The 144,179-nt window shown below is 38.5% G+C and overlaps 3 protein-coding genes across 3 annotated transcripts in view; all 3 read left to right on the top strand.

Moving 5' to 3' along the window:
* Positions 1-23,964: 23,964 nt before the first annotated feature.
* On the top strand, positions 23,965-89,134 carry LOC133579553 (phospholipid phosphatase-related protein type 4-like). The gene is made up of 11 exons (XM_061934033.1): positions 23,965-24,247; positions 39,421-39,606; positions 51,765-51,894; positions 55,908-56,103; positions 61,307-61,364; positions 61,478-61,651; positions 69,661-69,796; positions 76,435-76,660; positions 81,101-81,701; positions 85,531-85,687; positions 87,511-89,134. Exons 1-11 carry the CDS (start codon positions 24,173-24,175, stop codon positions 88,323-88,325), a joined length of 2,754 nt encoding a protein of 917 aa, XP_061790017.1. The 5' UTR covers positions 23,965-24,172; the 3' UTR covers positions 88,326-89,134.
* A 12,588-nt stretch (positions 89,135-101,722) lies between these two features.
* LOC133575067 (serine/threonine-protein kinase SIK3 homolog) lies at positions 101,723-106,103 on the top strand (the record flags this gene model as incomplete). The annotated part of the gene is given in 4 exon segments (XM_072912314.1): positions 101,723-102,066; positions 102,068-102,360; positions 102,363-102,830; positions 106,084-106,103. Coding segments are annotated over 4 exon segments (1,125 nt in total), but the record flags the coding sequence as incomplete, so codon positions are not given.
* Positions 106,104-111,064: 4,961 nt separating this feature from the next.
* The window catches only part of LOC133579537 (xenotropic and polytropic retrovirus receptor 1 homolog), a 72,364-nt gene continuing 39,249 nt past the window's right edge, over positions 111,065-144,179 (top strand). The window contains exons 1-9 of the mRNA XM_061934031.1: positions 111,065-111,464; positions 121,920-121,971; positions 128,162-128,263; positions 128,378-128,601; positions 130,381-130,530; positions 131,406-131,489; positions 133,123-133,204; positions 135,542-135,631; positions 140,761-140,858. Of these exons, the coding sequence (XP_061790015.1) occupies positions 111,396-111,464; positions 121,920-121,971; positions 128,162-128,263; positions 128,378-128,601; positions 130,381-130,530; positions 131,406-131,489; positions 133,123-133,204; positions 135,542-135,631; positions 140,761-140,858 (951 nt within the window). The 5' untranslated portion in view covers positions 111,065-111,395. The remainder of the gene's footprint in view (positions 111,465-121,919; positions 121,972-128,161; positions 128,264-128,377; positions 128,602-130,380; positions 130,531-131,405; positions 131,490-133,122; positions 133,205-135,541; positions 135,632-140,760; positions 140,859-144,179) is intronic.

The following is a 144,179-nucleotide window of genomic DNA, read 5'->3' as shown; positions in this document are numbered from 1 at the left end:
GCCAAATAATGAAAACCTCGAGGAACACCTCTAGTATGACTGAATGTCTATGAAGTGTAACTTGTGCTTATAAATATCACAACCCTGTTCTGACATACACTTAGTTTTATTTTGAAAATCCTGCAGGAAGTTGTGACACACATTGCTAACTTGTCATCATTTATCTATGACAACGAGTCATCATATATCTATGGTAACTAGTCATCATATATCTATGGCAACTAGTCAGTATTATATATATGGCTACTAGTCAGTATTATATCTACGGCAACTAGTAATCATATATCTATGGCAACTAGTCATGCTGTATCAATGGCAACTAGTCATCGTATATCTATGGAAACTAGTCATTGTATATCTATGGCAACTAGTCATCATATATCCATGGCAACTAGTCATCATATAATTGTAGCAACCAGTCATCGTATATATCTATGGCAACTAGTCAGTATTATATCCATGACAACTACTCATCATATATCTATGGCAACTAGTCATCATATATCTATGGCAACTAGTCAGTATATATATATATATGGAAACTAGTCATCTAGTCATATCTATGGCAACTTGTTATCATATCTATGGCAGCTAGTCATCATATCTAGATAGATAGATAGATAGATAGATAGATAGATAGATAGTACTTTATTGATTCCTTCAGGAGAGTTCCCTCAGGAAAATTAAAATTCCAGCAGCAGTGTACAAAATTGAGATCAAATTAAAAAAGTAAAAAGTAAATAATGGGGGTATTAATGGAAACAAAATAGAAAAAAATAGAAAAATATTACAATTGAATAAAGCAACAATGAGAATAAAAATATAACAGTAAAATAAGAATATAACAAGAGAAACTAGACAGTAGTGACCATGTTATGAAAAAGTATTGCACTGTTATTGTTTTGCATCCCCTGTCATCCTAGTACCCACCCTCCCTCCCAGAGAGGAGTTGTACAGTCTAATGGCGTGTGGGACAAAGGAGTCTTTGAGTCTATTAGTCCTGCACTTGGGATGAAGCAGTCTAGCACTGAACAGGCTCCTCTGGCTACTGACAACGGTATGCAGAGGGCGACTGGCATCATCCAGGATGCTCACTAGTTTTTCCACAGTCCTCTTCTCTGCCACCGTCACCAGTGACTCCAGTTTTATTCCGATCGTAGAACCGGCTCGCCTGATCAGTTTCTCCAGTCTGGAGCTGTCCTTCTTAGATGTACTGCTCCCCCAGCACACTACAATGTAGTACAGAACACTGGCAACCACAGACTGGTAGTACATCCACAAGAGTTTTTTACAGACATTGAAAGAGTGCAGCCTCCTCAGGAAGTACAGCCTGCTCTGTCCTTTCCTGTACAAGTGGTCCGTGTTAACAGTCCAGTCCGACTTATTGTCCACCCACACCCCGAGGTACTTGAATGAGTCCACGGTCTGTACCTCGACTCCCTCGATCACAATAGGTTGTGACCTTGGACTCGACCTCCCAAAGTCAATGACCAGCTCCTTGGTCTTTGACGGATTGAGCTGCAAGAGGTTCCTGTGGCACCAGACAACAAAGTCCCTCACCAGCCTCCGAAACTCCTCCTCTCTGCCGTCCCTGATGCACCCGATGATGGCTGTGTCATCCGCAGACTTCTGGATGTGACACAGCTCTAAGTTGTAGCAGAAGTCAGCGGTGTACAGGGTGAAGAGAAGAGGGCCCAGCGTCGTTCCCTGCGGTGTTCCGGTCCTGCTGATCAGAGTGTCAGATGTGATGTCCTTCAGTCTGACGTACTGTGGCCTATCGGTGAGGTAGTCTGAAATCCAGGCAACCAGGCAGGGGTCCACTCGATTTCTGTTCAGCTTGTCCTGGAGAAGGCGGGGATGGATAGTATTAAAGGCACTCGAGAAGTCCAGGAACAGGATCCTCACAGCGCCATTTCCCTTATCCAGGTGTGAGTGGGCTCGGTGCAGCATGGTAAAGGATAGCATCCTCCACACCAACGCCTGCCTGGTACGCAAACTGCAGGCTGTCCTGGGCATGTTGCACCTGTGGTCTGAGGAGGCTGAGAAAGAGCCGCTCCATTGTCTTCATTATATGAGAGGTGAGCGCCACTGGTCTGTATTCGTTCATCTCACTGGGGCAGTTCTTTTTGGGAACTGGAACGATGCACAACGTATCTATTGCAACTGCTCAGTATTATATATATGGCTACTAGTCAGTATTATATATATGGCAACTAGTAATCATATATCTGTGGCAACTAGTCATCATATATCTATGGAAACTAGTCATTGTATATCTATGGCAACTAGTCATCATATATCTATGGCAACTAGTCATCATATAACTATAGCAACCAGTCATCGTATATATCTATGGCAACTAGTCACTATAATATCCATGGCAACTGGTCACTATAATATCCAAGACAACTACTCATCATATATCTATGGCAACTAGTCAGTATATATCTATGGCAACTAGTCATCATATATCTATGGCAACTAGTCAGTATTATCTATATGGAAACTAGTCAGTATTATATCTATGGCAACTAGTCAGTATTATATATGTGGCAACTAGTCATCATATATCTATGGCAACTAGTCATCTATATCTATGGCAAATAGTCAGTATTATATTTATGGCAAGTAGTCATCATATCCATCCATCTATTTTCTACCGCTTGTCCCTTTTGGGGTCGCGGGGGGTTGCTGGAGCCTATATCAGCTGCATTCGGGCGGTAGGCGGTTTTCACTTTGAACAAGTCGCCACCTCATCGCAGGGTTTGGAGACATATTGCTCGAAATATTTTTTGTCATGATGCTTTGATAATATATCTATGGCAACTAGTCATCACATATATATATATATATATATATATATATATATATATATATATATATATATATATATACATATATATATATATATATATATATATATATATATATATATATATATATATATATATATATATATATATATATATATACGTATATCTATGTCAACTAGTCATCATATATCTATAGCAACTAGTCAGTATGCATCTATGGCAACTAGTCATCATATAACTATAGCAACCAGTCATCGTATATCTATGACAACTAGTCATTGTATATGTATGGCAACTAGTCAGTATTATATCTATGGCAACTAGTCATCATATATCTATGGCAACTAGTCATCATATATACTGTATATAGCAACTAGTCATTGTATATCTATGGCAACTAGTCAGTATACATCTATGGCAACTAGTCATCTTATAACTATAGCAACCAGTCATCGTATATATATGGCAACTAGTCAGTATTATATCTATGACAACTATTCATCATATATCTATGGCAACTAGTCAGTATTACATCTATGGCCACTAGTCATCATATATCTATGGCAACTAGTCAGTAATATATATATATATATATATATATATATATATATATATATATATATATATATATATATATATATATATATATATATATATATATATATATATATATATATATGGCAACTAGTCATCATATATATATGGCAACTAGTTGTCATATATCTATGGCAACTAGTCAGTATTATATCTATGGCAACTAGTCATCATATATCTATGGCAACTAGTCATCATATATACTGTATATGGCAACTAGTCATTGTATATCTATGGCAACTAGTCAGTATACATCTATGGCAACAAGTCATCTTATAACTATAGCAACCAGTCATCGTATATTTATAGCAACTAGTCAGTATTATATCTATGACAACTATTCATCTTATATCTATGGCAACTGGTCAGTATTACATGTATGGCCACTAGTCATCATATATCTATGGCAACTAGTCAGTATTATATATATGGCAACTAGTCATCATTTATCTATGGCAACTAGTCAGTATTATATCTATGGCAACTAGTCATCATATATCTATGGCAACTAGTCAGTATTATATCTATGACAACTATTCATCATATATATATGGCAACTAGTCAGTATACATCTATGGCAACTAGTCATCTTATAACTATAGTAACCAGTCATCATATATCTATGGCAACTAGTCAGTATTATATTTATGACAACTATTCATCATATATCTATGGCAACTAGTCAGTATGACATATATGGCCACTAGTCATCATATATCTATGGCAACTAGTCAGTATTTTATATGGAAACTAGTCATCATATATCTTTGGCAACTAGTCATCATATATCTATGGTAACTAGTCAGTATTATATCTATGGCAACTAGTCATTGTATATCTATGGCAACTAGTCACCGTATATCTATGGCAACTAGTCAGTGTATATTTATGGCAACTAGTCATCATATACTGTATCTATGGCAACTAGTCAGTATTATATATATGGCAACTAGTCAGTATCATATTTATGGAAACTAGTCAGTATTATATCTATGGCAACTAGTCAGTATTATATATATGGCAACTAGTCAACTAGTCAGTATTATACATATGGCAACTAGTCAGTATTATATCTATGGCAACTCGTCATCATATATCTATGGCAACTAGTCATCATATATCTAAAGCAACTAGTCAGTATTATATATATGACAACTAGTCAGTATTATATAAATGGCAAATAGTCAGTAACATATCTATGGCAACTAGTCATCATATATGTATGGCAACTAGTCATCATATATATATGGCAACTAGTCATCATATATCTATGGCAACTAGTCAGTATTATATATATGGCAACTAGTCATCATTTATCTATGGCAACTAGTCAGTATTATATCTATGGCAACTAGTCATCATATATCTATGGCAACTAGTCATCATATATCTATGGCAACTAGTCTTCATATATCTAGGGCAACTAGTCAGTATTATATCTATGGCAACTAGTCATCATATATCTATGGCAACTAGTCAGTATTATATCTATGGCAACTAGTCAGTATTATATATATGGCAACTAGTCATCATATATCTATGGTAACTAGTCAGTATTATATCTATGGCAACTAGTCATCATATATCTATGGCAACTAGTCATCATATATCTATGGCAACTAGTCTTCATATATCTAGGGCAACTAGTCAGTATTATATCTATGGCAACTAGTCATCATATATCTATGGCAACTAGTCAGTATTATATCTATGGCAACTAGTCAGTATTATATATATGGCAACTAGTCATCATATATCTATGGTAACTAGTCAGTATTATATCTATGGCAACTAGTCATCATATATCTATGGCAACTAGTCAGTATTATGGCAACTAGTCAGTATTATATATATATATATGGCAACTAATCATCATATATCTATGGCAACTAGTCATCATATATCTATGGCAACTAGTCAGTATTATATCTATGGCAACTAGTCTTCATATATCTAGGGCAACTAGTCAGTATTATATCTATGGCAACTAGTCATCATATATCTATGGCAACTAGTTAGTATTATATCTATGGCAACTAGTCAGTATTATATCTATGGCAACTAGTCATCATATATCTATGGCAACTAGTCATCATATATCTATGGCAACTAGTCAGTATTATATCTATGGCAACTAGTCTTCATATATCTAGGGCAACTAGTCAGTATTATATCTATGGCAACTAGTCATCATATATCTATGGCAACTAGTCAGTATTATATCTATGGCAACTAGTCAGTATTATATCTATGGCAACTAGTCATCATATATCTATGGCAACTAGTCAGTATTATATCTATGGCAACTAGTCATCATATATCTATGGCAACTAGTCAGTATTATGGCAACTAGTCAGTATTATATATATATGGCAACTAATCATCATATATCTATGGCAACTAGTCATCATATATCTATGGCAACTAGTCAGTATTATATCTATGGCAACTAGTCTTCATATATCTAGGGCAACTAGTCAGTATTATATCTATGGCAACTAGTCATCATATATCTATGGCAACTAGTCAGTATTATATCTATGGCAACTAGTCATCATATATCTATGGCAACTAGTCATCATATATCTATGGCAACTAGTCAGTATTATATCTATGGCAACTAGTCTTCATATATCTATGGCAACTAGTCAGTAATATATATATATATATATATATATGGCAACTAGTCATCATATATATATGGCAACTAGTTGTCATATATCTATGGCAACTAGTCAGTATTATATCTATGGCAACTAGTCATCATATATCTATGGCAACTAGTCATCATATATACTGTATATGGCAACTAGTCATTGTATATCTATGGCAACTAGCCAGTATACATCTATGGCAACAAGTCATCTTATAACTATAGCAACCAGTCATCGTATATTTATAGCAACTAGTCAGTATTATATCTATGACAACTATTCATCTTATATCTATGGCAACTGGTCAGTATTAGATGTATGGCCACTAGTCATCATATATCTATGGCAACTAGTCAGTATTATATATATGGCAACTAGTCATCATTTATCCATGGCAACTAGTCAGTATTATATCTATGGCAACTAGTCATCATATATCTATGGCAACTAGTCAGTATTATATCTATGACAACTATTCATCATATATATATGGCAACTAGTCAGTATACATCTATGGCAACTAGTCATCTTATAACTATAGTAACCAGTCATCATATATCTATGGCAACTAGTCAGTATTATATTTATGACAACTATTCATCATATATCTATGGCAACTAGTCAGTAGGACATATATGGCCACTAGTCATCATATATCTATGGATACTAGTCAGTATTTTATATGGCAACTAGTCATCATATATCTTTGGCAACTAGTCATTGTATATCTATGGCAACTAGTCACCGTAGATCTATGGCAACTAGTCAGTGTATATTTATGGCAACTAGTCATCATATACTGTATCTATGGCAACTAGTCAGTATTATATATATGGCAACTAGTCAGTATCATATTTATGGAAACTAGTCAGTATTATATCTATGGCAACTAGTCAGTATTATATATATGGCAACTAGTCAACTAGTCAGTATTATACATATGGCAACTAGTCAGTATTATATCTATGGCAACTCGTCATCATATATCTATGGCAACTAGTCATCATATATCTAAAGCAACTAGTCAGTATTATATATATGACAACTAGTCAGTATTATATAAATGGCAAATAGTCAGTAACATATCTATGGCAACTAGTCATCATATATGTATGGCAACTAGTCATCATATATATATGGCAACTAGTCATCATATATCTATGGCATCTAGTCAGTATACATCTATGGAAACTAGTCAGTATTATATCTATGGCAACTAGTCAGTATTATGGCAACTAGTCAGTATTATATATATATGGCAACTAATCATCATATATCTATGGCAACTAGTCATCATATATCTATGGCAACTAGTCATCATATATCTATGGCAACTAGTCTTCATATATCTAGGGCAACTAGTCAGTATTATATCTATGGCAACTAGTCATCATATATCTATGGCAACTAGTCAGTATTATATCTATGGCAACTAGTCAGTATTATATATATGGCAACTAGTCATCATATATCTATGGTAACTAGTCAGTATTATATCTATGGCAACTAGTCATCATATATCTATGGCAACTAGTCAGTATTATGGCAACTAGTCAGTATTATATATATATGGCAACTAATCATCATATATATATGGCAACTAGTCATCATATATCTATGGCAACTAGTCAGTATTATATCTATGGCAACTAGTCTTCATATATCTAGGGCAACTAGTCAGTATTATATCCATGGCAACTAGTCATCATATATCTATGGCAACTAGTCAGTATTATATCTATGGCAACTAGTCAGTATTATATCTATGGCAACTAGTCATCATATATCTATGGCAACTAGTCAGTATTATATCTATGGCAACTAGTCATCATATATCTATGGCAACTAGTCATCATATATCTATGGCAACTAGTCAGTATTATATCTATGGCAACTAGTCTTCATATATCTATGGCAACTAGTCAGTAATATATATATATATATATATATGGCAACTAGTCATCATATATATATGGCAACTAGTTGTCATATATCTATGGCAACTAGTCAGTATTATATCTATGGCAACTAATCATTATATATCTATGGCAACTAGTCATCATATATACTGTATATGGCAACTAGTCATTGTATATCTATGGCAACTAGCCAGTATACATCTATGGCAACAAGTCATCTTATAACTATAGCAACCAGTCATCGTATATTTATAGCAACTAGTCAGTATTATATCTATGACAACTATTCATCTTATATCTATGGCAACTGGTCAGTATTAGATGTATGGCCACTAGTCATCATATATCTATGGCAACTAGTCAGTATTATATATATGGCAACTAGTCATCATTTATCCATGGCAACTAGTCAGTATTATATCTATGGCAACTAGTCATCATATATCTATGGCAACTAGTCAGTATTATATCTATGACAACTATTCATCATATATATATGGCAACTAGTCAGTATACATCTATGGCAACTAGTCATCTTATAACTATAGTAACCAGTCATCATATATCTATGGCAACTAGTCAGTATTATATTTATGACAACTATTCATCATATATCTATGGCAACTAGTCAGTATGACATATATGGCCACTAGTCATCATATATCTATGGCAACTAGTCAGTATTTTATATGGCAACTAGTCATCATATATCTTTGGCAACTAGTCATTGTATATCTATGGCAACTAGTCACCGTATATCTATGGCAACTAGTCAGTGTATATTTATGGCAACTAGTCATCATATACTGTATCTATGGCAACTAGTCAGTATTATATATATGGCAACTAGTCAGTATCATATTTATGGAAACTAGTCAGTATTATATCTATGGCAACTAGTCAGTATTATATATATGGCAACTAGTCAACTAGTCAGTATTATACATATGGCAACTAGTCAGTATTATATCTATGGCAACTCGTCATCATATATCTATGGCAACTAGTCATCATATATCTAAAGCAACTAGTCAGTATTATATATATGACAACTAGTCAGTATTATATAAATGGCAAATAGTCAGTAACATATCTATGGCAACTAGTCATCATATATGTATGGCAACTAGTCATCATATATATATGGCAACTAGTCATCATATATCTATGGCATCTAGTCAGTATACATCTATGGAAACTAGTCAGTATTATATCTATGGCAACTAGTCAGTATTATGGCAACTAGTCAGTATTATATATATATGGCAACTAATCATCATATATCTATGGCAACTAGTCATCATATATCTATGGCAACTAGTCATCATATATCTATGGCAACTAGTCTTCATATATCTAGGGCAACTAGTCAGTATTATATCTATGGCAACTAGTCATCATATATCTATGGCAACTAGTCAGTATTATATCTATGGCAACTAGTCAGTATTATATATATGGCAACTAGTCATCATATATCTATGGTAACTAGTCAGTATTATATCTATGGCAACTAGTCATCATATATCTATGGCAACTAGTCAGTATTATGGCAACTAGTCAGTATTATATATATATGGCAACTAATCATCATATATATATGGCAACTAGTCATCATATATCTATGGCAACTAGTCAGTATTATATCTATGGCAACTAGTCTTCATATATCTAGGGCAACTAGTCAGTATTATATCCATGGCAACTAGTCATCATATATCTATGGCAACTAGTCAGTATTATATCTATGGCAACTAGTCAGTATTATATCTATGGCAACTAGTCAGTATTATATCTATGGCAACTAGTCATCATATATCTATGGCAACTAGTCAATATTATATCTATGGCAACTAGTCTTCATATATCTAGGACACATAGTCAGTATTATATCTATGGCAACTAGTCATCATATATCTATGGCAACTAGTCAGTATTATATCTATGGCAACTAGTCATCATATATCTATGGCAACTAGTCAGTATTATATCTATGGCAACTAGTCATCATATATCTATGGCAACTAGTCAGTATTATGGCAACTAGTCAGTATTATATATATATGGCAACTAATCATCATATATCTATGGCAACTAGTCATCATATATCTATGGCAACTAGTCAGTATTATACCTATGGCAACTAGTCTTCATATATCTATGGCAACTAGTCAGTATTATATCTATGGCAACTAGTCATCATATATCTATGGCAACTAGTCATCATATGTCTATGGCAACTAGTCAGTATTATATCTATGGCAACTAGTCATCATATATCTATGGCAACTAGTCATCATATATCTATGGCAACTAGTCAGTATTATATCTATGGCAACTAGTCTTCATATATCTAGGGCAACTAGTCAGTATTATATCTATGGCAACTAGTCATCATATATCTATGGCAACTAGTCAGTATTATATCTATGGCAACTAGTCAGTATTATATCTATGGCAACTAGTCATCATATATCTATGGCAACTAGTCAGTATTATATCTATGGCAACTAGTCAGTATTATATCTATGGCAACTAGTCATCATATATCCATGGCAACTAGTCAGTATTATATCTAGGGCAACTAGTCAGTATTATATCTATGGCAACTAGTCATCATATATCTATGGCAACTAGTCAGTATTATATCTATGGCAACTAGTCATCATATATCTATGGCAACTAGTCAGTATTATATCTATGGCAACTAGTCATCATATATCTATGGCAACTAGTCTTCATATATCTAGGGCAACTAGTCAGTATTTATATCTATGGCAACTAGTCATCATATATCTATGGCAACTAGTCAGTATTATATCTATGGCAACTAGTCATCATATATCTATGGCAACTAGTCATCATATATCTATGGCAACTAGTCAGTATTATATCTATGGCAACTAGTCTTCATATATCTATGGCAACTAGTCAGTATTATATCTATGGCAACTAGTCATCATATATCTATGGCAACTAGTCAGTATTATATCTATGGCAACTAGTCATCATATATCTATGGCAACTAGTCATCATATATCTATGGCAACTAGTCAGTATTATATCTATGGCAACTAGTCTTCATATATCTAGGGCAACTAGTCAGTATTATATCTATGGCAACTAGTCATCATATATCTATGGCAACTAGTCAGTATTATACATATGGCAACTAGTCAGTATTATATCTATGGCAACTAGTCAGTATTATATCAATGGCAACTAGTCAGTATTATATCTATGGCAACTAGTCATCATATATCTATGGCAACTAGTCAGTATTATATCTATGGCAACTAGTCAGTATTATATCTATGGCAACTAGTCATCATATATCTATGGCAACTAGTCAGTATTATATCTAGGGCAACTAGTCAGTATTATATCTATGACAACTTGTCATCATATATCTATGGCAACTAGTCAGTATTATATCTATGGCAACTAGTCATCATATATCTATGGCAACTAGTCTTCATATATCTAGGGCAACTAGTCAGTATTATATCTATGGCAACTAGTCATCATATATCTATGGCAACTAGTCATCATATATCTATGGCAACTAGTCAGTATTATATCTATGGCAACTAGTCATCATATATCTATGGCAACTAGTCATCATATATCTATGGCAACTAGTCAGTATTATGTCTATGGCAACTAGTCTTCATATATCAATGGCAACTAGTCAGTATTATATCTATGGCAACTAGTCATCATATATCTATGGCAACTAGTCAGTATTATATCTATGGCAACTAGTCATCATATATCTATGGCAACTAGTCATCATATATCTATGGCAACTAGTCAGTATTATATCTACGGCAACTAGTCTTCATATATCTAGGGCAACTAGTCAGTATTATATCTATGGCAACTAGTCATCATATATCTATGGCAACTAGTCAGTATTATATCTATGGCAACTAGTCAGTATTATATCTATGGCAACTAGTCATCATATATCTATGGCAACTAGTCAGTATTATATCTATGGCAACTAGTCAGTATTATATCTATGGCAACTAGTCATCATATATCTATGGCAACTAGTCAGTATTATATCTATGGCAACTAGTCAGTATTATATCTATGGCAACTAGTCATCATATATCTATGGCAACTAGTCAGTATTATATCTATGGCAACTAGTCAGTATTATATCTATGGCAACTAGTCATCATATATCTATGGCAACTAGTCAGTATTATATCTATGACAACTAGTCAGTATTATATCTATGGCAACTAGTCATCATATATCTATGGCAACTAGTCAGTATTATATCTATGGCAACTAGTCATCATATATCTATGGCAACTAGTCAGTATTATATCTATGGCAACTAGTCAGTATTATATCTATGGCAACTAGTCATCATATATCTATGGCAACTAGTCAGTATTATATCTAGGGCAACTAGTCAGTATTATATCTATGACAACTTGTCATCATATATCTATGGCACCTAGTCAGTATTATATCTATGGAAACTAGTCATCATATATCTATGGCAACTAGTCTTCATATATCTAGGGCAACTAGTCAGTATTATATCTATGGCAACTAGTCATCATATATCTATGGCAACTAGTCAGTATTATATCTATGGCAACTAGTCATCATATATCTATGGCAACTAGTCATCATATATCTATGGCAACTAGTCAGTATTATATCTATGGCAACTAGTCTTCATATATCTATGGCAACTAGTCAGTATTATATCTATGGCAACTAGTCATCATATATCTATGGCAACTAGTCAGTATTATATCTATGGCAACTAGTCATCATATATCTATGGCAACTAGTCATCATATATCTATGGCAACTAGTCAGTATTATATCTATGGCAACTAGTCTTCATATATCTAGGGCAACTAGTCAGTATTATATCTATGGCAACTAGTCATCATATATCTATGGCAACTAGTCAGTATTATATCTATGGCAACTAGTCAGTATTATATCTATGGCAACTAGTCATCATATATCTATGGCAACTAGTCAGTATTATATCTATGGCAACTAGTCAGTATTATATCTATGGCAACTAGTCATCATATATCTATGGCAACTAGTCAGTATTATATCTATGGCAACTAGTCAGTATTATATCTATGGCAACTAGTCATCATATATCTATGGCAACTAGTCAGTATTATATCTATGGCAACTAGTCAGTATTATATCTATGGCAACTAGTCATCATATATCTATGGCAACTAGTCAGTATTATATCTATGGCAACTAGTCAGTATTATATCTATGGCAACTAGTCATCATATATCTATGGCAACTAGTCAGTATTATATCTATGGCAACTAGTCATCATATATCTATGGCAACTAGTCAGTATTATATCTATGGCAACTAGTCAGTATTATATCTATGGCAACTAGTCATCATATATCTATGGCAACTAGTCAGTATTATATCTATGGCAACTAGTCATCATATATCTATGGCAACTAGTCAGTATTATATCTATGGCAACTAGTCAGTATTATATCTATGGCAACTAGTCATCATATATCTATGGCAACTAGTCAGTATTATATCTAGGGCAACTAGTCAGTATTATATCTATGACAACTTGTCATCATATATCTATGGCAACTAGTCAGTATTATATCTATGGCAACTAGTCATCATATATCTATGGCAACTAGTCTTCATATATCTAGGGCAACTAGTCAGTATTATATCTATGGCAACTAGTCATCATATATCTATGGCAACTAGTCAGTATTATATCTATGGCAACTAGTCATCATATATCTATGGCAACTAGTCAGTATTATATCAATGGCAACTAGTCTTCATATATCTATGGCAACTAGTCAGTATTATATCTATGGCAACTAGTCATCATATATCTATGGCAACTAGTCAGTATTATATCTATGGCAACTAGTCATCATATATCTATGGCAACTAGTCATCATATATCTATGGCAACTAGTCAGTATTATATTTATGGCAACTAGTCTTCATATATCTAGGGCAACTAGTCAGTATTATATCTATGGCAACTAGTCATCATATATCTATGGCAACTAGTCAGTATTATATCTATGGCAACTAGTCAGTATTATATCTATGGCAACTAGTCATCATATATGTATGGCAACTAGTCAGTATTATATCTATGACAACTATTCATCATATATATATGGCAACTAGTCAGTATACATCTATGGCAACTAGTCATCTTATAACTATAGTAACCAGTCATCATATATCTATGGCAACTAGTCAGTATTATATTTATGACAACTATTCATCATATATCTATGGCAACTAGTCAGTATGACATATATGGCCACTAGTCATCATATATCTATGGCAACTAGTCAGTATTTTATATGGCAACTAGTCATCATATATCTTTGGCAACTAGTCATTGTATATCTATGGCAACTAGTCACCGTATATCTATGGCAACTAGTCAGTGTATATTTATGGCAACTAGTCATCATATACTGTATCTATGGCAACTAGTCAGTATTATATATATGGCAACTAGTCAGTATCATATTTATGGAAACTAGTCAGTATTATATCTATGGCAACTAGTCAGTATTATATATATGGCAACTAGTCAACTAGTCAGTATTATACATATGGCAACTAGTCAGTATTATATCTATGGCAACTCGTCATCATATATCTATGGCAACTAGTCATCATATATCTAAAGCAACTAGTCAGTATTATATATATGACAACTAGTCAGTATTATATAAATGGCAAATAGTCAGTAACATATCTATGGCAACTAGTCATCATATATGTATGGCAACTAGTCATCATATATATATGGCAACTAGTCATCATATATCTATGGCATCTAGTCAGTATACATCTATGGAAACTAGTCAGTATTATATCTATGGCAACTAGTCAGTATTATGGCAACTAGTCAGTATTATATATATATGGCAACTAATCATCATATATCTATGGCAACTAGTCATCATATATCTATGGCAACTAGTCATCATATATCTATGGCAACTAGTCTTCATATATCTAGGGCAACTAGTCAGTATTATATCTATGGCAACTAGTCATCATATATCTATGGCAACTAGTCAGTATTATATCTATGGCAACTAGTCAGTATTATATATATGGCAACTAGTCATCATATATCTATGGTAACTAGTCAGTATTATATCTATGGCAACTAGTCATCATATATCTATGGCAACTAGTCAGTATTATGGCAACTAGTCAGTATTATATATATATGGCAACTAATCATCATATATATATGGCAACTAGTCATCATATATCTATGGCAACTAGTCAGTATTATATCTATGGCAACTAGTCTTCATATATCTAGGGCAACTAGTCAGTATTATATCCATGGCAACTAGTCATCATATATCTATGGCAACTAGTCAGTATTATATCTATGGCAACTAGTCAGTATTATATCTATGGCAACTAGTCAGTATTATATCTATGGCAACTAGTCATCATATATCTATGGCAACTAGTCAATATTATATCTATGGCAACTAGTCTTCATATATCTAGGACACATAGTCAGTATTATATCTATGGCAACTAGTCATCATATATCTATGGCAACTAGTCAGTATTATATCTATGGCAACTAGTCATCATATATCTATGGCAACTAGTCAGTATTATATCTATGGCAACTAGTCATCATATATCTATGGCAACTAGTCAGTATTATGGCAACTAGTCAGTATTATATATATATGGCAACTAATCATCATATATCTATGGCAACTAGTCATCATATATCTATGGCAACTAGTCAGTATTATACCTATGGCAACTAGTCTTCATATATCTATGGCAACTAGTCAGTATTATATCTATGGCAACTAGTCATCATATATCTATGGCAACTAGTCATCATATGTCTATGGCAACTAGTCAGTATTATATCTATGGCAACTAGTCATCATATATCTATGGCAACTAGTCATCATATATCTATGGCAACTAGTCAGTATTATATCTATGGCAACTAGTCTTCATATATCTAGGGCAACTAGTCAGTATTATATCTATGGCAACTAGTCATCATATATCTATGGCAACTAGTCAGTATTATATCTATGGCAACTAGTCAGTATTATATCTATGGCAACTAGTCATCATATATCTATGGCAACTAGTCAGTATTATATCTATGGCAACTAGTCAGTATTATATCTATGGCAACTAGTCATCATATATCCATGGCAACTAGTCAGTATTATATCTAGGGCAACTAGTCAGTATTATATCTATGGCAACTAGTCATCATATATCTATGGCAACTAGTCAGTATTATATCTATGGCAACTAGTCATCATATATCTATGGCAACTAGTCAGTATTATATCTATGGCAACTAGTCATCATATATCTATGGCAACTAGTCTTCATATATCTAGGGCAACTAGTCAGTATTTATATCTATGGCAACTAGTCATCATATATCTATGGCAACTAGTCAGTATTATATCTATGGCAACTAGTCAGTATTATATCTATGGCAACTAGTCATCATATATCTATGGCAACTAGTCAGTATTATATCTATGGCAACTAGTCAGTATTATATCTATGGCAACTAGTCATCATATATCTATGGCAACTAGTCATCATATATCTATGGCAACTAGTCAGTATTATATCTATGGCAACTAGTCATCATATATCTATGGCAACTAGTCATCATATATCTATGGCAACTAGTCAGTATTATATCTATGGCAACTAGTCTTCATATATCTAGGGCAACTAGTCAGTATTATATCTATGGCAACTAGTCATCATATATCTATGGCAACTAGTCAGTATTATACATATGGCAACTAGTCAGTATTATATCTATGGCAACTAGTCAGTATTATATCAATGGCAACTAGTCAGTATTATATCTATGGCAACTAGTCATCATATATCTATGGCAACTAGTCAGTATTATATCTATGGCAACTAGTCAGTATTATATCTATGGCAACTAGTCATCATATATCTATGGCAACTAGTCAGTATTATATCTAGGGCAACTAGTCAGTATTATATCTATGACAACTTGTCATCATATATCTATGGCAACTAGTCAGTATTATATCTATGGCAACTAGTCATCATATATCTATGGCAACTAGTCTTCATATATCTAGGGCAACTAGTCAGTATTATATATATGGCAACTAGTCATCATATATCTATGGCAACTAGTCATCATATATCTATGGCAACTAGTCAGTATTATATCTATGGCAACTAGTCATCATATATCTATGGCAACTAGTCATCATATATCTATGGCAACTAGTCAGTATTATGTCTATGGCAACTAGTCTTCATATATCAATGGCAACTAGTCAGTATTATATCTATGGCAACTAGTCATCATATATCTATGGCAACTAGTCAGTATTATATCTATGGCAACTAGTCATCATATATCTATGGCAACTAGTCATCATATATCTATGGCAACTAGTCAGTATTATATCTACGGCAACTAGTCTTCATATATCTAGGGCAACTAGTCAGTATTATATCTATGGCAACTAGTCATCATATATCTATGGCAACTAGTCAGTATTATATCTATGGCAACTAGTCAGTATTATATCTATGGCAACTAGTCATCATATATCTATGGCAACTAGTCAGTATTATATCTATGGCAACTAGTCAGTATTATATCTATGGCAACTAGTCATCATATATCTATGGCAACTAGTCAGTATTATATCTATGGCAACTAGTCAGTATTATATCTATGGCAACTAGTCATCATATATCTATGGCAACTAGTCAGTATTATATCTATGGCAACTAGTCAGTATTATATCTATGGCAACTAGTCATCATATATCTATGGCAACTAGTCAGTATTATATCTATGACAACTAGTCAGTATTATATCTATGGCAACTAGTCATCATATATCTATGGCAACTAGTCAGTATTATATCTATGGCAACTAGTCATCATATATCTATGGCAACTAGTCAGTATTATATCTATGGCAACTAGTCAGTATTATATCTATGGCAACTAGTCATCATATATCTATGGCAACTAGTCAGTATTATATCTAGGGCAACTAGTCAGTATTATATCTATGACAACTTGTCATCATATATCTATGGCACCTAGTCAGTATTATATCTATGGAAACTAGTCATCATATATCTATGGCAACTAGTCTTCATATATCTAGGGCAACTAGTCAGTATTATATCTATGGCAACTAGTCATCATATATCTATGGCAACTAGTCAGTATTATATCTATGGCAACTAGTCATCATATATCTATGGCAACTAGTCATCATATATCTATGGCAACTAGTCAGTATTATATCTATGGCAACTAGTCTTCATATATCTATGGCAACTAGTCAGTATTATATCTATGGCAACTAGTCATCATATATCTATGGCAACTAGTCAGTATTATATCTATGGCAACTAGTCATCATATATCTATGGCAACTAGTCATCATATATCTATGGCAACTAGTCAGTATTATATCTATGGCAACTAGTCTTCATATATCTAGGGCAACTAGTCAGTATTATATCTATGGCAACTAGTCATCATATATCTATGGCAACTAGTCAGTATTATATCTATGGCAACTAGTCAGTATTATATCTATGGCAACTAGTCATCATATATCTATGGCAACTAGTCAGTATTATATCTATGGCAACTAGTCAGTATTATATCTATGGCAACTAGTCATCATATATCTATGGCAACTAGTCAGTATTATATCTATGGCAACTAGTCAGTATTATATCTATGGCAACTAGTCATCATATATCTATGGCAACTAGTCAGTATTATATCTATGGCAACTAGTCAGTATTATATCTATGGCAACTAGTCATCATATATCTATGGCAACTAGTCAGTATTATATCTATGGCAACTAGTCAGTATTATATCTATGGCAACTAGTCATCATATATCTATGGCAACTAGTCAGTATTATATCTATGGCAACTAGTCATCATATATCTATGGCAACTAGTCAGTATTATATCTATGGCAACTAGTCAGTATTATATCTATGGCAACTAGTCATCATATATCTATGGCAACTAGTCAGTATTATATCTATGGCAACTAGTCATCATATATCTATGGCAACTAGTCAGTATTATATCTATGGCAACTAGTCAGTATTATATCTATGGCAACTAGTCATCATATATCTATGGCAACTAGTCAGTATTATATCTAGGGCAACTAGTCAGTATTATATCTATGACAACTTGTCATCATATATCTATGGCAACTAGTCAGTATTATATCTATGGCAACTAGTCATCATATATCTATGGCAACTAGTCTTCATATATCTAGGGCAACTAGTCAGTATTATATCTATGGCAACTAGTCATCATATATCTATGGCAACTAGTCAGTATTATATCTATGGCAACTAGTCATCATATATCTATGGCAACTAGTCAGTATTATATCAATGGCAACTAGTCTTCATATATCTATGGCAACTAGTCAGTATTATATCTATGGCAACTAGTCATCATATATCTATGGCAACTAGTCAGTATTATATCTATGGCAACTAGTCATCATATATCTATGGCAACTAGTCATCATATATCTATGGCAACTAGTCAGTATTATATTTATGGCAACTAGTCTTCATATATCTAGGGCAACTAGTCAGTATTATATCTATGGCAACTAGTCATCATATATCTATGGCAACTAGTCAGTATTATATCTATGGCAACTAGTCAGTATTATATCTATGGCAACTAGTCATCATATATGTATGGCAACTAGTCAGTATTATATCTATGGCAACTAGTCAGGATTATATCTATGGCAACTAGTCAGTATTATATCTATGGCAACTAGTCATCATATATCTATGGCAACTAGTCAGTATTATATCTATGGCAACTAGTCAGTATTATATCTATGGCAACTAGTCATCATATATCTATGGCAACTAGTCAGTATTATATCTATGGCAACTAGTCATCATATATCTATGGCAACTAGTCAGTATTATATCTATGGCAACTAGTCAGTATTATATCTATGGCAACTAGTCATCATATATCTATGGCAACTAGTCAGTATTATATCTAGGGCAACTAGTCAGTATTATATCTATGACAACTTGTCATCATATATCTATGGCAACTAGTCAGTATTATATCTATGGCAACTAGTCATCATATATCTATGGCAACTAGTCTTCATATATCTAGGGCAACTAGTCAGTATTATATCTATGGCAACTAGTCATCATATATCTATGGCAACTAGTCAGTATTATATCTATGGCAACTAGTCATCATATATCTATGGCAACTAGTCATCATATATCTATGGCAACTAGTCAGTATTATATCTATGGCAACTAGTCTTCATATATCTATGGCAACTAGTCAGTATTATATCTATGGCAACTAGTCATCATATATCTATGGCAACTAGTCAGTATTATATCTATGGCAACTAGTCATCATATATCTATGGCAACTAGTCATCATATATCTATGGCAACTAGTCAGTATTATATCTATGGCAACTAGTCTTCATATATCTAGGGCAACTAGTCAGTATTATATCTATGGCAACTAGTCATCATATATCAATGGCAACTAGTCAGTATTATATCTATGGCAACTAGTCAGTATTATATCTATGGCAACTAGTCATCATATATCTATGGCAACTAGTCAGTATTATATCTATGGCAACTAGTCAGTATTATATCTATGGCAACTAGTCATCATATATCTATGGCAACTAGTCAGTATTATATCTATGGCAACTAGTCAGTATTATATCTATGGCAACTAGTCATCATATATCTATGGCAACTAGTCAGTATTATATCTATGGCAACTAGTCATCATATATCTATGGCAACTAGTCAGTATTATATCTAGGGCAACTAGTCAGTATTATATCTATGACAACTTGTCATCATATATCTATGGCAACTAGTCAGTATTATATCTATGGCAACTAGTCATCATATATCTAGGGCAACTAGTCTTCATATATCTAGGGCAACTAGTCAGTATTATATCTATGGCAACTAGTCATCATATATCTATGGCAACTAGTCAGTATTATATCTATGGCAACTAGTCATCATATATCTATGGCAACTAGTCATCATATATCTATGGCAACTAGTCAGTATTATATCTATGGCAACTAGTCTTCATATATCTATGGCAACTAGTCAGTATTATATCTATGGCAACTAGTCATCATATATCTATGGCAACTAGTCAGTATTATATCTATGGCAACTAGTCTTCATATATCTAGGGCAACTAGTCAGTATTATATCTATGGCAACTAGTCATCATATATCTATGGCAACTAGTCAGTATTATATCTATGGCAACTAGTCAGTATTATATCTATGGCAACTAGTCATCATATATCTATGGCAACTAGTCAGTATTATATCTATGGCAACTAGTCAGTATTATATCTATGGCAACTAGTCATCATATATCTATGGCAACTAGTCAGTATTATATCTATGGCAACTAGTCAGTATTATATCTATGGCAACTAGTCATCATATATCTATGGCAACTAGTCAGTATTATATCTATGGCAACTAGTCAGTATTATATCTATGGCAACTAGTCATCATATATCTATGGCAACTAGTCAGTATTATATCTATGGCAACTAGTCAGTATTATATCTATGGCAACTAGTCATCATATATCTATGGCAACTAGTCAGTATTATATCTATGGCAACTAGTCATCATATATCTATGGCAACTAGTCAGTATTATATCTATGGCAACTAGTCAGTATTATATCTATGGCAACTAGTCATCATATATCTATGGCAACTAGTCAGTATTATATCTAGGGCAACTAGTCAGTATTATATCTATGACAACTTGTCATCATATATCTATGGCAACTAGTCAGTATTATATCTATGGCAACTAGTCATCATATATCTATGGCAACTAGTCTTCATATATCTAGGGCAACTAGTCAGTATTATATCTATGGCAACTAGTCATCATATATCTATGGCAACTAGTCAGTATTATATCTATGGCAACTAGTCATCATATATCTATGGCAACTAGTCAGTATTATATCTATGGCAACTAGTCATCATATATCTATGGCAACTAGTCAGTATTATATCTATGGGAACTAGTCAGTATTATATCTATGGCAACTAGTCAGTATTATATCTATGGCAACTAGTCATCATATATCTATGGCAACTAGTCAGTATTATATCTATGGCAACTAGTCAGTATTATATCTATGGCAACTAGTCATCATATATCTATGGCAACTAGTCAGTATTATATCTATGGCAACTAGTCATCATATATCTATGGCAACTAGTCAGTATTATATCTATGGCAACTAGTCAGTATTATATCTATGGCAACTAGTCATCATATATCTATGGCAACTAGTCAGTATTATATCTAGGGCAACTAGTCAGTATTATATCTATGACAACTTGTCATCATATATCTATGGCAACTAGTCAGTATTATATCTATGGCAACTAGTCATCATATATCTATGGCAACTAGTCTTCATATATCTAGGGCAACTAGTCAGTATTATGTCTATGGCAACTAGTCATCATATATCTATGGCAACTAGTCAGTATTATATCTATGGCAACTAGTCAGTATTATATCTATGGCAACTAGTCATCATATATCTATGGCAACTAGTCAGTATTATATCTAGGGCAACTAGTCAGTATTATATCTATGACAACTTGTCATCATATATCTATGGCAACTAGTCAGTATTATATCTATGGCAACTAGTCATCATATATCTATGGCAACTAGTCTTCATATATCTAGGGCAACTAGTCAGTATTATGTCTATGGCAACTAGTCATCATATATCTATGGCAACTAGTCAGTATTATATCTATGGCAACTAGTCATCATATATCTATGGCAACTAGTCAGTATTATATCTATGGCAACTAGTCTTCATATATCTATGGCAACTAGTCAGTATTATATCTATGGCAACTAGTCATCATATATCCATGGCAACTAGTCAGTATTATATCTATGGCAACTAGTCATCATATATCTATGGCAACTAGTCATCATATATCTATGGCAACTAGTCAGTATTATATCTATGGCAACTAGTCTTCATATATCTAGGGAAACTAGTCAGTATTATATCTATGGCAACTAGTCATCATATATCTATGGCAACTAGTCAGTATTATATCTATGGCAACTAGTCAGTATTATATCTATGGCAACTAGTCATCATATATCTATGGCAACTAGTCAGTATTATATCTATGGCAACTAGTCAGTATTATATCTATGGCAACTAGTCATCATATATCTATGGCAACTAGTCAGTATTATATCTATGGCAACTAGTCAGTATTATATCTATGGCAACTAGTCATCATATATCTATGGCAACTAGTCAGTATTATATCTATGGCAACTAGTCAGTATTATATCTATGGCAACTAGTCAGTATTATATCTATGGCAACTAGTCAGTATTATATCTAGGGCAACTAGTCAGTATTATATCTATGGCAACTAGTCATCATATATCTATGGCAACTAGTCATCATATATCTATGGCAACTAGTCAGTATTATATCTATGGCAACTAGTCAGTATTATATCTATGGCAACTAGTCATCATATATCTATGGCAACTAGTCAGTATTATATCTATGGCAACTAGTCAGTATTATATCTATGGCAACTAGTCATCATATATCTATGGCAACTAGTCAGTATTATATCTATGGCAACTAGTCAGTATTATATCTATGGCAACTAGTCAGTATTATATCTATGGCAACTAGTCAGTATTATATCTAGGGCAACTAGTCAGTATTATATCTATGGCAACTAGTCATCATATATCTATGGCAACAGCGATGGTCCGGGGGAGTAGTTGCAGATTTGTGTCCGCCTTCTCTCTCCTCTAATCGGTGTCGGACTCTGCACACATTTAGGACCGAACCGAACCGAACCAAAGGGAAGGAAGAAGACAGATCTGGTCTCCGTGCGCGAGGCAACCAAAACTGAACCGCGCGCGGTCACGAGGGGAATTGAGTCGGGATCCTTGTCTCCCGGCAACGGGAGCGCTGAGCGGCACGTCGGCATGTCTTCCAAAGAACGCGTGAAATTGGGGAAGGAGGACAGCGTCACGCTGCTGCCATGTTTTTATTTTGTAGAGGTGAGTGTCCGCTCTCACATCGCAGCATCTTTATCGTGCGTCAAATGATCTTTTTGTACGTGCAATCTCGGCACGTTACGTCGTACAATCCTCACATATGTCACTTGTTTCCTCCAAGTGCCTCCAATGTGCCCGCAGCTCCATTTTTTTTTTTGGTCCCCAGGGAATATTGTCAGCATGAAATATGAAATATGAAACATGATGAAGGACGATTAGGGCCGCAGTGAAAAGACAAACAGTCAAATGTTTGAACATGACGTCACTAAAACAATCTTTAAAAAGAAATATATATTTCACAGCTGAGCATATCCATAATGTAAAAGACACAGCCCAAAATAAAGAAATACATAATTAATTATATATATAAATATTAGTATTGTCAAAAATATCTAAAGGCAAACAACTGGGGATGTTGTGATCAGATCAGGGATTTATGCTGATACCAATCATCCATGTCTGAGATGGGTTGATACCACTACCGATCACATGTACTAACTGTAGATATTTCGATGTATTTATGAGTGCTATTGACACACAAACAAAGTCATTAGTACTCAATAATTAAGTACTAAGTCTCCTTTAAATCCCCTCAAAATGTTCCTGAATTATTCCCTGAATTTGTTGACAAAACAACAAAAATTGATTGAGAAAATAAAAATATCGATCCAACCATTCTAGTAGTGGTCTTATACTGACATTACCCTTGGTGTCGACACCACCAGTTTATGGATCGGTCCTCCTCTTAGTGTGTCGTACTGACTGACAATTTGTTGATATTTTATCCTCTCTCCAACTTTTACTTATCTATTCCCTGTTAATAACTGTTTACTTCCTGCTCTAACTTCCATCTGCACTTCTTCAAATTTACTAAGGTCTCACTTCTCTTGTATCGAGCTAACTTAGCGGTTAGCTTAGCATTTAGCATATCTGCTCCTGGTTTTGTCTCAGTGTTCCTCCAGTGATAATGCTGTTTGATTGGGATATTTATGATATTAAGACATTAAGTTTATTTGTTGTTATGGAGCCGATTATACTTAACTTAAGGGAGCGCCTCCACATTGTGTATGGAGACACACAATTGGCAGCTAATTGAGAAAACAGAACGCTACAGTATTGAATAAAGAACACGTTCTGCACTACAATATTGAAGAGAACACATTCTGTACTACAATATTGAAGAGAACACTTTCTGCACTACAATATTGAAGAGACACGTTCTGCACCACAATATTGAATAGAACACGTTCTATGTTGAATAGAACACGTTCTGCACTACAATATTAATTAGAACACGTTCTGCACCACAATATTGAATAGAACACGTTCTATGTTGAATAGAACACGTTCTGCACTACAATATTAATTAGAACACGTTCTGCACCACAATATTGAATAGAACACGTTCTATGTTGAAAAGTATACGTTCTGCACTACAATATTGAATAGAACACGTGCTATGTTGAATAGAACACATTCTACACTAAAATATTGATAAGAACACGTCTTACACTACAATATTGAATATAACACGTACTATGTTGAACACGTTCTACACTACAATATTGAATTGAACACGGTCTGCAGTACAATATTGAATAGGACACATTCTACACTACAATATTGAATACAACATGTCTTCACTACAATATTGAATAGAACAGGTTCTACACTACAATATTAAATAGAACACGTGCTGCACTACAATATTGAATAGAACACAGTCTGCACTACAATATTGAATAGAACACAGTCTACACTACAATATTGAATACAACATGTCTGCACTACAATATTGAATAGAACACGTTCTACACTACAATATTAAATAGAACACGTCTGCACTACAATATTGAATAAAACACGTGCTATGTTGAATAGAACACATTCTACTCTACAATATTGATAAGAACACGTCTTACACTACAATATTGAATATAACACGTTCTATGTTGAACACGTTCTACACTACAATATTGAATTGAACACGGTCTGCACTACAATATTGAATAGGACACATTCTACACTACAATATTGAATAGAACACATTCTACACTACAATATTGAATAGAACATGTCTGCACTACAATATTGAATCGAACACGTTCTACACTACAATATTGAAAAGAACACACTCTATGTTGAATAGAACACATTCTACACTACAATATTCAGTAGCACACATACTATGTTGAATAGTACACGTTCTACACTACAATATTTAATAGTACACATTCTACACAACAATATTGAATAGAACACGTTCTACACTACAATTTTAAATAGACACGTTCTACACTACAATATTGAATAGAACAGGTTCTACACTACAATATTGAATAGAACAGGTTCTACACTACAATATTGAATAGAACACTATCTGCACTACAATATTGAATAGTACACGTTCTACACTACAATATTGAACAGAACATTTATGTTGAATAGAACACGTACTACGCTACAATATTAAATACAACACTTTCTACACTACAATATTAAATACAACACGTTCTGCACTACAATATTGAATAGAACACGGTCTATGTTGAGTAGAACACGTTCTGCACTACAATATTGAATAGAGCACGTCTGCACTACAATTTTGAATAAAACGTGCTATGTTGAATAGAACACATTCTCCACTACAATATTGATAAGAACACTTCTTACACTACAACATTTAATATAAAACACTTTCTATGTTGAACACGTTGTACACTAAAATATGGAATTGAACACATTCTGCACTACAATATTGAATAGCACACATTCTGCACTAAAATATTAAATAGAACACGTTCTACACTACACTATTGAATAGGGCTCGTTCTACACTACAATATTAAATAGAACATGTTCTATGTTGAATAGAACATGCTGAATAAAACACATGCTGCACTACAATATTGAATAGTACACGTCCTGCAATACAAAATTGAATAGGACATGTCCTTTGTTGAATAGTACACGTGCTACACTACAATATTGAATAGAACACGTTCTATGTTGAATAGTACATGTTCTACACTACAATATTGAATAGGACACATTCTATGTTGAATAGAACACTGTCTCCACTACAATATTGAATAGAACACGTTCTACACTACAATATTGAAAAGAACACGTTACACACTACAATATTGAATTGAACACATTCTGCGCTACAATATTGAATAGAACATGTAGTATATTGAATAGAACAAATTCTACACTACAATATTGAATATAATACGTCTACAATATAATATTGAATTGAACATGTTCTACATTACAATATTGAATAGAACACGTTCTGCACTACATTATTGAATAGTACACGTTCTACACTACAATATTGAATAGACCACGTACTAGACTACAATATTGAATAGAACATGAGCTCTGTTTAATAGAACACGTTCTACACTACAATATTGAATAGGACACGTTCTACACAACAATATTGAGTAGAACATGTACTATGTTGAATAGAACATGTTCTACACTACAATATTGAATAGGACACATTCTACCCTACAATATTGAATAAAACACGTTCTATACTACAATATTGAATAGAACACGTCCTATGTTGAATAAAACACATTCTGCACTACAATATTGAATAGAACACGTTCTGCAATACAATATTGAATAGGACACGTCCTTTGTTGAATAGGACATGCATAACACTACAATATTGAATAGAACACGTTCCATGTTGAATAGCACACATTCTGCACTACAATATTGAATAGAACACGTTCTGCACTACAATATTGAATAGAACGCATACTATGTTGAATAGAACACGTTCTACACTACAATATTGAATAGTACACCTTCTATGTTGAATAGAACACATTCTACACTACAATATTGAATAGAACACATTCTACACTGCAACATTGAATTGAACATGTTCTTTATTGAATAAAACAAGTCCTACACTACAATATTGAATAGCACACGTTTTATGTTGAATAGAACAAGTCCTGCATTACAATATTGAATAGAACAAGTCCTACACTACAATATTGAATAGCACACGTTTCATGTTGAATAGAACACATTCTGCACTACAATACTGAATAGAACACGTTTTACACTACAATTTTGAATAGCACACGTTTTATGTTGAATAGAACACATTCTGCACTACAATATTGAATAGAACACGTTCTGCACTACAATATTGATTAGAACACGTTCTGCACTACAATATTGAATAGAACATAGCCTATGTTGAATAGAACACGTTATATGTTGAATACAACACGGTCTGCACTACAATATTGAATAGAACACAGCTTATGTTGAATAGTACACGTTGTATGTTTAACACAACATGGTTTGCACTACAATATTGAATAGAACACGTTCTACACTACAGTATTGAATAGAACACGTTCTATGTTGAATGGAACACATTCTGCAGTACAATATTGAATAGAACACAGGCTATGTTGTATAGAACACAGTCTGCACTACAATATTGAATACAACACGGTCTGCACTACAATATCGAATAGAACACATTCTGCACTACAATATTGAATAGACCATGGTCTGTGTTGAATAGAACACATTCTACACTACAATGAATACAACACGGTCTGCACTACAATATTGAATAGAACACACACTACAATACAATATCGAATAGAACACCTTCTACACTACAATATTGAATTGAACACGTTCTACACTACAATATTGAATAGTACACCTTTTATGTTGAATAGAACACATTCTACACTACAATATTGAATTGAACACGTTCTTTATTGAATAAAACAAGTCCTACACTGCAATATTGAATAGCACACGTTCTATGTTGAATAGCACAAGTCCTACACTACAATATTATTAGAACACGTTGAATAGAACATGGTCTACACTACAATATTGTGTATTTCAATGTCTGCCTTTAAGGTTTCTGACATTTTGTTGTTGGTTCCAAGACAACTTGAAGAAACGTGTCCTTGACTCTGACTTTGCAGGGTGAACAAGTCAAGTTGGTATTAATGGTTCTTTTAAGGATCTTGACAAGTCGTTCCTTTGCAAGAACCGGCTCCTGTAACTCTGACAAAAAAAAAATGTTGACTATGGAGTACTGATGTGCGATACCACTGATCGTCGTTTTGATCCGATACGTAGCAAAATTCAGGCTGGTATTGGTGATACCCACCCAGTACCGATACCAAAAAACAGTATGGCCCCCGCATACTTTGACTTTTCAGTATTCCCTTGGTAGAAAAAGTTTGGACACCCCTGATCTAAAATATCAAACGTATCAACATTTTGATTTGAAAATTGATTTTAGAGCATAAAGATCAGCTGTATCGATATTTCAGTATCGATCCGCACATCACTACTGTGGAGGACGCCGGTTCTCCGGAATAAACCATATAAGACTGTAAGTGAAGAGACAAGCGGGGCCCGTGGTCCTTATTTAGTTGAATGTTGTATATGATGAGCGGTGGACAATGAATGAATGAGAGAACGTTTGGGGGGATAACAAATTGTTGAAACTAGTAAAATATTGAAATATTCTCCAAGGACTCATGAAATATGACTCATGAGAAACCTTTGTAGTATAATTTTTATTCCCCAGAGTAAAATTTATAGTATTATTTCATTCCCCAGAGTAACATTTATAGTATTATTTTTATTTCCCAGCGTAACATTTATAGTATTATTTTTTTTATTCCCCAGAGTAACATTTACAGTATTATTTTTATTCCCTAGAGAAATATTTATATTATTTTTTTATTCCTCAGAGTAACATTTACAGTATTATTTTTATTCCCTAGAGCAGGGGTCGGCAACCCGCGGCTCTAGAGCCGCATGCGGCTCTTTAGCGCCGCCCTAGTGGCTCTCTGGAGCTTTTTCAAAAATGTATGAAAAATGGAAAAAGTTGAGGGAAAAAAAAAAAATTTTTGTTTTAATATGGTTTCTGTAGGAGGACAAACATGACACAAACCTCCCTAATTGTTATAAAGCACACTGTTTATATTAAACATGCGTCACTGATTCGAGTATTTGGCGAGCGCCGTTTTGTCCTACTAATTTTGGCAGTCCTTGAACTCACCTTAGTTTGTTTACGTGTATATCTTTCTGCAACTTTCTAGGACGTGTTTTATGCCACTTCTTTTTCTGTCTCATGTTGTCCACCAAACTTTTAACGTTGTGCATGAATCCACAAAGGTGACTTTTGGAGTTTTGTTGATGTTATTGACTTGTGTGAGGTGCTAATCAGACATATTTGGTCACTGTATGACTGCGAGCTAATCGATGCTAACATGCTATTTAGGCTAGCTATATGTACATATTGCTTAATTATGTCTCTTTTGTAGCTATATTTGAGGTCATTTAGTTTCCTTTAAGTCATATTAATTAAATTTATATCTCATGACACACTATCTGTATGTAATATGGCTTTTAATTTTTTGCGGCTCCAGACAGATTTGTTTTTGTATTTTTGGTCCAATATGGCTCTTTCAACATTTTGGGTTGCCGACCCCTGCCCTAGAGAAATATTTATATTATTATTTTATTCCCCAGAGTAACATTTATAGTATTGTTTTTTATTCCCCAGACTAACATCCATCCATCCATTTTCTACCGCTTTCCCTTTTTGGGGTCGCGGGGGGTGCTGGAGCCTATCTCAGCTGTATTCGGGCGGAAGGAGGGTAACCCCTGGACAAGTCGCCACCTCATCGCAGGGCCAACACAGATAGACAGACAACATTCACACTCACATTCACACACTAAGGCCAATTTAGTGTTGCCAATCAACCTATCCCCAGGTGCATGTCTTTGGAGATGGGAGGAAGCCGGAGTACCCGGAGGGAACCCACGCAGTCACGGGGGGAACATGCAAACTCCACATTTACAGTATTATTCTTTATTCCCTAGAGATATATTTATAGTATTTTTTTTATTCCCCAGAGTAACATCTATAGTATTATTTTTATTCCCCAGTGTAACATTTATAGTATTGTTTTTATTGCCCAGAGTAACATTTATAGTATTATTTTCCCACGCAGAGTAACATTCATAGTATTATTTTTTTATACCCCAGAGTAACATTTGTAGTATTATTTTCATTCCCCAGAGTAACATTTATAGCATTATCTTTTATTCCCCAGAGTAACATTCACAGTATTATTTTTCTTCCCCAGAGTAACATTTATAGTGTTATTTTTATTCCCCAGAGTACTATTCATAGTATTATTTTTTATTCCCCAGCGTAACATCTATAGTATTATTTTATTCACCAGAGTAACATTTATAGTATTATTTTTTTTATTCCCCAGAGTAATCTTTATAGTATTATTTTATTGCCCAGAGTAACATTCATAGTATTATTTTATTTGCCAGAGTAACATATTTCAGTAATAATGTTTAAGGAAGAACGTCATCATGTCAAATAGTTTCATGAGTTCACCTTCCATATTTTCTCATCCTCTCATGTCTAACATTAGCATGTCTTTGTCAGGCAGGGTGTTCTAGCCCGGCTGCCCACCTGCTGGCAGCTAGGCAACACAGAATCAAACATATTTTTGTATCCCTGGAACGTTTCCTTCACACACGAGAAGTGGAACCTACCTTAAAGGCACTGACAGCTCCGCATACAAAACACAAAAACTAGGAAAACGCGGAATATGTAAGACGACATGAACCACGCTAATTGTCATGAACCACGCTAACTGACTGAAACACACTGAAATTTAAAACTGGTGTAATGTGAGGCTGCCTATTGGTCTTTATCAGCTGAAAGACAAGAAGGCCCAATACCGAACAAACATTTATAAACCATAAAAATACCTTTAAAATTGAGCCAATGCAGAGATTTTAAAACTGGTGTAATGTGAGCCCGCGTTCTGGTCTTCGTCAGGACACAGGCGGCTGAATTTTGGAGTAGTCGTAAAAGGTGCAATAATAAATATGGAGAAGAATAGGACCTAAAAAATGATCCCTGAGGAAGAAGATGTGATTTCACGGGTCTCTGAGGAGCATGTATCCACACCAAGAATCTTCTGTCTGAGAGAGAAGAATTTAGGACCAGAGAAGCCCACCATGCTTCTAAACTTCTACTCCAGGAGTCTTACAAAATGATTTAGCAACATCCCTCCAAACGCTAACAGAGATAATTGCTCATTACAGGTGCATTAAAACCAAAACAAACAGGCTAAAGAACAGCTTCTTCCCCAGGGCCATAACCATCCTGAACGGACTGCCCTATTGTCCCTCATAACTGCCTTCTCTTCGGTGCAATAACCCATTCCACCAACCACCCTGTTTTTGTTTTGTTTTTTCATGTATATATTCATTTCACACCATATTCATTGCACTTCTACATTTTTTTAATTTTTATATATTTGCACATTGTTTTTCTAGCATGCACACTTCGCACTGTATGGAATGGCCTCAATCTCGTTACCTTGCGTAATGACAATAAAGCTGATTCTGATTCTGATTCTGATTCTGATTCTGATTTAGCATCGCTTCGACCACCGTGATAGAAACTACCCTATTGTTTAAGTTTGCATTGTAGCCAAGCCGTTTCCCTAAATATAACACATCAAAAACAGTGAGCAAACTATACAATTGCGTGTACGATTAATGGTGGTGTACTAAAACTCATAAGTGGTACATACTACCCTATTTATATCAAGATTTGGTGTGCGCTAACAGCATTTTGTGCCCATGGAAACACTAATTTCCCTCCAAAGTCACGTTATACTGCTCACAATCTCACCAAGTATATATTTCTAATTAAAATATCTAAACAAATATTTTAGTATATATATTAGTATATATACCCTGAATTGTCGTTTTTCAGTGAGCCATAAGAACTTTTGAGGGAAAAAAATACTACTTTTGAGCATCACAAGTTCGTTAGAAAATATACAAAAACTTCACACTCTTTTATCCATGTTTTTAGGTTTTGCCACAAAGCAACTTTTGGGCATAAAACTGGAAGTTTAAAATCATGTACTTTCACATGGTGACAGATACTACATTAGCCTTAATGTACTCGTCTAATGAATATTCAAATGAAATGATGTATAGTTACCTTTCATTTAAAAGTATATATTGTCTAGAACAGGGGTTGTTAACATTTTTGACCTCGAGGCCCAACGTTTCCACTACAAAGGGTCCTGGGACCCCTCAAATGTTAACACTGAATTAGTAATATTACTTGATATACAATAATTATATATATTATACTTACAGTTTAACAGGTCAACAACCTTGTCAAATGATATGAAACAAGATTTTTATTGATTAAACAAATAAACCTTACGTTTAGGCCAGGCTGATTCAAAAAATAAGTACTAACCAAGTATATTGCATTATAACTGAATAACTGATGACATTTAAAAACAGAACGTTTACATACAATTATGTTGTGCTTAAATAAACAAAAGTAACAATACATATGTTTCTTTACTAAAATTAAAGTGCAAATGAAAATGGTGTTTCACCACTTTAGTCATAATTTTTGCGCTCAAGAAACTTCTCTATGACTTCTTCTGTTTGTTTGAGATAATCCTTACTACCACAAGTGGTGGAAAAGTGTATTGCAATCTAGTTCCGCCGCAGCTGGGAAACAGATATTTTAAGAAACAATGGTTAAGAAACACTGCTTTAGAATTTTTTTTACCAGAAGCCAAAATCAAGATTAGGTTATTTGTGTTTTTTTGTGCTGCCCGAGTTTGCCGGGGTTTTTTTTGCCGTCGAATGCTCAATTGTCCTCATACTTTTTAAGCATGAAAAGTTGCACCACATCGATCAGGAATCAACACTGGCAGCCATTTTTATTCTCATCTCCACTATGATTGATGAAGCATCAGCCAGTAGATAGAAAATATCCTTGTATCAAACAATAACTATTTATGACGTGTCAGCGGAGAAGATAAATGACAAAATGTGAAACAAGTTTTTGTCCTCCAGCAACAAGAACTGCTTATTGATCACTGGATTAAGGATTATTTTATTTTATCTCAGATCAGCTGTGTAATATCATCCACACTTGCTGGAAAGACGCTTATCAGAAATGAGAGGACTGTTTGAACGTAACCTTCACCAGTTGATGGAACCATTCTGTTACAACTCTTAGATCACTTCTAAAAATACACAATTGACTACAAAGAATGTTATTGTTAGACATTTTGTTTTCTAAAACGTTTGTCCACGTTAGTGTTCATACTTTTGCGGTATTAACGTAGCATTTTAAGGATGCCGATGGTTTAATGGCGTTAACATGTTTTATTCAGATGAATAATGCCGATGGAGTAGTCAGCATAAATGTGGAACGTGCTGTCAAATGATACAAAAAGGTTGTGGGTGGGTGTAAGGAACAGTCTAATTTGGCCTGTCGCCACCATCACGTCTCCATGTCATCAGCCTGGGGCAATAGACTGCAGACTGTGGTGAAGTAGGCCTGGAAGTAGTAGTTGACTGGGAGGTCCATCCATCCATCTTCTTCCGCTTATCCGAGGTCGGGTCGCGGGGGCAGCAGCCTAAGCAGGGAAGCCCAGACTTCTCTCTCCCCAGCCACTTCGTCCAGCTCTTCCTGTGGGACCCCGAGGTGTTCCCAGGCCAGCCGAGAGACATAGTCTTCCCAACGTGTCCTGGGTCTTCCCCGCGGCCTCCTACCGGTCGGACGTGCCCTAAACACCTCCCTAGGGAGGCGTTCGGGTGGCATCCTAACCAGATGCCCGAACCACCTCATCTGGCTCCTCTCGATGTGGAGGAGCAGCGGCTTTACTTTGAGCTCCTCCCGGATGGCAGAGCTTCTCACCCTATCTCTAAGGGAGAGCCCCGCCACCCGGCGGAGGAAACTCATTTCGGCCGCTTGTACCCGTGATCTTGTCCTTTCGGTCATAACCCAAAGCTCATGACCATAGGTGAGGATGGGAACGTAGATCAACCGGTAAATTGAGAGCTTTGCCTTCCGGCTCAGCTCCTTCTTCACCACAACGGATCGATACAGCGTCCGCATTACTGAAGACGCCGCACCGATCCGCCTGTCGATCTCACGATCCACTCTTCCCTCACTCGTGAACAAGACTCCGAGGTACTTGAAGTGTTTATTATAATTTGGGGAGAGTCCGCTGCCTTATGCTTACCTGCTAAACACCTATCTGCTCACCGCACCGTCTCTCCTCTCTGCCTGTGCCGTCAGCACTGACTCCATGTGCTCTGAATACGCACTGCTGATTGGCTGTTACATGCCCTCTGAATACGCACTGCTGATTGGCTGTTACCGCTCTGCGTGTAACCAATCAGATGCTTCTGTGGGTGGGACAATGCTGGGTGCTGCAGAGACGTACTGACAGAGGAAGACGCAGAACTAAGCGGAGCAGCTTGTTAAGACTTTATTTTTTTGTTTTGTTTTTTGTTAAGACTTTAGTTTAGGCGATGTCTCTTGTTGTTAAGGCGGCCGCCTTAACAACAAAGCGCTGCGGGAAACCCTGGTGTATAGGGTTAGGGTTATATATATATATATATATATATATATATATATATATATATATATATATATATATATATATATATATATATATATATATATATATATATATATATATATATATATATATATGTGTGTGTGTATGGGTTAGGGTTATAAATACATACAAAATTCAAAACCAGTGAAGTTGGCACGTTGTGTAAAAGCTGGCACAAGTGGCAAAAAAGACTGCGAAAATTGAGGAATGCTCATCAAACACTTATTTGGAACATCCCATAGGTCAGGGGTCGGCAACCCGCGGCTCCGGAGCCGCATGCGGCTCTTTGATCACTCTGATGAGGCTCAGCTGCATACTTGCCGACCCCCCCGATTTTCCCTAAGAGACTTCCGGATTTAAGTGCCTCTCGCAGAAAACTCACGGGATCAATATTCTCCGATTTTCACCCTTACAATAATAATAAGGGCGTGCCACGATGCTACAGTATTTAGCACCCCCTACAATCTGTACCAACAGCGTGCAAGCCCAGCCTCTTGTAATATGCATCTTCTGCTTGCACACGTAAGTGACAGCAAGGCATACTTGGTCAACAGCCACACAGGTTACACTGACGGCGGCCATATAAAACAACTTTAACACTCTTACTAATAATGCGCCACATTTTGAACCAAAACCAAACAAGAATGACAAACATATTTCGGGAGAACATCTGCACCTTAACACATCATAAACACAACAGAACAAATACCCAGAATCCCATGCAGCCCTGACTCTTCCGGGCTACATTATACACCCCTGCTACCACCACCAACCCCCCCCCCCCCTCTGTGCGTCATTTGAGGTGGGCGGGGCTTGGTAGCGGGGGTGAATAATGTAGCCCGGAAGAGTTAGGGCTGCATGGGATTCTGGGTATTTGTTCTGTTGTGTTTATGTTGTGTTACGGTGCAGATGTTCTCCCGAAATGTGTTTGTCATGCTTGTTTGGTGTGGGTTCAAAGTGTGGCGCATTATTAGTAAGAGTGTTAAAGTTTTTTATACTGCCACCGTCAGTGTAACCTGTGTGGTTGTTGACCAAGTATGACTTGCTATCACTTACGTGAGCAAGCAGAAGCCCCATACAACGTGTGGCTAGTCCGGCACGCTGGTTGTAGTGGGTGCTAAATGCTGTACCATCACGGCACGTTTGAGAGAACAGTTGCCTTGAAGTTCGTAGTCTGCCAGAAAAATCGGGAGAGTTGACAAGTATGACGCTGTCAAGCGCCATTCATATAAAACTCGCGGGCCACACTAACATTCAAGTTTCATATTAAGGTGTGGGCTGTGTCTCTGAGACCCTTGGTTTATACATAGCGCAAAGCAAAAAAAAAACTTTGCATGCAGTGTTATTTCATTTTAAATTTCAAAAGATTTTTGTGGCTCCCATTGTTTTCTTTAATTTGTGAAACTGATCAAAATGGCTATTTGACTGGTAAAGGTTGCTGACCCCTGCCATAGGTGAACAGGCTAATTGGGACAGGTGGGTGCCATGATTGGGTATAAAAGCAGCTTCCATGAAATGCTCAGTCATTCAAAAACAAGGATGGGGCGAGGGTCACCACTCTGTGAACAAATGCGTGAGCAAATTGTCCAACAGTTTAAGAACAACATTTCTCAATTAGCTATTGCAAGGAATTTAGGGATTTCACCATCCAAGGTCTGTAATATCATGAAAAGGTTCAGAGAATCTGGAGAAAGGCGGAAAACCAACATTGAATGCCCGTGACCTTCGATCCCTCAGGCGGTACTGCATCAAAAAGCGACATCAGCTTAAAGGATATCACCACATGGGCTCAGGAACACTTCAGAAAACCACTGTCTATAACTACAGTTTGTCGCTACATCTGCAAGTGCAAGTTAAAACTCTACTATGCAAAGCCTACAACACCCAGAAACGCCGCTGGCTTCGCTGGGCCCAAGCTCATCTAAGGTGGACTGATGCAAAGTGGAAAAGTGTTCTGTGGTCTGACGAGTCCACATTTCAAATTGTTTTTAGAAACTGTGGATGTCGTGTCCTCCGACAAAGAGGAAAAGAACCATCCGGATTGTTATAGGCGCAAAGTACAAAAGCCAGCATTTGTGATGGTATGGGGGTGTATTAGTGCCCAAGGCATGGGCACTAATCTGTGAAGGCACCATTAATGCTGAAAGGTACATACAGGTTTGTAGCAACATATGTTGCCATCCAAGCAACGTCATCATGGACGCCCCTGCTTATTTCAGCAAGACAATGCCAAGCCACTTGTTACAACAGCGTGGCTTCATAGTAAAAGAGTGCGGGTACTAGACTGGCCTACCTGTAGTCCAGACCTGTCTACCATTGAAAATGTGTGGCGCATTATGAAGCCTAAAATACCACAACGGAGACCCCGGACTGTTGAACAACTTAAGCTGTACATCAAGCAAGAATGGGAAAGAATTCCACCTGAAAAGCTTCAAAAATTGGTCTCCCCAACTTCACTGGTTTTGGGTTTTGTATATATACAGACATAATATATGTGTATATATTTGCATATATATACATATATACATGTTTGTATATATATTATATATGTGGCTATGTATGCATATATACATACTGTATATATGTATATATATATATATATATATATATATATATATATATATATATATATATATATATATATATATATGTCATATGTGCATATATATATATCCATATGTATACATATATATCTGTATGTTTGTATATAAATATATATATATATATATATATGCACATATATATATGCACATATATACTCATTCATATTTAAATATGTATATAAGTGTAAGTATGTATGTATGTATATACAGGCATATAATATATGTATATATACATATTGGTATGTATGTATGTACTGTATGTATACACACATATACGGTATATGTATATATATATAAGTATGTATATACGTGTAAATATATATGTATATGTATGTATGTATGTAAGTATACAGACATATAATATTTGTATATGCATGCATATATTTATACACATACGTATGTTTGTGTATACATAATGTATGTATATATTGTGTATATATATACTGTATATATATATACATATATACATAAACATGTATGTCATATATACATGTATGCATACCTATGCGCATATATATGTACATACATACATGTGTATATATATATGTATATTTATGTGTGTACATGTATATGTATATATGTATATGTACATGTATATATATGTATGTGTATGTATATACGTGTATATATATATACATGTGTATGTATATGTATATACATGTATATAAATGTATATATACATGTATATATATGTGTATATATACATGTATATATATGTATATATACATGTATATATACATGTGTATATATGTATATATATATATATACATGTTTATATGTATATATACATGTATATATATGTATATATGTAATATACATGTATATGTATATATATATGTATATATATGTATATGCATGTGTATATATATATGTATATATACATGTGTATATATATATATATATATATATATATATATATATATATATATATATATATATATATATATATATATATATATATATATATATATATATATATATGTATATATACGTATATGTACTTTAGTGTCTAGATGCAGGTTTCATTGAAAAGAGAAAAGCATCATGGTCTCCTTTGCTGCAGATCCCTATTCTCGCCCTGGCCATCATCAGTCTGTACTTCCTGGAGCAGACGGACCTTTTCCAGCCAGTGCATTCTGGGTACAGCTGCAGCGACAAAAGCCTGTCCCTGCCCTACAACTTACACCAACAGGAAGTGTGTCCTCTGCCTCTGCTCTTCAGCTTGGTGTTTGCCATACCCACGGCCACTGTGAGTAGGACCCACTATCGTCTCTCCATGAATACTAAATACTAAATTTCACATTCCAATTTGAAAATGGTGACTTAGAGTGGTTTTGACATCAATGTTCAGATGTGGTGCGGGCCACACCGTTTTCTCACGCACACCTTTTTTGTGTTGGGCAAACACGACACTAGCTTGACAGAAGCTGGATTCACACCAGGAACCCCCAAGTTTCTGAACAACCGCTCTATCATCTGAGCCACACCACCCCTGATTATCGTTAGCACGTTAGCATGTTAACTGTTTGCATACTTGTGAGTTCATTAGCATGCAAACGTTTTTAGCTACTTTTTTGTCAAAAATCATAATTTTTGATACTTGGCGCCATCTTGGAAGTATGCTAACATCTCTTATATTAGCATGCTAATGTTTTATGCTAGCTTCTTTTTTTTTTTTAGCTCATTGTGTATGGTTAAACCTTCAAATAGTGAATTTTGGTATTTCCTCTTATACAGTCTTATGCTACCGTTTAATGCTAGCTTTTTAGTTGATTGTGCACGTTTAAACCTAAAAATCATGTTTTCTTGGAAGTATGCTAACATCTCTTGAATTAGAATGTTAACGTTAGTATGTTCATGTTTTATACGCGTTTTTTAGCTAGTTTGTATGTGCACGCCTAATCACGGTGCATTTTAATACTTGGCACTATTTTAGAAGAATGCTAAGTTGTCCCGTGTCATCATGCTAAAGTTAGGATGCTAATGTTTCATGCTCGCGTTTTAGCTGATTGTGTGTGTTTAAACCTAAAAATCATGTTTTTTTTATACTTGGCGCCATCTTGGAAGTATGCTAACATCTCTTATATTAGCATGTTAACGTTAGCATGTTCACGTTTTATACTCACTTTTTATCTCATTTGTATGCGTACGCCTAATAATAGTGCATTTTAATACTTGGGGCTATTTTAGAAGAATGCTAAGTTGTCCCGTGTCATTATGCTAATGTAAGGATGCTAACGTTTTATGCTAGCATTTTAGCAAAATTTCTATGTTTAAACCTAAAAATCATGGATTTTAATGCTCGGCGCCATCTTGGAAGTATGCTAACGTTTTATGCTAGATTTTTAGCTAATTTTATATGTTTGTATCTTTTTTATTTATTTTTTATTTTTTGTCCTGTCCAGCTACTCAGGCAAATCACATTGTTGCTGTAGATGTACAGATTAAGTTTATAAAAGAGAAGTGTGGGATACTTTTCTTGTTGCCTTATTTGTATTTGACTTTATTAAATGGATTTATATTATTATTTGGTGCAGCCGGGCAGGAGGGGATGGAAAGAGATAAAAAAGGAAGACAGAGGGGGAAATTGTTGGGACAAGAGGGGGATAAGACAGAGAGACAACAACAACAGCAAACACAACAATAACAACAGAACAACATCAGCAAATACAATATGTACACATATGATGGTAAAAGTGATAGCAAAGAAGCAGTTAGTGAAATAAATAATAATACAGAAATGACAATGACTATTATGACACTACAAACGGAGCCATACAAATACCAATAGAAATGGCACTACTGATAATGAATAATAACAATAATTTACCTTTATTATCAACAATACAATTGTTCAAATGCAACACAACATATATGTAATAACTTGATAACTTTAAATACAAAAGAAAGCAGATACATGGAGGGGAAGGAAGAAAAGCCAACTATATTAACCTTGTAGATTGTTATAGTAACTATAGGTTAAGCTTTGTCAGTGTGCCATGTGTTACCCAGTTTCCCGTAGGGCAACAACGTTAATATGTTTGATGAAACGTGATTATGTGCATGAGTGTATGTACAGTATGTATATGTACTTGTATATATACTGTATATGTATATGTATGTTTGTACAGTTAATTTATATGTACAGTATGTATATATGTATGTTTGTACAGTGAATGTATATGTACAGTATGTGTGTATGTATGTTTGTATAGTGAATGTGCGTGTGGATTTACGAACTTTGAGTGTGGAGGTATGTACTGTATTTGTGTATGTATGTGGGAGCGTAGGTACCTATGTGTGCGCGTATGTATGTATATATGTATGAATAATTGTGTATGTGAGTATATATGTGTATTTGTATGTACAATATATTTGACTCCCAGTATGTGCGGGAGCTAGAGTACACAACCAGCAACTGCCCTGTTGAATCCTCCCCTTGAGAGAGGGGGAAAAAATAAATAAATAAATAAATAAATAATAAAGTAAAAATATTATAATAATGATTAAAAAATAAAATACAAATAATATTAAGAATTTAAAAAAAAAAAATAATAATTAAAAAAAAAAAAAAAAAATATATATATATATATATATATATATATATATATATATATATATATATATATTAAAAAAAATGTATTAAAAGATCACGGACACGCTGACACACAAGGTCACTACCCCAGCAGCTGGCCGACTTGCAGCGACGCGGAATACCTTGCAGTGCACCAAGCTGCCACAATAGATGCGGGGACTAGACCCAGCAGGCCCCAGCCAAGACGGGCACCCGGAAGGGATGGACGGTGGGACCCAGGAGCTCCAGACACGCAGCCCAAATGCAGTAGCCTGAGGCGCCGTATGAGGGGCCATTAGGGACATTATTCATAATTACCTCTTACATACACTACTGAAATGCTCTCACATAAACAACTGAAATGTTTTTCTCTCACACACACTACTGAAACACTCTTATACACACTACTGAAACACTTGTATACACACTACTGAAATGCTCTCACATAAACAACTGAAATCTTTTTCTCACACAAACACTACTGAAACACTCTTATACACACTACTGAAATGCTCTCACATAAACAACTGAAATCTTTTTCTCACACACACACTACTTAAACACTCTTATACACACTACTGAAATGCTCTCACATAAACAACTGAAATCTTTTTCTTACACACACACTACTGAAACACTCTTATACACACTACTGAAACACTCTTACATACACTGAAGAAAATGTAGACTGAAGATATACATATATATTTATATAGATATAAATAGTGCTTTTATAAGGGACCCGATGAGATATATATATATAATTAAAATAATCGAAGAAATAAGAACCTAGATTAATAACTATAATAAACGTCGATATGTATAGCATGATAAAGTGATATAAAAAAAGTTACATGTTTATAAGCTGAGGGGAAAAAGAAAAACGCTCTTCGAGGGCGACTCACCTTTTCTCTTAGAATGTGCACACACACACACACACACACACAACTTTGTGTGTGCGTGTGCGGCGCATTGGGAGCTGTAATGGCTTTGTGAAAATGAATGTATTACATCTACGTTTAAAGTCGTTTAACTTTAAATTGTAGTCTAACATTCTTAGGGGGGTTAGATTATTTTTTAGACATTTGCAGTGCACTATACATCTGGGTGCTGAGCTAAGATAAGATAATGGCAATCGCAACAGCTATCAGTTAGCTATAGACTTTTGATAGTATAATGCGAGTAATAAAAGAACAAGAATAAATGCATGCTATTATTTTGTAGATCATCACACTCGACAGGAAGTCAGAGTGCACAAGTAATACGTGTGGCATGACAGCATGCTAGAAAGTAACTGTCAGACACAGATGATAGTTTAAAAAACCCAAGACGTAAGAATCAGTAAAATAATGACATTTAAATGATGTGCTGGGTAAATAGCACTATTTCTCAGTCGGTGCATGGACATGAGTATGACTATAACCATTACAACGGTTTGCTTTGAATATTGTTGAATAATAATTGCAAGTAAAAAATATAAAGAATTGGAAGAATGTCTCTTCTGAGTTGTAAAATTATAATTTAATTTGCGTATGACAGTTTTTAGTGGGTTTAAAATGTTACTTAAAATTACATAAAGTAATACGTATAACATTTGAATTAGGAATATTGATTTAGCGTTTATTAGGACAATTAATGCTGTGATTTTAAACATCATCTGCAAGCTGCAGAACTAGTAGCACTAACAGAAGCATGTAAATTAATGAAAGATCAAAAGGTCACAATATACACAGATTGCCAATATGCATTCTCAACAGTGCACACATTTGCACAACACTGGCAAAATAGTGGAATGATAACGTCAACAGGAAAACCTGTAACACATGGAGAACTATTAAAAAACCTTATTAAAAGCAGTACAGCTACCAGCTAAAATAGCAATATGCAAATGTACAGCACACACCAACAGAACGGACATAGTATCACTAGGAAATACGTTTGCGGACAAAACAGCAAAAAAAGCAGCAGAAGAAGAAATACAATTTTTCAGACTACAAACTAGTGACATGAATAATGATATACTAAAAGACATGCAACAACAAAGTACTCCAAAAGAAAAAGATAAATGGATAAAAAACGGAGCCACGTTGAACAAAGAAGACATCTATGTATGTCCAGACAATAAACCAATTTTACCAAAAAATCTGTATAAGTGGGCAGCAGTGTTGAGCCATGTCTCAACAGAAGGGATGATGACCCTTATACCGAAGTACTATACTACCTACGGCTTTTATTCTTATTCAAAAAACGTTTGTAGGGCATGCATGACCTGTGCGAAGCACAATCCACAAGGGAATATGCGCCCACAACGAGGCCGATTCCCCAAACCACAGCACCCGTTCCAACATTTATGCATGGATTTTATTGAACTAAATAAGAGTAAAGGAAAACAGTATTGTCTGGTCATAGTAGATGCATTTTAAAGTGGGTAGAAATATTTCCTACAGGAAAAGCAGATGGGCTAACAGTAGCAAAAGCCTTATGCAAAGATATAACGGCTTCCTCCCACCTCCAAAGACATGCACCTGGGGATAGGTTGATTGGCAACTCTAAATCGGCCCTAGTGTGTGAATGTGAGTGTGAATGTTGTCTGTCTATCTGTGTTGGCCCTGCGATGAGTTGGCGACTTGTCCAGGGTGTACCCCGCCTTCCGCCCGATTGTAGCTGAGATAGGCTCCAGCGCCCCCCGCGACCCCGAAGGGAATAAGCGGTAGAAAATGGATGGATGGATAATACCAAGATATGGTATACCTAAAACTATACAGTGACAATGGACCCCATTTTGTAAATCAATTAATCAAGAATATAGGATCATTATTCCACATTGATCTCAAAAAACAAATTTAGCAGATTATATGCGCAATATGCTGGAAGAAGCGAAAAGAGATAAACCTGTTGTGTCTCCAAAGGTAACAGACCTAGTGGAACAAGGAGAGTGGGTTCTGATAAGAAGTGTTAAAAGAAAACATTGGCATTCTCCAAGGTGGGAGGGATCGTAAACAACCCCGACAGCAGTAAAGATAGCAGAAAGACCAACCTGGGTACACTTAGCACACTGTAAAAAGGTCATATAACGGACAAAAGTATTCAAGCTTCTATTTGTGTTATCAAAGGGACATGTTCAATAGCACACAACAAATTCCACTGTCACAGTTGTAAGCGTACCATTTGATGGTGTGAATGAATGGTTCAAAGTAACAACTGGTGTGTCAAGGTTTGATAACAATTGGTTCCTCCTTTGGCTATTAATTGGTTCCTTATGGCGGAGCAAGCAGGAAAGGCTGCTAAAACTGATTGTGTAGTATGCCTAAACCCAGACTATAACTCAAGATAATCCCGGCACCTATGAATCAAAAATGTTTAATTTAAGTAATGAGCAAAACAACCCCTGAAGGGTATTGCACGACATGGGACAAAATCTACCCTGTAACTAAAGAGACAAAGCAGAAACCAATATTTGATAAACATGTGACAAAAGCTAACTACACCTGCATTAACATGCTAGGCTCTGGACAACAGTTAGGAAACTTATCATAAGACAACTGCTTACACATAGTAAATGTATCAATATTTGTACAAGTATCACAAGGTGATGTATGGGGATGGTGCGGTGAGGAAAGAATCTATGACCGATTACCGTAAAATGTAACAGGACATTGTGCTCTGATCACACTCCTCATGCCCACCTCTATATACCTCACAACAGCACGAGAATTGTTAACACGTCTGAACAGTTTGATACCTGGACATTGGAAAATAACTACACGTGATGTAAACTGGCAAAGTGTTGGAGATCCAATTTATATCGATGCAAAAGGTGTCCCAAGAGGTGTACCTTACGACTATAAATTGGTAAATCAAGTTGCAGCTGGATTCGAATTATCTGTCTGCTGGTGGTGTACGATTAACAAGAATGTTGACAGAATAAACTACATCCACTACAACCTACGGAGATTAGGAAATGGACACAGGCCGGACTTGAAGCCGTCGCTGATCAACTCGCCGCCACCTCCTAATGGCCTTTCAAAACCGTATGGCGCTGGACATGTTGTTAGCGGAAAAAGGAAGTGTGTGCGCAAAATATGGTGACCAGTGTTGCACGTTCATACCAAACAACACTGATGCAGAAGGTAGCCTGACCAAAGCACTGGAAGGCCTGCGCACCCTCAACGGTAAAATAAAACAGATTGAAAAGACAGATTTAAAATAATAATAAACAAAAAAAAATTCCCACGGGCCGTAGTTTGGGAACCCCTTATCTAGTCGATAGAAAAGCGCTAAATAAATCTAATCCATTATTATTAGTATTTGATTAGCTACTGACGTACCACGACGTGACTCACATTTCGACATGTTACCATAGCAACAACGCTGCAAACATTACTAGCTGATTTGACAGTGTACTTTTTCTGCTTCCTCCGAAATGCCAAGTTTGCAATAGAGGTCAGACTCTTAGGACTTGCGGAAACACTAGTTGCTAACTTGTTTGTAGTGGAGGCACACAAGGCTAACTGCTTAGCTCACTACAATGCCATGTTGCGTTACATTTTGTGGGATTAAACAATAATTTAGAAATAAATCAAGTCTAATTACCTTTTCCTCCTTTTTCCCCGATGTGCGGCGCACACTCGCAACGGAACGATTGCTCCAGGCTGCTTGGCTGTCGGGAGGAGAAATTGGCCGCTCAGGTGTCGCGGCATGCAGGTGCAACCGACGGCTGCAGCCCAACCTTTGTTGTATTGAAAGTGTTCTTATATTCTCCGCTTAAGCCATCAAATTATGAAGTAGAGCTCCTGCCTCGGTTAAGCTACTCGTCTGCAGTTAGGCAGACATTTAGTGTGTATAAGAGTGTTTCAGTAGTGTGTGTGTGAGAAAAATATTTCAGTTGTTTATGTGAGAGCATTTCAGTAGTGTGTATAAGAGTGTTTTAGTAGTGTGTGTGTGGGAAAAAGATTTCAGTTGTTTATGTGAGAGCATTTCAGTAGTGTGTATAAGAGTGTTTCAGTAGAGTGTGTGTGTGAGAAAAAGATTTCAGTTGTTTATGTGAGAGCATTTTAGTAGTGTGTATAAGAGTGTTTCAGTAGAGTGTGTGTGTGAGAAAAAGATTTCAGTTGTTTATGTGAGAGCATTTCAGTAGTGTGTATAAGAGTGTTTCAGTAGTGTGTGAGAGAAAAACATTTCAGTTGTTTATATGAGAGCATTTCAGTAGTGTATGTAAGAGGTAATTCTGAATAATGTCCCTAACGGCCCCTCATAGCACCGACCCCCACCTGACAAGCAAGCCCGAGCGTACCCCCAGAAATATATATATAAACATACATACATACACACGTATATATGTATATATATATATATATATATATATATATATATATATATATATATATATATATATATATATATATATATATATATATATATATATATATATATATATATATATATAAACATTGTTTGTACCTTAAAAACCCTTGATTTTGATACTTGGCGCCATCTTTGAAGTGTGCTAACGTCTCTTATATCAGCATGATAATATAATACAAGCGTTTTAGCTAATTTGTGTGTGTACACCTAAATAATAGTGCATTTTAATACTTGGCACTATTTTAGAAGAATGCTAACTTATTCTGTGTCATCATGCCAATGTTAGTAGGCTAGCTTTTTAACAAATGTTGCATGTTTGAACCTAAAAATCATGATTTTTGATACTTATTCTATTAGTCCCTGGTTTTACACTGCAAAAACGTATGTTCCAAACAGAGCTCTGATTGGTTTACAGAGTTTGTTTGATACCATTGCTAGACACACTTTGCACACCAGGCCTTTTGTCAACCAGACAGCTTCTGGAGTATTATTATGCAACTGTTCCCCCCTCCCACAGTTTTGCAATGTGCTGTTATGCAAGGGAGCCATCTGCTGTCCAACCAGTGATACTGACTCACCATGACTTCTAACTAATTTACCATCTCGCTTATGAGACAGTGGATCATCATTTTGCTAATCTGCTGGATGCCAGCGGGAGTAGGACACCAGGGGACCAGGAAGTGGGCTTTTGTCAACACGAAAGCGCAAGAGAGGGATGAGCCTACACTGCCTACCTTTATCGAGTGGTAGCCTCAAGTGGCGATAGCCTAACAAGAGCCTGGTAAAAAAAGAAACAAAAACCCAGGCATTTCTGTCCATTAAGTTGAGACGGGCAATTCCATCCTGCTTGGACTTAAACTGGAGGTATGACTTGCGGTCCTGTTGGATGGTAATTTCTGAAAACCACTAGTATCAGTTTAACCGCGACTCAATCGGTCACAGTCCCTCGGAGGAGTTCGTTAAAATGGGACCGATGTTTTTAGCAGAGAAATGACTGACGGAAACCAAGATGGCCAACTTCCAGTTGGTTTTTAGGTATGGGTTCTTGAGATTTTTACTGCGCCCCATCATGATAGACGTCTCCAGCAATTTTCGTGGCGCTACGTCATGGGTGTCAAACTCTGGCCCGCAGGCCAAATTTGGCCCGCCGTGTAATTTCACTTGGCCCTTGAGGCGATATCAAATTAACACTAGAGCTGGCCCGCCGATTATATACAGCAGCAGTGCTGCGGTACACCGCATTCACCGCCAATTCTCATACTTGCCAACCCTCCCGGGAGTGTCCGAAATTTCAGTGCCTCTCCCAAAAATCGTCACGTCCTCTTTTACTCCAGTCCAACGAGTGCTGGCCCAGTCATATAATGTGTGCAGCTTTGGCTCGCACACACACGTGAATGCAATGCATACTTGATCTTCAGCGATACAGGTTACACTGAGGGTGCCCGTATAAAAAAAACTTTAACACTGTTAGAAATATACGCCACACTGTGAACCCACACCAAACAAGAATGACAAACACATTTCGGGAGAACATCCGCACCGTAACACAACATAAACACAACAGAACAAATACCCAGAATCCCAAGCAGCCCTAACTCTTCCGGGCTGCAATATACACCCCTGCTACCACAAAACCCCGCCCCCACCACCGCCCACCCCCTCACCCCCTCAGTGCGTCGGTTGAGGTGGGCAGGGTTGGGGCGGGGGGTGCTGGAGCCAACATAAACACAACAGAACAAATACCCAGAACCCTTTGCAGCACTAACTCTTCCGGGACGCTACAAGGTGTGTGTGTGTGTGGGCGGGGGGCGGGGTTTGGTGGTTGCGGGCGTGTATATTGTAGCCCGGAAGAGTTAGGGCTGCAAGGGATTCTGGGTATTTGTTCTGTTGTGTTTATGTTGTGTTACGGTGCGGATATTCTCCCAAAATGTGTTTGTCATTCTTGTTTGGTGTGGATTCACAGTGTGGCATATATTTCTAACAATGTTAAAGTTGCTTCTATGGCCACCCTCAGTGTAAACTGTATCGCTGTTGATCAAGTATGCGTTGCATTCGCGTATGTGTTCGTACAGAAGCCGCTCATATCTTGTGACTGGGCCGGCACGTTGTTAGAAGGGATGAAAAGCGGACGTGACGACAGCTCGTAGAGGACGTTAAAAGCAGTGCTTGTAAGGCACGCCCCCAAGACTGTGGAATATGAGATATAATGACTGATGAACACCGTCGTTCAATAATGAAGGTTGCCTCAGCTCAAAGCCTGAGCCCCGACATTAATGAACTAGCATCCAAGAAAAAATGCTATGTATCTGGCTTGGGCACATCAGATTAGATCAGTGTGTTGCAAACTGAGCAGTTTAAAGTCCAGAATGGTTGGTTTATTCATTGTTTTATTTTCAAATCTATTAGCCTGTGGAAAAAGTTAATGTTGATATTTACCTCAGAAGGCTGCAAATAGAAAAGAGGCATTCAATTTTTATTTAAATTGTGTTTGATATGCCATTGATATTTTTTAATTATTATCATTATTATTATTTAAAACCCGATTTTGCATGTCACTATAAAGTTATATAAGCCTTGCTTGTTCAATATTTAATGCAAAACTTGTTTGGGTCCCTATCAAAAAGGTTAATTTGTTCAACCTTGGCCCGCGGCTTTGTTCAGTTTTAAATTTTGGCCCACTCTGTATTTGAGTTTGACACCCCTGCGTTACGTGAAACTGGTGAGAGGAGCTATTTTTTTTTTTTTTCATTTTAAAGGTGGCGCTAGAGAGGCAATTTAAAAATGTCATTTTCAGGACCCTCAAAATATAAAAATGTTTGCCAAGCCTGACACCCTTGCAAAATTTGGGGAGTTTTCGTGCATGTTAAAGGTCTCAAAAAGGCGTCTAAACCGGGAGGAGGAGAATAATAAAAGTAGAGGTTCGTTAAAGTACAACCCTGTTTGGGGCCGACGAAAACCAAGATGGCCGACTTCCTGTTTGTTTACAAATTGTGGGTTCTTGAGATTTTTATGCGCGTCCTGTCACAATAGACGTCTCCACTGAGTTTCCTGACGATCCGTGAGTTTCTTCTCATTTGCAAGGGGGCACGAGAGAGTCAGTTTGCAAGAATTGGTGAGTTTTGGTGCATTTAAGGGCCTCAAAAACGTGATGGAAGTGTGAGAAAAACTGAGAAAATTGAATTATACACTCTTAGAAATAAAAGTGCTAAGTAGAACCATATATGGTTCTTCGGCTCGTCCTCATAGGAGAACCCCTTTTTGGCTCCATGTAGAACCTTTTTATAAAGGTTCCACCTGGAACCCTTTTGGAGGGTTCTACCTAGAACTGTGTGTGTAAGGTTCCACCCAGAACCCCCCATGAGAGGTTCTACAAAGAACCCACGCAGGGAGTTCCACTAAGAACCCTTTCGTATTTCAAGGGTTTCATCTAGAACCCACACAGGGAGTTCCACTAAGAACCCTTTTGTATTTCAAGACTTTCATCTAGAACCCACGCAGGGAGTTCCACTAAGAACCCTTTCGTATTTCAAGGGTTTCATCTAGAACCCACACAGGGAGTTCCACTAAGAACCCTTTTGTATTTCAAGACTTTCATCTAGAACCCACGCAGGGAGTTCCACTAAGAACCCTTTCGTATTTCAAGGGTTTCATCTAGAACCCACACAGGGAGTTCCACTAAGAACCCTTTCGTTTGTCAAGGGTTTCATCTAGAACCTATGCAGGGAGTTCCACTAAGAACCCTTTCATGTTTCAAGGGTTTCATCTAGAACTCACACAGGGAGTTCCACAAAGAACTCTTTCATGTTTCAAGGGTTTCATCTAGATCTGACACAGGGGGTTCTAAAAACATCCCTTTTCAAAGGTTTTCACTGATAACCGTCTTGTCTTCTGAGGGTTCTATAAAGAACCATATTGTATTCTACAGATCAGTTTAGTTCATATTATATTGTGGTCATTTATCATGTTGACATTGAACAAACATTCAAAACATTTTAATGAGAAAAACATTTATTTAAAGATAGGCACCATTATTGGCAAATGTTATCAGGAAGTATGTCCCTGGTGACACAGGATCTTACCCATGCTTTCAACAATCCCTGAAGAACTCTTTCTTCCAAAAACGGTTCTCTGGATCAAAATAGTTCTTACTGGAACCCTTAGTGTTAGTGAGAACCCTTTTAAAACCAATTATTCAGAAAAGGGGTTTTAAAGGGTTCTCTGGATCAAAATGGTTCTTGCTGGAACCATTAGCGTTACCAAGAACCCTTGAAAAACCCTTTCTTCGGGAAAGGGTTTTTCAGAAGCAAATGGTTCCAGTTAGAACCTCAGCCCTTGTAGAAGAACCCTTTTAGAACCCTTATTTCTAAGAGTGTAGAGCAATTACCATAGGGCCCTAACTGAATTGTCAGGGTCTTTCAGCTGTTCAGCCATGATTCCAAAGTTCTTCAATTGTTCTTTCTTTTGTGCAGATTGTGGTCGGGGAGGCCATCGTATTCTGCTACCTGTCCAGGAGGTCATCTACCATGCAGATTGAGACCAACATCCACGCAGCCGGCTGCCATTTTAACTCCTACATTCGCAGGGCTGTTCGCTTCATAGGTGAGAATCAGTTTGGTGGCAAGGGCCAATAGAATTGGAACATTTTATTTCAATATTCACATAGAGGAGAAGCTGACAATGTCACTGATGAGGAAATGGCCCCCAAAACTTACATTAAAGTGGTGTGCCACATCATTTAATGTGGTCTGCCACACCATTTAATGTGGTCTGCCACTTCATTTCATGTGGTCTTTCACACCATTTAGTGTGGTCTGCCACACCATTTAATGTGGTCTGCCAAACCATTTAATGTGGTTCATTTAATGTGGTCCGCCACATCATTTAATGTGTTCTGTCACATCATTTAATGTGGTCTGCCACACCATTTAACGTGGTCTGTCACACCATTTAATGTGGTCTGCCACACCATTTAATGTGGTGTGCCACATAATTTAAAGTGGTCTGCCACATAATTTAATGTGGTCTGTCACATTTAATGTGGTCTGCCACGCCATTTAATGTGTTCTGTCACATAATTAAATGTGGTCTGTCACACCATTTAATGTGGTCTGCCACATCATTTAACGTGGTCTGTCACATCATTTAATGTGGTCTGTCACATCATTTAATGTGGTCTGCCACATCATTTAATGTGGTCTGTCACATCATTTAATGTGGTGTGCCACGCCATTTAAAGTGGTCTGCCACACCATTTAATGTGGTCTGTCACATTTAATGTGGTCTGCCACACCATTTAATGTGGTCTGTCACATCATTTAATGTGGTCTGCCACACCATTTAATGTGGTCTGCCACTTCATTTCATGTGGTCTGTCACACCATTTACTGTGGTCTGCCACATAATTTAATGTGGTCTGTCACATCATTTAATGTGGTGTGCCACATCATTTAAAGTGGTCTGCCACACCATTTAATGTGGTCTGTCACATTTAATGTGGTCTGCCACGCCATTTAATGTGGTCTGCCACATCATTTAATGTGGTCTGTCACATCATTTAATGTGGTCTACCACACCATTTAATGTGGTCTGTCACATCATTTAATGTGGTGTGCCACATCATTTAATGTGGTCTGCCACACCATTTAACGTGGTCTCTCACATCATTTAATGTGATCTGCCACATCATTTAACGTGGTCTGTCACATCATTTAATGTGGTCTGCCACACCATTTAATGTGTTCTGTCACACCATTTCATATGGTCTGCCACATCATATAATGTGGTCTGTCACATCATTTAATGTGGTCTGTCACACCATTTAATGTGGTCTGCCACTTCATTTCATGTGGTCTGTCACACCATTTACTGTGGTCTGCCACACCATTTAATGTGGTTTGTCACATCATTTAATGTGGTCTGCCACACCATTTAATGTGTTCTGTCACACCATTTAATATGGTCTACCACATCATTTAACGTGGTCTGTCACATCATTTAATGTGGTCTGCCACACTATTTAATGTGGTCTGCCACTTCATTTCATGTGGTCTGTCACACCATTTACTGTGGTCTGCCACACCATTTAATGTGGTTTGTCACATCATTTAATGTGGTCTGCCACACCATTTAATGTGGTCTATCACACCATTTAATGTGGTCTGTCACATCATTTAATGTGGTCTGCCACATCATTTAACGTGGTCTGCCACGCCATTTAAAGTGGTCTGTCACATCATTTAACGTGGTCTGTCACATCATTTAATGTGGTCTGCCACATAATTTATTGTGGTCTGTCATATTTAACGTGGTCTGCCACACCATTTAACGTGGTCTGCCACACCATTTAATGTGGTCTGTCACATCATTTAACGTGGTCTGTCACATCATTTAATGTGGTCTGCCACACCATTTAACGTGGTCTGCCACTTCATTTCATGTGGTCTGTCACACCATTTACTGTGATCAGCCACACCATTTAATGTGGTCTGCCAAACCATTTAATGTGGTTCATTTAATGTGGTCCGCCACATCATTTAATGTGTTCTGTCACATAATTTAATGTGGTTCATTTAAAGTGATCTGCCACACCATTTAATGTGGTCTGCCACACCATTTAAGGTGGTCTGTCACAACATTTAATGTGGTCTACCACACCATTTAATGTGGTCTGTCACATCATTTAATGTGGTGTGCCACATCATTTAACGTGGTCTGCCACACCATTTAATGTGGTCTCTCACATCATTTAATGTGATCTGCCACATCATTTAACGTGGTCTGTCACATCATTTAATGTGGTCTGCCACACCATTTAATGTGTTCTGTCACACCATTTCATATGGTCTGCCACATCATATAATGTGGTCTGTCACATCATTTAATGTGGTCTGCCACACCATTTAATGTGGTCTGCCACTTCATTTCATGTGGTCTGTCACACCATTTACTGTGGTCTGCCACACCATTTAATGTGGTTTGTCACATCATTTAATGTGGTCTGCCACACCATTTAATGTGTTCTGTCACACCATTTAATATGGTCTGCCACATCATTTAACGTGGTCTGTCACATCATTTAATGTGGTCTGCCACACTATTTAATGTGGTCTGCCACTTCATTTCATGTGGTCTGTCACACCATTTAATGTGGTCTGCCACACCATTTAATGTGGTTTGTCACATCATTTAGTGTGGTCTGCCACACCATTTAATGTGGTCTATCACACCATTTAATGTGGTCTGTCACATCATTTAATGTGGTCTGCCACATCATTTAACGTGGTCTGCCACGCCATTTAAAGTGGTCTGTCACATCATTTAACGTGGTCTGTCACATCATTTAATGTGGTCTGCCACATAATTTATTGTGGTCTGTCATATTTAACGTGGTCTGCCACACCATTTAATGTGGTCTGCCACACCATTTAATGTGGTCTGCCACACCATTTAACGTGGTCTGCCACTTCATTTCATGTGGTCTGTCACACCATTTACTGTGGTCAGCCACACCATTTAATGTGGTCTGCCAAACCATTTAATGTGGTTCATTTAATGTGGTCCGCCACATCATTTAATGTGTTCTGTCACATCATTTAATGTGGTTCATTTAAAGTGGTCTGCCACACCATTTAATGTGGTCTGCCACACCATTTAATGTGGTCTGTCACACCATTTAATGTGGTCTGCCACACCATTTAATGTGGTCTGCCACTTCATTAACGTGGTCAGCCACACTATTTAATGTGGTCTGCCACTTCATTTCATGTGGTCTGCCACACTATTTAATGTAAATCACATTTTTGCTGCAGATTCTCAAAACCACCTAAGTGCTGTCGTAGCGATGATCTTTGACTCGCTTTTTTGCTGGTCCTTAAAAAACATCAGAGCGCTTTTGCAACTCAGACAAAATAAACACATAGGAATCAACTGTGTACAGTAGAGCTAGCGCGTCCTAGAGGGCCACGACAAATGATCTATCGGTTGTCATACACTTTTCCACCACTTGTGGCAGTAATGACACTATCAAACAAACAGAGGAAGACTGAAGCTAAAGTCATAGAGAAGTTTATTAAGCGCAAAAATGTTGACTAAAGTGGTGAAGCTGTACTTTTAATACAACTTAAATTTTTGTGACAGTTTATTTAAGAAAGATATTGTATGATTATTTATTATATCATTAACTGTTACATTTATTTATTTTAGCACTGTGTAATTGTATGTACGTGTACTTTTTATGAGTGTATATTTGATTATTATTTATTTTTGTAATCAGCCTGACCTAAGCCTTGATAATAATATTTATTTTGAAATATATTTATTTTAGCACTGTGTAATTGTATGTAAAATTAGTTTTTTAATGAGTCCTTTCTTTTGTTTATATTTGATTATTTATTTTTGTAATCAGCCTGGCATAATCCTTGATAATAATATTGATGATTAATATGCAGTATCGGCACGTACACAACGTTAAAGTATCGGCGTCAGTATCGGACGGACATGAACAAGTGGGCCATCCCTAGTAAGGATTTTAAAGCACAACAATTGTGAGTTACACATTCAAAATGCACAATGCCACACAAAAATAAAAGTATTCTTTAAATTATATTTTACAGGCGTCCACATTTTCGGCTTGTGTGTGACCGCGCTGATAACGGACATTTTCCAGCTGTCGACTGGACAGCACACCCCTTACTGGCTGGATGTTTGCAAACCCAATTTAACACACATCAACATGTCAACTTGCGACGAAGCTTTTATTTTGGAGGATATCTGTTCCGGACAAGACATCAGCCTCATCACAGCTGGGAGGTAAACATTTGGTTTGTAGTTTGAATGTATGTAGATATATACTGTGTTGGACGGGCCTGATCCCAGATAGCAGGCACTCAATAGTAGGGGTGTCAATAAAAAAAGAATGAATCGTGATACTTATTTGTAATAATTTGTAATCGATTAAAAAAAAGTTTTATTTGAAGTAATATAAAAATGTATCAGAGCTGTTTGTCTATTTAATGGAGGAATGTAGTTAATCATAGAACTGGCACCTAAAAGTTATAAAAACAGTATTCATTTTCAATCGAGAATCGATTCAGAATCGAATCGTTACCCCCAAGAATCGAATCGAATCATGTGGTGCCTAAAGATTCACAGCCCTACTAAATGAAAAAAGTGGAGCAGACTGGTTTCTGCATAAACTACTGGCTGTTACCATGGAGACAGCCATTTTACCCCACCTCCATATACGCTCCAATTAGTAGTGTCTTGCTACGTCGTTACTGTAGACTATGTTCCTTTTGGTGACTGCTTGCTCCAAATCAGCCTTTAAATCATCCAGCAGCTCAAAATGGAATTGCTGGATAGACGATAGGTCTCTACTATTTTTTTATTCCGAATGTCAAAATATATATATATATATATATATATATATATATATATATATATATATATATATATATATATATATATATATATATATATATATATATATATATATATATATATATGTATGTGTGGGGAAAAAAAATCACAAGACTATTTCATCTCTACAGGCCTGTTTCATGAGGGGGGGTTTCCCTCAATCATCAGGAGATTTATGTATCTATATGTATATATATACATATATATATATATATATATGTATATATATATATATATATATATATATATATATATATATATATATATATATATACAGTGGGGCAAAAAAGTATTTAGTCAGCCACCAATTGTGCAAGTTCTCCCACTTAAAATGATGACAGAGGTCTGTAATTTTCATCATAGGTACACTTCAACTGTGAGAGACAGAATTTGAAAAAAAAATCCAGGAATTCACATTGTAGGATTTTTAAAGAATTTATTTGTAAATTATGGTGGAAAATAAGTATTTGGTCAATAACAAAAATTCAACTCAATACTTTGTTATTGCCAACAAAGGTTATATTACAGAGGTCAAACGATTACTATAGGTCTTTACCAGGTTTGCACACACAGTAGCTGGTATTTTGGCCCATTCCTCCATGCAGATCTTCTCGAGAGCAGTGATGTTTTGGGGCTGTCGCCGAGCAACACGGACTTTCAACTCCCTCCACAGATTTTCTATGGGGTTGAGGTCTGGAGACTGGCTAGGCCACTCCAGGACTTTCAAATGCTTCTTACGGAGCCACTCCTTCGTTGCCCGGGCGGTGTGTTTGGGATCATTGTCATGCTGGAAGACCCAGCCACGTTTCATCTTCAAAGCTCTCACTGATGGAAGGAGGTTTTGGCTCAAAATCTTACGATACATGGCCCCATTCATTCTTTCCTTAACACGGATCAGTCGGCCTGTCCCCTTAGCAGAAAAACAGCCCCAAAGCATGATGTTTCCACCCCCATGCTTCACAGTAGGTATGGTGTTCTTGGGATGCAACTCAGTATTCTTCTTCCTCCAAACACGATGAGTTGAGTTTATACCAAAAAGTTCTATTTTGGTTTCATCTGACCACATGACATTCTCCCAATCCTCTGCTGTATCATCCATGTGCTCTCTGACAAACTTCAGACGGGCCTGGACATGCACTGGCTTAAGCAGGGGGACACGTCTGGCCCTGCAGGATTTGATTCCCTGTCGGCGTAGTGTGTTACTGATGGTAACCTTTGTTACTTTGGTCCCAGCTCTCTGCAGGTCATTCACCAGGTCCCCCCGTGTGGTTCTGGGATTTTTGCTCACCGTTCTCATGATCATTTTGAACCCACGGGATGAGATCTTGCGTGGAGCCCCAGATCGAGGGAGATTATCAGTGGTCTTGTATGTCTTCCATTTTCTGATAATTGCTCCCACAGTTGATTTTTTCACACCAAGCTGCTTGCCTATTGTAGATTCACTCTTCACAGTCTGGTGCAGGTCTACAATTCTTTTCCTAGTGTCCTTTGACAGCTCTTTGGTCTTGGCCATAGTGGAGTTTGGAGTCTGACTGTTTGAGGCTGTGGACAGGTGTCTTTTATACAGATAACAAGTTCAAACAGGTGCCATTAATACAGGTAACAAGTGGAGGACAGAAGAGCTTCTTAAAGAAGAAGTTACAGGTCTGTGAGAGCCAGAGATCTTCCTTGTTTGAAGTGACCAAATACTTATTTTCCACCATAATTTACAAATAAATTCTTTAAAATTCCTACAATGTGAATTCCTGGATTTTTTTTCACATTCTGTCTCTCACAGTTGAAGTGTACCTATGATGAAAATTACAGACCTCTGTCATCATTTTAAGTGGGAGAACTTGTACAATCGGTGGCTGACTAAATACTTTTTTGCCCCACTGTATATATATATATATATATATATAGATATATATATATCTATATCTATATGTATATATATACATATATATAGATATAGATATCTATATCTATATCTATATATGTGTATATATATGTATATATGTATATATGTATATATATATATATATATATATAGTATATATATATACTGTATATATATATAGTGTTGGCGTTGTTCATATGGCTACCCTTAGTGTGACATGTATGGCTGTTGAGTAAGTATGCACTTCATTCACTTGTGTGTAGTGTGTTGCAGTCAAAATGATCGTCTCAACAGTTAATGATCGGGCAAAATAGAGTCTTGGTTAGACATAAATAACTATGGACTAAATGTAACAATTCTATTGTCATGATTTTGTTGTATATGTCACCATGGAGACAAGGATTAGTTATTCAGGAGTAGTTACAACACTGCTGACTGGTGGACAGACATTAGCCGCTAGCTAGCCAGCCATGTCTTAAAGCACCTCTTCCTGAGGGTGTTTCAGTGTTAAAACTGAAAAGTTGGCACAGGGGCATTTTTACCACAGTGTTACATGGCCTTTCCTTTTAACAACAATCAGTAAACGTTTGGGAACTGAGGACACCAATTGTGGAAGGTTTTCAGGTGGAATTATTTCCCATTCTTGCTTGATGCACAGCTTAAGTTGTTCAACAGTCTCTGTTGTCGTATTTTAGGCTTCATTATGCGCCACACATTTTCAATGGGGGACAGGTCTGGACTACAGGCAGGCCAGTCTAGTACCCGCACTCTTTTACTACAAAGCCACACTGTTGTAACACGTGCAGAATGTGGCTTGGCATTGTCTTGCTAAAATAAGCAGGGGCGTCGATGAAAAAGACGTTGCTTGGATGGCAACATATGTTGCTCCAAAGTAAGTACCTTTCAGCATTAATAAAGTTAAAGTTAAAGTACCAATGATTGTCACACACACACGAGGTGTGGCGAAATTATTCTCTGCATTTGACCCATCACCCTTTATCACCCCCTGGGAGGTGAGGGGAGCAGTGAGCAGCAGCGGTGGCCGCGCCCGGGAATCATTTTTGGTGATTTAACCCCCAATTCCAACCCTTGATGCTGAGTGCCAAGCAGGGAGGTAATGTGTCCCATTTCTATAGTCTTTGGTATGACTCGGCCGGGGTTTGAACTCACAACCTACCGATCTCAGGGCGGGCACTCTAACCACTAGGCCACTGAGAAGGTGCCTTATCAGATGTGTAAGTTACCCATGCTTTGGGCACTAATACATCCCCATACCATCACAGATGCTAGCTTTTGTACTTTGCGCCTATAGTCTTCTTTTCCGCTTTGTTCCGGAGGACACAACGTCCACAGTTTCCAAAAACAATTTGAAATGTGGACTTATCAGACCACAGAACACTTTTCCACTTTGCATCAGTCCATCTTAAATGAGCTCGGGCCCAGCGAAGCCGGCGGCGTTTCTGTGTGTTGTTGATAAATGGCTTTGCATAGCGGAGTTTTAACTTGCACTTACAGATGTAGCGACAAACTGTAGTTACTGACAGTGGTTTTCTGAAGTGTTCCTGAGCCCATGTGGTGATATCCTTTACACACTTATGCCGCTTTTTGATGCAGTACCGCCAGGGATCGAAGGTCACGGGCATCGCTTACGTGCAGTGATTTCTCCAGATTCTCTGAACCTTTTGATGATATTACAGACCGTAGATGGCGAAATCCCTAAATTCCTTGCAATGGCTTGTTGAGAAATGTTGTTCTTAAACTGTTCAACAATTTGCTCATGCATTTGTTCACAAAGTGGTGACCCACGCCCCATCCTTGTTTGGGAATGACTGAGCATTTCATGGAAGCTGCTTTTATACCCAATCATGGCACCCACCTGTTCCCAATTAGCCTGTTCACCTGTGGGATGTTCCAAATAAGTGTTTGATGAGCATTCCTCAACTTTCTCAGTCTTTTTTTGCCACTTGTGCCAGCTTTTTTGAAACATGTTGCAGGCATGAAATTCCAAATGAGCTAATATTTGCAAAAAATAACAACGTTTACCAGTTTGAACGTTAAGTATCTTGTCTTTGCAGTCTATTCAATTGAATATAGGTTGAAAATGATTTACTCACTGCACACATACCTCAAATATCAGAGGAACATGTGCAAACTGTTACCTGTCATACCGAAACATTTGTCATGAGAATAGATTCTGAATCAAATTGTCAGTGTGTCCGCCCTGAGTTCGGTATGCCGTATGCCGGTATGCCGAGTTGGAATTGGGGGTTAAATCACCAAAAATGATTCTCGGCGCTGCCACTGCTGCTGCTCACTGCTCCCCTCACCTCCCAGGGGGTGATCAAGGGTCATGGGTCAAATGCAGGGAATAATTTCGCCACACCTTGTGTGTGTGTGACAATCATTGGTACTTTAACTTTAACCCTAAGGATTGGAATGGAATGGAATGAGTTGTTGTAAAATGTACATCCTTAATGATTTTTTAGTTTTGTTTTGTTATTAGTCCAGTAAAACCTCTTTGATGGGTTTTCCACTGTGAGCCTTTTTGACAGTCATGGTTGCAGGAAGACTGATATAAGCAGTAAAACCTTTTGCATTTCTGGTCCAAAATAAAAGGGTCTACTTTACCTCTACACATTAAAAACAAACAAAAAAAAAACACTACCCGTCCACCTTTAAATCATATATTTAAAAAAACAACCTTTCTCCTGACAGGAAGTCCTTCCCCTCCCAGCATGCAACCTTGGCTGCCTTTGGAGCGGTCTATGTCTCAGTAAGTACACTTCTTAGTAAGTATCAAAGAAAACCATTAGTTTGGACTTAAACTTGAACAATTGTGGAAGACAAATATCGCATATATATTGAAAATATTCCAATGTGTTCCAGATGTATTTCAACACGGTGCTGACGGACTCCACCAAGCTGCTGAAGCCTCTTTTGGTGTTTTCTTTCATCATGTTGGCCATCTTGGCCGGACTCACCAGGATTATTCAGTTCCGAAACCACCCTGTGGATGTCTACTGTGGATGGATGCTAGGGACAGCTATTGCTATCTATCTGGTAATGCATTCACTACTTTCTCTCCTCTGCACTGTACATTGAAATGTGCTACTCAGAATTTATTCAAAAGTACATGGTTAGGATTGCGTCATCCAAGTAAATGCTGTGCTGTGTACACTTCAAAGTGAAATTCGTGGTCATTAACAAGAATTAGTCATATTGTTAACAAGATGGGGGTATACTTTAAGCAAATATATTTTCAGATATTTAAATGTTTTTTTTTATTGTTGCGCTATGACTAGGGAAGGTTGTTTGGATTGGGCCATATATAAAAATGCTGTGCTGTGTACACTTTAAAATGCAATTGGTGGTCATTAAAAAGAATTGGTCACATTGTTAACAAGACGGAGGTCAAATTCAAGCAATTATATTTTCAGATATTTAAAATTAATGTTTTGTTGTTGCGCTATGACGAGGGAAGGTTGTTTGGATTGGGTCATACAAGTAAATGTTGTGCTGTGTACACTTCAAAGTGAAATGTGTGGTCATTAACAATAATTAATCACATTGATGACAATATGGAGGTAAACTTTAAGCAATTATATTTTCAGATATTCAAAATTAATATTTATTTATATGTTGCTCTATAACTGTATTGGATCATATATAAAAATGCTGTGCTGTTTACACGTCAAAGTGCAATTCATGGTCATTAACAATAATTTTTACCAAACATTGTTACCAGGATGGTGGTAAACTTGCAGAGATTATACTGTGAGATATTTTAAAGTAAGCCAGAGGAACCCCGTGGGTCAGATTTCTTATTGAACTTGTGACATCTCGCGGGCCAAACTGAACATCGCTCTTGACCCGTGGGTTGTAGTTTGGACACCCCTGATTTAGATGTTTAAAGCCTGTTCATTATTCAAAAAAGGGCGATAAAAGGAGCTCATGTGAAAAATGTCAGGGGAGACATCTAAGACGTTGTAATGTCTGCAAATTCACAGGAAGTAGAAACGCGATGCCTGCAAAGTAACAAATACCTTTTCAAGACAAGGTAAAGGCAGACATTAATGAAGAAGACTACCCAGAAACTGCAATATAACAGAGTAAATCAAGAAACCTCAAGCACGCTGACTTCCTCTTTACTAGGGATATTTTTTGGCGGCCAAGTGCGCTGCCAAAAAATGTCTGTTTCTCAGCTGTGGTTCGCATTCTTGCAATACACTTTTCCACCACTTGTGGCAGTATCAAACAAACAGAAGAAGTCTGGAGCTAAAGAAACATCCATCCATCGGGGGGCGCTGGAGCCTATCTCACATATTCAATCTTAATTTTGTTTATTTATTTTAGCACAACATGATTGTATGTAAATGTATTTTTTGTCAGTTATTTACGAGTCCCTTCATATGCAGTATATTTGGTTAGTACTTATTTTTCTAATCAGCCTGAGCTAAGGTTTATGTGTTAAATAAATAATACTCTTTGTAATTGACACATGGTTTCATATCATTTGACAAGGTTGTATACTGTAAGTAGTTCAGATATAATTATTGAATATGATTAAAAACCAGGGCAATATTACTAATTCAGTGTTAATGTTTGAGTGGGACCCAGGCCCCTCTGTAGTGGAAAAGCTGTGCCCCGAGGTCAAAAAGGTTTAGAACCCCTGCTATAATACATTGACATTTTCTAATCAAGTAGTCAAACAAAACAGTCTTTCTTACAGTAAATGTATTTGAAAATCTCGAGCATTTGAAAAAGCACAGGTCACATGGAAGGAATGTGTCTTGCTTCATTTACACTGAATACTGGATGGGGTGGGGGGAGTAAACTCAGTTTGGAAGGGGGAGAGAGCAAATGACACAACAACAGCGGAAGTACCGACAGTTTAGACAATGGTGCACTGTTAACTGGAATGGAGAAGCTGACACTTTCGAATTGAGCAATGAGAAGGGAGAAGGGATACTTTCACAGTGAGTCATGCGGACAAGGCCATTCTCTGGTCAGAATGTGCTTTTCACAGTAATACTGCAGTTAATACAAAGGCACATAAATGTTTCCATTACAATTCTACAGGTGTGGGTCACGTCCACAAACTACCCAGACAAGGAAGTTTTGAGTGTACGCGTTCCTCGACTCTCAGCGTGCTACTGTTAGGTGTTGTGATGCAGGAAGCCGAGATGCAAGGTTGCAAATAATATGTATTGTTTATTTTATTTACAAAAGACAAGGCAAATTGGCAAAAAGTAACGGACAGCAAAGCATAATGCCAGAAAAAATGTAAAAAAAAAAGTACAACTAAGACAAAAAGACTGGGAATAAACTGTAAGTTGTCCAAAAGGAAAACACTGCTTGGGGTAAAAGTAACACAAACGTGGTGTAAAGCCAGATAAAAGTAACACAAAACTAGAAAGAAACAGAGACAACGAAGCAGAAAGTCAGAAGTAACGAGACATCAAATTATACTTGCAAAACCAGGGGCCTCATGTAATCAGCGTGCGTACAATCAAAAACCTGGCGGAAGCTCTTTTTCACGGCAAGGTTGAGACGTATCGAGAGTGAACTGAATGTGGAAAAGTGCGGCGCCTCACGCCAACTTCATGGCTCACGTACTCACATCTGTAACTCTGTCCAGTAACTCAAGTTTTTGGCTGTGTACAGTTAGTAGTGTAGTAGTAGTAGTAGTACAACAATGGTAGTAGTAGCAGTAGTAGTAGTAGTACAATACCAGTAGTAGTAGTAGTAGTAGTAGTAGTAGTAGTAGTAGTAGTAGTAGCAATAGTAGTGCAATACTAGTAGTAGTAGTGGTAGTACAATACTAGTACTAGTAGTACAATACTAGTAGTAGTAGTAGTACAACAGTAGTAGTAGTAGTAGTAGTAGTAGTAGTAGTACAGTAGTAGTACTAGTAGTAGTAGTAGTAGTACAACAGTAGTAGTAGTAGTAGTACAGTAGTAGTATTAGTAGTAGTACAACAATAGTAGTGGTAGCAGTAGTAGTAGTAGTACAATAGTAGTAGTAGTAGTAGTACAGCTGTAGTAATAGTACAGTTGTACTAGTAGTACTACACTAGTAGTAGTAGTAGTACAATAGTAGTAGTAGTAGTAGTACAATAGTAGTAGTATTAGTAATAGTAGTAGTACAATAGTAGTACTTGTAATAGTACAGTAGTTGTAGTAAAATAGTAGTACAATAGTAGTACAATAGTAGTGCAATATTAGTAGTAGTAGTAGTACAATGGTGGTAGTAGTAGTAGTAGTACAATAATAGTAGTAGTACAGTAGTAGTAGTAATACAGTAGAAGTAGTAGCAGTAGTACAATAATAGTAGTACAATAGTAGTAGTAATAGTACAGTAGTAGTACAGTAGTAGTACAGTAGTTGTAGTAGTAAAATAGTAGTAGTAGTAGTAGTAGTAGTAGTAGTAGTACTACAGTAGTAGTAGTAGTAGTACAGTAGTAGTAGTACAATAGTAGTACAATAATAGTACAATAGTAGCAGTAGTAGTAGTAGTACACTAGCATTAGTAGTAGTAGTAGTACAATAGTAGTAGTCGTACAGTAGTTGTACAGTAGTAATGCAGTAGTAATAGTATAATAGTAGTAGGTAGATGAGTCCTGGTCAAATGTCTGTGTTTGTCATGTCCAGAGCCAATTAACAGCGACAAACGAAGGATTACTGCAATAGAAACATGTATTATCATTAATATCGATACCAATATTGTTAGTAATAATGGCTCCAAATGTCTTAACTATCCATCCATCCATTTTCTACCGCTTATTCCCTTTGGGGTCGCAGGGGGCGCTGGAGCCTATCTCAGCTACAATCGGGCGGAAGGCGGGGTACACCCTGGACAAGTCGCCACCTCATCGCAGGGCCAACACAGATAGACAGACAACATTCACACTCACATCCACACACTAGGGCCAATTTAGTGTTGCCAATCAACTTATCCCCAGGTGCATGTCTTTGGAAGTGGGAGGAAGCCGGAGTACCCGGAGGGAATCCACGCAGTCACGGGGAGGACATGCAAACTCCACACAGAAAGATCCCGAGCCCGGGATTGAACCCAAGACTACTCAGGACCTTCGTATTGTGAGGCAGATGCACTAACCCCTCTTCTACCGTGCTGCCCCTAGACTATGAAAAACAATTACGGTAAAAAATTTGCAGCTCAGTCGCCAACATTTTACTGTTAAATTACCAACGGTACCGTTTTTCCATTTACAACAATTGACTGTACAAAAAAACCCTAAATTTTACGGTCAAATTCTGGCGAGTGAGCTGCCATATACCAATAATATAGGTAACAATAATAAATGTTTCTATTACAGTCATCCCTCCTTTATTGCTGTTAATAATTAAAAAAATAAATGACTCTCCGATTATTATCCCATGATTTTTTTTTGACATTGTCCATGCATACATACATACCTGCGTACAACATTTCCGAGTACTGTACATTCACAGTGTATCTTTGACAGTGTACATACATACATACATACATACATACATACAGTACATACATACATACACATGTACATACATACGTTCAACATTTACGAGTACTGTACATTCACAGTGTATCTTTGACAGTGTACATACATACAGTACATACATACATACATATACATACATACATACATACATACAGTGTATCTTTGACAGTGTACATACATACATACATACAACATTTACGAGTACTGTATATTCAGAGTGTGTCTTTGACAGTGTACATACATACACATATACATACATACATATATACGTACAACATTTACAAGTACTGTACATTCACAGTGTATCTTTGACAGTGTACATACATACATACATACATACACATGTACATACATACGTTCAACATTTACGAGTACTGTACATTCACAGTGTATCTTTGACAGTGTACATACATACAGTACATACATACATACACCATTTACGAGTACTGTACATTCACAGTGTAAATACATACATACATACATACATACATACATATATACGTTCATACAACATTTCAGAGTACTGTACATTCACAGTGTATCTTTGACTGTGTACATACATACATACATGCATACGTACAACATTTACGAGTACTGTCTTTCACAGTGTATCTTTGACAGTGTAAATGCATACATGCATACATACATATTAGGGGTGTGGGAAAAAATCGATTCGAATTCGAATCGCGATTCTCACGTTGTGCGATTCAGAATCGATTCTCATTTTTAAAAAATATTTTTTTTCAAATGTATTTATTTATTTATTTTTTATTTATTTATTTATTTATTTTAAATTAATCAATCCAACAAAACAATACACAGCAATACCATAACAATGCAATCCAATTCCAAAACCAAACCCGTCCCAGCAACACTCAGAACTGCAATAAACAGAGCAATTGAGAGGAGACACAAACACGACACAGAACAAACCAAAAGTAGTGAAACAAAAATTAATGTTATCAACAACAGTATCAATATTAGTTACAATTTCAACATAGCAGTGATTAAAAATCCCTCATTGACATTATCATTAGACATTTATAAAAAAATTAAAAAAAAAGAACAATAGTGTCACAGTGGCTTACAATTGCATCACATCTGATAAGCTTGACAACACACTGTGTCCAATATTTTCACAAAGATAAAATAAGTCATATTTTTGGTTCATTTAATAGTTAAAACAAATTTACATTGTTGCAATCAGTTGATAAAACATTGTCCTTTACAATTATTAAAGCTTTTTACAAAAATCTACTACTCTGCTTGCATGTCAGCAGACTGGGGTAGATGCTGCTGAAATCCTATGTATTGAATGAATAGAGAATCGTTTTGAATCGGGAAAATATCGTTTTTGTATCGAGAATCGCGTTGAATCGAAAAAAATCGATTTTGAATCGAATCGTGAGCCCAAGAATCGATATTGAATCGAATTGTGGGACACCCAAAGATTCGCAGCCGTAATACATACATTCGTACAACATTTACGAGTACTGTACATTCACAGTTTATCTTTGACAGTGTACATACATACATACAGACACATATACATACACCTATACAACATTTACGAGTACTGTACATTCAGAGTCTATCTTCGACAGTGTACATACTTACAATACATACATACATACAACAGTTACGAGTACTGTACATTCACAGTGTATCTTTGACAGTGTACATACATACAGTACATACATACATACATACATACATACATACATACAAACATACAGTGTATCTTTGACAGTGTACATACATACAGTACATCCATACATACAACATTTACGAGTACTGTACATTCAGAGTCTATCTTCAACAGTGTACATACATACAGTACATACATACATATACATACATACATACAACAGTTACGAGTACTGTACATTCACAGCCTATCTGACAGTGTACAAATATACAGTACATACATACATATACATACATACATACATACAACATTTACGAGTACTGTACATTCACAGTGTATCTTTGACAGTGTACATACATACATATACATACATACATACAACATTTATGAGTACTGTACATTCACACTGTATCTTTGACAGTGTACATGCATACGGTACATACATACATACATACATGCATACGTGCAACATTTATGAGTACCGTACATTCACAGTGTATCTTTGACAGTGTACATACATACATCTACATATATATATACATACATACATACATACATGCGTGCAACATTTCCAAGAACTGTACATTCACAGTGTATATTTGTACTGTACGTTCACAGTGTATCTTTGACAGTGTGCATACATACACATATACATACAAACGACATTTCCAAGTACTGTACATTCACAGTGTATGTGTATATATATATATATATATATATATATATATATATATATATATATATATATATATATACATACACTGTACATTCACAGTGTATCTTTTACAGTGTACATACATACATACATACATACATACAGTACAGGCCAAAAGTTTGGACACCTTCTCATTTCATTGCGTTTTCTTTATTTTCATTAATATTTACCTTGTAGATTGTCACTGACCGCATCAAAACTATGACACCTGTGAAGTGAAAACCATTTCAGGTGACTACCTCTTGAAGCTCATCGAGAGAAATTCATGCATGAAAGTTTAAAATGAGCATATATTAATGCAGTATGAACAAGAATGTTTTAATGTAGACACATATAATCATCATACTGCTGTGATTATATGCATCAAGTGTAATTTAAGGCTAAGGCAAAATATCGAGATATATATTGTGTATCGTGACATGGCCTAAAAATATCGAGATATTAAAAAAAGGCCATATCGCCCAGCCCTAGTAGAACCCATTCGACGCCGTATAAGCCAGTGGTGCCGCTCGTTGTGTAGCGGGCATTTCCCCATGTCGTCGCCGAGACAGCTAAGCTAGCTTCCGGGTTGGCCAACATGGTCTCACATGATGTAATTTCTCTTTAAATATCCTTCTTGAAAATGGCCTTGCAAATATATGTGCTGTCTTGTCTAATCGTAAAAGATGCAGGCGAGGCGTGTTGGCTGAGTTCTTAGTTTAATCCACAGCGTGCTCATCAAAAACATCTAGCTACAACATAAACGGGGCTACTGCGCATGCGCTGTGGCATGCTGGGTAATGGAGTTCTTATGTTACCTAGCTCATAAAATCACAATATATATCTGCCTTATGCCATCTAGAAGGCCTTACTGACAACTCGCATTCTGATTGGCTATCGCAACTGTCTATCACTGTATGTGCCCGTTCGTTTACAGTGCACGGACACCCGCATTGTTGATTCTGAAGGCCTCAGGCAGATTTGGTACAGCATGGCAACATAAGCGAGCTGAATTCTGATTGGATAAAAACTGTAAACTGAAACCAACAGCGCTGGAAGGAGTGACATGAAGAGAATATGAATACTTTTAGATATTTATGAAAGTAAATTCAAAATGACTTTTATTTTTAATTATGATAAGGATTTCTGGTTATGTTAGGCCAGCAGAGAAGGCCTTGCTGGCCCTGACGGCACACCACTGATATTCATTGTATATTTGTATTCAGGGCATTTATGCAGTGGGAAGTTTCCAGCCTTGCGAAGCCAAGCCAAGAAAGCGACGACCCGCCCTAACCCTAAGAAAGTCGCCCCCACCTTCTGTGCCGAGTGTCAGCCAATCAGAAGTGAGCAACAACCGCCAAGGTAAGCAAACCATGTTTTTTTTTTAAATATAAACTTAACATAACTATACATCAACTCACATTTTGAAGTAATATTTATACTGCTTTATCATACATTTAATATTTGGTTTATGTACATTTAATACTTTTGGCCATGGTAATGTTACACACAGTTTGAACAGTAACACTCTGTCTAAATATTTCAGTAATTGATTCTTTGGCGTACCGCTAGATCAGGGGTATCCAAACTTTTTCCACCAAGGGCTACATACTGAAACGTCCAAATATGTCAGGCCATTTTGATATTTTTTAATTTTGTGAAAAAAAATAAAAAAATGCCAAAAACTGATTTAGTATACATTTTTGTGTGTCAGCTCTCTTATTTTAGGTGATCAAATATTGTATTATTAATTATTAGCTGGATTATGTCAGCTTATTTGTTATTATATTCAGATTTTTTGCTCTTTTTCTCTCACATTTTTACTGTTTTTGTTTTTTCCAAAATATACTGCGGGCCCCTCCTGGTAAAATATTACAATACTACTAATATTATTAAGATTGTGTGACTGCATAAACTAGTGTGTCCAAAATTCTGCCTGTATGAAAATATTAATGTTCAGTTACACATTTAACAGTGTTTATTATTTTACATTTTCAAATGAATTAATTCACATATATATTTTTAAGATTAACTAACTAACTAAACTTTGTTTATATTTTTATTCTATTTCCCTTTTACTTTGAGAGCTTCTAATATTTTAGAGCGGGGGGTCTAAACTTTTTCCAACAAGGGCCACATAAAAAAAAAAAAACTCCTCTCTGAGCTGCCACCTTAACGTGGTAGAGGAGTTTGCGTGTCCCAATGATCCTAGGAGCTATGTTGTCCGGGGGCTTCCATGCCCCCTGGTAGGGTCTCCCAAGACAAACAGGTCCTAGGTGAGGGATCAGACAAAGAGCAGCTCGAAGACTTCTATGGAAATGCAAGAACCGAGACTCAGATTTCCCTCGCCCGGACGCGGGTCACCGGGGCCCCCCTCCGGAGCCAGGCCCGGAGTTGGGGCACGATGGCGAGCGCCTGGTGGCCGGGCCTGTCCCCATGGGGCCCGGCCGGGCACAGCCCGAAGAGGCAACGTGGGTCCCCCCTCCAATGGGCTCACCACCCATAGCAGGGGCCATAGAGGTCGGGTGCAATGTGAGCTGGGCGGTAGCCGAAGGCAGGGCACTTGGCGGTCCGATCCTCGGCTACAGAAGCTAGCTCTTGGGACGTGGAACGTCACCTCGCTGGGGGGGAAGGAGCCTGAGCTAGTGCGCGAGGTAGAGAAGTTCCGGTTGGATATAGTCGGACTCACCTCGACGCACAGCAAGGGCTCTGGAACCAGTTCTCTCGAGAGGGGCTGGACTCTCTTCCACTCTGGCGTTGCCAGCAGTGAGAGGCGACGGGCTGGGGTGGCAATTCTTGTTGCCCCCCGGCTCAGAGCCTGCATGTTGGAGTTCAACCCGGTGGACGAGAGGGTAGCTTCCCTCCGCCTTCGGGTGGGGGGACGGGTCCTGACTGTTGTTTGCGCTTACGCGCCAAACAGCAGCTCAGAGTACCCACCCTTTTTGGATTCACTCGAGGGAGTACTTGAGAGTGCTCCCCCGGGTGATTCCCTCGTTCTACTGGGGGACTTCAACGCTCATATTGGCAACGACAGTGAAACCTGGAGAGGCGTGATTGGGAAGAATGGCCGCCCGGATCTGAACCCAAGTGGTGTTTTGTTATTGGACTTTTGTGCCCGTCACGGATTGTCCATAACGAACACCATGTTCAAGCATAAGGGTGTCCATATGTGCACTTGGCACCAGGACACCCTAGGCCGCAGTTCTATGATCGACTTTGTAGTTGTGTCATCGGATTTGCGGCCTCATGTTTTGGACACTCGGGTGAAGAGAGGGGCGGAGCTTTCTACCGATCACCACCTGGTGGTGAGTTGGCTGCGATGGTGGGGGAGGATGCCGGACAGACCTGGCAGGCCCAAACGCATTGTGAGGGTTTGCTGGGAACGTCTGGCAGAGTCTCCTGTCAGAGAGAGTTTCAATTCCCACCTCCGGAAGAACTTTGAACATGTCACGAGGGAGGTGCTGGACATTGAGTCCGAGTGGACCATGTTCCGCACCTCTATTGTCGAGGCGGCTGATTGGAGCTGTGGCCGCAAGGTAGTTGGTGCCTGTCGTGGCGGTAATCCTAGAACCCGTTGGTGGACACCGGCGGTGAGGGATGCCGTCAAGCTGAAGAAGGAGTCCTATCGGGTTCTTTTGGCTCATGGGACTCCTGAGGCAGCGGACAGGTACCGACAGGCCAAGCGGTGTGCGGCTTCAGCGGTCGCGGAGGCAAAAACTCGGACATGGGAGGAGTTCGGGGAAGCCATGGAAAACGACTTCCGGACGGCTTCGAAGCGATTCTGGACCACCATCCACCGCCTCAGGAAGGGGAAGCAGTGCACTACCAACACCGTGTATGGTGCGGATGGTGTTCTGCTGACCTCGACTGCGGAAGTTGTGGATCGGTGGAGGGAATACTTCGAAGACCTCCTCAATCCCACCAACACGTCTTCCTATGAGGAAGCAGTGCCTGAGGAATCTGTGGTGGGCTCTCCTATTTCTGGGGCTGAGGTTGCTGAGGTAGTTAAAAAGCTCCTCGGTGGCAAGGCCCCGGGGGTGGATGAGATCCGCCCGGAGTTCCTTAAGGCTCTGGATGCTGTAGGGCTGTCTTGGTTGACAAGACTCTGCAGCATCGCGTGGACATCGGGGGCAGTGCCTCTGGATTGGCAGACCGGGGTGGTGGTTCCTCTCTTTAAAAAGGGGAACCGGAGGGTGTGTTCTAACTATCGTGGGATCACACTCCTCAGCCTTCCCGGTAAGGTCTATTCAGGTGTACTGGAGAAGAGGCTACGCCGGATAGTCGAACCTCGGATTCAGGAGGAACAGTGTGGTTTTCGTCCTGGTCGTGGAACTGTGGACCAGCTCTATACTCTCGGCAGGGTCCTTGAGGGTGCATGGGAGTTTGCCCAACCAGTCTACATGTGCTTTGTGGACTTGGAGAAGGCATTCGACCGTGTCCCTCGGGAAGTCCTGTGGGGAGTGCTCAGAGAGTATGGGGTTTCGGACTGTCTGATTGTGGCGGTCCGCTCCCTGTATGATCAGTGTCAGAGCTTGGTTCGCATTGCCGGCAGTAAGTCGGACACGTTTCCGGTGAGGGTTGGACTCCGCCAAGGCTGCCCTTTGTCACCGATTCTGTTCATAACTTTTATGGACAGAATTTCTAGGCGCAGTCAAGGCGTTGAGGGGATCCGGTTTGGTGGCTGCAGGATTAGGTCTCTGCTTTTTGCAGATGATGTGGTCCTGATGGCTTCATCTGGCCAGGATCTTCAGCTCTCACTGGATCGGTTCGCAGCTGAGTGTGAAGCGACTGGGATGAGAATCAGCACCTCCAAGTCCGAGTCCATGGTTCTCGCCCGGAAAAGGGTGGAGTGCCATCTCCGGGTTGGGGAGGAGATCTTGCCCCAAGTGGAGGAGTTCAAGTACCTCGGAGTCTTGTTCACAAGTGAGGGAAGAGTGGATCGTGAGATCGACAGGCGGATCGGTGCGGCGTCTTCAGTAATGCGGACGCTGTATCGATCCGTTGTGGTGAAGAAGGAGCTGAGCCGGAAGGCAAAGCTCTCAATTTACCGGTCGATCTACGTTCCCATCCTCACCTATGGTCATGAGCTTTGGGTTATGACCGAAAGGACAAGATCACGGGTACAAGCGGCCGAAATGAGTTTCCTCCGCCGGGTGGCGGGGCTCTCCCTTAGAGATAGGGTGAGAAGCTCTGTCATCCGGGGGGAGCTCAAAGTAAAGCCGCTGCTCCTCCGCATCGAGAGGAGCCAGATGAGGTGGTTCGGGCATCTGGTCAGGATGCCACCCGAGCGCCTCCCTAAGGAGGTGTTTAGGGCATGTCCGACCGGTAGGAGGCCACGAGGAAGACCCAGGACACGTTGGGAAGACTATGTCTCCCGGCTGGCCTGGGAACGCCTCGGGATCCCCCGGGAGGAGCTGGACGAAGTGGCTGGGGAGAGGGAAGTCTGGGCTTCCCTGCTTAGGCTGCTGCCCCCGCGACCCGACCTCGGATAAGCGGAAGAAGATGGATGGATGGAGATGGGCCACATAAAGAAAAGTCTAAGTATGCAGGGGCCATTTTGATATTTAAAAAAAAATGCTAAAAACCGATATTATAAACATTTAAAGACAAAACGTTATGTCAGCTTTGTGTTTTAGGTGACTCAATTTATTAATATTAAGTATTATTTTGAAAATGTGTTAAAAATGCATTTTTGTCCTCAAGTTCTCAATTCAACTTGTACCCCTAAAAATGCTTCAGGTCCATTTTTGCTCAGCCCTTGGTTGTGTTACTGATTTTTTTTCCCCAGAGTTTTTTTTTAATGTTTGATTTAAAACATTTTATTTCAATTATTTTAGATATCAATGATACATTGAGGAAATAATTTCCACCCAGTTAAGTAGCACTGGAACAAAAAAGGTCCTCAGGGAGTTAAGAGTAGATAAAAATGTTTAGATACATTTATTTATTTTTTTGCTCAAAACTCCGAATCAACTTCAGCCCTGAATAAAAAAACAGCAATCATGTTTTGTCTAAAAAAATATTTTTAGATATTTTCTAACTCTGGGCTGTGAATCTTTGGACACCACACGATTTGGTTCTTTGGGGTAATGATTCGATTCGATTCAGAATCGATTCTCGATTCAAAATCAATACTTTTTTTAATAACATTGGGTGCCAGTTCTATGATTAACTACATTCCTCTAAATGATAGCTCTGATAAATTTCTATATTACTTTTGTTGAATAAAATGATACCCAAACATTAAATAAAATCAAATAAGGCAAACAGGAGAAGTATACGACACTTAAAGTAAATCTGTACTGCAGATATAGATAATCTACATCAAGTCAGGTAAAAAAAAAAAAAAAAGTAACAATACTTTTAAAATCGCTTTATTTTTTATTTTTATTTAAATAAGAATCGTTACAGGTAAGAATCGCGATTCATTCGAAAATCTATTTTTTTTAAAACCCTTACCTAACCGTGTCAGCTTTTTTATTTTGAAAAAAATGCATACGATGACCGTAACAGCAAATGTTAAAGTGCCAGGGTATCAATAACTACATAAGATTAGGGGTGGGTACTGTATTTGGTACTTTTTTTGGCACCGACCAAATTCCCTTGGTACTACTAAGTATTGATTCACGTAAAATCAAACGGTGCAATATTTCGATACCTTTGTTGCACTAAACACCGTAACTCACTTGAACAATCAGTCGTGCAGCACTCAGCCAAACTCCCTCTAAGTAATGTTGACATTTTCAACACTAACAAAGCAAGTATGCTTGGTAGAAAACACTCCGACGTAAAGTAAGGCTCCACTCTTCCAAAATGTGCTAGTTTGATGCTAATTTACATTGGATTTGCCGTAGACAGGCTACTAAACAATTTTACATGGCCATTTCAACACCTCCAAATGTGGTAATGACAACTACAACTAGGATGAATCTTAGAATCAAACAGCTGGTGTGTAATAAGCCCAGCATTTACAGTATTAAACCTTTGTAGGGCGCAACAAAACACATGTGTGTGACAATCATTGGTACTTTAACTTAACTTAAGTCTTCTGGAAAAAGCTACTTCCTAGTTAGCCAACATACCATAGTTAGCCTATACAGTACTGCCATCTAATGTCCTGGAAGTGTAACTACATGGCAAAAAAAATAGCTGAATTTTAAATGTGACATTAAAAAATAACATTTTATTATCAAACTATTAACATTTATTAACACATACAAAAATACCAAAAAATTGGTACCGTTGAGTACCAGAAACGATTCCCAGATACTGGGAATTGGTATCGTATTGTTCAAATGTGAACGGTACCCATCCCTACATAGAATTAGCAATAAAATACATTTTGGTGCAGTGTTTTATATTTTTTTGGGTAACTCATTTTATGTAACATTTTAAAAATAAAAAAGGTAAATTAAGTTAAAGTACCAATGGTTGTCACACACACACACTAGATGTGGTGAAATTTGTCCTCTGCATTTGACTTTTTCACCCCCTGGGAGGTGAGTGGAGCAGTGGGCAGCAGCGGTGCCCGCGCCCGGGAATCATTTTTGGTGATTTAACCCCCAATTCCAACCCTTGATGCTGAGTGCCAAGCAGGGAGGTAATGGGTCTCATTTGTATAGTCTTTGGTATGACTCGGCCGGGGTTTGAACTCCCAACCTACCGATCACAGGGCAGACACTCCAACCACAAGGCCACTGAGTAGGTGGTTAAAAACCTGCCATAATTAGAGCAAATTGGCATATAAAAGGTTAAACATGACATGGTAGCTATTTCCATACAGGACTGAAGTTAATTGAGAGATTTGAGCAAAAAAAAGTAGACAAAACTATGAATCAAAATCTTGAGCAAAAAAAAAGTAGACAAAACTATGAATCAAAATCATTTTTATAAATGGTTCTTAAATCCCTGAGGACCTTTTTGGTCCTGGTGCGACTTAACTTCCATTGTCATCCTTATTGTCATCCATTTTGAATTTGGATCTTTGCTCTGTGATCCAGTGGGCCACCACATGTTGACACCCAGTCAACCGGAACCAATCAACACCAGGTCCACCACCCACACCTTCTCCCCCAATCAGGCAGAGCGGATCCTCACACGAAGCTCCTCCTACCGGGAGCCATCCAGGTCCAGTCTGAAGGTCGCCAATGCTGAAGTGAAGGTCATCGTTCCGCCAAGTCCTTTGGAGAGTTCTGACAAGTCCTTCAGCAGTAGCACACTGCCAAGGTAACACATTGTTATTCCCATTTCGCCAATAATATCCTAGGATAATAAACTGATATTTCACGTTTTCTAAAGATTAAACAACTGTCAGGTTGAGTTTGGTTCAAAAAAGGAATACCATTAAAACATAGAGTGGTATCTGTGTCTAGCTTACGGGATTTCGGGACATGAGCTGTCTCTTGGCTAATTGTTATGTTTTTACATTACCCGCCTCCACACCGTTTTATCCAACCAAAACACATATATATAATAAAATATAATTTGAAAACATTTTTTTTTTCCTGCACCATGACTAGGGAAGGTTGTTTGGATGGGGTCATATAAATAAATGCTTTGAATGCATTTCCTCGAAAGTACACTCCAAATGACGACAAATAAGTATCTATCAGAAAATTTTATATGACATTTAATATATAAATGCCCGTCCAGATTGCTTGACGAACTCGTGCCGTCCTGCGGGCCAAATTTAAGACACAGGCGGGCCGCAGTTTGGACAGCCCTGCCAGAAATGTTTCTGTAAAAAACTGGCAGCTCAGTCGACAAAATTTTACCGTAAAATTAGAGTGGTACCATTTTTCAATTTACAGTAATGCACTGTAAAAAAAAAAAAAAAATAGTAACACAATCACCATACATTTTACGGTAAAATTTGGGTGACTGTATATATCTACATGTATATATGTGTATACAGTCGTGGCCAAACACTTGTAAAGAACATAATGTCATGACTGTCTTGAGTTTCCAATATCTTCTACAACTCTTATTTTTTTGTAATAGAGTGATTTGAGCACATACTTGTTGGTTACAAAAAACATTCATGAAGTTTGGTTATTTTATTTGATCTACTATGGGTCTACTGAAAATGTGAGCAAATCTGCTTTGTCAAAAGTATACATACAGCAATGTTAATATTTGGTTACATGTCCCTTGGCAAGTTTCACTGCAATACATGTATATATATATATATATATATATATATATATATATATATATATATATATATATATATATATATATATATATATATATATATATATATTTATATATACATATATATATCAGAGGTGTGGACTCGAGTCACATGACTTGGACTCGAGTCAGACTCGAGTCATGAATTTGATGACTTTAGACTCGACTTGACAAAATGTAAAGAGACTTGCAACTCGACTTAGACTTTAACATCAATGACTTGTGACTTCACTTGGACTTGAGCCTTTTGACTTGACATGACTTGCTACTTTCCCCAAAATCCAACGCTTAAAAAGTTATTTGGGAGCGCTCCGTATTTTTCATTTTCTTCGTCTGTGTCTCTCAGCGTGTTGTTCCTGTCAGCTGGTGTGCTGTCAGTACAACAGCCAATCAAATTAGATCTACGTTGTTTTCATCACGCAGCATTCATCCAATCAAATTGCAGTACAACCACCGAACAAGTTGTCAAACAACGCAACAATTATGCCAAAGTTGGTTTCGTTCGGGTATAAAAACTACGACTTGGTCAACAAAAAACGAATTGCCGTATGGAAATCACGCAGTTCGAATATTACAGACGGAGACGCAACAACGTTCAACATTTGAAGTTGCACAAAGAAGGGTAAGTTTTGAATGTAAGATAACGTTTATTGGCTAAGTTACGTGACTTGTATTTGCTGTGTAGTTAAATCAGTGAGGCTGCAAACTCACTGCTAACGTTATAACCATAGACATCTTATAAGTAGACGCAGCATGGAGCGCTACTGCCTACTGGCGCAGACGAGGCGCGGGGCCGCCATCTTGGAGTGGTGATCCGCTCCACTCAGTGCAATTCATTTGGCAGGAACAATGAACTGTCAGCGCATTTAATTCATTTTACCTCACTGAACACCACTGATTTTCACCCCCCTTTTTTGTCATACGTGTAGCTATGATAACAGACACATGTTTTGGCGTGTTTTAGTATTCATAGTTTGCTTAACAGTAATATAATATTCTTATATGCTATAAGTGACCAGACGTCCGAGATCAAAACTGGGATTATAATCCTAGAGAAGGGGAAAAAACGGTAAACTATTTTTAAGTTGAAGAAACAATATGATTAGGTTATATATACATGCGTATATCCTACATAAACAATGTATGAATACATTAGATATCTATATATCTTAGGGACCTATAGACTGTATCTCTGTTGCTGCAGCAGCAGAGAGTTTATTCTGTCTTGACACTTTGTATTGATATTTTCTATTACATTCTTCCCTTAAATGATAATATTTGCAGTGATTGTTTTATATGTATTATTTTATGTAAGTCGCTTTGGATAAAAGCGTCTGCCAAATACTTAAACATAAACACATATAAACACCTGAAAGTCTTCATATCAGCTAAAACCACCAATCTGTTTCACTGGATTCAGAATAAAACCAAATTCTGTTTTACCCAACAATGTTAGTATTTGAATATTGTTACTTGAAGACTGATTCCTGGTTACAATTATACTGTTAAGAAAGTATTGTCTTATACTTTGCCTAAAATGAGAATGCATCATAATCAGTGGCGGCTGGTGAATTTTGTTTTAGGTGGGGCTGAAAGTTTGTAAACCAAACCCCTGTAGGGCGTCATCCTCCCCCAGAAGATTAATTTGTGATTTTCACATACAAATATTGAAGATCTTTGATCCTTCTCAACTCTGTGGTAATATTATTTTCATAAGATACAACCAATAGTATGTTAATGTTAAATCTTACTTGTGAAAAGTAATCCCCCGATTCCTATTTTCAACAGTCCGCTCATTTGAGCAGGAAAACGCTGAACACCATCTTTGTTTTCTACCTGTCAACTGTCAGTTTAGGCTGCTCGCCGGCTCCTCATCACCACTTCAAGATGGCGGCCAAATTGCTCACGTCACAGCAACCTGCGTCTACTTATAAGATGTCTATGGTTATAACGTCATTGCAAACACGGCAATCTGTTGCGTCCACTGCAGTTTGCTACCTTATTCATACTTTTTGTCAAGTGATTTTTTTTTAAGCAGGGTTGCATGAGGTACCTACACATAACGTTACGTTAGACAATGTATCACACACAGTAACGTAACGTTAGTCAATGTATCACACACAGTAACGTAACGTTAGTCAATGTATCACACATAGTAACATTACGTTAGTCAATGTATCACACACAGTAACATTACGTTAGTCAATGTATCACACACAGTAACGTAAAGTTAGACGGTGGTCAGCAGCACCGCGTATTTTAGCCACCTACAAAAAGACAAACATAGTCAAATAAAGGTCAGTTAAAATGTATACTATATTAAGAATATGTGTACATATTGCATAGGGTCCTGACATCTAAAAAGTACAACTCTGTTCATTGTTATGTTCATATATTTGTTATGTTTTTCATGTGTACGCACACATAAACACACATACAGTATGAGATGAGATCAATGAGATAAGGTAAGAACAGGATAGAAACTGCTGTGGAACTAGTTACAATGCAATATGCCATTGAAATACAATGTTAACACTTTTGTGCAAATAAGTACAGTTGCACTTGTTTTTTCAAATGTGTTTATTCTGTAAAGGAATGAGTTACATGTTTAAAATGACTGGTTAATAGTGCTATTTTGAAGTGCAATGTCAGCACTATCTTTTTCCCTGCAATTTCAAATGCACATGTTTTAATAAATAAATACAGCATTTTAAAAGCATACACAATCTGTGTAAATATATTAGTCTGTGGTTAAACGACTTGAAAGGACTCGAAACTCAAAATGCAGGACTTGGGACTTGACTTGAGACTTTCCAGTCTTGACTTTGGACTTGACTCGGACTTGCTCTGTCTTGACTCGGGACTTGACTCGGACTTGAGGGCAAAGACTTGAGTCTTACTTGTGACTTGGTCCCACCTCTGATATATATATATACAGTATATATACAATATATATATATATATATATATATATATATATATATATATATATATATATATATATATATATATATATATATAAACATATATATATATATATGTGTGTGTATATATATATCTATGTGTACATATACAGTATATGTATGTATATATATATGTATATATATATGTATGTATGTATATATATACATATATATATATATATATATATATATATATATATATATATATATATACGAAGTCATACGTATGTATGTATGTATGTATGTATGTATGTATGTATATATATATATATATATATATATACGTATATACGAAGTCATACGTATGTATGTATATATATATATATATATATATATATATATATATATATATATATATATATATATATATATATATATATATATATATATATATATATATACGTATACCGTATATGAAGTCAAGATAAACTGTGATTAAGTACATATATATAAAGTGTACTTAATCACAGTTTATCTTGACTTCAGTTCATTGTTTTGCGTCTTCCTTTAGGTCGCATGGTGGCTCCTCATCAGAGGGTTGTCGTATTCCTCGGCGTCATGCCTCGATCCACACTTCAATGGATTCAGTGCGATCCAAACAACTCCTCAACCAGTGGAAGAATAAGAATGACAACAGGAAGCTGTCTCTGCAGGTGATGGATGGAATAAGAGCAGCTTCTTTATCTCCTCAAAGAAATGTGCAGTTGCATTATCCCTCTGAACCATCGGCCATGGTTTTGGCTCCAGAGCCCCATAGTGGAAATTATATGCCTTTGGTCCCTGGCCAGGAAGCTGGGGCCCACATCCCTGCTCAGTACAACAAAATACCTGCTGGCTGTGTTCCAATATCCAATAATAATCCCCTCAACCAGAACGGAGGTGTTGGTTTGCCCGGTGGACCCAGAATGACTATTCAGTCTCGTCCTGGATCGTCTCAGCTAGTTCATATTCCTGAGGAGGAGAATTCTACGAGCAAGGATCAGGAGAGTGAATCAGAAGACAGCACGGTTGATGTGTTTGGATCAGCAAAACAAAACTGGATGAGAGTAACAGAGAAGACAACTCTTCCATGTAGACCACTCAGTGCAGGCGGTCAACCCAGACTCATGCAGGTAAGGGATTCCTTCCTAGGTTTAATCCCTGAAAGGAAATTAACTGTATAATCATCTGTATATGTTGTATTGCATGCACAAGACCATGCATAGTGTAGATCCAGACCACATAAATGCAGGCAAAGAGAGACATCCGCAATAAAGATGTCAGGCCTTGAGGTGAGAGGCGAGGTCAGGACTGGAGTATGAATTATAATTGACATGTCTTAATTTGCTTATGCTGATATGCTACACATGAAAGTGGAATATTTAGCATCATGGGGTGGGTTTCTGGGGAAAGTAGAACAGGTCAGGTGCAGGGAAGACCCTAAAATGCAGAGAACAGCAGGCGGTATGCAGCTCAAAGTATATTTAATAATGTGCTTAGACCAGAGGCGCTAACAAAACAAAAGCACTGTCACTGAAATAGGCAGAGAACACAGAACAAAACCAAAGTAGTCATGAAGGATCATGACTGAGAGAGAAATACTTGATGGCACACTTACATGAATAACCTACTCAAATTTTGCCCATCTATCCATCCATCCATTGACTACCGCTCGTCCCTAAATTGCTTTTACGTAGGATTTGGTTTTTGACTAAATATTCGCCAAAAGTCACGTCAGGTTTTTTAAATACTGTCTCGGTTGTCGTGCAGCCAAACATGACCAAAAACAAATGAATGAGTTTGCCTCTGTATCATGCTGCAGACCAAAGAAAGAATCCCCCGTGTCAGTGGCTTAGTTGTGTTATCAAGACTTGTAGTGGTGTTATTGGGAGGAACCTACTCAGTGGCCTAGTGGTTAGAGTGTCTGCCCTGAGATCGGTAGGTTGTGAGTTCAAACCCCGGCCGAGTCATACCAAAGACTATAAAAATGGGACCCATTACCTCCCTGCTTGGCACTCAGCATCAAGGGTTGGAATTGGGGGTTAAATCACCAAAAATGATTCCCGGGCACGGCCACCGCTGCTGCCCACTGCTCCCCTCACCTCCCAGGGGGTGATCAAGGGTGATGGGTCAAATGCAGAGAATAATCTCGCCACACCTAGTGTGTGTGTGACAATCATTGGTACTTTAACTTTAACTTTTTTAACGGTCTCCCGAGTGGTGGTGTTTTTTTTCGGGGCTTTTTTGCTCGTCACAGATTGCCCATAACAAAACACAATGTTCAAGCATATGTGTGTCCCGGGCCGTAGTTCGATGATCGACTTTGTGGTTTTGTCATCGGACTTGCGGTCCCATGTTTAGGAGTTTTAGCACCAATGGAGAGGATAGGATGCCACTCAGACTTGCCAGGCCCAAAAGCACTGCGAGTGTCTGCTGGGAACATCTTGCAGAGTCTCCCGTCTGAAAGAGTTTCAATTCCTACCTCCGGAAGAGCTACGAACATGTTCCGAGGGAGGCAGCGGACATTGAGTCAGAGTGGGCCTTGTTCCGTGCCTCTATAGTTGAGGCAGCCAACCACCAATCAAGGTGGTCTGTGCCTGCCGCAGCGGTAATCCCAGAACTCGCTGGTGGACACCACCAGTAAGGAATCCCGTCAAGCTGAAGAAGTAGTCCTATCGGGTCTTTTTGACTCATTGTACCCGGTGGGCAGCTGACTGGTACCGACAGGCCAAGGTGCTGTTTTGGCAGTTGCCGAGGAAAAAGTTTGGGAAAGCCATGGACAATCATGGACCACTTCTCAGGAAGGGGATGTAGTACACTGTCAACACCATGAATGGTAGGGACAGTGTGTTGCTGACCTCGACTTGGGATGATGTACTGTATATCGGTTGATTAAATATTTCAAAGACCTCGTCAATAACAGCATTGTGTTGACATTGGAGACGGTTCCTCTGGATTGGCAGACCGGGGTGGCAGTTCCTCTCTTTAAGGAGGGCGACCAAATTGTATCTTCCGACTATCGTGGGATCACACTCCTCAGCCTCCCTGGTAAGGTCTATTCAGGTGTACTGGAGAAGGCAGTTTGGAGAGCCACTAGTTAGACCGACAAATGGGGACAAATGACAAATCAGGATTTTGCCCCGACGCTCCGTCTATATAAAAGACAAGTTTTGATTAGTGAGTTGACATATCAAGATATCACTTATGGCGATGAAGATAAAAGACTAAGATGGTGCTGGTAAAATGGTCCACATGTTAGGGCTACAGTGTGTCCTTACCATGGGTACTGGCAATCAGTTGAACAAACTGGCCGCATACTATTTTCCATCCTATTCATCAAACATTTGTACTTTAGTAAATAATACACTGCGGGGGGTCGGCTTTGAGAGTATCAGTATTTGTGAGGCAGCTGGACTCAATGATATTGCACCCAAATTATACACATAAATATTAGAATAAAATCAACTAGAAAATTCCCGCGGAAAATTTATTGGGACTGCTATCTGTGCCCTGGACCTCTGCCCGGGGGACGCTGGAAGCCACCGTATGTTTAAAATGGTTTCGAATGTCCGAATCTGTGAGGTTTAGATGTAACAGTACGAAATGAGCTACAGAGCTAACTTAAAACATTAGCATGCCAACAATAAAATGCTAACACTTAGCATGTGCGCTAACGTTTGCATGCTAACAGTCAGCATGTTTCACATCCCAAGTTATATGACTCTAAGGTGTATATAGCTGCGGAAGTAGAGAAAAAAAGTGTAAAATTAGCTGAAAAAGTTAGCATGCACATCCCAAGTTATATGACTCTAAGGTGTATATAGCTGCGGAAGTAGAGAAAAAAAGTGTAAAATTAGCTGAAAAAGTTAGCATGCTATTTTTAGCTTGCTAACAATTGCATTTTAACAGTTAACAAGTGTCACATACCAAGTTATATGACTCTGGGGTAAACAGTTACAAAACTAGCTCAATAGGTTAGCATGCTAACATTTAGCATGTGTCACATATCAGGTTATATGACTCTAAGATGTATGGCTGTGTAATTAGAGAAAAAAGTGTGAAATTCGCTGAAAAAATTACCATGCTAATGTAAGCATGCTAGCATGCTAACTTTAGCATTCTAACAGTTACAAAGTGTCACATACCAAGTTATATGACTCTGGGGTAAACGGTAGTAAAATTAGCTCAAAAAGTTAGCATCTTAACGTTAGCATGCAAGCATGTTAACAGTTAGCATGTTTCACATACCAAGTTATATGACTCTAAGGTGTATGGTTGCATAATTAGAGGAAAAAGTGTAAAATTAGCTGAAAAAGTTAGCACATCCATGCTAGCATGCTAACATTAGCATTCTAACAGTTACAAAAAGTCACATACAAAGTTATGTGAGTCTGGGGTAAACGGTTGTAAAATTTACTCAAAAAGTTAGCATGTTAATGTTAGCATACAAGCACGCTGAGGTTAACATACTAAAGTGCTCAGCGTCCCTGTGGTTAGAGTGCCCGCCCTGAGACTGGAAGGTCGTGAGTTCAAACCCCGGCCGAGTCACACCAATGACTATAAAAATGGGACCCATTGCCTCCTTGCTTGGCACTCAGCATCAAAGGTTGGAATTGAGGGTTAAATCACCAAAATGATTCCCGAGCGCGGCCACCGCTGCTGCTCACTGCTCCCCTCACCTCCCAGGGGGTGAACATGGGGATGGGTCAAATGCAGAGGATAATTTCACCACACCTAGTGTGTGTGTAACTATCGTTGGGACTTTCACTTTTAACAGTTAGCATGCAGCTGAGATAGGCTCCCCCGCGACACCGAAAGGGATAAACGGTAGAAAATGGATGGATGGATGTTTCACATACCAAGTGATATGACTCGAAACTGTAGGGCTGCGGAATTAGAGAAAAAGCTTCAAACAGTATCGCACACTATATAACACAAGCGACCATTTCTCTCTCTTCTTAGGTAATGTCTTTCTCAAAACACCACGGCTTGCTCAACTCTACTCGATCAGAGGACAGCGGCAGCGTTGTCAGTTGCACGGGATCCATTCGCTACAGAGCTCTTACGGATCACGACCCGTCACCACCAGCGTCCACCACTGGCGCAGCGGAAGTAGAAGGTATGGTGCTATTTTGCTCAGATCAGGGGCGTCAAACTCATTTTAGCTCTGTGGCCGCCTGGAGGGAAAGTCCCTTCCCAAGCAGGCCGGACTGGTAAAATCATGGCATGATAACTTAAAAATAAAGGCAACTTGGGGCTGTTTTCTTTGTTTTACTTGGGTCAAAAAAAGATACTGAAGTGAATGAATTAACCCATATTATGTTCTACATATGGTGAATGTTCAAATTCAACTTGGCGAAAGCGAACCACCAGTAAATAAGGGTTGAGCACATAATAAATTAAGGAGCCTTAGTTGGACATTCGCATGTGGACTTGAGTTAGCTCTCTCACGAGAAGAAGCAATACAACCAGGCTTCGGAATGCAAAAGTTATAGCTCTATCCTGGAGGAGAGATTCCATGCTTCTCTTAACGTCAACCTACAAGTTATGGTATATGTCTGTTGTCTTTTCAGACACTTACACACGAACATCTCCTTTTATAGTCAGGATGTGCTCTCCTGACTTGGCACACACACAGAGACAGGAAGGAGAAATATAAAACTGATGGTTTGGAGTCCAAGTTAGGAGTCCTTCATTTTTGACCTGAGCTCCTCCAGGTACTGCAGACCTGTATAATGATACCCGCTTGTAATAAAGCAACTTTTTGTTCATCAGAGCGTCTCCAACGTCTCTTTTGATTCAGCCGTTCTGCCCGGGTGGGGGTGACAAGACCAGAAATACACATCAATACAAATAATCCCCTTGACTTAAGCTAGTTGAAAATTCTGAGGAAAAAATTGGTGCAGTTTTAGAAACACAATGAACTTGGACTTTGTGTCAGTATATCTGTGTGACAGTCGCTCGCTGTCGTGCGGGTTCCAAGGACCACCAAGGAATTACATTCTTGCAAGCAGGTTTAGACTTCTTTATTTCAAAGAATGCGTCTCTTGCCGAGTCGCTTTTCAACTTTTCTGTCTGCTGCTCGCTCCTCCGCTCCAGTTTTTCAGCTTCGGGCGTCGTCGTCTCCCTTGCGCTCTCAGTCTCTTTCGCTCTGCATCATCTTCCTTCTGGCTCCTTCTCGTCTCTCCGCCTCTCTCTCTCACGTTCACGGCTGCCGCCCTTTTATATAGTTCAAGAGGATTATTTGATTGTGCCCAGCTGGGCGATCCACACACCTGATACTGTTTGCGGCGTCGAACCCGGCGCGCCCCGCCTTGCTGCTCGCTCGCCGTCCACGCCTCCTTGCCGCCATCTTGGAGCGGGCTCCGGTGTGCCCTGCCTCGCTGTCTGACTGCCGGCCCCGCCTCTCCACTATCTGCAAAGCCATTAACATTAAGTCACAACTATCTGGTGTTGAACAGAATAAATAATAAATAGATAAAAACTGATTTATGTATTAAATTATTAATTAATTAATCATGTGGTAACTCAACAAACCACAAAAAAGGGAGGTAGAAACTAGTCAGGAAGGTAGCGTTACACTCCGCATTCACTTTTCTCATTTTTGATGGACATTTTGGGGCAACGAATAGTTCGAAGCAGAATATGTAAAACGGCAGGTTTTACGTTCCATTTGGGTTGAAGGGGAAGTGCCGCAGCCAGGCTTTACTGTGCACCTCATGCTTGGCCCCGTTATAAACCGTGTGCTTACCTAACAGAATAGCATTGGCGACATCCAGTGGACACATTTGGAACAGCAGTTTTTTCATATAAATTTCCGAAAACGCATCTCACGGCTCGTAGGTTTGACACCCCTGGCTGAGATCATACTGAACAACAATATTGAAGACTCTTTGTGTGATATTCACTGTTTTACATTTTTTATTCCTCTTATGTTGTAAGGCAAAGGTTTGGAGCGAACCGGCAGTATAGTCCGTGTTGAAGCCCACCCAGAGTCGAGAGTAAAAAGGCCCTTTGTGAAACCTCCGAGCACTGATGGAAGCGGCTCTTGGCGATGGAATCCAGCGGACAAACAACTATCGCTACGGCAGCCAGCTTTTACCGTCAACAATATGGACTGCTACGATTCCCTTAAGGATGGCGGGCCATTGGATGGGCGGGAGAGTGAAACGGTGACCAAGTTCGAAAATAAAAGTGTTGGAGAAGGAGTTTCAAACAGTAGTCTCCCACATATGATATATTCACTCCATCCGTCACAAACTAACAAACCCAACCATTTTCAGGACCACGACTCAAACAAACCTCCCACTCTGAGTGCCATAAACGCTCCTCCTTTCCATCCACACCCTCAGGCTATCACGACCATCAGAGTCACGCCTGTGGAAGGCACTGGCGCCAGCAGTGATGGCAGCTCCGAGTGCCAATCGGTTGCGTCTTCCAGCCGAGAGTCTACCTTGCGGAAAAAGAGTGTGACCGACATTCACCACACCCAAGACCAAGGGCTCATCTCTGATCACCTTCTCAGTCAGAAAAGCAGCTTCTTCGACAGTGAAAGTGGCAATCATTTCACTGAAAACCTTCACCATTTTCAAGACAACCCAATGCACCCCAACAGGCAGTTACAAGGAATGCTTGGTCGTCCAAGTCCACACCCTCCACCTACTTTACCCCGCCCTCTGATGACTTACCCCCCACCTTCACCTTCCGGGTTGGCCTTGATGACGAGCTCGTGTGAAGTTCATGCATTTAAACGTTAAACTGTTGCTGAGTGAGTTTTTTCTACTCTGAGAAGTACACACATTGAGATCATTGTGCCGACCGGACTGGGCCGGACCCATTTGCGAACTACATCTGTGTAGAAAACGCCACTGAGAACACTGTTCTTAACTGCAGGCTAAACATTTGTCAGTGTGACCCGACTGATTCAGTCCCTGCTTTACTGTTCCGCCCAGGATTCGATCCTGGGTCATCCGGCATGACCCGGTAACCAGCACTGCTCATAAGTTTGTCAGAGAGTACCCAGCAGGAACAAGATATTGAAACAACGTTGAGAACTTGTTGAATTAGGTCCTGACAATAGGCAACTCAAACACAACATTGAAACATGCTTTTTGACGACGTTAAATCAATGTTGAATTTTGGTAATTTCCCAAACAATATTCTAATGTTAAAGTTAAAGTACCAATGATTGTCACACACACACTAGGTGTGGTGAAATTTGTCCTCTGCATTTGACCCATCCCCTTGTTCACCCCCTGGGAGGTGAGGGGAGCAGTGGCAGCAGCGGTGGGTGCGCCCGGGAATAATTTTTGGTGATTTAACCCCCAATTCCAATTCTTGATGCTAAGTGCCAAGCAAGGAGATAATGGGTCCCATTCTTATAGTTTTTGGTATGACTCGGTTTCACCATTGAAATTTGGTCATTCTAAAACACAAATACAACGTTGAAACAACATGCTTTTTGACGTTTAATCAATGTTGGGTTGTGATGTTGATTTGACCATTGAATTTTTCCAACCAACAACGTGGATCTAATGTTAGTTATCAATATTTACAAACTACTTTGCAAAGTCAATTTTAAAATATATATACAGTATGTGTAATCAACGTTGTATCAATGTGTTGTGCCTGCTGGGTATTTTGTTAAAGTACTCAAAGAAATTTGATTTCATTCACTTTTTCTATCTCAGTATAATTGATGTTGACATTTCTTTGTACGTCATTACGTGGTCATAGTAGAATTGCCAAGAAAAATACAGGTTTCAGACAGGCCAATGAAGGAGGCTTAATACTGATCAAGTCCTGCATCCTGAAGAAGACTCTCCACCGCTGATGTTGAATGAAAACTGTTTGGTGAAAAACGGAAGCAATATGTCAAGTCCAGGAGTCTAAACCCACTCTTTTAGGTGTGTATCTTGAATAGATGACTACTATTTGCACATTTTGTGCGCCTGGTCTTTAAAAGGTTTGCGTGTGCTGATCATCAGAATGTCCACAATGTACTCATCGAGTGTGATTTATCAAGCCTGGAAGAGTTCGCGGCTGATTTTTTTTTGCGTTCGTATTTTGACATGTTTGGAAGGTACGTGCAGACCGGCACAGTTGCGGACAAAAAGCCGTGCAGAAGGACAATGGCGAGACAATCCTCCGTCCACGTGTTCGTGTCTCCATACTTGGACTGTCAGAACTGAATCTTTGGGCATCACACGATTCGATTTGATTCGATTCTTGGCGGTATGTATTTATTCACAATTACTGCTATCATGACCGAAGCTCCAAAACAACCAAAGAAACAAAAAGTTTTTTTTTAAAGAGGATGCGACCTGCACAAAAGGACAGTCAGGAGCAACATTGCCTCTGCTGGCGTGATCTCAAAGATGAGGAGGGATTTAGAATAGAGTATAGAATATATCTTTATTGTCATTGAACATTGTACAACAAAATTGCAAGCAAACTAATATAGTGCAAATTCATAATGACACATAAAAAACATAAGAACATGGTACTCAGATAAATTGATAAAAATAATACATAAAATACCAAGCACACAGCTCACATGCACAGTCATTCTTTTTTATGCCTTGTGTTCAGCGACGCGATTGCTCTCGGGTAAAAAGTGTTCTTAAATCTGTTTGCCCGGCATTTTATTGTCCTGTATCTCCTGCCCGAGGGCAGCAGTTCAAAAAGTTTATGTCCGGGGTGAGATGGATCCCTTATGATGTTTTGGGCCTTTTTGACACTTCTAGGGAGGGAGAGAGCAGCCAGTGATCTTCATGGCAGTTTTTATGACCCTCTGAAGTGCGTTACTCTCTGCCGCTGTGCAGCTGGCATATCATAGACACATGCAGTATGTCAGCGCACTTTCTATTGAGCAGCGATAGAAAGACACAAGCAGTTTTTGTGACAGGTGGTTCTTTCGTTGGAGTCTCAGAAAGTAAAGTCTCTGCTGTGCCTTTTTGATGGTTTGATTTTCGACCGGTGCTGCCTTGGCTCTGTTCCTGCTAAACTAGTAAGTACCTTTTGATGCTCAAATCATAATGCTAATGTTAGCTATCGGAAATTGACGTGGGAGCAATAAATTGCCACCACATTCGAAAAAACTCTGCCGCCGGTCGTTTTTTGCTTTGGACCTGCGTCCGCCCCGATACCTTCTGGGTAGTAGCGTCACGTTTGGAGCACAATCCAAGATCATTTCTTGATAAAGTCTGCAATTTAACATCAGAATAGCCATTAGAGACATAATATTTCTGCCAATATTACAGTGGACATCATGTCAGTTTGACGCTATATACGCTAGTCAAAATCAACCAAAACTAAAAGTACTTAAAGGCCTACTGAAATGCGATTTTCTTATTTAAACGGGAATAGCAGGTCCATTCTATGTGTCATACTTGATCATTTCGCGATATTGCCATATTTTTGCTGAAAGGATTTAGTAGAGAACATCGACGATAAAGTTCACAACTTTTGGTCGCTGATAAAAAAGCCTTGCCTGTACCGGAAGTAGCAGACGATATGCGCGTGACGTCACAGGTTGTGGAGCTCCTCACATCTGCACATTGTTTACAATCATGGCCACCAGCAGCGAGAGCGATTCGGACCGAGAAAGCGACGATTTCCCCATTCATTTGAGCGAGGATGAAAGATTTGTGGATGAGGAAAGTGAGAGTGAAGGACTAGAGGGCAGTGGGAGCGATTCAGATAGGGGAAGATGCTGTGAGAGGCGGGTGGGACCTGATATTCAGCTGGGAATGACTAAAACAGTAAATAAACACAAGACATATATATACTCTATTAGCCACAACACAACCAGGCTTATATTTAATATGCCACAAATTAATCCCGCATAACAAACACCTCCCCCCTCCCGTCCGTATAACCCGCCAATACAACTCAAACACCTGCACAACACACTCAATCCCACAGCCCAAAGTACCGTTCACCTCCCCAAAGTTCATACAGCACATATATTTCCCCAAAGTCCCCAAAGTTACGTACGTGACATGCACATAGCGGCACGCACGTACGGGCAAGCGATCAAATGTTTGGAAGCCGCAGGTGCATGCGTACTCACGGTACCGCGTCTGCGCATCCAACTCAAAGTCCTCCCAGTTCTCCACAGGCCAATGGTAAAGCTTGACTGTCATCTTCCGGGAATGTAAACAATGAAACACTGGCTGTGTTATCCGGCACAACAGTCAAGGGGTGCATTCTACGGCGGGGGTGCGTTATCCGGCACAACACCTACAGCTTTCTTCTTTGCTGTCTCCATTGTTCATTGAACAAATTGCAAAAGATTCACCAACACAGATGTCCAGAATACTGTGGAATTTTGCGATGAAAACAGACGACTTAATAGCTGGCCACCATGCTGTCCCAAAATGTCCTCTACAATCTGTGACGTCACGCGCAGGCGTCATCATACCGAGACGTTTTCAGCAGGATATTCCGCGCGAAATTTAAAATTGCACTTTAGTAAGCTAACCCGGCCGTATTGGCATGTGTTGCAATGTTAAGATTTCATCATTGATATATAAACTATCAGACTGCGTGGTCGGTAGTAGTGGGTTTCAGTAGGCCTTTAAGTGGGGCTTTAAAAAAAGAAAGAAAAGATTTTCAATTTTTTTTTAATCGACTAATAAGAGTCACGATTCAATTGAAAATCTTTTTTTTTTAACACCCCTACCAGCCACAAACATTTTCCTGCAAACAATGTTGCATTTTAAACCTGCCACCTTTAATGCTACCCAGAATATTTTCTTGTCCTCCTTAAAGCGGCACACTAACATCTAAACTTGCTGCAATGATGGATCATGTTCATAAATTGAGTCTCAGTTGTTGTTGTGACGGAGCACAAAAAAATAGACGCAAAACAGGTTCAGTCTTGATAAATCACACTGCGATTGCTAAACGATTCAATTTGCATCTTCTGCTCTTACTCCTGACGATCAGCATATATTCTGCATATTCATGAAGGTAAACACGCTAAATGAATTGCACGCTCTATTTTGTTAAGGGACGCAATCCTTAGCATGTTTAGCACAGCAGCTGTGTGTGGGCTATCAAGTTTGCACTTGTTTTAATTGGTGCTGTCAAATTATTATTTTTTTTAATCCGATTAATCACACTTTTTAATCTGGATTAATCACGTATAATCACAGATTATTATCCGCTTGCATGATTTAAAAATAATCTAAAAAAGTGCCTACTTCAGAATGTCAAACAAGAGCATTTTTTAAATGGTGTCCTTGATTGCACTACATTCATGTGCTCCAAACTTGCTATTAGTTTTCTCTAAAATCCAGTCAGGGTGTATTTTATAGTGAAATTTGCCAGTTTGAGTCCCGTCTTTGCACTGACCATATAACAACCGTCCACGGTTAAACTAAAGGAGCATTGGTCCAAATAAATTGCGAGATTAATCTGCGTATATACATGATTAAAGCAATCATTTCTTATAATTATTCACATGAGCGACCTCATTATTTTTGACAGCCCTAGTTTTATTTACAAAACCCAAAACCAGTGAAGTTGGCACGTTGTGTAATTCGTAAATAAAAACAGAATACAATGATTTGCAAATCCTTTTCAATTTATATACAATTGAATAGACTGCAAAGACAAGATATTTAATGTTCGTACTGAGAAACTTCTTTATTTTTTGCAAATAATCATTAACTTAGAATTTATGGCAGCACACATTGCAAAAAAGTTGGCACAGGGGCATTTTTACCACTGTGTCACATGGCCTTTCCTTTTAACAACACTCAGTAAACATTTGGGAACTGAGGAGACCAATTTTTTAAGCTGTTCAGGTGGAATTCTTTCCCATCTTGCTTGATGTACAGCTTAAGTTGTTCAACAGTCCAGGGTCTCCGTTGTGGTATTTTACGCTTCATATTGCGCCACACATTTTCAATGGGAGACAGGTCTGGACAACAGGCAGGCCAGGCCAGTCTAGTACTGCCAATCTAGTAGCTGTTGTAACACGTGGCTTGGTATTGTCTTGCTGAAATAAGTAGGGGCGACCTTGATAGCGTTGCTTGGATGGAAACATATGTTGCTCCAAAACCTGTATGTACCTTTCAGCATTAATGGTGCCTTCACAGATGTGTAAGTTACCCATGCCTTGGGCACTATTACACCCCAATACCATCACATATGCTGGCTTTTCAACTTTGTGCCTATAAAAATCCGGATGGTTCTTTTTCTCTTTGGTCCGGAGGACACGATGTCCACAGTTTCCAAAAACAATTTGAAATGTGGACTTGTCAGACCACAGAACACTTTTCCACTTTGTATCAGTCCATCTTAGATGAGCTCGGTCGGGCCCAGCGAAGCTGGTAGTGTTTCTGAGTGTTGTTGATAAATGACTTCCGCTTTGCTTAGTAGAGTTTTAACTTGCACTTACAGATGTAGCGGCGAACTGTAGTTACTGACAGGGTTGTTTTTAAGTGTTCCTGAGCCCATGTGGTGATATCCTTTACACACTGATGTTACTTTTTGATGCAGTACAGCCTGAGGGATCAAAGGTCCGTCATATCATCGCTTACGTTTAGTGATTTCTCCACATTCTCTGAACCTATTGATGATATTACGGACCGTAGATGGTGAAATCCCTAAATTCCTTGCAATAGCTTGTTGAGAAATGTTGTTCTTAAACTGTTCATCAATTTGCTCACGCATTTGTTCACAAAGTGGTGACCCACGCCCCATCCTTGTTTGTGAATAGCTGAGCATTTCATGGAAGCTGCTTTTATACCCAATCATGGCACCCACCTGTTCCCAATTAACTGTGGGATGAGCATTTCCCCAACTTTCTCAGTTTTTTTTGCCACTTGTGCCAGCTTTTTTGAAACATGTTGCAGGCATCAAATTCCAAATGAGCTAATATTTGCAAAAAAGAACAACGTTTTCCAATTCTAACGTTAAGTATCTTGTCTTTGCAGTCTATTTAATTGAATATAGGTCGAAAAGGATTTGCAAATCATTGTATTCTGTTTTTATTTACCATTTACACAACGTGCTAACTTTGCTGGTTTTGGGGTTTGTAATAGATGCAAACCTTTAGCAGATCAGGCCTTACATGTAACATCAATATTACTTTTACACATAAGCCACTATTACAAACATCTTTGCAATATTTAATTTTGAGAATACACTATAATATCACAGGTACAAAGAATACATATTCAATAATAAATTATTTTATTGGTAATTAAGTTTATATTATGAACCTTGTTTATTTATGTTATTTCTGAATACTATCTACATCTAAAAGGTGTGTAATTAACTATAATGGTGTGTTGTTTACAAGTATACTATATGGATAGGTTGTATTATGAAGACCAACAATATTCCAAATTAATGTTTTGACAGTGTAGTTTTCTTAAACCTGTTTTATTTGATTGTATTCCATTTATATTCTAAACCAGCTTGTGATACTTTGTTAAAAGATATTTTCTACACACAATACCTACATCGGGGGTAGGTAACTTTAGTTTAAAGTTGTGTTTTATATTTAGGTGGACTGCAGTAGTTCATAGCTGGGAAAATAAAAAAATATGATGATAACCTGAAATAGACATAGTCTAAGGCGGGGGTGTCCAAACTACAGCCTGATTGCTGCAAATTTTCCGGCATCTTGTGGACAACGTGAGTAAATCAGGTCACTGACATTGAATTCATCAAAATTCATGGTGTATAAAAATAAAAATAATAATCAAACCAGCACAAAAAGTCAGCAAACATGTCAGACATAACACAACCTGTTCACTGAACTTAGTGGATGTTATATAAAAAAAAAAGCGTCCACGCACAATACATAATTCAAAATTACACCCATTTAAACTGGCAGCTCAGTCACCAGAATTGTACCGTAAAATGTATGGTGGTTTTGTTACTTTTGTTTTTACCGTGAAGTCAATTGTTTTTGTTTGTTTTGTAAATTGAAAAATGATACTACTATTTATACGGTAAAATGTTTTCCACTGAGCTGCCATTTTTTTCCAAAAAATCTATGGTCTTTATTTTTACAGTGCATTAGTGTAAATTAAAATCGGTACCACTCTTATTTTGTCAATTAAGCTGCCAGTTTTTACAGAAACATCTATGGCGGCAATTTGTCCGCCGGTGTCTTCAAATTGGCCCGTGAGATGGCGCAAGTTCAAAAAGCAATCTTGCCGGGTGTTTACATATTCAATTTAAATATCCAACGCTTTGATAGTTGCTTATAAGTCATTTTATTGTGGATGACATGAGTGACTCAGACCAGCGACCATGGAGTGTATTTTCTAGCAACGGCATTTACTTATATGACCCAATTAAGACAACCTTCCCAAGTCATGGTGCAGGAAAAATAATCAACCAGCACAAAAAGTCAACAAACATGTCACACTGAAGTTTGTAGGTATTATTTTTTTTTTTTAAAACACAGCCAACCACCATATAAAAATTCAAAATTACACCCATTGTAATTGCAATCATGTTGCAATCGCCTTGCAATAGATGGTTGCAAGGCGATGGCAAGATGGGAAAAAGGCAAAATAACTCTCTCCACACTTATCTGTGTTTATGCATTTTAGCTGCTTGATATTTCTGATTGATTACAATACTTTAAGAAGGTTGTCACGGAAATAAACAAGGTAGGAGTCAAACTCTTAATATCCAATTATATTATTAATTATATATCCATTATATTAATACAATATATATATATATATATATATATATATATATATATATATATATATATATATATATATACACACAATTTTTTAGCCCAATGCGGCCCCCAAGTCAAAAAGTTTGGACACCCCTGGTCTCAGTCATAATAAAGTATGAACTGACTTTTTTTGATGTGTCTTTTTAATTATAGTGAACATACCGTAACTGTTTGAGTTGGATTCATTCAGACACAAAATGGAGGGAGTAAAACAGGACTGCAGTATGTACTTTATTTGAAAGTCAACTTTTTTAGAGTTTGAAAATAATCTGGTGTTTTTGTCTCAAACAGATGAATATTGCAAATGTTTGTAGAGCCTTTATTCCCTGAATGTAAGCAACTATACTCGTTATATAGCATAACTGTACATGCAGTCAGTGTTTTTTTTTTGTGTTATTCTTTGGAGCAAACTGCTTGTGAACGTTATTTGGAGGGAAAAAGGCCCGACTGGCTCTTTAAAGTTGCCATCTCTGATACAGATGTTGAAGCGGAAATATTTGTATATAATATACAGTATAATATTCGAGACATGCTTGTACACTACAAGATCTGTTCCAATGTATCTGCGTGCTGATTTGTGCTCAATATTCAGTGGTTTACTGAGCATAGAGAGAGAAACTATTATGTTGTGGCTAATAACATTGAATATACAGTGTGCTACTACTTTTTTTTAGTTATTTTTGTAGTGGCGCTTGTAGTGATAGTAGTATGTATTTTGCTAAATATTTTGACATCCCTGAAAAGGTTTTTTAGATGAGGACATATAAGATACCATGTGCCAAATGATGTTTAATTGTCGCTCAATGTATTTAAGCTATTGTTTTCTTTTAATAAAGAATGAACACATTAGGCGTTGTCTCCCTTCTTTTCATGAATGGAAATTGAAAAACAAAACGTTTTTTTTGTTAAAAAGCAATAACTGAATATAAAAAGGGTTTAATTTTCCTCTTATTTATTTCATCAAAGAAAAATTTAAAAAACGAAAGTAAACAGATCAAAGCGGATGTTTTATTTTCAAAGTAAAAACGGGGATACCGTGTGTCTGGCTACAATGTATTTGGAGTTCGACACAGAAATGATTTTAGACATCTATACACATATATCATACGAAAGTGGAGGCTAAAAGAGATCTGATCACGCACCGTAGTACAGATTTCTACAGTCCGCGGTCCTGGCTTTAAAATGGCCACTTCCGGTTCCGGTGTCGGAATATGAAAACACATCCGTTTTGGTCCGTTTTTTATTTTATGTTGATATGCGTGTAGAGCATACTTGCCAACCCTCCCGGAATTTCTGGGAGACTCCCGAAATTCAGCGCCTCTCCCGAAAATCTCCCGGGACAAATTTTTTCCCGAAAATCTCCCGAAATTCAGGCGGAGCTGGAGGCCACGCCCCCTCCAGCTCCATGCGGACCTGAGTGACGTGTTGACAGCCTGTTCACACGTCCGCTTTCCCACAACATAAACAGCTAATGATCGAGGGCGAGTTCTTGGTTTCTTATGTGGGTTTATTGTTAGGCAGTTTCATTAACGTCCTCCCAGCGCGGTAACAACACACAGCAACAGCAATCAAGTTTTAGTCTACCGTAAAGCAGTTCGTCTGCCGTAAACAGCAATGTTGTGACACTTTTAAACAGGACAATACTGCCATCTACTGTACATGCATATGTGACCTACTCATAATGTGTCACATTTTTGTGTTGATTTATTTATTTTATTTTGTGGTTTGAATTCGTTTTTGGAGCTGTCATTACACATTTATCAGTATTCACATAGGTCAGTAGGGGGCAGTAGGGCGTTTCTTCCCAATTGAATGCTATCACCTGCAGACCGGAAGTGTCTTGTCATTCTGATGAGAGCGACCAGTCTGTGAACAATTGAAACGTCCTGTGTGCTTTTTCCTCCTGTATAACAGGTTAGTTTTGGTGAATCAACTCACTGAATAATATCCAAGTGATCTTTATAAGTTTAAGTACACATTCTGATGGTGGAGCCTAACTCTAAAGTGTTTGTGAGTTGTAGTTTGTATTTGTGAATGAATCCAGTGCACAGCTGCAGTAATCAATACAAAAAGGCAACGTGAGTGCGCAATGTTTATATAGGAACTTCTGATCCTAATTCAGACTCCCAAATTAGAGCTCCCGTTTTCTTATTGATTTTATAATGTATATTTGTATAATGTGTGTGTTCTGAAATAGTGACAGAGAATAGAACAAGGATGGACAATTCAACCCTTAACTCAACAATGAGTAGAATGAGTGTTATGTGTGTGTATATGTGTAAATAAATGAACACTGAAATTCAAGTATTTATTTTATTTATATATATATATATATATATATATATATGTAATAAAAAAAATATATATATATATAGCTAGAATTCACTGAAAGTCAAGTATTTCTTATATATATACATCTTAACCACGCCCCCAACCACGCCCCTGACCACGCCCCCACCCGCCACCTCCCACCTCCCGAAATCGGAGGTCTCAAGGTTGGCAAGTATGGTGTAGAGATGTCTTTAGATGTCTTTGTCGTGCCACGTCTAAAATGTTTCCCGTGTCGGACTCCACATACCTTTTAGATAGAGTCACGGGCTCACGGGTACTGTCCCCGCTTTTACTTTAAATAAAATACAACTTCTGGTGTCTGCAATTGAAAAAAACAAACGTCTGTTTTTCCATTCTGTTTATTAGGGATTTTCATTTTTGTTATATTAAATATAAAATCAAAAATATTTAGTTATCTTTGGTCCGTTCATTCTATTTCCAATTCTGAAACACAAATCAAAAAATAAAATCAGGGCTGTTTTTCGATTTTTATTACGGTATACGTACAAAAGACTGTCTCTGTAACGCTTGTTTTCTTTTTGTGTCATTGGGTTGCTTGAGTGTAGTTCACTTTTACGACACAGGAGGGGGCATTGAACGCTTGATTGATTGATTGATTGATTGAGACTTTTATTAGTAGGTTGGACAGTGAAGTACATATTCTGTACAATTGACCACTAAATGGTAACACCCGAATAAGTTTTTCAACTTGTTTAAGTCGGGGTCCACTTAAATCGATTCATGATACAGATATATACTATCAGATATATACAGGTAAAAGCCAGTAAATTAGAATATTTTGAAAAACTTGATTTATTTCAGTAATTGCATTCAAAAGGTATAACTTGTACATTATATTTATTCATTGCACACAGACTGATGCATTCAAATGTTTATTTCATTTAATTTTGATGATTTGAAGTGGCAACAAATGAAAATCCACAATTCCGTGTGTCACAAAATTAGAATATTACTTAAGGCTAATACAAAAAAGGGATTTTTAGAAATGTTGGCCAACTGAAAAGTATGAAAATGAAAAATATGAGCATGTACAATACTCAATACTTGGTTGGAGCTCCTTTTGCCTCAATTACTGCGTTAATGCGGCGTGGCATGGAGTCGATGAGTTTCTGGCACTTCTCAGGTGTTATGAGAGCCCAGGTTGCTCTGATAGTGGCCTTCAACTCTTCTGCGTTTTTGGGTCTGGCATTCTGCATCTTCCTTTTCACAATACCCCACAGATTTTCTATGGGGCTAAGGTCAGGGGAGTTGGCGGGCCAATTTAGAACAGAAATACCATGGTCCGTAAACCAGGCCCGGGTAGATTTTGCGCTGTGTGCAGGCGCCAAGTCCTGTTGGAACTTGAAATCTCCATCTCCATAGAGCAGGTCAGCAGCAGGAAGCATGAAGTGCTCTAAAACTTGCTGGTAGACGGCTGCGTTGACCCTGGATCTCAGGAAACAGAGTGGACCGACACCAGCAGATGACATGGCACCCCAAGCCATCACTGATGGTGGAAACTTTACACTAGACTTCAGCCAACGTGGATCCAGTGCCTCTCCTGTCTTCCTCCAGACTCTGGGACCTCGATTTCCAAAGGAAATGCAAAATTTGCTTTCGTCAGAAAACATGACTTTGGACCACTCAGCAGCAGTCCAGCTGGTGTCGGTCCACTCTGTTTCCTGAGATCCAGGGTCAACGCAGCCGTCTACCAGCAAGTTTTAGAGCACTTCATGCTTCCTGCTGCTGACCTGCTCTATGGAGATGGAGATTTCAAGTTCCAACAGGACTTGGCGCCTGCACACAGCGCAAAATCTACCCGTGCCTGGTTAACGGACCATGGTATTTCTGTTCTAAATTGGCCCGCCAACTCCCCTGACCTTAGCCCCATAGAAAATCTGTGGGGTATTGTGAAAAGGAAGATGCAGAATGCCAGACCCAAAAACGCAGAAGAGTTGAAGGCCACTATCAGAGCAACCTGGGCTCTCATAACACCTGAGCAGTGCCAGAAACTCATCGACTCCATGCCACGCCGCATTAACGCAGTAATTGAGGCAAAAGGAGCTCCAACCAAGTATTGAGTATTGTACATGCTCATATTTTTCATTTTCATACTTTTCAGTTGGCCAACATTTCTAAAAATCCCTTTTTTGTATTAGCCTTAAGTAATATTCTAATTTTGTGACACACGGAATTTTGGATTTTCATTTGTTGCCACTTCAAATCATCAAAATTAAATTAAATAAACATTTGAATGCATCAGTCTGTGTGCAATGAATAAATATAATGTACAAGTTACACCTTTTGAATGCAATTACTGAAATAAATCAAGTTTTTCAAAATATTCTAATTTACTGGCTTTTACCTGTATATATCTGATGTATACTATCATCATGCAGTCATCACACAAGCTCTGAAAGTTACGGTGAACTTCGATGCCAATTGTTTAATTGGCAGTGTGCGTCAATACAAAGTGAGTTACTTTAAAGACACTTTAATATCACTTGTTGGGTGATTAAAACTGTATTGCAACTCATTTAGTCAGTTTAATTGTAGTCTAATGGCTGTTTGGCATCAGGTTCACAAGCTAACTGCTAGCTGAATATCATACCCTGATTGGGGCCTGTTTGTAGCATTGGACATGTTTGTTAGCCCCAATTGATAATTTAGAATTATTGTTGTGATGCTATTTACATTATATTAATCATAACATTACTTAGGGCTGGGATGTTAACATTCTGTGCATTTATGTAGACTGTGTATACACAGCTAAGTGATGTATATTTAACAGCCCTGTTGCAGGCTTATGCCTACATTTCATTGCATTGTGGTCACTCTCGTTGATTCATAATGATTGTATTTGTTTGTATAGGAAACCACACACACGCAAACGAACAACTCATGCATGTCTTCAATATACAATTGAACCTGCAAGTCTGGACTTGGACAATCTATTATTTCTCCTGCACTCACCTGAACGAATAATTGCTGTCCTGACCCGACACCCTGAAGTGATTACTAATCCATATTAAACCAGTAATAGTCGTCACTACAATTTTTGGTCCTTCGAGCCGGATGGGCCCTCAGAACCGAGTCCAACCATCCACAGGGCTGAGCCACCCTAGTCGTGCAAGCGTGGCCGCCGTGTACATCGCCAATCCGGTCCAGACTTCGACCACCAGGCCCCCTCCTGCCCGAGTGGGCCACTACGAGATCGAACGAACCATCGGCAAGGGGAATTTTGCGGTCGTTAAACTGGCCACACACATCATTACTAAAGTAAAGGTGTCTATAAAAATTGTGGATAAGACCCAGCTGGACGATGAAAACTTCAAAAAAATCTTTAGGGAGGTGCAAATAATGAAGTTGCTGAAGCACCCCCACATCATCCGTCTATACCAGGTGATGGAGACAGAAAGGATGATCTATTTGGTAACGGAATATTTTTGACCACCTGGTTGCCCATGGACGTATGGCAGAAAAGGATGCCAGAAAGAAGTTCAAGCAGATTGTGGCAGCGGTTCCTTTTAGTCACTGCCGTAACATTGTCCACAGAAACCTGAAGGCCGAGAATCTTCTTCTAGATCACAATCTGGACATCAAAATAGTAGACTTTGGTTTCAGTAACCTGTTTTCTCGAGGCCAGCTGTTAAAAACCTGGTGTGGCAGCCCTCCCTATGCCGCACCAGAGTTATTTGAAGGCAAGGAGTATGATGGACCCAAAGTAGATATATGGAGTTTGGTGTGGTGTTATATGTGTTGGTGTGTGGCGTCCTTCCTTTTGACGGCAGTACTCTACAGAATTTGCGAGCACGTGTCCTAAGTGGAAAGTTCCGTATCCCCTTCTTTATGTCTACAGATTGTGAGTACTTGATCAGACACATGTTGGTGTTAGAGCCCAGCAGGTTGCTGAGCATGGAACAGATATGTAAGAACAAGTGGATGAGACAAGGAGACCCAGACCCTGATTTTGATAGGTTGATGGCAGAGTGTGAGCAGGTTAAGACTGACAGGGAAACCGAACTCATCAATGAACAGGTGCTGATAGCCATGATCGAGATGGGCCTGGACCGAGAACGCACCATACAGTCCCTACAAACAGATGCATATGATCACTACAGGGCCATCTACAGTTTGCTATCCGACCGTCTCAAGAAACACAAGACTCTACATTATATATGGCAGATTTTAAAACAAACAAAAAAGGGTGGATTTTCATTAATATACTGCCATGAAATTGGATTTTGTGCGTTTTTCCTTTCATGGATTTTAATTTTTCCAGATAAACATAAAAATCGAAAAAAATGTTCATCCAAAATGCAAAAATGGGTGGTTATCTGTGTGATGACAAATTGAACCAAAAGCAGTATTTTAGCTTTTCCTTTGCGTTTAGCATGTTTTTAGCATAACGGTAACATATTTGTTTAGCAGGCGTCCTATTGTCGTTTTTAAAAAAGTGTCATTAAATAACTTTTGTATCAGAAATTAAAATTAAAAAAAATGGTCCGAAACTTGTTTTTTGATTTGCATTTAAGAATTTGAAATAGAATGAACGGAAGGTCGACAGACCATCTTTTTTAAACACCAAAATGTTATTTTTTTTAATATATATATTTTCGGCATTTACAAAAAAACAACAACAAATAAACCAGTCGTTTTTTGTTTTTCAATTTCCATTTATGAAAAGAAAACTCAATTACCAAAACATATACTCACCCTTCTCAAGCTCATGTGTACTGCATTAAGCATCCGTTTGCATGCACTTCCTACTTTTGACATTGGGTGACGTTACTCTCACAAAGCTGGAGTAATCATGACTAGGGATGCTTTTAATCACGGTTATTTAATCGCAAAGGCTTTTTAATTATTTTTCATGTTTTTTGTTTGTTTAATTTTTTATTTTTTTTGTCATAGAAAACTTTATATTTAATTAAAAAACACACAACATTTACAACACCCCTACTGGTCCCCCAAAACATTTCAGTGTGGAATATTTTATGTGAAGTATTAGAGCCGTCAATAATACATAACAACATTGATTTTGAGTCGTTAATTTTTCTATTGATCGATTGATTGAAGCTTTTATTAGTAGATTGCACAGTACAGTACATATTCCGTAAAATTGACCACTAAATGGTAACACCCGAATACGTTTTTCAACTTGTTTAAGTCGGGGTCCACTTAAATTGATTCATGATACAGATACTGTATGTACTATATATATACTATCATAATACAGTCATCACACAAGATAATCATCAGAGTATATACATTGAATCATTTACATTATTTACAATCCGGGGTGAAGTGAAGTGAATTACATTTATATAGCGCTTTTTCTCAAGTGACTCAAAGCGCTTTACATAGTGAAACCCAATATCTAAGTTACATTTAAACCAGTGTGGGTGGCAATGGGAGCAGGTGGGTAAAGTGTCTTGCCCAAGGACACAACGGCAGTGACTAGGATGGCGTAAGCGGGGATCGAACCTGCAACCCTCAAGTTGCTGGCACGGCCACTCTACCAACCGAGCTATACCGCCCCGGGGTGTGGGATGTGGAGGGGGTGGGTGTAGGTTTGGTTGATATCAACACTTCAGTCATCAACAATTGCATCATCAGAGAAATGGACATTGAAACAGTGTAGGTCTGACTTGGTAGGATATGTACAGCAACTAGTGGACATAGAGAGAGAGATCTAACGGCCTGCGTTGCTCATTGACTCAATATTGCACCTTTTTCTTGTTACATTTCACCTGTATGCGGTTTAATTACACCTTTTAAATGTTTGTTTGTAATAGTATATATATAATTTGCGAAAAAACATCACTGAGTGCCGCACTTTGGACATCCCCTGCTTTGTTTTTGTTTGCGGATGACTCGGCCCTGCTGGTATCCGGCAAGGACAAGTCACAGGTGGAGAAAATCCTCAGTGCTGAACTCTGTAGAATTTGCTCCTGGCTCGCTGACAACAAGCTATCCATACACTTAGGTAAAGCGGAATACATCCTATTTGGGTCCCACACCAACCTTAAGAAAGTCACTATAAAAATGGGTGACATTGTTATCACCAGGAAAGATGAGGTCACCTACCTAGGTTCCATTCTAGAGGCTAATCTTTCCTGGGATAAAATGGCAACCAAGGTAATCAAAAAGGTCAACCAACGAACGAAATTTCTCTAGAGAATCTCCTCTCTGGTCAACAAAAGCACCATGAAGATTCTGGCGGGAACTCTCATTCAACCCTTTTTCAATTACGCATGCACCTCCTGGTACCCTAGCACCTCCAAAACCCTCAAATCTAGATTCCAAACATCCCATAACAAGCTAGTCAGGTTATTTCTAGACCTCCACCCCAGATCACACCTCACTCCTACCCACTTCTCCAAAGTGGGCTGGCTCAGGGTGGAGGACAGAGTAAAACAACTTGCACTGAGCCTAGTCTATAAAATCCGCTACACCTCCCTGATACCAAAGTACATGTCAAACTACTTCCTTAACGTAACTGACCGCCATCACCACAACACCAGAGAAAGCTCCTCTAACCACATTAAACCCAGATTCCGATCTAACAAAGGTCTTAACTCATTCTCTTTCTATTCCACATCAATATGGAATGCACTCCCAACAGGTGTAAAAGAAAGGGCATCTCTATCCTCCTTCAAAATCGCTCTAAAAGAACACCTCCAGGCAACTTCAACCCAAAACTAACACCCTACCTTCCTTATCATACCTCTTCGGATTGTAAATAATCAAATGTAAATAATCAAATGTAGACACTTTTTCTTATACTTTCTGATCTCTCTCTCTGTGTCCACTAGTTGCTGTACATATCCTACCAAGTCAGTCCTACACTGTTCCAATGTCCATTTCTCTGATGATGCAATTGTTGATGACTGAAGTGTTGATACCAACCAAACCTACCCCCCCCCTCCCTCCATATCCCACACCCCGGATTGTAAATAATGTCCATCCATCAATCCATTTTCTACCGCTTATTCCCTTTGGGGTCGTGGGGGGCGCTGGAGCCTATCTCAGCTACAATCGGACAAGTCGCCACCTCATCGCAGGGCCAACACAGATAGACAGACAACATTCACACTCACATTCACACTCTAGGGACCATTTTTAGTGTTGCCAATCAACCTATCCCCAGGTGCATGTCTTTGGAGGTGGGAGGAAGCCGGAGTACCCGGAGGGAACCCACGCAGTCACGGGGAGAACATGCAAACTCCACACAGAAAGATCCCGAGCCTGGGATTGAACTCAAGACTACTCAGTGAAGTATTATTGTATGTATACAAATAATTCACTGGGTAGTTATGACTGGAACATGTTTTATTTCAACCCGGTTGTTTACATGGCCGGCATGCTAGTAGTGGTGTTACATCATAAAAGGTCCGTCGTGCATCCGCCGCGTCATATCCGTTCTCAGCACATATCACTACATCCCCCCTGTTTAGTTCTAACACCTCCCCTGTAAATTTAGTTATAATAAATTCTCTGCAAGAAACACAAAACATAACATTCCTCAGGTAACCAACATGAGCGATATCACTTTCAAACATTAGTGCAAACATCAGTAAGTAGTGTAATGTCCATCAATTCCCTTGTTCCTGTTTTTTTTTTGTTGTAAACACCTAGTCTGCAAAAACAATAACGTCAATGATTCAATAAGAACCAACGTAACATGGACTACACATAGTCCTTGTAGTGAGAGGGCCTGTGTATAGCCCTACCACCTCTTGTGTGCCTCTGTCCTGGGCTATTGGGTGCCTGTGATCTGGTGTGTTTAGGATCTGGGCTATTGGGAGACTGTGTCAAATGGTGGCGTTGTGGCCGTGTCCGGTGGCCCATGGTGACCCTGGTGAGTGTCCTCCTCTTGGTGCTGTGGCTCAGCAATGTGGGCCTGGTTTACGCTTCTCTGCATTTGTGGGTTGTATAGCTCACGCAGGTGGCTCCTGCACCGTCTGATCCGGTTGCCATTTGGTGTTTGTACAACATAGCTTCTTGGCTCATTGCACTTTTGTACAACAATAGCTGGATGCCATGTTCCTCTGTCCTTGTTCACCACCGTCACATGCTGTCCGGGACAGAGTGGGGGCAGTTCTCTGCGGCATCCACGGTCGTGGTGCTCCTTCATGTCCTCTGTTCTTTGTTCCAGGTGTAGCCTATGTTCCTCCTTCCCTGGATCTGCTCTGCTTGGTAGCAGGGTAGCAATAGGTCTTCCAAACATCAGCTCTGCAGGTGATGGTAGTTTGCTATCGATGGGTGTTGCTCTGACTTGCAGTAATGCCATCTGAAGGTCGCCTCCATGTACCAGGGTTTTTGTTACAATCGATTTGATGTGTCTCACATGCCTTTCAATGAACCCGTTGCTCTTTGGGTAGTGGGGCGAGCTTGTAATGTGCTTGATCCCCCAGTCTGTTAAACATATCTTGAAGGCCTGCCCTGTGTACTGAGGCCCGTTGTCTGTTAGGATTTCGTCTACCCGTCCGAATAGCGACATGTATAATCGCAGCTTTTGTGCGACCGCATGGCTAGACGCCGGCACAGGCATCTCATCTACTAATGGGTATTTGGAGTACCTGTCTACAGTTAGAAGGAACAGGCGACCTTTGACCTCAAATAGGTCAGAGGCCACAGACTGCCATGGTTTTGATGGTAAGTGGTGTGGGTGAAGGGGTTGTTTTGGGTTTGCATCCTGATGTTCCACACACACCCTGCATGACCTGCACACACTCTCAATGTCATCATTCATTTTAATCCAGTATACACTCTCTCTTGCAAGGCGACGTGTTTTCTCGATGCCTTGGTGGCCAACATGTGGCTGTGTCAGTATGTCATCAGTCATAGATTCTGGAATGAGTATCTGTCTGCCTTTGAATATGACTCCTGATTCCATTGCAAGCTCATCTCTGAAGGACCAGTAGGCACGCAGATCTTTCGGCATGTCCTTGATGTTCTCTGGCCAACCTTGGTGGATTACATCTTTGAGTGCGTTGAGTCTGTGATCCTTGGCAGTCTCAGTGCGGAGAGCATCCTGCTTCTCAGGGGAAAAGTTTATTATTGCGACAGTGTGTTGCTGTGGGTCTTCGATCTCTGCATCAACACCATCAATGCGTTCATCCAGCTCTATGTCACCGTGGTTTTCAGGGTTTAGCAGCCGGCTCAGGGTGTCCGCCAGAATCATTTGGGGTCCTGGTCGGTATATGACATCATAGTTGTATCCCTGTGTCTTTATCAGCATGCGCTGGAGTCGTGGTGGTGCAGCATGCAATGGCTTCGCACATATGGTGACTAGTGGTTTGTGGTCCGTTACCACGATAAACGATTTCCCATAAAGGTATGTGTGGTATCGCTGCATCCCATACACTATGGCTAGCATCTCTCGCTCTATGTTACTGTACCTCGACTGGCAGTCAGTCAGTGTCTTGGAGCCAAAAGCGATGGGTCTGTCGTTCTGTACAAGGGCCATGCCCAATCCTTTCTGTGACGCGTCAACCTCGAGGGTTAAAGGAGTGTTTGGGTCATAGTATTTCAGGCAGGCATGCTCGGTGACTGTTGACTTCAGATCTTCGAAGCACTCCTGGTGGTCAGTGTCCCATATCCATGGTGCTTCGTTTTTTAGCAGCCCCCTCAGGGTGTGAGCTTTATCCGCAAACGTTGGTATATATGGGGACAGGTAAGTCAGCATCCCTATGAACCTGTGCAGATCCTCTTTGCTTTGGGGTGTTGGCATTTTCTGTATGTCCTTAATCTTGGCTGGGTCTGGCCTGATGCCTTTTGCTGTGTACATGTTGCCAAAGAATGTAATGTTGTCTTGTTTTATTGTGCATTTTTCACTGTTGAACACAACACCTGCCTCAACGGCTCGTTCCATCAGGTTGATTAGGTTCCTGTCATGCTCTTCCTCAGTTTCACCACACACCGCTATGTCGTCGGCTATGCTGACCACACCCCGGAGCCCCTCCAGGATCTGGTCCATCTTGGCCTGGAAGAGGTCCTGAGAGACACTCAGACCGAATGGCAAGCGCTTCCAGCAGTACCTGCCGAATGGAGTTCGGAATGTTGTCAGGGGTTGTGATTCTTCATCAAGGCGAATAGACCAATACCCTGCTTTTGCGTCAAGTTTGCTGAATATTTTCGCCCTTGCAAACTCTGGGTTAAGTTCCTCCACAGTTGGGATTTTGTGTGGGCACCGCCGAAGGCCGGCATTCAGCTTTTTAGGGTCCAAGCATATCCTAAGTGACCCGTCTTTTTTGGTGCTGTATGTCAGACTGGAGCACCAGTCTGTATGTTCTTCCACCTTCCGTATCACATCTTGCTCTACCATTTTATTCAGCTCTGCTTGCAACTTGTCCTTTATGTGGATACTGCATTTCCGTGGGGGGTCGATGAATGGTTCAGCATCCTTTTTTAAATAGAGTCTGGCGGTTCCACTGAAGTTGCCTATCTTGTCAAACTGGTCTGGATAAGCTGACTTAAGTTTTGCGATGGTTGTTATCCTCTTCAGTGGCCCTGTCCCTCTGTCTCTGGCACTGTCCCTCTCCTTCACTGTGTCAACATTGACAGTTACCAGGTTCAACATTTCGCTCGTCGGCAGTCCAACTACAGCCGGGCCTGGTACATCCACTACGTAGAACTTGGTGTTGACCCATTTGGACTCTTTGTATTGACACGGAATGTCAATGGTACCCAGGCAGGGGATCTGATGACCACTGTATGCTGATAGCCTCCTGTAGTTTTTCTTCAGCTTTTTCTGTGCACACGCATCCTTGCCATACATCTGCTTGAAGGTGCGTAGTGGGAGTGTGTTGCCAGATGCTCCTGTGTCTATTTTTAGGCGGAGTGTGTATCCGTAACCCCGTAAGTCAGGCGGCCTCACCTTCAATGTTGTGTATGCCTCTTCTCTGGGTGCTTTGCTCTCTATGCTGTACATACATTTTTCGCTGATGGTGATTGAATGAAATTGCGATTGGTACTCACATTCCTCATCGGCCTCCGAGCCATCTATGACTCACCACGTTGCCTGTTGTGGCCCCTGGAGGCTTGTTGTCTGTCACGTCTCTGTTGTGGTGGGGGGGACTTACTCCTTTGGCCCCCACCCCGCCCGGAGCGTTGCTGTCTCAGCTGCTTGCTTTTCCTACAGCACTTCGCCCAATGGCCTCTTGCACCACAGGCAGAGCATTCGTCATTATATGCGGGACATTGACGGGGTTTATGGCTCCTACCACAATTTGGGCACGCCCTCTGTCCACAGCATGGATTTTCTCACTGTGTGACATGCCAAGTTGCTGTAACTGTTCATTACCTGCTGATAGGGCTTCGTATTTCCGCCCTTCTGTTAGTACATCCGCCAGAGAGTGGCCTTTGGGTTTGCTATACAGGTCATTTCTCAGAGCATCATGAGGTGTACTAGCAATGATGAGTTCAATTAGACGTTCGTTGAGCTCTTCATCAGTAAACTGGCATTTTTGAGCTAACGTTCTGGCTCTGGTAACAAAGTCGTCAATGCTCTCATTTGGCTTTTGCCTGTACTGCATTAGGTGGAGTGTATGGATCCTAAAATTCACATTCAGTTTCAACTGACCTTCATAGAATTCCCATAGTTTAGCAGGCTTCTTCTTGTCATCCTCACTGAGACCACTTGCATTCAGCCGTTTCAGTCCTTCATCTCCAATGCCACGGCATATTTTCCTCGCTTGCTTAGCAGCATCTGTTATTTCTTCATCCTCTAGGTAAAGAATAATTTTCTGTTTAAACAGTGATATGGCCTCACTCAGGTCCGGGTCGGTCCAGTTCATGGTCGGTAGGTGTGTAGCCATGGCGCACTCTCGTTTGGGTTGCTCCCGACGTGCAGACCGCTGCTATCAGTTAGCTCGGCTCCTCACGTGTGGTGCGGGCGACGACAGAATTATCCTCGGACAACTCCCCCTCTCGTTCTGCTCCGTGGGTGATCACTTTAGTCACCGCTGCCACCATGAAGTATTATTGTATGTATATAAATAATTCACTGGGTAGTTATGACTGGAACATGTTTTATTTCAACCCGGTTGTTTACATGGCCGGCATGCTAGTAGTGGTGTTACATCATAAAAGGTCCGTCGTGCATCCGCCGCGTCATATCCGTTCTCAGCACATATCACTACACTCAGGACCTTGTAAATAATGTAAATAATTCCATGTATATACTCTGACGATTATCTTGTGTGATAACTGTATTATGAAAATAGTATACAGTATATCTGTATCATGAATCAGACAAGTTGAAAAACGTATTCGGGTGTTACCATTTAGTGGTCAATTGTACGGAATATGTACTTCACTGTAAAATCTACTAATACAAGTTTCAGTCAATCAATCAATAGTTCAAGTGAAGTTGTTGTACAGTACATGCTCCACTAGGGGACGGTATGCACCTTTTCATGGCTGCGACCCGCCATTAACCCAGAAGAAGAAGAAGAAGGAGCGGAAGAAAAAAAAAAGAACAGCCCATAATAACAGAAATGGAAATGCAAACAAAAACCCAAATGCTACCTTTCCTCTGCGTCAAACGTTCGAGATAAAATATCACCGCCTCTTTGTTTCAGCCACAGCTCCATGCGCACGTTATCGATTGTGTGTACATGACGGAACTGGCTAGCGATAGCAATGCTAACGTGAAAGCAAAATGGGAGACTCGAAGACTCGAACTCGGCGTTCATCATTTTAGGCGGAATTTGTGCCAGTGACTTTTTGGTTGGTCCACGATTAAATAAAGCACGTCTTCAAAATGAAGTTTACTGAGCATCTTTCCGCTCACATCACACCGGAATGGAGGAAACAATACATTCAGTACGAGGTAAGTCACAGTTTTGCATGCTAACGGGAAGCTAATGGCGTCATTACTACTAATAATAATACACCCTGGCTTCATTGTCTTTTCTGTGTCCCGTCACTGTTTTCACTCATTTTTCAGTTTTTGCTGTAGTACATACAGCCCGTCGGTGCTTGCTGACAAAGCATCCACTAACTAGTGCGTGTGGGTGTGTTGTTGTCACTGTCACACCACAAGCAGTGTTTTTCCACCGCATCAGCTGCATGTTGTGTTGTTTTGGACCAATGTTGCCGACTCATCAGTAAGAAAAGCAGCGATTGGCTGTCGTCACATGACGCCAACACCTCATTTGCATAACTTCTCATTGTGCGCAATTGTGATCAATATTCCCTCTAATTTTTCATGTGTGTGAGCAAACGCACAAACACCCTGAGCATTCAGTGGAATACAGACGTGCACACTGTGGTCATACCAGCAGCACATTTGTCTCAAACCTGACATAACAATTTAAACGTCTTATTATAATCAATTGACTAGTCAATTTCAAGAGATTATTTTCTAATATATGTGATTTGGCCCACTTAGATATTGTTTTTTTTTTTGAATCCGCTATGCACTATCGTATTTTATGCCTGGGTGGGGTCCTGCTTTGGAAAGATTGTACCCCTTTCCATACTTGCCAACCTTGAGACCTGCGATTTCGGGAGGTGGGGGTGGGGGCGTGGTCGAGGGTGGGGCAGGGCGTGGTTAAGAGGGGAGGAGTATATTGACAGCTAGAATTCACCAAGTCAAGTATTTCATATATATATATATATATATATATATATATATATATATATATACTGTATATCAGGGGTCCTCAAGTACAAATCTTGAAGGTCCACAAATGTTTTTTTGAAACAGGCTGGGTCCGTTTATTATCGGTCAAGCGTATATAGTAGCAGGAGGTAGGTAGTAGTTTAACATTTTCTTAAAATTAACAAAAATAAAATAAATATCCAATAAAATACATGAAATATTTTCTTTGAAACAAAAATAAATAAGAACTTAAATAAAACTTTCAGTTTTAACGAAAAATAAATACTTTTAAACACAACCCTCCTATCCCTGGTAAACACATGACCTCAACAGATCTCATTCATGTGCAAATATAACTATGGTACAGTACATCCCCATTGTGTAAAACACAGCTGCTCAATGGGAAAATTGGGCTCTTGGGGTTGAAACCAAGACTTTGAACTTTGGCACAAAACATTTGATGATCATTGCCACTGAATAAATCCAGGCCAGTGTCATGAAGTACACTTCTCTGAAATCATGAGAAGTGTACTCATGATTTCAGAGTACACTTCTCAAAGATTTGCACAAAGGACAGACTGGTGGATTATGCAGTGATAAGATATCAGGCCAGGGTGGTGTTCTCTCAGACGCGGAACCAGTCCCTTCTCTCTCCCCAACATGGCTGGAGCTCCATCAGTAGCAATGGACACAACTTTCTTCAGATCTATCCCTTTTTCATTCAGCATTTCTGACATTGCTTTATAGATGTATTCTCCCCTTGTTTGTCCACTGAGGTTTGCCAGGCTCAAAACATCTTCAATAAACTCCCCCTTTTCCTCATCATAATACCTCACAAACACCAACAACTGAGCATTTTGTCAGTGGTGTCAGTGGACTCATCCACTGCTAGGGATATGCACTCTGCATTTTTTTTTCCATCACAAAGCTGCTTGGACAAATCACCAGCCAGTATTTCAGTACGTCTGGTAGCTGTGGCATCAGAGAGTGGGATTTGATTTATTTTAGCTGTCATTTCCTCCTTTTCTTTGCCTTAAAACATGGCACCCATCACTTTAGTCAAGCATTATTTAATTATTTCTGCATCAGAGAATGGCTTCTTGTGTTTACTCAAAACCCATGCCACTCTGAGTGAGCACTCTGTTGCTATTTGTTGTTGTGTCATAGATTTAACAAAAATCTTGCTTGATGTTTCATATGACTTTTTCAGCCTCATGATTTATTTTTTTCTTAGCTCTGAATCATGAGGAAATGTCTCTTCAAATTCGCGGTGCTCTTTCAGATAGTGACGTTTCAGATGTTCACTTTTCACCAGAGCAACAGTACTGTTGCATATTAGACACATTGGTCTGGTACTTGCAGTAGGTAGGATGAAAACATATTGCTCTGTCCATTCTTCCTTGAAACGTCGGTTTTCCCTGTCCACCTTTCTTTTACCACCCTGAGCCAACTTGGAGCATGCCATTGTGATTTGATTCACATTCAGTGACTGACGAGTGAATAGTTAGCGAAGTAGCGATACGAGACAACTGTGTGCCTGCAGCTAAAGGTTCCATGCACTGTGCACATGTGTATGACCCAGGTGGTAACAGCCTATCAGCGCGTCGTTGTGATAGAGAGGACAACCCATACCCCGGAATCAGCCAATCAGAGTGGCGTTCTCTCGCTCTCACTCCGTCTCTCTCTCTTTCTCTCTCTGAGAGAGAGAGGGAGAGAGAGAGAGAGAGAGAGAGAGAGAGAGAGAGACGGAGTGAGTGAGACACGGAGAAGTGTAAACGAAACCTGGAGATATTTGACTAAAAACAACAAAGAACGTTGACTTGCGCTAGCGATAACTCAAAGATAGATACAATTATTATATTTTTTTATAATAATTATAATTATAATAATAAAAAAAAACAATTTTTTTTTTTTTTTTTTTTTTACTATAATTCGTGCTGGGTCCGGACGGACACGTCGCTGGGTCCGGACATGGACCGCGGTCCGCCTGTTGAGGATCGCTGCTGTATATAAAGTTAAGTTAAAGTTAAAGTACCAATGATTGTCACACACACACTAGGTGTGGCGAGATTATTCTCTGCATTTGACCCATCACCCTTGATCACCCCCTGGGAGGCGAGGGGAGCAGTGGGCAGCAGCGGTGGCCGCGCCCGGGAATCATTTTGGTGATTTAACCCCCAATTCCAACCCTATATATATCTACATCCTGAAAATATGCAAACAAAACTGTGTTTAGATAATTGATACTTCAAACTTGCATAAATAAATCTTAAGGACTATAACATAACTTGGCTTCTGAGAGCTTCAAAATGTAATGAATAAAATGCTAAAGTTGTTGATAAACAAGCAATTATTTTAATAATTAAATATGGTCATTTTAAATGAATTATAATGATCATTTAAAATTAATTATTTCAAATATGTTTATTTTAATGTATAATTCTAATGCCTGGATGTAATAAGGAGTCAGAAAAAATACAAATAAAAATACAATTAATTTTGATGTTTTTAGCAAAATATAGTAAAAATGTATTTAGTTTTTCTTTTTTTTAAATTAATAAATATATTTATTTTTAGTTAAGATAAACATGATAATACAATTTATCTCTAGTTTGGATGATTTAGTTCTTGTCACCCTGTTGTCCTCCCGTCGTGAAAAAAGGCTGTCCTCACTCAGGAGGCCACGCCCCCTCCAGCTCCGGCTGAAAATCGGCAGATTTTCGGGAGAATATTTGTCCCGGGAGGTTTTCGGGAGAGGCACTGAAATTCGGGAGTCTCCCGGAAAATTCGGGAGGGTTGGCAAGTATGCCCCTTTCAGAGATCACATTTAGTTCCCCTTAAAACATTCACATGTTGCATGAGATGAAGTGTTTATTAACTTTCTGTCCGTAAAATAAATATTTTTATTAGCAATTATGTAGTCCTGTAACATAATTTCATGATTAATATCCAAAAAATAACATTCTTAACAAATGACAGTAGAATAAGCACACTGATTGAGGAGTCATAGTAAAACGACCTGAAATTTACACTTTACGTGTAGTGTTGGAGTTGTCCAACTTTTTGTGTGGCCATAAACCATACTTGCGAACCCTCCCGAATTTTCAGCGCCTCTCCCAAAAACCTCCCAGGACAATTTTCAGCCAGAGCTGGAGGCCACGCCCCCTCCAGCTCCATGCGGACCTGAGTGAGGACAGCCTTTTTTCACGACCGGAGGACAACAGGATGAAGAACTAAATCATCCATCCATCCATCCATCCATCCATTTTCTACCGCTTATTCCCTTCGGGGTCGCGGGGGGCGCTGGAGCCTATCTCAGCTACAATCGGGCGGAAGGCGGGGTACACCCTGGACAAGTCGCCACCTCATCGCAGGGCCAAATCATCCAGACTAGAGATAAATTGTATCATTATGTTTATTTTACCGAAAAATAAATATATTTATTAATTTTAAATACATTTTTACTGTATTTTGCTAAAAACATCAAAATTAATTGTATTTTTATTTGTATTTTTTCTGACTCCTTATTACATCCAGCCATAGAATTATACATTAAAATAAACATATTTGAAAGTTAATTTTAAATGATCATAATAATTCATTTAAAATGACCATATTTAATTATTAAAATAATTGCTTGTTTATCAACAACTTTAGCATTTTATTCATTACATTTTGAAGCTCTCAGAAGCCAAGTTATGTTATATTCCTTAAGATTTATTTATGCAAGCTTGAAGTATCAATTATCTAAACACAGTTTTGTTTGCATATTTTCAGGATGTAGAATGGTGAATTCTAGCTGTCAATATACTCCCCTCTTAACCATGCCCCGACCCCAACCACCCCCCCCCACCTCCCGAAATCAGAGGTCTCAAGGTTGGCAAGTATGCCATAAACGCACCAGTGGCTAATTGCCATAGTGTATGTGTTGGTGCAGGTGAGAGAGAGAGCAAGCGGCTGCTGTTGATATAACAGATGACAAAGAGTTGCTTTTGGCTTGGTTTGTACGGTAGACAACGACCAGTTTTGCTAGATAAAAGTATTTTACACATTGTTTTGGTGTGGTTATGGCCGACAAACAATTTCGCTAAATAAAGGGACCGATGGAATTCCTGTCCTACTTTAAGTGTCTCCACAGATGTTACAATAATTTAAGTGTTGACAAACATTGTTTTATCTGTTGTGGCCGCCTTTCGTCACCTGTTATTCACAGTTGCATTGCAAAATCATACAAAACAAACGATTTGTTTATTTTGTTTAGAGTGGGATTTGAGTTTTTGCTCGGCATAGATTTGCTGTGCGCAGAGGACATGTGAGCAGTGCACAATTTCGCAGGTGCGCACCTTAGAGGGAACGTTGATTGTGATGGACCAAACGTTTGTATTAGGGCTGGGCGATATGGCCTTTTTTTAATATCTCAATATTTTTAGGTCATATAGCGATACACGATATATATCTCAATATTTTTGCCTTAGCCTTGAACGAACACTTGATGCATATAATCACAGCAGTATGGTGATTCTGTGTCTACATTAAAACATTCTTGTTCATACTGCATTAATATATGCTCATTTTAAACTTTCATGCAGAGAGGGAAATCACAACTAAGTCAATTGACCAAAACTGTATTTATTAAACAGTTATTAAACAGTGGCACAAACATTCATGTCATTTCCAAAACAGAAAGTGCAAAATTGTCATAGTCATTTTAAAACAAGCTATTAGTGCACTTTTGTGCATGATGTCACTAAGATGACATATCATAACAACACTAAATTAAAGTGCACTTTTTGTACAGAACGCCACTGCAATAGTTGAAAACAAATAAAGTGCACTTTCGTGCATGATGTCACACAAGATATTTCAATAAGTGTCAAATGAAAATGAGCTGCATAATAGGAAATCAAATTGTGTACGTCTTTCGCTACGTGGTAGGTTCCTGCGAACGTTATCTCCTTTTGTTGTTGACCATTTTTTTCATACGGTGTTGATCTGGAAATGTTTACCTCGGCACCGAACGGAGATGTTGACATGCGGAGTAAGCACTCTTCATTCTCTAGCAGGTGACTTTTCAAATGATGCTACATATTAGCAGTAATGCTACTTTTTGTAGCAATGCTTTTCCCCCACACTTGACAAATTACGGTTGTCTGTTCGACATATTCCCACTTGAAGCCAAACCACCGCCAGACGACAGACCCCCTGCTGTTTTTCTTGGGAATTAATTCTTCCTTCATTTGTTACCAGATTTGCACCTTCTTTCTCTCAGATTACCGCTCGCACCACTCCGCTAGCATCACAGCTAACGTTACCCATGCTGCTACCTCTCTGTTCCGAGAGGGCGTATACGTGTGTGACGTATGACGTGACAGTATGTGACGTATGTAAGAAGGTGCGCTTGCTGTCTGTGAGAAGGACAGACAAGAAAGAGTGGGAAGAGCCTGTAGTGTAATGCCCGCAGCTAAAAGCAACTGCGTGAGAACGTATACTCAAATATCACGATATAGTCATTTTCTATATCGCACAGAGACAAACCCGCGATATATCGAGTATATCGATATATCGCCCAGTCCTAATTTGTATTACAAGAAAGTATGCAACATCCGTCTCAATGGTACACACCTGCGTTCATTTAATTGTATGTATAACGACACCAGAACATTATTTTCGTTCACCCTTCTTGTAGAACAGGTAGTTATAGATCATTTTAGCTGAAACAAACTGTGTTGCCATTTTCTTTGTCTTATTTACACACCCATCCATCCATTTTCTACCGCTTGTCCCTTTTGGGGTCGCGGGGGGTGCTGGAGCCTATCTCAGCTGCATTCGGGCGGAAGGCGGAGTACACTCTGGACAAGTCGCCACCTCATCGCAGGGCCAACACAGATAGACAGACAACATTCACACTCACTTTACATTATTTGATTCAACCAATGTCCTTTTTTCTGCACTTGTCTCGCCATCTGGTTTGGAAACTTGGTCTACTAGTCGTGTTTTGGCCTCTTTCCTCCTATTATATAGCTTTTTGTAAGTGACATCACCATACTTGCCAACCCTCCCGATTTTTCCGGGAGACTCCCAAATTTCAGTGCCCCTCCCGAAAATCTCCCGGGGAAACCATTCTCCCGAATTTCTCCCGATTTTCACCCAGACAACAATATTGAGGGCGTGCCGTGATGGCACTGCCTTTAGCGTCCTCTACAACCTGTCGTTGCGTCCGCTTTTTCTCCAAACAAACAGCGTGCCGGCCCAGTCACATGTTGTATGCGGCTTCTACAGACACACATAAGTGACTGCAAGACATACTTGATCAACAGCCATACAGGTCACACCGAGGGTGGCCGTATAAACAACTTTAACACTGTTACAAATATGCGCCACACTGTGAACCCACACCAAACAAGAATGACAAACACATTTCGGGAGAACATCTGCACAGTAACACAACATAAACACAACAGAACAAATACCCAGAATCCCTTGCAGCCCTAACTCTTCCGGGCTACAATATACACCCCCGCTACCACCAAACCCCCCCACCCCGCCCACCTCAACCCCGCCCCCCCATCTCCCAAATTCGGAGGTCTCAAGGTTGGCAAGTATGGACATCACCGACTTTTCACTCATTGACCTAAGTGAAGTTGGCTCCTTTGTATAGCAAAAACTAGAGTAACGCCATTTGTTTGTGCTACTTGTTATTGTTTGTAAGCAGTGTTAGGAAAATTACTTTAAAATAGTAATTAATTTTAGCTACTCATTACTTAACAAAAAAAGGTAATTAAAATATTAACGGAATTACTCTCCAGAATAAATATATATCAGGAAAAGTAATTAATAAATTACTTGGGAAAAAAAACGTTAATTATCTGGCATATGCAATTGAGAGGCGTTTTATGAGAGCGGTGCCTGTTGCGAAGGGACGTGGGACATCAGCGTCCAGACAGAGCAGCATTAGCTCAGCTGCGTTTGGTAGCTCAGCTATGGCAGTTTGCGGGCATTTATGGCAGCTCTATTTAATCTTTTCACTGGATTGTGTTGGCGCTAGTTAACAAAGAGATTGAATGTGTTTCCATGGCTGTCTTGTCTCCTTGTCCACTCGTGTACTTGGCCTACACGTTGTTTGCTGTGTGACGTTGCCTCATCCTTTTTAATATCAAGGTCATTTTAGCGTAGTTATAAATAAATGATAAATGGGTTGTACTTGTATAGCGCTTTTCTACCTTCAAGGTACTCAAAGCGCTTTGACACTACTTCCACATTTACCCATTCACACACACATTCACACACTGATGGCGGGAGCTGCCATGCAAGGCGCTAACCAGCAGCCATCAGAAGCAAGGGTGAAGTGTCTTGCTCAAGGACACAACGGACATGACGAGGTTGGTACTAGGTGGGGATTGAACCAGGGACCCTCGGGTTGCGCACGGCCACTCTTCCACTGCGCCTGCCTTGTTGACATACAACCACAACTGCTGTAGCGTGTCATCAAACGTTGTATAGTAGGTAAAAGTAATTAATTAGATTACTCGTTACTAGTAAAAGTACGGTTTGTAGAGAATCTGGTGAAGATGTAATGTTATTAAGTGCCTCAGTTTCTTTTGTTTTGCCCTGGACGGCTGGTTGATGGAAGCTAATATTAGCCAATTGTGTTACTGCTGATGCTTCTTCATGTGTTAGACTCCCATGAGGTGGGGTGGGGGGATTATATGTTGAATCAGAATTGCACAATTTAAAAAATATTGATCCATAATCGATGAAATGTATATTTTTCTTACCCATCCCCGTGCCAGCACTCAACCCCTACTCTACTTGAAAACTTTTGTTACGCTTTTGATCATTAGCTACTAGGGTTGTCCTGATACCAATATTTTGGTACCGGTACCAAAATGTATTTCGATACTTGTCGATACTTTTCTAAATAAAGGGGACAACAAAAAATGGCATTACTGGCTTTAATTCAACAAAAAATCTTACAGTACATTAAACATGTGTTTCTTATTGCAATCAAAGAACAATTTTTTCCTTAAATAAAATAGTGAACATACTAGACAACTTGTCTTTTAGTAGTAAGTAAGCAAAAAAAGGCTCCTAATTAGTCTGCTGACGTATGCAGTGACATATTGTCATTCATCATTCTCTTTTTTTGTCAAAATATAAAGGACAAGCTGTAAAAATTGATTATTAATCTACTTGTTCATTTACTGTTTATATCTGGTTATTTTCCGCTTCAACATGTTCTATCTACATTTCTGTTAAAATGTAATAATCACTAATTCTTCTGTTGTTTGATACTTTACATTAGTTTTGGATGATACCAGAAATTTAAAGTTAAAGTTAGGTTAAAATTTAGGTATCGATCTGATACTAAGTAGTTACAGGATCATACATTGGTCATAATTTAAGTTCTCATGTGTCCAGAGACATATTTCCTGTGTTTATGAATATAATATCCATCCATCCATTTTCTACCGCTTATTCCCTTCGGGGTTGCGGGGGGCGCTGGAGCCTATCTCAGCTACAATCGGGCGGAAGGCGGGGTACACCCTGGACAAGTCGCCACCTCATCGCAGGGCCAACACAGATCGACAGACAACATTCACACTCACATTCACACACTAGGGCCAATTTAGTGTTGCCAATCAACCTATCCCCAGGTGCATGTCTTTGGAGGTGGGAGGAAGCTGGAGTACCCGGAGGGAACCCACGCAGTCACGGGGAGGACATGCAAACTCCACACAGAAAAATCCCGAGGCCGGGATTGAACTCACGACGACTCAGGACCTTCGTATTGTGAGGCAGACGCACTAACCCCTCTTCCACCGTGCTGCACATATTTCCTGTGTTTATGAATATAATATGAATTTTAAAAAAATAAATAAAAACATTTTGTGACGCTAAAAAATATTGATGTAATCATAGTAGTATTGACTAGATACACTCTTGTACTTGGTATAATTACTGTAGATGTCAGGTTTAGATCCACTTATGGCATTTGTTTACATTGTGACGCCGATGAGCTGTTGTATCCTCCTACAGTGTGTAGTGAAGCATGTCTAGCTATTCTTCGTCCTGCAGGGATGATACTTGTAAGAAACTTACTTTATTTGTCGCCATGGAGGCGAGGATTAGTGATTTAGGAGTAGCTAAAACACTGCCGATTGCGGTTGGACATCAGCCGCTAACTAGCTAGCCATGTTTTAAAGCACCTCTTCCTGAAGGCGTTTCAGTGTTATAACTTCACCATTATTGTCAGTTTTTCAGCCAAAATGCGTCTGTTCTCCCTTTTCTGTCTACACACTGTTTGCTTGTAAGTACCCCGTGTGTGCGCGCTGCCGAACATGCTCCTCTGATCGTAAAACCAGCAATGTCCTGACGTGACGACGACGCGCCGTCATGCCTGTAAAAAAATAAAAATATGGCGAACCAGTTCTTTTCAAACAGAGTATAGTACCGTTTTGATTCATTAGTACCGCAATACTACACTAGTACCGGTATACCGTACAACCCTATTAGCTACTTGTCTTCTACTTATGTTTTCCATCCCATACTACTGTACTCTTCTCATCATCAAGACTACATTTGGAGGTTCCACAGTGTTCATTATTTAGAAAATAATAAGGACATTTGTGCTTTGAGACACTGTATTGATCATGAATGTTGTCCTATTTTGTGTTTTGTCAGGCTTTTAAAGAGATGCTATATGCTGCTCAGGACCAGGCCCCATCAATAGAAGGTATTATTTCTCCTCTATTCTCCCATTTCTGTCTTTGTCTCTTTTTGTTTTGTTTGTTTTTTTGTTATTTTGACTCACACAGAGGCAGAACAATAATACAACTATACCAAATACGGCTGGGCGATGCGACTGAACACTGTATCACAATATACGTGTTTTATATCAAACGATATAGATCATTATTGATTTTTTTAATGACCTATCGAAAACAAGGACTAGGAGTTTGAGTTTGATTCGAACATGCATGCATACAACACGATACATCCCAATTTCCAGTTTCTGTATTCAACATGTTCAAAAAGGAGTAGGAATAAGCAGAGCTTATTTAATCCTACTCCTTTTCCTTTACGTAGCAGTTGTTAACATGTTTGTTCACTTCCTGTTCTCAATTTATTCACAGTATACTCCATAAGTAATCACATTAAAAATGAATAAATAATAATTAGTGAAGTAATTTATATTTAATATGGTGAGATAATAAGATTATCTAGAAAACGAATGGATGGATGAAATAAATTCAGAATTTTTATCATGTTTTTTCTTCTTTGTACTTTGTAAACACTTTAAGTTTGAAGAGTTTCTTAAATTGGACCATATTAGTACATTGTTTGATTTATTTGCTTAATCCATTCCATAATTCAATTCCACATAGTGATCAAATTATTCAGGAGAAAAATATATTAAATAACATTTTTATAATTTTTTAATAATTAAAAAAAAAAATATATATATATATATATATATATATATTTCAAATGTAACTTCCTCTGATTAAAATACCCTCAGCTATCAATGTAGAAAGAAAATGAAATGTCAACACAAGCATGGAAAACACCCAAACAATGTAAACAAGTCTAGAGACTTTTAATCTGTTTTTTTTGTTTTAAAAACAACTAGCAACAAATCTTGCATCTTCTGGTGTTATTGTAGAATGTAGTCGTGTTTAGAGACTCTACTTCTGTCCCTCGACGAAAGAGGCTAGCATGACGTCACACTTGCTTGGCGCTGCTCCAGTTGGACTTTTCTCCTTAAAAGCCGCCACTATTCTCTTAATATTTGCACATTCTGTAGATGGCTGTCCGCGGGTATATCTGCAATATATATATAAAAATCACGTCCACATCACAGACATGCTGACAACGCTCCAGACAATGGCGTGCGTTTTGTTTACTTCCGGTTTCGGCGCCACGGTTTTCGGTGATCAAAGTCTTTTTTCGGTGGTCAAGTTTTTGGTACATCACTTGTCAATAGTGCTCAAATAATAGACTATATGAATCAATTCATACTGTAACAACCAGCTAATGTTAATATTCTATGTGTGGTTTGGATTTGATGTCAGTTTTTTCCATGGTCGCTAACACACTGTCCGTGCCTGAAAGGTGATTGGCGGAGAATGATGAAGTGTTATTGTGTGTTCGGGGAAGTGCCGACTCACGAGACGAAAGTGTTTGCACAGGTAAAACCTGTTGGAATTGTGCAGTTTATTGTCATAAGATTGGTAATACAAGTTAAAAATAGCGTCAGCCTTTGTGTGATTTCTTCTGGGGGCTACATTATATTATATTACTTTAATTTGTTTTCAAGTAAAAAAAACAACAACCTTATCTTTAAGGTGTGGCGGTAATAAAAATGCTGTGGTGGCGCGCCACATTCAATTACATTAAGGGTAAACCCACTGATAAGTGATCACTTCCTGCATTGCTCGGTTACCAGAGAGCGAGTGTCTTTGTTAATGCAACCAACCTTGCTTCCATACTTTCCGCTTTCTTCCGTCAAAGTCACTCAAAGTCTTATTCCTTCATGAGCTCAGTTCACTTCTTTATCCTTTGGAATCTAGCCTTGATGCTAACATGTAGCCAATGAAGAGAAGCCAGCAGGAGTAATACTATATTACTATTTATAATGCTATAATTATATAATAATACCATATTTCTCAGCTACAGTCAAAATGCAGGCAGCAGAATTTTTACTTTTTTAGGCTGACCCAACCTGACCTGATAAGAGAACATTCCAATAATCAATGCGGGATGTGATGAAAGCATGGATTAGGACCTCTGATCCATGCATTTTTAAATGATAACATTGTACAAAGTTTTGCAATGTTTGCTTTTGTGTGGTAGGCTGAGGTCTTGTCTCGCATCTTGGTCTTTCTTTGCGTTGCAAATGTCACGTACACTCAAAGGGATGCTGGGCGATAAAATGATACCAATCGCGATAGACACGTACCGTATTTTCCAGACTATACAGCGCACCAGTATATAAGTAGCAACACCCACTAAATTTTAGATTTTTTTTACTGGACTATAAGTCGCAGATAGATATTGCAGGCCTCGAATTTTAACTTTTTAAGGTCAAGGCAAGCGTTGCCTTAGGAGGGCTCATATTTTAGGGCACCAAGGCAAACATTATTTTCTTTCGAGGCAGGGGCTCCAATGCATATATATGTATGTATATATATATATATATATATATATATATATATATATATATATATATATATATATATCCATCCATTTTCTACCGCTTATTCCCTTTTGGGGTCGCGGGGGGCGCTGGAGCCTATCTCAGCTACAATCGGGCGGAAGGCGGTGTACACCCTGGACAAGTCGCCACCTCATCGCAGGGCCAACACAGATAGACAGACAACATTCACACTCACATCCACACACTAGGGCCAATTTAGTGTTGCCAATCAACCTATCCCCAGGTGCATGTCTTTGGAGGTGGGAGGAAGCCGGAGTACCCGGAGGGAACCCACGCAGTCACGGGGAGAACATGCAAACTCCACACAGAAAGATCCCGAGCCCGGGATTGAACCCAAGACTACTCAGGACCTTCGTATTGTGAGGCAGATGCACTAACCCCTCTGCCACCGTGAAGCCCTTATATATATATATATATATATATATATATACAGTATATATATGTGTGTGTGTGTGTATATACATATATATATGTGTGTATATATATATATGTGTGTATATATATATATATATATATATATATATATGTATATATATATATATATATATGTATATGTATGTATGTATGTATGTATGTCGGTAAGATCTATTCAGGTGTACTGGAGAGGAGGCTACGCCGGATAGTCGAACCTCGGATTCAGGAAGAACAGTGTGGTTTTCATCCTGGTCGTGGAACTGTGGACCAGCTCTATACTCTCGGCAGGGTCCTTGAGGGTGCATGGGAGTTTGCCCAACCAGTCTACATGTGCTTTGTGGACTTGGAGAAGGCATTCGACCGTGTACTCCTGTGGGGAGTGCTCAGAGAGTATGGGGTAACGGACTGTCTGATTGTGGCGGTCCGCTCCCTGTATGATCAGTGTCAGAGCTTGGTCCGCATTGCCGGCAGTAAGTCGGACCCGTTTCCAGTGAGGGTTGGACTCCGCCAAGGCTGCCCTTTGTCACCGATTCTGTTCATAACTTTTATGGACAGAATTTCTAGGCGCAGTCAGGGCGTTGAGGGTATCTGGTTTGGTGGCTGCAGGATTAGGTCTCCGCTTTTTGCAGATGATGTGGCTTAATCTGGCCAAGATCTTCAGCTCTCACTGGATCGGTTCGCGTCCGAGTGTGAAACGACTGGGATGGGAATCAGCACCTCCAAGTCCGAGTCCATGGTTCTCACCCGGAAAAGGGTGGAGTGCCATCTCCGGGTTGGGGAGGAAGGAGATCTTGCCCCAAGTGGAGGAGTTCAAGTACCTCGGAGTCTTGTTCACGAGTGAGGGAAGAGTGGATCGTGAGATCGACAGGCGGATCGGTGCGGCGTCTTCAGTAATGCGGACGCTCTTATCGATCCGTTGTGGTGAAGAAGGAGCTGAGCCGGAAGGCAAAAGCTCTCAATTTACCGTTCGATCTACGTTCCCATCCTCACCTATTGTCATGAGCTTTGGGTTATGACCGAAAGGACTAGATCACGGGTACAAGCAGCCGAAATGAGTTTCCTCCGCCGGGTGGCGGGGCTCTCCCTTAGAGATAGGGTGAGAAGCTCTGCCATCTGGGGGGAGCTCAAAGTAAAGCCGCTGCTCCTCCACATCGAGAGGAGCCAGATGAGGTGGTTCGGGCATCTGGTCAGGATGCCACCCGAACGCCTCCCTAAAGAGGTGTTTAGAGCATGTCCGACCGGTAGGAGGCCACGGGGAAGACCCAGGACACGTTGGGAAGACTATGTCTCCCAGCTGGCCTGGGAACGCCTCAGGATCCCCCGGGAAGAGCTGGACGAAGTGGCTGGGGAGAGGAAAGTCTGGGCTTCCCTGCTTAGGCTGCTGCCCCCGCCACCCGACCTCGGATAAGCGGAAGAAGATGGATGGATGGAATGAAAAAAAAACAAGAAATGTAAGAAAAATATGGTGTTTACTTTTTGATATCAATATAAAAGACAAAGCAGTTTGGCTAATGAAGATAAAGTCAAATAAAAAGGCTTTGTTCTTCAACAACAACCAACAGTTTGGCCAACAAAAATAAAAAGGAGTGATACCTTATATCTAACGCACAATCTTTGTGCCTCACCGACAACTCAACCAGCGTTCAATTCGATGAAATGACAAAACATTTTAGCTAGTATTGATGTTATTGGAACACTAACAATGTTGCAGTTAAATAAAGGACGAGTAAACATCCCAGTCAACGAACTTTATAAACAAGTCGTGACAATGTTCCCGACACATCGCCTGCTGTATGGTAACTCTCAGTCCCAGCAGCTGACGGAAGGATGTCAGCTGCACGTTCAAAATTAAACTGCAACATCAAATATTGTTTTCTTCCTTGCTCTTAATCGCACACCGAGACTTCACAGAAGTAGAAGCGATTGAAACGAAGAGATCGGCTCCGTTAGCTCGGAGGGAACATTTTCAAAACAAAGTCCAGGAGTGGCCGCCATGTTTCCTGAGCCGAACGGCTCAAGTGCGTATGCGCAGACTCTTTGGCACTTAAGGCTTTTCGGTAAATAAAAATTTTAACGGTGTTACTAACCGTCTCGAATTTTACCGTTGTCTATCATTATACCGTTTATCGTTACATCCCTACTCAATTAAGAAGTAAAAAGTCATGTTGTTGCCGTAAATGTTGGTAAATTTTTAGGGCATTACTGCAAATCATAAGGGCCATCGCGGCTAAAATTTGAGCCCTGATGTTGTGAAATTAGTTATATACACAGAAATATTCTGGAAATGTTTATTTACATACCTTAATTGTTTCCAAACGGTGTCTGTAAAACGGCTGATCAAACAAAACAGAAGTCATCGTCATGGACCCACTAGCTGCGCAAGCTCGCTCTCCAATCAGCTTAACAGACTCAATAACGCCACTGTGACGTTTTGGGGAATTTACTGAGGAATTTGTGAAACTGAAACAATACAAAAAGAATGCCATTGTAAGTTAATAATACTGTAGCATATTAGCTAATGCTAATGACGCTAGCTTCATTACATTACGATAGCACGTACAAATATGCATGAAAACACTCCTACAGACATCACACATGGGGCGGTTTAGTAAGTATAGATTGTTTTAGTTATATTGTAAAACTTACAAACGTCGCTTGGAGTGATGTATGAAGAATCTATACGAGTAGAAGACGATTAAAAGACGGAACAGCACTTTTACTTCCGGTTCAAAGCTTTAAACAGCAGTAATTCACATTCACCCAACAGCAGTGAGTGAACTCGTCCAAAAGATGGCGCCATAGCACTAATCACAACACCATTTCAGTGTCATTGCTTGTGTTAATTGAAAACTATTTGCATTATGGCAGTCAGCAAAGAAAAATCAATAATTTAGCCGCACTGTTGTAGCGGCTTATAGTCTGGAATAACAACAAATATGTTCTTACACTTTATGAAGCATTTCTTGTATATTCCTTATTTTCGCACCTTAATTTTAAGAGCTAATTGTTAAGTGTTCAATGTGATTTTACAATTTTGTTTACATTGTTTGAGTGTTTTTCATGCTTGTGTTGACATTTCCTCTCTGCCTCAATGGCTATTATAATCAGAGGAAGTTACATTTGAAACAAAAATGTTTATCTACCGATATCAAACACTTACATCGTGATACAGTTTTCAGCCATATCGCCCAACCCTATGCTGTAAAATACAAAACTGTTATTTTCGAGGCATTGTTGTATTATTATTTTGCTAGTTGTAATTGCTGGCTAATTTGGAATGTTTTTTGTGTAGTCACAGACGAGGACACCGTTAAAAGGTACTATGCAAAGTTTGAGGAGAAGTTCTTCCAGACGTGTGAAAAAGAACTGGCCAAGATTAACACATTTTACTCAGGTAATACCATCTCCTGTTAGCTCAACCTCATAGTCAGATTAGCACGCTAACTGTTCCAGAGAAGATGTTATTAACTAAAAATATGCTTCCTGCTTGTTCTCATGTGTCTTGCAGAAAAGCTGGCCGAGGCTCAGCGGCGGTTTGCCACTCTGCAGAATGAATTGCAGTCATCACTGGATGCTCAGAGAGAGATTGCAACAAATGGGAATGGCCTGCGGAGGAGGAAAACGGTGTTTACCCTATCACAGCAAGAACGATGCAAACACAGAAACATTAAGGACCTTCAACTGGCCTTCTCTGAGTTCTACCTCAGTCTGATCTTGTTGCAGAACTACCAGGTGCAAAACCCACTCTGTATATATGTGTATATATGTATATTATGTACTGTATATGTATACATACCATAAATATATATGGAGTAATATATATATATATATATATATATATATATATATATATATATATATATATATATATATATATATTTATGTATGTATATATATGTGTATATATGTCTATATAATAGAGATGTCCGATAATGGCTTTTTTGCCGATATCCGATATTCCGATATTGTCCAACTCTTAATTACCGATTCCGATATCAACCGATACCGATACATACAGTCGTGGAATTACCACATTATTATGCCTAATTTTGTTGTGATGCCCCGCTGGATGCATTAAACAATGAAACAAGGTTTTCCAAAATAAATCAACTCAAGTTATGGAAAAAAATGCCAACATGGCACTGCCATATTTATCATTGAAGTCACAAAGTGCATTTTTTTTTTTTAACATGCCTCAAAACAGCAGCTTGGAATTTGGGACATGCTCTCCCTAAGAGAGCATGAGAAGGTTGAGGTGGGCGGGGTTAGGGGGGGGCGGGGTTGAGGTGGGGGGTATGGGGTAGCGGGGGGTGTATATTGTAGCTTCCCGGAAGAGTTAGTGCTGCAAGGGCTTCTGGGTATTTGTTCTGTTGTGTTTATGTTGTGTTACGGTGTGGATGTTCTCCTGAAATGTGTTTGTCATTCTTGTTTGGTGTGGGTTCACAGTGTGGCACATATTTGTAAGTGTTAAAGTTGTTTATACGGCCAACCTCAGTGTGACCTGTATGGCTGTTGACCAAGTATGCCTTGCATTCACTTGTGTCTGTGTGAAAAGCCGTAGATATAATGTGATTGGGCCGGCACGCAAAGGCAGCGCCTTTAAGGTTTATTGCCGCTCTGTACTTCTCCCTACGTCCGTGTACCACTCCGTACAGCGGCGTTTTAAAAAGTCATAAATTTTACTTTTTGAAACCGATACCGATAATTTCCGATATTTCATTTTAAAGCATTTATCGGCCGATAATATCGGCAGTCCGATATTATCGGACATCTCTACTATATATGTATGTATATATTTATATTAATGTGTATATATGTGTATGTATATGTATATGTATATGTGTGTGTATATATATATATATATATATATATATATATATATATATATATATATATATATATATATAATATAATTATCACTTATCCTTCTACTTGACTTTTGTTTTGGGTACTGCTACTACTACTACTACTACTACTACTACTACTATATATTCACAAAATCTTGCGATATTTAAACAGGATATTTCTTGTTTGGAGAAAAAACAAATATTGTGTGTCGTCTCGTTGAGTTGAGTTAAGTGTATCGTCACCCACGTAGTTAAATGACTTATGACCCTGAAAGGAAATTAAAAAATGCTGTCAAAATGAAGTGGGTTGGTTCCTACTTCAGCCTGCAGTTTTTTGACAGCTCTTTGTTCCTTCCTGTGGTCCTCAAACGTGTGCAAATACAAATATCCTTAATTATTTTTTTTGGTTTTACACTGTTGAAGTAAACCTCCTATAAAATCATGTACTCCTTATATCTTCAAAAGAGGTTAAACAAAAAATCAGCAGAAGATGAAATCATTATTTTCCCCTCTGTATTTTCCAATCACAAAATACCGTATTTCTGTTTATTTTATGTTCAAGATCACGCACAGTCAGATATACTGAAGTTGCACTTAAATGTTTTTCTGCTTGCTTGTAATATGCATAAATCACTTTGTCTTACGGTGCTTGTTTTTTTTGTAGAACCTAAATTTCACAGGGTTCAGAAAGATCTTGAAAAAGCATGATAAGATTTTGGACACATCTCGGGGAGCCCACTGGAGAGTTGCCCATGTGGAAGTGGCGCCATTCTACACCTGCAAGAAAATCACACAGCTTATTTCTGAGACTGAGGTAAACCTATTACAAGTTATCATTAAGTGTGCGCAAAAAATCGGTTCACGTCCAAATCACAATTATTTTTCACCCCGATTCTAAATCGATTCATAATTTTCAAAAACTAATTAACTGCGTGGGTTCCCTCCGAGTGCTCCGGCTTCCTCCCACCTCCAAAAACATGCACCTGGGGATAGGTTGATTGGCAACCCTAAATTGTCCCTAGTGTGTGAATGTGAGTGCGAATGTTGTCTGTCTATCTGTGTTGGCCCTGCGATAAGGTGGCGACTTGTCCAGGGTGTACCCCGCCTTCCGCCCGAATGCAGCTGAGATAGGCTCCAGCACCCCCCGCAACCCCCCAAAAAAGGGACAAGCGGTAGAAAATGGATGGATGGATAATTTAAAAAAAATACATATACAGTCGTGGTCAAAAGTTTACATACAGTTGTGAAGGACATAATGTCATGGCTGTCTTGAGTTTCCAATAATTTCTACAACTCTCATTTTTTTGTGATAGAGTGATTGGAGCACATACTTGTTGGTCCCAAAAAACATTCATAGTTCGGAATTGATGGTGAAAACATTGCTGGACAGCAGGAAAAAGGCTAAATCTCCTACCATTGAGACAAAATGAATTGTAGATCAGCAAAACATTTGGATTGCAACAGGTAGATAAACAGTAGCCATGTTGAATAATTGCCATTTATTGCATGCAACTCAGCAGTATAAATAACACTGAACTGAAAATAAAGAATGTCAGCAATACCACAACAGATTATAGTTGTATTGCTCAATAGAGTTAACAATCTTCAATATGAGAGTAAATATTTTAAACTCGGCTACATTTTTGTTGTGGTTGTCACCTGCATGTAACCATTTTTGCTCCCCTTTAGGCGTTGGTCACAACAGAGTTAGAAGGAGGTGACAGGCAGAAAGCCATGAAGAGGCTGAGGGTACCTCCTTTAGGAGCTGCACAGGTCAGTCCCTCACAGAGACGCATGTTGCGGTTACTCCTGTGCACAGCCTTGGTAAAATGCCAGGCTTTCAGATAAAAAAGTGTATCTATACATTGTCAGGTTGAACACAGCCGAACATATGAGGGAATGTTTTGCAACAATGTTTATTCACTGACAACATGGAGGCATGTACAGGAATCACACACAACAGCAGGAATGTCAATAACAAGGCTTACCAAAATGTCCAATCAACTGAATTCACCTTAGCTGGACATCCCAGGGATGATCAGTTGAAACAGGATGCATCTGATCTCCCTTTGCAGCTTCACAGCAAACGCTGTGAATACTTACTTCCTCGTTCTTTATTTTTGATTCATTTGCAAAAAGCTTTAAAGATAACTTTTTCACATTGTCATTATGGGGTATTGTATGTAGAATTTTGAGAACAAAAAGGAATGTATTCCATTTTGGAATTAGGCTGTAACATAACAAAATGTGGAAGAAGTGAAGCGCTGTGATTACTTTGTGGACTCCCTGTGGACACTTACGATTTAAAAGACCGGTAGAGTGGAAAAACAAGTTGCCTCTATATTGTATAATATATATCGGATTATGACACCTAAAGACTTCCAAAGTTTGCGAGTAAATAGATATGATCAAAATAGTGTCAATCTCTCAGAGATTCCTGAGCCTTTTTGAGAGATAATGACATAGAGGAGTAACCACATATCCCTTACCCATCAATGAAAATTCTAATCGTGTAGACTTTGTGAGAGCCAACAACGATTACTTTGGGAAAAATGATGATCAAAAAACATATATTTTTGAACCTGAATAAAGGGAGGATGATCTCCAAGTTTTAGAAGCTGTGCTAAACAAATCCAGTTTTAGTGAAACACTAAGCATCATGTAACAGTGTTGCTAAGTGCTAAACAAGATATACAAACTACAACATAATAAAACGATATCCTATTGTACAATGTCTGCTCTCACTGTAATGACAACTGATAGGATGTCAATATCTTCCTGTTTATATGAAGAATTAATCATGATGCACACAAAGGGTTAACAAGGGAACGTCTCTCTGCAGACACTCTTTGGTTGTGTGTGTTTGTCTCCATCTCTGGGTATGAATTGAATGTCACAGATGAACAACTTTTAGATTCAAGGCTAAATCCTCCTGTTATCCAGATGAGTGTTTTTTAGTTAATATTCAGGTCACGACATGTATAAAGAGTATTGTTGGCGGGTTTTGGATGGTTAATTAGAGGGTTTTGTGGGCAAAATAGAGAGCCCCCATTGACTACATTGTTAGCAGACTTTTTATGTATTTATTTATTTAGGACTTGGAATGCATGGAAAAAGCCAAACATATGTGTTCTTGTCTTACATAAAGATTGTGAATGAAAAACAGCACATCTCTTTCCAATTTTTGCGTATTTCCAGTACGGATAAGGTATTCAGAGCGGAATATTTAAAATGGCTGACTGCATTTGTGGCATTTTGTGATATTTAAACTGTGTTTGATTGTAAATACGATTTGGATATGGTTAAATGGATACAAAGACACACAATTAAGCGCGTAAAGTCAACTTGTTTTTCCACTCTACTTCTACATTAAAATGTTTGTTTAAGCATTTCTCTCTTCTTTCAGCCGGCTCCTGCTTGGACCACCTTTCGAGTTGGACTTTACTGTGGAGTGTACCTCGTCTTAATGGTCACTGTTGTCATTACAGGTATTACACACACACTTTTAAACTGCAGAACGGCTTACTGGGTAGTTGTCTTTTTAGTGTCTGGAGAAGGTATGACTATTTGAATCCTTACAGCCTTCTTCCTCTCATTTTCATCGGACTTCACAAAGTTTAAAAACCCCTGATTCGGACTATTGTTACCTCACACAAACAAACAGACGTTCATATCAATACACTTAAATATCCTGTAGTATAATGTGTTATGTAATATCAGGATTGTCTCATCAGGGTTTTTCCTGGCTTAAATTGAGGCAGAGGTGGTACAATCCTGACCTTGCGGCAGAATTATTATTTTTTTAAATTTGCAGTAATATGCTGTAAAGAACACCGTAAATTGTATTGTCATTTTTTTTTATTTGATGGGTGGTTTGCTGTAAAATCCTAAGTCAAGCAGGTATTTAAGTATTTATTTTTATTTAGACAAAAAATATTTGGAAAGTATAATATACTGTAATCTTTGTTGCAATGATGCATACGGTACTATTAAAGTTTGAAAAGGCATGCAATTTCAAGCAGTACATATATTTTTTATTTCAAAATTGAAAAAATCCATTACATTTATTGTTTGCGGGCCAGATAAAATTATGTCGCGGGCCAGATCTGGCCCCCTGGCCTTGAGTTTAACACCTGTGGCCTAAGCACTTGCATAAGAGAATGATGGGCTCATAGCTTGTGTGGTGGGGCCACTTTTGCTTGAGACACTCATCGATGATTCTGAAGCAGCCTTCAAGTGCTCTGTGGACAAACATTTCCACATGTTGTCACCACCATGAATTATTACATTTTAACTGCCTGTTGCGTTAATTTATTTGCTCTGTTTCACCTGGACTCTTGACTTTGCTTCTCGCGAGATCGCTTTTTAAAGTAGTGGCTGATTTTGCCTGCCATATCTGCAATGCTAAAAAACATAAACGTTACTCTGACTTTTAACTTTTTTTAAATAAACACAACATGCTTGTAATGCTTTCTTGGGGTAACTCCTTTTAGTTGACTTTGTACCAGTCAATCTGTACCGTCATGAAACTCTACCTGATCCTATGTAAACTTGTAATAAATTCTTCAATCAATTGATCTATTATAATTAATCAGAAAAGGTTGGAAACAAAGCTAACACTACTAGCTTTGTTCACTTACCAGAGACAAAATGATCACAGCACAGTCTGGAGTGTTCTGTAGGAGTCCAGTGATCCCTCCGTATTATGCTCCGTATGGCAGAAATCTACTTGTTACGGCGGTCAACGTTATGCAGCAAGTAGCGGCTGTCGATATAGCGCTTCTATAGTGGCGCAACGCTGCAACTGCAGTTAAAATACGTAGCTGCTGCAGAGGGACATCAATCGCTCAATCAACACAGCCGTAGCTTTATGTTGTGTTGAGCGATATCAATGGCTCTGGCTGGGGGCAGCCGCCACGCAATTTTGAACGCAGGAAAAACCCTGCATATATAAAAACAATACTCGGCCACTCGTATTTATTCCTTTTTTAAATTGTATTTGAGTCTTACAGATGCTGACGCCAGATTAAGAAAAGTGCACCACACTTGGAACCTATTGACAAGATTGTATGTTATGACATAAATGACCAATATCCACAAAGGACACCAAAATCACTCATTTCCGATACATGAAGCTGTTCAGTTTGGAAGCAATGATGATTATAAATCAAGCATATGGGTGCAATGTGTGTTGACGGTCCAGGGCAGGTGCCTTCGAAGTTAACCTCTTTGGTAGGGAAGGCAGAGGTTGAGAGGTTCACACGTAGTCGGGCTACCCTTTACTTGATGAAATGATGGAATTTCTTGAGAGGAGTTGGACTTTTCCACTGAAGAGAGAAGCATCAAGTAGGTGTAGCTTTATTGATAGCTTCCTGGTCCTGTATGGAGCCAAAACACAGCCAGAGCATTGTAGAAAAAGTTGTGTTGGCACCGAAACAATTTTTTTTGCAACAAATAAATACAAATACACACATTGAAAAACATACAATATTTTTGGTGAATATTTTTTGTACCATGACATGATTTTAATGCCAATCTTCATCTTGTTGTACACTGTTATTGTTTTTCTGTGATGAAAAACAGGTTTTTACTTTTTACTGTCCTGGCAATGCAGCCAAAGACGTAGTAGTCAAGTGCAGATTTTTAATAAAAAATTAATCAAGTTAATATAAACTTGCAGATTCTTTGATTTATAGCGGTATCGAACCGAGACCACTGTACTATCGAACAGTTTGATGCAGAAGCATGTATTGTTGCACCACTAGTTAAAACATTTGTATTTGTTTCTTCATCTTTCAAGTCATTCATTAATTTTTGTTTTTTAGGAGCTGTCAAGTTTCCAATTGCTGACTTTTGGCCAATGGTCAGGATCTACAGAGGTGGCTTCCTGTTAATAGAATTCCTCTTCCTCTTAGGTAAATACTCTCTCTGTCTCTCTCTGTCGTCCTCTCATCATATGAATCAACATAATTCATTTTTGGTCTTCAGTGATTTTTTTGAAACTTTCTATTTTCTGGGTGGTGTTACACAAGGTTCATATTCATAGTTTTGTTTTTAGTTACCACTGAATAATGGTAGTTATTTTAGTTACGTAGTTAGTCAGTTATTATTTGTAGTTGTTTTTTTTATTTAATTAGAAGCGGTAAGAAATGGATAGATAGTTTTACCGTTTTAATTTAAAATGATCGAAAAACCGTGACTGATAACTGCACTTTGATAAACTCACAGACTAACTGGCGCCTGGTTGCTACCTTAAATGCTAACATGGGGGGAAAAAATACATTAAAAAACAACCTACCCCAATCGAAACGTTTATAAACACGTCACTGTCTGAGCAATTAAGAATTTAATTGTGCACATTGAACCTACAAGCTGTGCTCTATTAGCACAGACGATCCCTCCATACTCAGATGAGTACAAGACAGAGGTGATTTGACGGTGCGTTCAAGGACCGCCAAACAGAGTAGGACGCCGCAACGCCTGTCAGAAATAATAAAATACTTTATTCGTTACACACTTTTCATTTAAATACATCTTAAATTGCTACAATACAATACAAACCAAAGCAACAAAAGTTAAGCCATTAAAACAGATAAAATACTAAGACTAAAATACTATCAGTGAAGCGAAAGAAACACAAACATGCAAAATAGTGGCTCTTCTAACAATGTGTCTATTATTTTAGCTCTTTAAAAAAAATACTTGGTGAAAAAATTTCAGGTAAAAATATTTCAGTTTGTGTATAAGTACTTTTAGAGCACATTCAACAATACCACAATAATAATGATAATTGTGATGGTTTTGATCACGATAAGCATGATATGAAATGTTCATCAGTGTAGCGATACAACTTTTTACTCTTCCGATACAATTTTCAAAATGGGGTCCCAGGGACCCCATCAAGTCATAAAAATGGGGTTCCATAGTAAGTTTTTGGGGTTCCACTTTTTTGTAACCGTTTTGAAAACAAATAAATGTATGCATTATCCTGTTATATCTCACAGTCTATATTGTTTTGGAAAAAGGTTGTCATAAACGTTACTTAATTCATTAAAAAAATAATATAAAAGAAAACAATTTTTTATGCATATGTAAGTTTATTCAGTTATAAACATTCATTCACTTTCTTCTTTCCTTCATGGATCTAAACTTTACTGCTGCCGCCCCAAAAGCAAAGTTCTCTGGCTGATGAGGGCCACTGACACATTTCATCTCTGCATATTTTACTAGAATACCCTTATGGGCATTACATATATCAAAATCAAGTACCTACTGTACTGTTTACTTGTTGAAATACCCTTTTTAGAGCAAATATCTACCCAAATGACCACTTTGCTGCTGCCAAATATTGATTTGAAGGGTATTTCAACAAGTAAACAGTACAGTGGGTACTTTATTTTGATATATGTAATATGTAATGCTCATAAGGGTATTCTAGTAAAATATGCAGGGATAAGATGTGTCAGTATCAAAATATTACTTGAAATCCATTTTTGGCAGCAGCAAAGTGGTCGTTTGGATAGATTTTAGCTTTGTAAAGGGTATGTCAACAAGTACAGTAGGTACTTGATTTTGATATATGTAATGCTCAAAAGGGTATTCTAGTAAAATATGCGTATCTAAATATGAGATGTGTCAATATCAAAATATTACGTTGAATCACTTTTTGTCAGGCAATATTACATTTAATTAAAATTTTACATAAATTAATACATCCAAACACTTTATAAATATTTATTATGTGCACGAAAAAATAACAGTTACAATTGTATGTATCTTCCAAACAAGAAAGAGGTTTTATCACATCAACATCGGACTAACAACAGTCCTTTAAATCTCATTAATACCACAGAAAAGGCAAACTGTCATTTTCCGGACACGATTAAGTTTTAAATAATGTCAAACATGTAGCGTTACAATAACCAAGAAGATAAAGTGTTTGTCTTACACCTAGTAATCTGCTGTGGACAGACGAAGCCAAGCAATGCAGGTTTAGCGAGCGGTGTACGCTCCCGCGAAGGAGATATATTTTTGGCAGGAAATCACATTTTGGCACAACACAGGCAAATATAAACAAAACAAAACACCGGTGGAAAGCGATAATCAATTAAAAAAAACAAGCAAACTGGAGTTTTGACCCGGCAGGCAGGGTCGGTAACATAAAAAAAAAATCCACGCAGACATCTGGGAATGCGCGTCCTGTCTGATTTCAATGCGTAAAAGGACACAAAAAGTGTGTTAACGCCAACATTGCCCATATTGTAGCTGGCCGATTTTGATATTGAACTGATATGATATCAGCACTAATCATACGTACTTTTATTTTTTTGTAGTGTGGCTACACTATGCTTGATCAAGTGAAATGACTTAAATGGAAAACAATGATAGGTATGAACGTGTTTTAGACTGAAATATTTTTTCAGCTAGCCCGTATTACGTACGTCCAGCTTGTGTCCTATCCTTTTGCACTGCAGTAACTTTTCAATGTACCCTGGTAAATGAAATACCCCTTTGTTTCCACCCAAATCTACCTGGGTAAATAAAGTTAAGTTCCATAGGAACTAATTTGCTTCTTAGCAACAAGGTGAGACTTTCAAAACATCCTGGGGAACTCGTGAGGGCCGGGCTTTGCCGTCAAACGCTAATTGGCTGAACACAGTTTACAAATCTTTGTCTTCAAAATATCAGCTGCTAATACAGTATGCGGAGATAACTTGTTTATTTCTTATTTTTTGTGTCTTTCTATAACAAGATACTAGAAAGAAGAACGACAGGAACTAATGAGTTGCAGGGACTTTGGTTTAAACACTCGTGCTGAAGAAGAACGCTGATTAGTGGAACAATCCTGCTCTGAGATGTTTGAGGAGTTCATATGGTTTCTCCTGACATCTTTGGCCTAAATTTGGTTATGTAAACTGATTATTGCAGCAGGTGTCCGGGTGGCTGGTCTCAGAAGATCTTGGAAGTAAAGATGCTGGACGTGAAGGTCCTCAGCTAGTGTAGTTAGACTTAGTGTCTGGTTGTGAGGCCAGTCAAAAGTTGTGCAATATTCTCTGAAACACCTTGAAAGACGACTAATGGTAGGGTAAATAATATTTGATTAACGGGCAACAGCTCTGGTGGACATTCCTGCAGTCCCTCCACACTTGCAACATTGTTGCTGTGTGAAAAAAGTGCACATGTTGTAATGCGCTTCCATGCTGTCCAGTCAGCATAATATGCCACACTTATGAGGGAGAAGCATTATTGAAGAAGAAGTGGTGACTAACAGATTTAGACAGATTTGGCAACAATATTGGATAGCTGTTTTCCTGTTCAAAGAAACAGTTTGAGATATTTGAGTTCAGTTCATTAAAGATAAGAGAAAAAACAAAAGTGTTACATTTATTATTACTGTTGCATTTATTATTGTTTACTTTGTCGAGTCAACAAGGTCTGTGTCAGGTTTTTGGCAAACAGGACACTGTTGCGAGGCATTGGCTACTGAAACAAGGACAACACATTCCTAGACAGTGATGGGCAGTAGCAAGCTACATATAGCTAAGCTATGTAGCGTAACTAAATTTCAGAGAACTTGGCGGTAGCTTAGCTACTTTTTTCACAAGTAGATTTTCCTGTAGCTAAGCTACTTTTAGACCTATGTAGCGAGGTATCTTACATCGAAGCTACAAGCAACAAAGAGAGAAAATTAACTGCGAATCGAGGCCAATGAAAATTATGGCGAAAATACGACGACCTGGTAGAATGAGAACATTCATACATACGGAGAAAAACAATGATGTTGGTATTCGTATGATGTGTCACAATTGGCTAATGTTAGGGCGAAACATTGCAGACTGGCCAATCAGAGGCAAGATAAGGAGGGTCATCGAAACCAGGAAGCAAAATCATAACAGGCATGCACTCATATCACATGACGATGAGGGAGTCAGAGACAGAGGGACGCTTCAAGCTGACCATCACAACTTAAAAATGTCAAAGGAATTTTCTCCCGCATATTAGATTTTTCCTTTCGTGATAAAGACCACATGCAGGAAACCCACAATAATGCATGTCAAGACAATTGTATATGTTTAGAGAAAGCAATGTCCAAAAGCTTAATTTTTGGTTGTTTACTGTGTAAACCAAAATCACACATTTAGGAACACACATTAAGGTGAGTTCATGAAAAGTTTTACTGCACATAACCATTACCAACTGTTCCCAAACAACACTTAAGTCATTGTTTTTTTGTCAAGATATAGATAGATGCTGATTTTTTAATGTAGGTAGAGAAAATGACTAACATTATAGGGGTGGGCCAAAGAAAAGTCAAACTATATAAATACATACAGTGGGGTGCGGGGTCACATAGAGGTAGTTGTAGGGTGTTCCCAGCTAAATGACATACAGGTAATAGTAATTTATACACTCTCAGTTACATTAACATTGATATTATACATGTGGGTCCATAGATATACATGCCGTTAAATGTAGCTTCGATGGAGCAAGCTACTTTTGCCGTGTAGCTTGTAGTGTAGCTTGCTACAATTCTCTGGGGATATCTTCCCATCTAGCTTAGCTACATTTATTGAGAGTAACGTGTTGCTTACATTTTCCAAGTAGCTCGCCCATCACTGTTCCTGGAGCAGGATGCAAAACTGGGTATTGATTAAGTACTACTCAAAGAAAGAAAGGAGAGACATGCAGATAGTTTGGGAGAAATGGATTCTTCGAAACCGCACATCCACACCGACTAAGAAACAGCTTACTCATGTTCGGATATCAGCAGTAAGAAGTGTATATTACAGCTGGAGATTGATGAGGTACAATCCTATACCGTACTAAGGTAGACCCCCGTAACCAATGTGCGGGTGTGTATGATAATTTGTATTATGTGTATATTCTGTGTTTTCATAGGCAAAACAAACTATCATTCATAAGCATTACATTGAAAATGTGTTTCGTAAGGACCTTCAATGAGAGTTTTCAACCTTTAAATGTCGAGAACCCCGGTCTTCCAGTCTTCTCACATGTTTCTTGTTTTCTTTTAAATATGTCGTAGGTATTAACACCTATGGATGGAGACAAGCAGGAGTCAACCATGTGCTTATATTTGAGCTCAACCCCAGGAATAACCTATCCCATCAACATCTGTTTGAGGTTTGAACACACATGTACACAGAGAATGTCCCAAGAAATCTTAGGGTTGAAGGGACATGCGGAACAGTCTAATCAGTAAATGTGACGTTTGCACTGAAATCATGAATTAAATGAAGTAAATGTGCAAGATATGAGGACGGACACTTTTACGAATATTAGAGAATAACATTAACATGTACCATATTTTCTGAACTATAGATCACACCGGTGTACTGTATATAAGCCGCAGCCACTAAATTTGAAAAGGGAAAAACTATTTTCCGTATATTAGCCGCAACGGACTATAAGCCACAGATATATACGTTGGGAAATGAGTTATTTACACAGAAAAAAATTGTAAATGTTCATTTACATACTTTGTAAATAAACTTAATAAGTCTACGGTGACGTTTTGGTGAATTTACGAAACTGAAACAATATAAAAAGAACGCCATTAATAATACTAACGCAAATACTCTTAAACGTGTTAGCATATTAGCTAATGCTAACGGCATTAGCTTAATAATACTACGATAGCACTTACAGATATGCATGAAAACACTCCTACAGACATCGCACATGAGACGGTTTTAGGTTTGAATTGTATTAGTTATACTGTAAAACTTATAAACGTTGCGTGGAGTGATGAAAAAAGAATCCATACGAGTAGAAACGCTATGGACGATTAGAAGACGGAACGGCACTTGTACTTCCAGTTGGAAGCTCTAAACAGAAGGGCACCCTAAGCGAACCCGTCCTAAAGATGGCACCATAGCACAAACAATAAGACACCTTTTCAGTGGTTTTTTTTTTAAACTATTTTCATTACAGCCTTTAAGCAAAGAAAAATCCATAAATTAGCCATACCGGGTACCAAAGAATGTACAACAATTCTTCTCAACTAAAGAGGAGAAATATAACCTTAGAGGAAAAAATAATTTAAAACATTTATATGCACGTACAACACTTAAAACTTTTAGCATATCAGTATGTGGAATTAAATTATGGAATGGATTAAGTAAAGAAGTTAAAAATTGTACTGATATGATCCAGTTTAAGAGGTTGTTCAAAATAATAGTGCTTACAGAGTACAAAAAAGAAGAATTATGAGAAATACTTTCAACCTTATTGAAAATAAGATATTCTTCATCCCAGTATGTTAATAATGACTGAATTAATTAATTAATTACATATTACAAAACTGTTGTATACTAATTCATAGATGTTATTTTATTATATAAAAAGGTCAGTAAATGATTCTATATATTTGTAAACGCTTGAAGTGGGAAAGGGGTAGGATTAAATAAGCTTTGCTTCTTCCTACTACTTTTCGGGCATGACGTAAAATGAAATGATATGAAATTGTGTGATGTATTATGATGTGTGTTCATGTTCGAAATAAACTAAAGAAAAAAAAAAAAAAGAAAGAAAGAAAGAAAGCGTAGGAAAAAAGTAGCGGCTTATAGTCCGGAAATTACGGTACATGCAACAATTCCATTAAGTAGATTATTTCCATGTTTTAACAGTGCTATATTGCAAATAAAACCTTTTTGAAAGCTTTTATCACATTTTTATAATGACCCATTTTTGAGGAACATGCATTTGTGGGATGAGGAGCATTGGTTGGTGTGAGCAGTGTACCAAAGTGGTTGGCTTCGCTCCACCGCCCAAAAAAATCCTCCTGTTGTAACACATAAATTATTTTCAGTTGCAAAACACGCTCATTCTCTATTAAAATGACAATTTTTGCTCGCGATGGGAAGCTAAAAAGCTAAGTTGTTAGCAGTTAACGTCATGTCATTGCTCAATCCTGAACAGAGACATAAAAAGCAGGGGTGTCCAAAGTGTGGCCTGTGGGCCTTTTCAAGCAGACGACTCCTTTTTTTTTCTTGGCCAAATGTATAAATTAAATTAAATTAAAAAAATAATAATAATTAGAAAGAAAAGCAAAATGCATGATTAAAAAAGAAGCTAAAACATTGATATTAACTAGATATAGTAATGTAAGAGACTTCTAATGGTCTTTCTGATAAAGATTGCCCCGTCATGCCAGTTTTAGGGATCTGCACGTTTAAGTCAATGGACAAACACATCAGCAGTAGCAGTTTCACTATCTGTTGTCCTAAAAGGTGGGAATAATGGCATTTTCTTTTACCAACTTACCAAAATAGCTTTCACACATTCTTAACATAGCTCTCAATCATTTCAAAATAAGGACAAGACAATATTAGAGACCTCCAAACACAGTTAGCTCAACAAAGGAGCAGAGAGACCGTAGCGCATTTCACACAGTGTGCATCATCAACAACAGTCCCCCTTACAACAATGGGACAGAAAAAAATAAATATGCATACATGTTTTTTCCATATCAAGACAAGACAGAGTTCATACACAAACAGAAAAAATACCATATTGACAAGCACTTTTTCTTTCAGATACAATAGCACAGAGATTTGTCTCTAAATGTACTTGACTATTTTAAGCCATTTGACAAAATGTGTATGGTGGAGTACATCTTGCATTGGTTCATGGCCGAGACCAGGTATCGTTCACTCCACATAGTTGATGACCACTGAAAGCTAGCAATGGCTACATTCTCGAATAAAAAGTGCCCTATGCTTGTGTTGTTTTCGGCTGTACGAATTGTCAAATTGCGAAAAGGATAAACGTTTCTTCAGAGTTCCTCGAGAGGTAATCAAAAAAGGTAGAATAGTGCAAGGTTTTACAAAACAACTCGGCGAGCCCAAAACAAATCTAAATGTGAGCAAAATTTAAGAGAGTCAAGTTCTCCCCAAAGACAACAATCATAAATGAATCTTTCAGCACATACACAATGTTGACATCTATAGTTACAGTATATTTTGATAAACAATCAGAAATGAATCTTTCAGCACATACACAATGTTAACATCTATAGTTATATTTTGATAAACAATCATAAATTAATCTTTCAGCACATACACAATGTTGACATCTATAGTTATATTTTGATAAACAACCATAAATGAATATTTCAGCACATACACAATGTTGACATTTCTAGTTATATTTTGATAAACAATCATAAATGAATCTTTCAGCACATACACAGTGTGGACATCTGTAGTTGTATTTTGATAAAGAATCATAAATGAATCTTTCAGCACATACTCAATGTTGACATCTATAGTTATATTTTGATAAACAATAATAAATGAATCTTTCAGCACATACACAATGTTGATATCTATAGTTATATTTGGATAAATAATAATACATTAATCTTTCAGCACATACACAATGTTGACATCTATAGTTATATTTTGATAAACAATCATAAATTAATCCATCAGCACATACATA

This window comes from Nerophis lumbriciformis, linkage group LG03 (assembly GCF_033978685.3).
Source record: "Nerophis lumbriciformis linkage group LG03, RoL_Nlum_v2.1, whole genome shotgun sequence".
Lineage (NCBI taxonomy): Eukaryota > Metazoa > Chordata > Actinopteri > Syngnathiformes > Syngnathidae > Nerophis > Nerophis lumbriciformis.
This window is presented reverse-complemented; position numbering and strand designations above follow the sequence as displayed.

Bases quoted from the DNA above. Each gene is read 5' to 3' on its own strand.
- LOC133579553 (XM_061934033.1), top strand. From the start codon at position 24,173: ATGTCTTCCAAAGAACGCGTGAAATTGGGGAAGGAGGACAGCGTCACG. The intron at 51,895-55,907 runs GTGAGAATCAGT...TATATTTTACAG, and splicing joins CAGGGCTGTTCGCTTCATAG to GCGTCCACATTTTCGGCTTG. The intron at 56,104-61,306 runs GTAAACATTTGG...TTCTCCTGACAG, and splicing joins AGCCTCATCACAGCTGGGAG to GAAGTCCTTCCCCTCCCAGC.